The sequence below is a fragment of the Bemisia tabaci genome, chromosome 8 (assembly GCF_918797505.1).
Source record: "Bemisia tabaci chromosome 8, PGI_BMITA_v3".
Taxonomy (NCBI): Eukaryota; Metazoa; Arthropoda; class Insecta; order Hemiptera; family Aleyrodidae; genus Bemisia; species Bemisia tabaci.
In genome coordinates this window covers 9,196,397-9,340,073 of record NC_092800.1, presented here as the reverse complement: position 1 = coordinate 9,340,073, position 143,677 = coordinate 9,196,397, and the positions used below count along the sequence as shown (strand labels likewise).

The window sequence follows — 143,677 nt, the reverse complement described above, 5'->3', positions numbered from 1 at the left end:
GCAAAAAGACGGGAAAAATGGACGAAAAAGTTACACTGTTGATGGGTTTGGGCTGTAAATGTTCTTATTGAGCCCCCGTGCATGTAACTGTGTTCAGTTTCAAAAATTTTGGACGTACAGTGGTCCAAAATGGGGAGAAATCGTGGACAGATAAGGATTCTTTGTCAAACTTTTTAAAAATGGAAGTAAAATTGTTGGTCTCCTGCAGAGATCATGTGAAACAATGTTCTTATCGGTCTTCAATGCATTCAGTTGAGTTCAGTTTATCAAATTTTCATCGCACAATGGTCCAAAATGGGAAATCAGTGGACAAATTAAGATCTTCTGCCTAACTTTTTAAAAATGATGTACGACTATTGGTCCCCTGCAGAGATCATGGCGAACAATGTTCTTATCAATGCATTCAATTGGGTTCAGTTTATCAAATTTTCATCGCACAATGGTCCAAAATGGGAAATCAGTGGACAAATTAAGATCTTCTGTTGAAATTTTTGAAAAATAACATGAAACTATGAGGTTTTTCACTAGATTCGAAAGGTGTAAATTCAAAATAAGTTAGTAGCCAATAAAATCTATCCATGTTCACTGTTTTGAACTGAACAAATGAGGTCTGGAAACGGTAATTCAGGAGGAACTTAGCTTTTGGATCCTTAAAATCCGGCTAACTGGGTGGTTTTTGTCCTAGTTACTTGTCAGAGAATAATTGGAGTTAGAATAATACTTTACAATAAATCCTTTCTAAGGATTTAGGAAAGGTTAGGTTAGGTTAGATTTCAACAGAAGATCTTAATGTGTCCACTGATTTCCCATTTTGGACCATTGTGCGATGAAAATTTGATAAACTGAACCCAATTGAATGCATTGATAAGAACATTGTTCGCCATGATCTCTGCAGGGGACCAATAGTCGTACATCATTTTTAAAAAGTTAGGCAGAAGATCTTAATTTGTCCACTGATTTCCCATTTTGGACCATTGTGCGATGAAAATTTGATAAACTGAACTCAACTGAATGCATTGAAGACCGATAAGAACATTGTTTCACATGATCTCTGCAGGAGACCAACAATTTTACTTCCATTTTTAAAAAGTTTGACAAAGAATCCTTATCTGTCCACGATTTCTCCCCATTTTGGACCACTGTACGTCCAAAATTTTTGAAACTGAACACAGTTACATGCACGGGGGCTCAATAAGAACATTTACAGCCCAAACCCATCAATAGTGTAACTTTTTCGTCCATTTTTCCCGTCTTTTTGCTGTAAAAATGCTGTCCAGAATGATGGCGATTTGGCAACTTTGCCCCCCCATTTCTCAAAAACGGTGCGTATACTCAAGCTAAAATTTTTACCAGAGTTTTAGGGTATCATAAGGTATCGTTTGGGCCCGGTTTCAGAAAAATCCCTTCTGACCCAAATTGTGCCAAAAAACGGTCGTTTTTGGCGTCGCTCTTTCTATATTTGTTAGAGAATGAGTTCTAGAGAGTTTTAGTTTCCGAGTTTTACTTTGTGTCCGAAATTTTCCCGATTCTTGCGCGAGATTGGAAGAAAAAAAAGTGAAATTTTCGGTTGGGTATGCCCATGATTCCCCGGGTACAAATGCGATTTGTGAGGGTAAATTTTGTAACATTGTAATGTAGTAACAGTCTATCGTGAGGGATACGATGATCTGCATAACGATACAGGGTGTCCCAGGATTAAGTACGAATATTGGAGGAGTCGATTTTTCGGGTCAAAAAAAGACGTTTTTGTAATATGACGTCTCTTATTCCAAAAACGCTCTCCCTGGGGGCCACGGCCCACTAAATTCGGAGAAAAAAATTGTCTCTTTAACAGTGTGACAAAGTTCATGAACCAATTTTAATGAAAAGTGATATCTGGAGGTAATTTTCAGCGTTCTTTCATTGCGAACCTCCAAAAAAGGGAAAACTCATCATGAGGGGGGTTTATGGGGTTATCAAGCCTAAAAGCCAAAATTAATGTTTCTAGCAACAAAACTTGATTTTTGACGGCACCGCTAGATTCAATGTTGAAAAATATTGAGAAAATGTTTCCTGCATTATTTAGCTATCACTCGTCGTTTTCGAGATAATAGGAAATGATAGGGAGAAAATAAGGGGATAATGGGGCCCCCAGGGAAAGTGTATTTGGAAAAAAGATATACCACAAAAACGTCTTCTTTTGACCCAAAGAATCGACTCCTTCAATATTCGTACTTAATCCTGGGACACCCTGTTTACACTCATAACAAAATCCTTTGTAAAATTGAAGTTTCCTTCCACTTGGCTCAACAGGTCATTTTACTGACAACTCACTTCATGGATGAGGCAGACATTCTAGCTGACAGGAAAGCAGTGATAAGCAAAGGTCGATTGCGGTGCTGCGGCTCCTCGCTGTTTTTAAAGAACAAATTCGGGATCGGATATCACTTAACGTAAGTGGATTTTGTCTTTCAAGTTATTCACGAAGAAAATATACAGGGTGTTCCTGAGTTAATGCAATACCACCTACCCATACCTGGTCATGCTTTGCGGTTATCTGGTCTTATCTTCGGAGAACACACGGGATCGTGAGGAGAGGACTTGAAAATAATCGATTTTTTTACTCGAGGAAGTGAATTAATTCCAGGCATGAGTTGAAGTTTTAGGCAAGTTTGATCGAATGAAACAAATTTTTGTGACAGAATCACATTTTAAATGAAGGGAAAAATTATTGAATGCATGTCAGTTTAGGGAATGGTTCCCTCCGCAGAATTAATTGTTACCAGATGGGGCTGAAAAATCCGCATATTGCCCATTTGAATCCATCTAAAATATCTAAATTTTATTGTATAATCTGGCAGCCTTGCCGAACATACTCTCACACGATTTCTCGAATGGGCAGGAATGCTAAGTAGGAATTGTTACAACCCATCAAACTTCAAACTTTCCCCCCGAACTTTACCCATTTATCAGTTCCAACCCGTCAAATATCAATTAAAATTGAATTAAAGTGGTAACTTTTAGCGTCCTTCATTTATTGTGGCCTCGAACGCCTACAATTTAAAAATGTTTTTCGGTGCATAAGTTCAGTCATTTTTAGTGTGCAAATGTTGCCTGCCGGCTGTTAAACAAAATTGTAGGCTTTCGAAACCATAAAAAAATGAAAATTACGCCAAAAGTTACCTCAGTAACTAAACATTCATTGATATTTGAAGCTTTGAAACTGATATGGGCTAATTTCGGGCAAATATCCTCTACTTGGATGGGCTGTTTCGTCGAAAAAAAGTGCTTTCAGAAAAATTTTTAGAGAGCAAAACCCTAAAACTCGATCCCTGATATCTGACGCACTAACTCTGGGACACTCTGTATAGGCTGCTCATAAAGTAGTGATACAGATGCTTTAACATCAACACCAGCCATTCAATAGCTTTTACTTGGTCTTCTCTGAGAGGCAGGAAAATTAGCGTTCGAAAATAAGACAAAGATCAGCTTATTTAGTCGATAACTAATGGGCACAAAGGCGCGACCCCGTATATAGAATTTCATACCCTCTAAGGCCCGCTTAGCATCCCCTCCCTATCTCGATATTATTAAGAGAGCATATCCAATCCATAGCCGCAAAAGTTAAGAAAATAGGAACGTTTCTATCTTTAGAACGAACGGTGACAAAAAATGGGAATTCACGCGCTGCTCAAAAGGGAGCATTCACAACTTTAAGGTGTAATCCACAAAAATCTGCAGGGTCATGTTTCTTTACTATGAGTAAAACAAGTGAAAATTACACTATCAGAAGTGGCCCGAATTGTATGTAACAAGGTGGAGAAATGGTGCTGGGTGCACACCATAAAGCCAAGAAGTTCCAAAAATTATAATTATAATTATTATAGAGTCAAAATTCAATTTCTTGAACTCTAATGCGTACCAGTACGAAACTGAAGGGGGAGAGTGTTCAGCTCAGGCACTTTGCATTGGAATATTAAGTTGGAGTCACGCCGAGAGAAATAAAATTCTGGGGGAACATAATTTTTCGCGCACTGGAAAAAGAGTCGCTTGGATCTAGAGTCCAGAATCTTAATAACATTGACAAGAAAATATATTCTTGAATCAACTTAATTGTTCCTTGAGCCGTGTAGCCGAGCCTCTTGATTCAGCCGGATTTCCTTTCCCTCCGAGCAAAAAAGTTTTTAAGAGTCTGGACCCTCAATCCTGGCGACTTTTTTTCTAGTGCGGAATATAGAGTTTCCGAAGTAAGCACAAGAAAAATTAGTCGGGAAACCAAAAACTCGTTATTGACGTCAAAAATTACGCAAGTTTCGATAACCGTCTGATTTCACTTCAATTTTGAATCCGAAAGCCCTATTGTATTCTACAGGTTGATGAGGTGATGCAACCACCTTTCTTCCCTTTCGTTGAAGTCTCTCTTGAGATTTGGTGTCGTTTAAAATCTCTCGAGAAAAATTGAGACTGGATTCGTTAAATTGAATACAGTATTTAATGTGATTTTACATAGCCCGAAAGAGGCCAAAAGAAAGTGAAAGAGAAGGAATGGATAGTAAAAGAAACAGTTAAGGTGATTCGATGGACGCCATGTATTGTGGCAGAACGACAAGCGATATATCGCATCGATTAGTTCCACTTTTTCAGCAACTCCCGTCGTTTGTATCGAATTTTCAGATATCAATTCTGTTCTCAAGATATTAAAGCATTCATTTACCAATTTTGACAAAAAAAAGTCTACTTGATATATAGGCGTGGTTTTTTTAGAGGAAAAATATCGCATTCGAGTGCAGTTTCAACTACAGTATCGAATGCTATATCCTCTAAAAAACTATACCTACATTACATTGAATGTGTTTGTCAAAATTAGTAAGAGAATTCTTTGATTTCCTGACAACAGAATTGAGATCTGAAAATTCCATAAAAATGACGAGTTGCTGAAAAAATGGGATGCGGTATATCGCATGTCGTTTTGCTACAATATATGGCGTCCATAGAATCATCTTAGCTGTTAATTTTACTATTCATTCCTTCTCTTTCTTGCTTCTTTCGGGCTATGCAAAATCACATTAAATACTGTATTTAATTTAAACGAAACCATTATGAATTTTTTTCGAGGGGTTTTATGCGACACCAAAAGAGACTTTAACGAGAAGGAAGAAAAGTGGTCACATCACCTCATCAACCTGTAGAATGTAATAGGGTTTTTGGATTCAAAATTGAAGTAAAATCAGACAGTTATCGAAACCTGCGTAATTTAAGGTGATTCGATGACGCCATATATTGTGTCAGAGTAATTTCATTTTTTCAGCAACTCGTCATTTTTCTCCAATTTTCAGATCTCAATTCTGCTGTCAGGAGATAAAATAATTCACTTACCAATTTTGACAAACAAATTCAACGTAATATAGGCGTGGTTTTTTTTTTGTTTTTTTTTTTTTGAGGAAAAATATCGCATTCGATAATGTTATTGAAACTACACTCGAATGCTATACTTTTCCTCTAAAAAACACGCATTTATTACGTTGAAATTGTTTGTCAAAATTGGCATTTAAATCTCCTGACGACAGGATTGAGATCTAAAAATTCGAGAAAAATGAAGAGTTGCTTAAAAAATGGAACTAATCGATGCGATATATCGCAGGTCGTTCTGACACAAAATAAGACGTCCATCGAATCACCTTCAGAGTATATGAAAGCATGGAGGTAGAATTGAAATACACACAATAACATTCAAGCAATTTTCGCGAACCGTCTGTAAACGTTGATATTTTACATAATTGAGAATTTATTTGCCTGTTCATTTTCTTTGACCTCCTCTTGTAAACTTTACTTTGCCATTTCTATATAATAACTATAGGTAGGCAGATTCGATACTTATTCGATACTTATTCACTTCCTCATATTAATTTTAAAATTAAAATCTATACGTGCAAATGAGTAAGTTGTAAGAATCTTTAGTGTCGTCGGCATCTATAATTTAATTATTATTTTCAAAACTTAAATTTGCCATGGAGACGACACATAATACAATATAGCGTACATTCGAAAACAGATACAAGTTTGGAAACACAAAACATAAAATTATTTTGCTTGCAAATGAAATCCACGCTAATAACGCACATCGCCATGTAACAGCTATTCAGCATTTTTGATGCAGCTCATACAGCAATTTTGTTTTTAAAGAAAAAGAAAAAAAGATGAAAGCGGAAAATTTGCAATCAGTCAGTCCTCTTAATTTGCCTACATTTAAGAGAACTGGTGAATTTAAGATGAATGCTTGAAATTGCGAAAAAAAAAACTCACGACTTATAGGCAAGCCAAAATTTGCGTCCAGTTGATTCTCTTACTTTGCTTACATTTAAGAGAACTGGTGAATTTAAAATCAATGCTAAAAATTGCGAAAATAAACTCACGACTAACCTGCTGGGCGGCGCAAACACGCGAGGTTTCTTTCGGTGAACTAGAAAACTATAGAAACTAGAGAACACGAAAAACTAACATACAAGACTGACCGATAGACTGATAAAACTGATACCGATAAGACTGACAGCAGGACCGAACCGGAGAGCGTGTTTGACTGACTGATGGTCAATATTTAAGATGAACGCCGAGGACCCTGATGGAGGGATGATTGTCCCAAAAGAGGGGGAGGTTGCCTGTATGTGTAGTAAGGCGCTGAAGGCGGTGGCTGAGGGGAGGGGTGGAGCCAGCTGACCGGCCGAGTCTTATTGTTGAAGAGTTGAAGCGCCGGAATTGGCCTGGTCGTTTTGACGTTTTGAAATTGTTGGCTGAATCTGTTCGAAAATTCCACTGGATTTTATCGGGAGCACAAAGAAAATTCAGTGAATTTTCGGAGAACTTCGTCGAAAAATTTCTCCGTAAAAAATAAAATGGGGGCGGAAATTTTTAAACGCCCCATGGCGCTTGTGAAACTTGGGCCGGGAGGTGACAAACTGCTCGGGTGCTAGTGGAAAAAGAGTGATGTATTACTCATTAACATAGAGTACCTGCATACGAGAGAGTATTGCTGTCTCTGTGCCACTCTCTGATTGGCTCATCAGTTTTAGGCTATCATGGAGCTCCAAAGTTGGACCAATGTAAACAATCCCCAGCCCCTGGGCTCCTAGTTTGGCCCAATGTAAAAAAACAAGATGGCGAAAAAGTTCTACAGAGTTCCAGACGTGATTTTGGAATTCTTTAATATCCAACTTCTGAATTGAGTTCGGATCGAACTTTGATGGATATCTATGCCATAAATTAACCTTTGAGTATAATTATCATTCATTCCTCAGCCGATGATACGCGTCCATCTAAGTGGGGTTTGTTTACCGGGTCCAACTTTGAAGCTCTATGATAGCCTGAAACTGAGAAACCAATCAGATAGCGGCACAGAGATGGCAATACTCTCCCGTATACAGGTACTGAACCTCTTCAGATGAATCTGGAGAATGGAGATGTTGCATGTGTGAGGGATTTGCGCTTTGACCATTAATTCTTATGTAAAAGTTTGCGGAAAACACGATGGTGCCACTGGTTTTCTCTGGAATCATCTCCCAAGCTCAAAAAAAGCTCTCAAAGTGAGGCCAGCATTGAGGAGATCCCACCCTACCCTGAGAGTCCACCTCTACATCAAAACAAACTCTCCATGCAAAGATAGGGAGCAAATACATTCGCAAGGTTGTCGTATTTTCAGTCTTGGAGTCCCCAAATAAAGTGGCAACCCTGCTAATGTATTTACTCCCTATCTTTGCATAGAGAGTTTGAATTAATGTAGAGGTGGACTCTCAAAATAGCGTAGGATATTCCCTCCATTTGGGCCTCAACTTGAGAGCTTTTTTTGAACTTGGGAGTTGATTTCAAAGAAAACCAGTGGCACCATCGTGTTTCTTGCGAACTTTTACAAAAGGAACAACAGTCAAATCGCAAATTCCTCACACATGCAACATCTCCATTAATTTCTAAAATCTTTGCATATTAACTTGTGAATTTTTTCAGACTTGTCCTGGATTCCGTGGCGAAAGAGGGTGCGATCGCCAACATGGTCTCGTCGCATGTCTCAAGGGCGGAAAAGGCTCGACGCCACGGAAGAGAGCTCTCCTTCATCCTCCCGCACAACGCCGTCGATCACTTTGCGTCCCTCTTCCTCGAGATCGAGGGGGAAATCAAGGATAAGAAGCTGAAACTAGGGATCAGCAGCTATGGGGTATCCATGACGACGCTCGAAGAGGTGAGTTCTTTTTGGAAGATTATACTGACGCACAGTGGATTGAGTCATTAGGAGGGGTCGGACAAAATTTGGAAACTTTATGACGACAAGGTAAAGAGGCCTCCAAGGAGGATGATGAAGAAAAAACCTCAGTCTCGTGACAGGACAGTAAGATATATTCGGGAAAACACAGGGGCACTGGGTGTCGCCTATTACATCGCTAAAACACTGAAAAAAAATTCTCGGCGGTTTTACCAAGGTCCGTTGGTACCTTTACCATCTCACTTTTTTTTACCTATTATTGGTAATTTTACCAAGATAGGCTGGTGAGCTTACCTAAAAACCGGTATTTTTACTGTTTTTTTCAGGTAAGAATACCACTTTTATTGATAATCAATTCCCGGTAACTTTGCCATTTTATCTCCATAATTCTACCACAGCCGATAAAAAATATTGCCGTTTTTACCGGGGCCCAGTAGAATTACCGAGAAAGTCAATAATTTTACCGAGATTTCTCGGTAAAATTACCAATTCCATGAATGGTAATTTTACCAAGAAAAAACTGGGATCAAATAGAACCCTGGGATCAAAAAAATCCCATGAAGAACACAATTTGCGCAATTAAAATTACTGAACGTGAAATTTTGATGATAAATCATGGAATAAAATGCTTAAGTTTGCATCTTAAAGTCGTCCACAGACCTTTTTGTCACGGAGACTTAAACGCCGAGTCAAGAAAGATAACTAATAATATTTCAGGAAAAATGAAGCAATGGTACGGCAAATTGTGTAAATGAAAATCGAATCATACACAGTCAGATACAACATTAATCACCCATTTTCTCGTGCTTTGCAGGTTTTCTTACATCTTGAAAAGGACGAAGAAAATGATCTACCCATGGATAATCTATCGAAGAAAATTGTAAGGAACCGTGCAATTAGCCGTTCTATCTCGCTCCAGTCGAAAGCCTCATACGCAAGTTTACCGAATAATAATTCCGAGTTGGCGACGGATATAAACGACCCGACACGAGGTTAGTCCAACTAAATAAGCTGTCCTGATAAATCTGAGAAAATAGTATAAATTAAAGAATTCCAGTGTATTTTCCAACTTTCACTGAAAAAAAGAGATTGGTAGAATTTACCATCCCCTCACGCTGTTTTTCACACAGCTTGAATTTAAAGTCGATTCTGCCAGAGGAATGGTTACCTGTACCAATATAGTAACGTTTACCTTTCTTCTGGCAGAATTGACTCTGAATTGACGCTATGTGTGAAATACTGCGTGAAGAAATGGTAAATTCTACCAATCTCTTTTTTCAGTGTTTGAAAAAGGTTTTAGTGCCACTATACCGCTTAATTTCGGGTCCATTCCTCTTGTACTTATGATGTTTTCAATCCGACTCTGTCATAAATTGTCACAATAAATTTTATATTTACGAGTTAAGGTGATTCGGTGGACACCATTTTTAGCGTCAGAGCAGCATGCGATATATCGCATCGATTCGGTCCATAATTTCAGCTACTTGTCATTTTTTTAGAATTTTGAGATTGCACTTCAGTTGTCTGTTGAATTCATGTACCCAATTTGACAAAGATTTTCGACGTAATAAAGGTAGGGCATTTCGGAGGAAAAATATTGCATTCGGTACTGATACCGGAACTGCACTCGAATGCAATATTTTTCTATAAAAAAACCCTGCTTTTATTATGTTGAATTTCTTTGTCGAATTTAGGACATTAATTCTGTAAACTCATGACGACAGAAGTTCGATCTAAAAGTTTGAAACAAATGACAAGTAGCTGAAATTATGGAACGAATCGATGCGATATATCGCACGGCACTCTGACACAAAATGGGCGTCCGTCGAATCATCTTCATCGTTGTTTTGTGGAAGCACGATTCCGCTACTCGGGCCATTTTTGCACCTCACACTGGAAAAAAACACATTGGATCTAGAGCCCAGGCTCTTGAAAACATTAACAAGAAAAAATACTCTTGATTAAACCAGATTTAAGCTTAAATCAAAAGGAAATCCGCTCAAATTAAGAGGCCTGGTTCTCAATTTAAGCAAAAATCCGATTGAATCAAGAGTATTTTTTCTCGTCGATGTTTTTAAGAGTCTGGACTCTACTCTAGATCCAATGTGTTTTTTTTCCAGAGCACACCTCCATTTCAAATATAACGGATTTTTGCTCCAAGTATCTCTTTCCGTAACCAATCGCACAAGACCTAATTTTCTTTGTTTAGTTTTCTCATCCTTTACTTTCCCCTGCATTTCTTTGTTTATTTCTTTTGCAGGTGCGGAGCTGCTGGCTCTCGATGGTGTGGTGCCGGTGTCCCAGAAAATATCGGACGCAATCGGGATCGGTCTGGATGACGTGACGCTCCAACAAAAACCGCGTCAAATCATCAAGGCCATGCTCCGATTGAGGGTTCTCCGCCTGCTGCGGGACCTGCAAAAACTTTATGTGACCGTTGTCGTGCCTTTAATCCTCTCGGCCATCGGACTGTACATGAACAAAATTCATAGCGTCGAGATTAAGTCGAAATCCTTGCATCTGGGCAAAGGTATGCATTTCAGCACCGGGAATTAAATTCTATCCTTCACTGAAAAAAACCGTCGCTTGGATCTAGAGTCCAGACTCTTAAAAACATTGACAAGAAAAAATACTCTTGATTCGATCGGAGTTTTGCTTGAATCGAAAGGAAATCCGCTTAAATTCAGAGGCTTGGCTCTTCGATTCAAGGAAACATCCGATTGAATTAAGAATAATTTCTCTGGTCAATGTTTTTACGAATCTGACCTCTAGATCAAAGCGACTTTTTTCCCACTGTCCCTTGATTTTTAAGAAAGCAGTGTGCGGACTGAAATAAAAAAAAAAATACACGCCAACAAGAAAATACAGTTTGGTGTGATTTTCTGCAGTTTGACGTAAAATTTTGTAAACAAATGCCATTACCTTTTTAAGCGCTTTGTCCACGGCGGCAACTCTTGATCGTTTGCAACTCTGCTTTTCCTCCATTTAAATGCATGTAAAACAATCGATTCTTATTGAGGCAGCTTATTTAACCTAAAATCGATATTTTCGAAGGATTTAAACGGAGAAAAAACAGTTTTGTCGACTAGTAGAATCGCCACCGCCTGTCCACAAAAACTAATGACTAAACTTTCAAAAATTTAATGTATTTTACGTTGTAAAATTAAATTTCCTGAGTTTACTTTTTTATCTTTGAAAAAAAAAGATATCCTAATCATCCAGATCTAAGGGGCTTGGAGGACAAGGCACATAAGTGCAGCTTTTGCTATTTCAAGAAGTACTTGTGCGAAGTTTCAAAATTACATGGAGCCTCATGGCAGAAAGGAAGTTTAAACTCACTTTTTGATGCTTTAAAGTTGGATTTCAGTTGTGAATTCTGCCGTGCTAAGGAAAAACGCCGTATAAACATTCGAAAGTTGCCAAATTGCATTCGATAAAATGTTTATTTTTGAGGAAAGCTGTGAATATTTTCCCTTGAAATTTTCAGGAACTTCAGATGAAATTGCGAACAAAATAATCAGAAAAATTAGAGGGGAAATATTTACAAAAGTCCCCAAAAGGCCGTGATTTACCATAGGAAATTTGGCAACGCCTGAAGGTTCATACGGCGTTTTTCCTTAGTAAGGCAGAATTTGTCACAGAATATATTTTCAAACTAGCTTTTATTGTGTTCATAAATACCTCAATTTTTTCAAAAACTGCACTTATGCGCCTTGTCCTCCAAGCCTCTCTTTTGTCTTTATAAAATGGAACGCTCTAATACTAATAAACCTATCCTATCATCTGCGACAGACACATACAGAGCGGCCGAAGACCTGATGCTTTTCAACGGGACGAATCATTCAATAGACGGGTTGCTGAATCATCTGGACGCCGGCCACGAGTGGTACGACGGGAATTTCTCGTCCCTCCTGGACATCTCGCCACATGTCGGGGCGATAAATTTCGATAAATGCTGTCAACTGCACAATACTTCCCTCACTCTTTTGTACAACGACACAGCTCAACACTCGCTTCCGAGCCTTCTCAACTCTATCAACAATGCTGTTTACAAGTAAGATCCTTAGCCTTCCTGGAAATTTAAAAAAAAAAAAACGAAAAAAACAGAAATCCTATTTTTGAAAGGGACCTGTCGCCTGTCGAAGGCGTAACTCTAGCGGTGACCTACATAGGCGACTGCCCAGCGGACCGATTATTGAAATTGATAGACAAAGCTATAGACAAAGGAGACAAAAGAGATATGGAGTGATCCTATTGGTGGGAGCGGGTGGTTGCAATGGACAAAGGAGGTAAGTAAAAGACTAAATAACGGCAACCCACGAGAGACCCGGCAGTTAGTCTATCATTTTCTCCCTTAGTCTATAAGAACCACACATTTCAACCGATAGGACCGCTCCATACTCCCTATGTCTGCTTTGTCTATAGCTTTGTCCATCAGGTTCAATAATCAGTCCGCAGGGGCGCCAAGCTTCCGCGGCGCCAAACTTCCGCGGCGGCAAACTTCCGGGGCGCCAAGCTTCCGGGGCGCCACGCCGCGCTGGCAGCTCGGCTGGTGCCCCGCAAACATGAATTCACACACTAATTTAAAAAAATGACAGTAAAAAGAAGCAAAAATAATGATGTAGGGTTCCATGACATCGATAAATTGTGGGTATTATGGACAAAAAGGGAAAAATAAATGAGGAAAGTTTATAATAACTACAAGTTTTTACGAATTAGCCCAAGACCCGAAATACCTGGAGAAAAAACAAGGAAGGAAAACGGGAAACAATGCTGAAATACAACAATGGGCCTGTTGCAAACTTTTGCTAGAGCAGAATGAAGAGTTGTTTCTTATAGATAATGCCTCAAAAATCACGATGAGCGCATCGGCAAAGTCTGAAATGCACTCATAACTTCACAATCTGCGTAAGAAATTTGCGGTTTTTTGAGCTTCCCGCTTCGAAAACGATACTACGGTACAGGTGAACATTTTGTTAGAGGAGTCGTTCCATCGGCGACAATACTCATCATGGCCGACGCCAGTCCGCCAAAACACGTGTGATGGGACGAGATAACACTTGAACAGGATTAAACCATATAACAATCGGCGTGTTTACGTTCATATTTTCCTCGCCCGCCTTAATTGACCTTGAACTCTCCTCGAATTACGCGAGGAACTGCGCAAGCGTCGGCCATGATGAATATTGCCGACGATGGAGCGACTCCTCTAACAAAATGTTCACCTGTGCAGTAGTATCGTTTTTGAAGCGGGAAGCTCAAAATAACGCAAATTTCTTACGCAGATTGTGAAGTTATGAGTGCATTTCAGACTTTGCCGATGCGCTCATCGTGATTTTTGAGACATTATCTATAGGAAACAACTCTTCATTCTGCTCTAGCAAAAGTTTGCAACAGGCCCATTAAAAAACCCGAGACGCTTCGACTAAAAACCAGTGGCGTGGCGTGCTTTGCGATCTATCAATATCTCCCCATTGAAGCTGTGGGAAATAATCGATTATCAAGGTGTTCGCTGCGAACACCCTGTATATCGATCATTTTCCATAGGTTTAAATGGCATAACGATCGATGTATCGCAATTCACGCCACGCCACTGCTAAAAACTGAGTCATTTTTAGTTAGAAAAGAAATGAAATAAATGAATATCGAGGAAAGAACCTGATACCTACATGTTAGTGGCCAAAATCCGAGAAAAGCAAGTATAACATCGGGGTTTTTTAGTGTTGTATTTTAGTCTTGTTTCCCGTTTTTTCCCCCTTGTTTTTCTCCTGTTTATAATAAGTTGAGGTCAAAAATAGCAGCAGAATGCGATTCAGACATGTTATTTTCTCAAAATTTTCTGGGAGGCCCGATTCCCTACACCCTCCACTCACGACGTACATTAGGGGGCGCAATTTCTCCCGTGGTTACGAAAATAATAAGGCTTCTTTTTCAAAGTTCAGCGGAATAAGTGCTTCCAGCAAATTGCAAAATCGAAATGATTTGTTTTGGAATTCACTCAACTCCATTGCGACGTTGCAGATATATCTCATGTATTCTCTCTTGTCATTGACCATCGCCAAAGATATTCATTTTGTGATCTCCAAATGTTTTTTTCTTTCTTTTTTTCTTCTTTTTTCTTTTTCTCTGTTTTAAGAATGAGTACGGAATGGTAGAACTTTTCTATCGAGAATATTGACTGATATTCTTTGCAAAAACTGCAATGGAAAAGAGAAAAAAACCAACATAGCCGTAGACGCAGAGTGGAGCAGTTTCGATGCAACATAATTAAAAATTCATGTTACGTTTCAGTTCATGCAATAATTCTGCAATAAATATTTGTTTCAGGATGGTAACCCATAAAAATTTAAATGATAGTATTGAACCAATCAACGCACGATCATTCCCGTTCCAAGCAACTTCTAAGCCAGAGGGTTTCAATTCGGGGACAACCAGCAGTGCAATTTTTTTGGGCATGATATTCGTTCTGATTCCGATAAGCCTTGCCACAGACATGGTCTATGATCGAGAGGTGAGTCACGCATCACGAAAAAATTATCTTCTGTAGAAAATTTTTGAAATCTTTCATTATATCGACGGTGAAAGTCGGCAATCACATAACTCGTTTGCGGTGTCTGAAAATCTCCGCCTCAACGTCATTTTTTTAAAGGAGAACAAATTGATATTATTTCTTGAAGTTTTTGCAGAATTTTCTTCGCATTGAGAAGAAAAATCATGACAGTTTTAAAGAATTGCCGTTGAGTAGTTTTCCATTTAAAAAATAAAGTATGACAGGAAGTCTGCGACGTCGCAAACCGAGTTATGTGATTGCCGACTTTCACCGTCGATATTCAGCTTCTCGAGAGAAAACTGAGCAACGTTAATGCTTGCTTCACTGCAGTGAAAATTCAACTTCAATGCGTGTTTTTTTGCGTATGAAAAATTAAATTTTTTTTACATACATCCAAATTTGGACTAAAATATTGCTCGTCTTTCCGCCAGTAGATGTTTGGACTCTGAATACCTTGTGTATAAAATACATTTTGGATTATCAATTGGACTGCACTTTGCAATTTGGACCTATAAATTCCGGCCCGGTTTAAAAACAACGTATGTGCCATTAGTTTCCCAATGCAAATAAGTGTTTTTTCAGATGAGCCAGAATTTATAGGTCCAAATTGCAAAATGCAGTCCAATTGAACATCAGCAAATCGAGTATGTATAACTGTATCGATATATCGGCATTTCGAACAATCTCTAGACATATCGTCGATTCGTCGTTTCCCTGACGAAAGAACGTATCTCCATTCCAAGGTTGCAAAATTTACAAACACAGCTCTGTTTTTTCCATCAAAATGAGAGCCGAATTTTCGTCCGAAATTCTGCTAACTTTTTACGCTAATCCACGGAAAAATATGTGAAATTTTCAGTCAAACATGTTTGATAGTCTCCGAGTAAATGTAAAAGGTGAAAAGAAATTTGGCAACGTTAGAATTAAGTAACATTACATTGTCCGGGAAACAACGGTATTTTCATCAGATGTTTCCCGAAAAGTCTCTCCTGCAATGACTCGAGCAACACGGCTCTTTTTCAACGACACGACGCACAATGGATCGAGTCAATAGGAGAGGTCGGACAAAATTTGGAAACTTTACACGCTTATAACTCCGTTTATACACAATTTTGAGGTTCTAAAAGTGGTTCCATTGGTTTCCTCGTAAAATTTTCTGCTAGGAGCACCCATTGAACTTTAAAATGTGACGAAACAAACATCAAAATTCGCAGTTTTTGTCAAAAATTTCATGTCCGACCTCTCTAATTGACTGGATCCACTGTGCGACGTAGACTCATATTGTATTTCTACAGGGTGATCCAAAAGTCCCTTCCACCCCCTCTAACTTTTTACCTAATTGAGGTAAAGATTTGAAACTTGGGGGATATTCCTAGGTCGAAGGGAGCTACTTTTTGGCCCCCCTAAAATTTTCAGGGGGCCCCCCTTGGGGGGGCAACGGCCCCCAACTTTAAATTTTCAAATGGGAAGACCCCCTTTGTGATAGCTCTTTAAAAGAGCATAAGAAAAGAAAACTTTTCGCGCAAACCCGAAGTCAATATCTCAAACTGTTTCAAAATGGCGGCCGGTTAAAGTTCAAAATGGCCGAAAATTCACACCGGTTATTTGTTGATGGATTTGCGCGAAAATCGGTATGTAGGGGTATTTTGACACGAGAACAACGAATTTGACGTTAGATTTTCAAAAAAACCAAAATTTCCAAAATGGCCGCCGGTTAAAGTTTAAAATGGCCGAAAATTTTCACCTTGGTTTTTTCCTGATGGATTTGCCTATAACTTGGAATTCGAGAGTATATTGGCATAAGATAAACAAATTTGAACCTAGATTTATAAACAAATCAATTTTTGGTCATTTTGAACTTTAACCGGCGGCCATTTTGGAAATTTTGGTTTTTTTGAAAATCTAACGTCAAATTCGTTTTTCTCGTGTCAAAATACCCCTTCATACCGATTTTCGCGCAAATCCATCAACAAATAACCCCTGTATATTCATTACTTATTTCATCATTTTTTAATTTTTTTTTTTTTTTTTTTTTTTTTTTTCAGATCAAAGCCAAGAACCAGCTCCGCGTGAACGGCCTCTCTGTGACCGTCTACTTCGGCACCTACTTCATCGTCCTCGTGGGTCTCCTCTTCATAATCTTCTCAGCCCTCCTCGTCCTGATCTTCGTCTTCGACCTCCCGTCACTCCGCGAGCCCCCCGCCTTCTGCACCCTCGGCGTCCTGGTCATCCTCTACTGCCCGGCCTCGATCCTCTTCTCCGCCTGCGTCTCCTACATCTTCGACAAGACCGAGTCCGCCCAGTCCATCCTCCCCAACATCGCCACCTTCCTGGGCCTCATCCCCTTCTTCCTGGTCATCCTCCTGGACATGTTCCAGCTCGGCGGCCGCCTCGCCCTCATCCTCCACATCATCTTCTCCCTCTTCAACACGATGTACATCCCGTACGCCATCATCTACTTCGTCGACCGGGTCCACCTCACCTGCCGCGTCAACAGCGCCTGCCTGTACCTCACCGTCGGCAACTACCTCACGACGGAGATCCTGGTCATGATGGTCGGGATCCTCATCCACATCCCCTTCTGGTTCTTCATCCTCCTCGTCCTGGACGTCAAGAAGTCCGGTGGCAAAGCGAGCGGGCTCTTCAGGAATCTACTAGGGTCCAAACCTGCAACCACGACGGAAGTCGAGGAGTCGCCACTCCCAGAAGGCGAGCATGAGGACGAAGACGTCAAAGCTGAAAGAGCGAAGGTCGCGCAGTTGCTCAGCACCAAGATGACGGACCCCCCAGTTGTAGTGGTCCAGAACCTACGAAAGGAATACTGCACCAAGACGGACTTTCTAACCTCCTGCATGGTCGGGATGTGTACGGGAGTCGACGTCGAGCCGGAGAAGAGAGGCCCGACAACGAAAATCGCCATCCAGAACGTATCGATGGCGGTAGACGCGGGAGAGGTCTTCGGGTTGCTCGGCCACAACGGTGCCGGCAAAACGACGACGATGAAGATCGTAACCGCGGAGGAACACCCGACGAGGGGTCGCGTCTTCATCGGCGGGGAGCAGATCGAGTCGAACGTCTCCGACGCCTTCCGGTTGCTGGGATACTGCCCGCAGCACGACGTCCACTGGAAGAACATCACGATACGGGAGCACCTGGAGGTCTACGCGGCGATCCGCGGGGTCGTCGAGGAGGAGATCCCCAAGGTCGTCGACGCTTTCCTGACGGGGCTCCAGATCCACGAGCACGCGAACAAGGAGGCGCAGCACTGCTCCGGTGGCACCCGCCGCAAGCTCAGCTTCGCCATGGCCATGATCGGCAATCCCTGTGTCGTGCTCCTCGACGAGCCGTCCACTGGGATGGACCCCAAGTCGAAACGCTTCCTGTGGGACACGATCATCGCTAGTTTTAAGGGACGACGAGGGGCGATCCTGACGACGCAGTCGATGGAGGAGGCGGACGCGCTCTGCTCCAGGGTCGGAATTATGGTTAGAGGAGAACTGCGGTGTATAGGTAGGTTAAAACAGCGTGGGATGTGTGATCGGATTTTGGAATGGGGCCTCGTCTTCCAGAAGAAAATTTGTCTCGACTTTTTTGGTCGTTGTGAATACACGGGGGAAGATGATTTGGGAAATTTTGTTCGACTCTAAAAGCTCAGATAGCGAGAAAAATATCAGTGGCTAAAACTACCGTGCTAAGGAAGAACGCCGTATGAACCCTCAGGCGTTGCCAAATTTCACTTGATAAAACACGAATTTCCTGGCGAACTTACGAATATTTTTTATCCATTTTTTTTAGCTAATCGTCTTCGCAATTTCGCCCAATGTTCCTGAAAATTTCAAGAAGAAACATTCACAAATTTCCGCAGAAATTAGTATTTTATCGAAAAAGATTTGGCAACTCTCGAATGTTCATGCGGCGTTCTCCCTTAGCACGGCAGAAAAAGCGAGACCACTCATCTCCGTTTGCAACGTTGCAGACTTCCTGTCATACTTTATTTTGTCCTCGGAAAACTGGTCAACGTAATTTCTTGAAAACTTCCTGATTTCTCCTCTCTGTTAGCGAGAATACTCTGTGTAAATTTCAAACTAAAAAGTTGACTTGTTCCTTCCCCAACAAATAAACTAGGAGCGGAGATTTTTAAACACAGCAGTGGAGGTACGTGGTGTCGTACCATAGCCATCGATACGAGTCCTAAAGTCTCAAGACAAAACTTCTCAGGCTGTAGAAAGTGAGGTCGATATTTTTTAAAGAAGTTGAGAGAAATTTTCTTCTTGAAGAAATGGTCCCAGTTTACAAACTGGGTCACATATATACATTTTGGAGACTATACATTTCAAAAACCAAGACAAAAATCACTTTGGAATTAACACGGGCGCTCGTACATTTAGAAGAAGTAAGCGAGACGAAAAAAATGAGATCCAAAAAATACCCACTCTAACACAAAGGGGACAATTAATTTCCATTGCAAAATAATTTGTATAGCATTCGGCAAACACGTCATATTTACATCGAACTTTTTAGCAAAGAGCCAATCCCTATAACGAAACAATTTGGGTTTTTAGGCGCGTAGATACTGAGTTTTTAATTGCTGTTATTTACAATGACACGTAATGCAATTAAACAAGAGGCTATGCACGATGAAATTTTAAAATTGAAAATGCCTCAACGGTAGCCTTGTGCAGGAATAATTTAGGAGATTTCCTCTATGGATCAAACCTAATTCACTGAAAATTTCAAAATACCTAATCCAAACAGCCGTCCTCTTGTAAAAAAAAAGAGGAAAAAAATAATTCGATGAAATCCGGCACTGGTTGATGTGACTTGGTACCTCCCTACTCTACGCAGTCAACTTGTAGAAGTTGGCGAAGCGTGAATGATCGATTATCGATATTCCTCCATTTGACGCTATGGTGAAGAATCGATTATTATAAGGCGTTCCTTGCGTAAACCCTATCTGTCGATCCTTTTTCATAGCTTTAAACGGCAGATCAATCGATACATCGCAAAGCACGCCACGCTACTGCTCTAGTTCTATCAATGTTGTAACTTTGATTGTAAAATATTTGGATTGCATTTTGCAAAAAGGAACCAGGAGCATTGCTAAGATTGTGCAACTTCACCCATTGCGGTATAGCGATTTATATGCTGAAGAAATATGAAATTTACATGGCAATTTTTGTACCAAATTTACAATTTTTAGCGAGTAAAATAGAAACTGTGCAGAGATAATCAGGTGTTCCTTCCAAGACAAAAGCAGCTGCACAATCTTAGCAATGTTGTAATGCTCCTGGTTCCTTTTTGCAAAACGCAATCCATATTTCTTGATAACCTTTTGATGATAAAAATTAACAAAAATGATCTCTATCATCATTACAGGCTCAACCCAACACTTGAAAAACTTATACGGAGCGGGTTACAACCTAGAGATGAAGCTGAAGCACCAAGACGGAACGGTCGAGGCATCGCAGCAACGGCACGAGGCGCTGAAACAATTCGTCGACAACTTATTCTCAGACGCGGTTCTCGACGAGTCGTTCGTCGACCGACTGTTGTTCAGCATCCCCCAACGGGCGGTGAAATCCCTAGCGGAATGCTTCACGCAGTTGGAGAAAGCCAAAACCGAGCTGGACGTCGAGGAGTACAGCTTCAGCCAAACGACGCTGGAACAGGTCTTCCTGAAATTTGCACAATACGACCAACAGCCGGAGGAGCAGTGATCCGCAGAGCCCGGATCGCCGCCAGAGGGCGCTGAGTCCTGCGGCTGCGGAGTTCTCGGTCGGGTGTTTTCTTGCCCGCGGAAGAGGGAGCCCGTGCGTTTGGAGGGATTCGACTTTTGTCAGACTTTCCCTCAGCTCGTCTATTAGGAGGAATTAGGTCATTATTGCCGTGCTAAGGAAAAACGTCGTATGAATATTTTGAGAGTTGCCAAATTCCGTTCCACAAAATGTCTATTTTGCGGAGAGTTATGCATACTTTTCTTTCAATTTTCTCGGTGTTTTAGATTATATTCTGACGTGCTAAGGAGAAACGCCGTATGGACCTTTAGGCCCTTGATTCCCCTCGATGAAACACGAATTTATGAATACTTTCCTTTCGATTTTTCAGATAGTTTTCCACACAATTTCACCTAAAGTTCCTGAAAATTTCAAGGGAAGTTATGCATAAATTTTCTAAAAAATATACATTTTATCGAAGGGAATGTGGAAACTCTCGAATGTTCATACGGAATTCTTCCTTACCACGGCAGTATTGTGAACAAAACTGCCTGAGAAATTAGAAAATTAGTGTTCAAAATTTTTCCCGTAAATTATTTCTTTTATTGAAGGCAATATGGCAACGCCTGAAGGCTCATACGGCGTTCTTCCTTAGGGCGGCAGATTAGAGAGGAAACACTGAACGATATCTTGTTCAGCCTACCAAGCCCACAGAAAAAAAGTTGGTCGAAACAACCGAACTTCGATGCATCTAGCCCACGAAGATTTTCAGTTGGCTTTGTGCTTGTCAGCCGTAAAGGCCAAACTTGATTCGAATCATCAAAGCCTTGAGTAATAATCACGAGTCTCACGTAAGATCCCTATACTCGACAATAGGTTTTTGTCAGTAACGAGGCGTGAATGATCGATTATCGATATATCGATATATTCCCACTTAAGGATATGGTAAAAAATCGATCATTAAGGTGTTCATAGATCGTTCGTTTTGGTAATCGTCCGGCAGATCAATCGATATATCGCATAGCATGCAACGCCACTAATTTTGGTTATCTGAATCGACCAGTCTCTGTGACTGAAAAGTTCGAAGACTAAAGCAAAAATTAGGAAGGAAATACGAATCAAAGTTCAGTTGTTTCAACCGAAATTTTCTCTGTGTGGAATTATGACGTACGTGAAAATTCGGGCATTGCCTTTCTCTTGATAAAATATATACGAGTATTTGCTGGAAAAACATGTGCATTTTTTCCGTTGAACTTTTCAAATAATTATATTTAACGTTTGATCAAGTCTGCTAAAAACTTTGAGAGAGAAATATTGATATTTTCCTCTAAAAATAAGTGGTTCCATCGCGGGTGAGGCAGTATTCAAATGTTCACACGGCATCCTTTTTCTCCAAGACCATGCAAATGGATACGCAGAGGTAACTTTGAAACTGGGTGGGCAAAGGGTGGTGAAAAGAGACCAACTTATATGACAGATACCAAATCTGCTCGTTGAATTTGTAGGGTTCCATCAAAAAAACCTAATGCACTAAGAGCTCTTCAAACTAGAGACTCGGACATTCTATCTAAACTGGGTGAATCCTGAAGCTCCTTGGGGGAAAAGCTTATCTATAAAAAGTATGCAATCTTGAATCAGAGGGTTTGTTAAAAATCAGACTTGTCAAGTAAGTTTTCTCAATTATTGTTCGTGCATTATTATTCAAATCATACTCCTTGAATCTGTTGAGCGAACATATGCTATTGTTATGATCTCGTATAAATCTTTAAGCACTCTAACCTTGTACAGCAAGTTTTCATCAACGTATTTTTCAAGTCACCTGAAAATTATTTTTATCGCTCAAGTTTTGTAAGGTAAAAGTATGTGATACACTTCTGCGGACAGAATTTCGGACAGATTGCTGAAGATTGAAGAAATAAAGTGCGTAATGATATTCGTAAACGATCTTATAGGCACTCATGCCGCAATCACACGCTGAATTTAGCAGCTGAATGTGGAAGTCAACAGGCATCGCCCAACGGCTGAAATTTAGCAAATTCGAGTTATTTACATCCAGATAAGTGTCAAATCTACTCGAATAGTTCAGACAAATTCAACATTAGTTCGATGGTTGCTGAGAATCGTTGCTGAATTTTGCGCGTCACGCGCAAAATTCAGGCATCGGGCCGATGATTTTCACATTCAAGCCACATTCAGCTCCCACATTCAGCGTGTGATTGCGGCATGACAGAAGTACATACAATAAATTGACAAGATGAATCGGTACCAAAAGCCCATATGTATGTATATCTAAATTTTGGCATGAGCGCCGATAAATGAATCTTTCTCTTTGAAAGGGTGCTTACTTTCTTTTACAAATTAACGATTCAGTTTTTGAACTTGATGATAAATTAATAGGAGCTTTCTTTCGTTTGATATTGTTATACATACTCGCTGATAGCTCTCAAAGTGGATGGAGAGGGAGACCCCGCATTAAACGTTTCGTGATCGTAATCCTTGAATACGTCGATATGGATAAAGCCCGGCGAATTTTGTTTTCAGTAAGTGACCTTTCTTTTTTAAAACTTATCCTCATTCAATTCTTTCTTTCTGATGAGATCTTTGACTGAATCTTGCCAGAAGTCGAAGGAGAATTTCCGCCGATATGCAACATTTTTCAACATTTAATTTTTATTTTTTTAAAGTTGAACGAATATGCACTTACATTAAGAACATACTCTAATTCTTGTTTTTTCTTATTAAGTTTTCTGCATATGTGTAAATAAACAATTTTGTTTTATTTGAGAAAGCGTTTTCATTTACCACATGGCCTCCGAAAACCGTTCAACGGCATGATTTATGTTATTCTGGTGTTAGCCGAATTGGGGAAGGAAACTCACTATTTATTCCAAAAAAAATTTTCAGTTCACTTTCTTCAAATGCAAATAAAGCATGTTTGAAGAGTTCAACGCCGTGAGGAGAGATACGGATTTTTAAACTTCAGCCGTAGTTATACAGCAATAATATAGGTAATGCATATCGCTGGCAATGGACGATCTAGGGAATTTTTCATTCATTTAATAATGAATACATGAATGTATATTCAAAAATAAAGAGCCTGAAAGAAATGCCGATTATTTCCTCTGAATAGTTATAAACACCTTTTCTCCTTGAGTGGGTGATAGCTGCTGGCTTATTTGCGAAATCTGTTCTTGGTTCAGTTTGGGTCGGATAGGCAACTAAACCAACTGCATGTTGAAGCGTAGAGTATCAAAGGAATTGAAGGCGCTCCGAGCCCAGTCCTTGCTTCTAAAATCTGTTACGAATGAAACCTATATTTTTCCATTGCATGGATTGCTGGATCGATTCGTCGAGACAACTTTCAAGTCGTATGTGTTGCAGGCAAATAGTCAAATCAGGCATTTGGTTAAATGTGTAGGCAAATACTCAAATATTTTTACTTAGACTGAAATTCTGATTATTTTGCTAACTGTAGACAGTATAATGCTCTGATCGTGTGGGAAGGAATCCCCTGTAAAAGTGTGCTCCATGCAATGATAGATAAGTTTTTTATAGTCTTGGATTGCACATTCATCGCGAAATATACAGCATTCTATAAAATAAATAGTTTTTATAATTTGGACGGTTGCAGAAATATGAGGAGCATTTCGGAACGGGAATTACAATACCAGTCTGTACTTTTATGGATTTTCACACTTCAGATATTCGAAATTCGAGAGATCTCCGTGAAAACATAACCCTCGTAACCTTTGAAAAATTGACTGTCAGCCTAGGCATTTGATAAAATGCCTGATTTTACCATTTTTCTTAGAAGGGGTGGAAAAAATGAACGATTGATTTGAACCAATTTTATAAAAACCTCTTTCATACATGACTAACTTCATTAAAGAACAAACTTAACAATACTTAACAATAAAAAGTCTTATGGTATACGTAATAAATTATCGAAATTTAAACACTAGATTATAATAATTTATTCTTAATATTATGTAAAAATCAATCAATGTTATTTAGTGGCGCACAGACATAAAAACGTTATTTTAATGAAGTTCTTATTTATTTCAAAGAGAGCGTTTTCAACTTTGGTCAGAATAGATTAAAGGTGTGCGCCAGGATGAAACGGTGAGAAATTTTTCATTGAACGATGGCTGGCAAAAGATTTCTTTGAAGCCATCATAATGGATCGCAGAAAATCAGTCCTGCGTAACTAATAAATTTATGTTGTTTATTAGTAATATTAAGGAACCTGGGAGGATTTGGATTGGTGTAGAGTTATCGATAATACTAGCACACTAAATTTAAAGGCTTCATTGCACAATATGAGATTTCATTTCAATTGCGAACACAAGTCATGCAACCATCCAAGTCTGGTTTTCTTTCAAACTCACCTATAAGATGGTGCAAACGCAAGAGCAGTGATTTTTGAATTCAAATTCTCACTCGTTGTTCGTTTTCAATTGAAAAATTTTGCTGCAGTACTTCAGAATTTGACTCCAAAATTTAAAAAAATTGGTTGTTTGAATTGTCTCCAATCTGAAGCAAACTTTGTTATGGTCGTGTATTAATACATGCATAATTGCATCGAGAAAAACATTTCTCATTAAAGAAATATCTTACTGTTAGGGGTAGTTTCATCTTATTATCACAGGATTAGTAATATAATAACACTGTGGAGCACAAAAGATGATCTGCTTTGATTCCACTGTTTCTTTTTTTAAATTGACGAAATGAAAATAATATGAAACTCAACTTTTCGTTTTACCGCTTTTGAAAAATGAAAACCAAATGTTTCTTTGGTGCTCTCGTATGAAATTAATCAAGATAAGTCTGCTGCGACCGAGGCACATTTGAGCATTAATTTTGAGTAAGTAATAGGAATGTATAAATTTCAGAGACTAATTTGTAACCTTTTCTTTGTGCACAGAAACTGGAAAATGCGACGCAGAGATAAGAGAATCTGATTAAATGACAATACAAGGAAAAGCTCAGATGCAAACCGAAAAATTAACCGCGATAAAAAGACCAAATACAATAGTGAGCATATTTGTTTGAACATGTAATTCCGTACCATGAAACATGTTTTATCGCACAGAATAAGTTTGATGTGACGTGCTGAACATGTCAAAATCAACTTCAAAGTGAGTGGCAAGTACTCTTAAAATTTACACTAAAATCAGTAAAATTTCCCAGCTTCTAAATAAAAACCAGAATCATCATACTTGGTATCAATAACTCAATTTTTACCTTCGTACAAGACTGAGGTTCTTTTACTCGTGTCATAAGTCAATGTGCACTATTAGATTCAATAAATTTATAGCGTTTCTCTTTCAGCGCAAAATCAGCCATTTCAGGCCCTTTATAGTCGTCTTTGAGGTCCTTCTAAGGCGTAGGAGGTCGATTTATCTCTTAATCTCTGCTGATTCGCAATTCGAAGCCTCGGTGAAAAAGCCACGGTTCCACAGAGCGGGACACGGCGCGAGGTTTGTAGCGCAGCAGGTTTGCGCATCCAGGTGCACCGATTTCAAACTCGCCCGGTTTCATAGACGTGCGTGCGACGCAAATCATTTGTTGATTACTGCCGTGCTAAGGGAAAACACCGTATGAAAATTCGAGAGTTGCCAAATCTCCTCCCGTAAAACGTTTATTTTTAGGGATGAATAAGAATATGATATTTTATATTTTCAGGAACTTTGGGAAACATTGCGAACAAAATTGTCCTAAAAATAGAAGAAAAAATATTCTTAAGTTTGCCAGGAATTCTGTGTTTTTTCAGAGGTAATATGGCAACGCCTGAAGGCTCATACGAATGTTATCCTTAGAAATGCAGAGTAGTAACAGGATAAAAATCATCGCATTTGAACTAAAGTACCTTTATGGGGAGACTGTGAACACTGGGCCCAATGGAAGGCTTCGAGCCGAAAAATGGCAGCGCTTTATTTGGATTTAAATGATGGGAGGGAGTGGAGGGGGAGGGTCATCGCCAATTTTTGATGGTTATCCTCAACTGCACTTAAGCCGTAAAACTAATTAATACGTCGTAATATTGCATTTGAGCAAAGTTCTGGTTGCGTCGCAAATTAAACTACATTTTGAGTAATTTTGTCCTACGTTTACTTACAAAGTCCGTCATGCTTGGGCTCTAGGAGGCTCCTTTTGGTCTAGGATGGCTGAGCCTATCAGAGGTGGTAACCGCAGTCCCCATTTTCTCCCTTTAAAAATACTCTACTTCAGGCACGCGAATCTGCTGCCCGGCCGAGGGTGGCATAAAACGTAATGAAGAAACGGAAGATTGGCAATTTCAGTGAAATATTTAATGAAATATCACGGAGCTGTGATATATTTCATATTTTTCAGGGGCTGGAGTATGCAACCCGCACTCAAACACACAAAACTAGAGGAGAGTCACAATTTTTACATTTTGCGGAACATGAAAACTGCCGCACCAAGGAAGAACGCCGTTTAAACATTCGAGAGTTGCTGAATTTCCCTCGATGAAGCAGATATTTTTGACGAAATTTATCCATGTTTTTCCTCAAAATTTTTAGGTATTTTGGACTAAATTGTGTAAGAAATCGAGGAAAATATTTACAATTGTCTCAGTAAATTCGACCTTTAACGAAAGAAATAAGGCAACGTTTGAAGGCTCATACGGCGTTCTTCCTTGGTACGGCAGACAAGGAACCGGTATTTTTCGATATCTTTAATAATTTTCTTGTGTTTCATGAAATATTTCACGTGAAATTTCGAGATTTTATTTTCCATGAAATTTTGCCACCCTGCACTGAAAAAAAATCTCGGTGTATTTACCAAGAAAAGGGTAAAATTACCAAGATTTCAGGGTTCTATTTGATCCCAGTTTTTTCTCGGTAAAAGTACCATTATAGTGAATTGGTAATTTTACCGAGAAATTTCGGTAAAATTATTGAACTTTCTCTCGGTAATTTTACTGGACCTTGGTAAAAACCCCAATATTTTTTATCGACTGTGGTAGAATTACCGAGATAAAATGGCAAAGTTACCGGGAATCGATTACCAATAAAAGTGGTATTCTTACCTGAAAAAACAGTAAAAATACCGACTTTTTGGTAAGTTTACCAGTCTGTCTCGGTAAAATTACCAATAATTGGTAAAAAAAGTGAGATGGTAAAGGTATCAACGGACCTTGGTAAAAACACCGTGAATTTTTTTCAGTGATGGCCCGACCCGACCTCACTCGTGTCGTTCGGGTCCCGTGAAAGCGTGGCTTAACGAAGCTCGTTTAAGCCGCCTCCGCGCTCCGCCGGGTGGACGGCCTAGACAAGTCCGTTCTTGCGGACGGGCTTCTTGCCAGCGAGGAGCTGTTGAACCTGGTCCACGGTCTTGCCCTTGGTCTCGGGAACGATGAGGACGACGAAGACGAAGCCGATGGCGCAAATGCAGGCGAAGAGCCAAAACGTGACGTCCGTCCCGAGCGTCTTCTCCATCGGCGCGTACGACCGCGTCACCACGAACGTCAGCGTCCAGTTCAACGCCGTCGCCAGACTGCTCGCCAGACCCTGCAGTCAAAAAAAGTGAAAACATCAGAAGGAAAGCTCGATTGGGACCAAAGAGTACATAGAGTGCTAATAAGAAAGAAGGAGCTGGCGCCACTTCCCAAGTAGCAGTGATCGCGATAAATAGCGATTTTATCGCTTGGTTATCGCAATGGACCACTAGACAAGGTACTAATTTCAGCATTCTGATACATATTTCTTCACCAAAATTTCACGTAAAATACGCTGCGCAAAACGAAAATTACCGAAATCAACTCCTTCCGAAGATATTTAATGATTCTTGGTGCGGGAATTGAAACCACCCGCTCATGAAAACTCAATGCTTTACGTGATTCACATCGCGCGCTAAACGTTTATCATGAACGTCTCTGCGATAAATAAATCTGGCAACCTCAATCTTGATGCTTCGGCTCAGCTATAGCAAATTACTTATAGTTTGAAAAACACATGGTGGGAAATGAACATTGCTCGATTGAGAAGCTTGCTGAAACTTTTGTAGTGCGCGATTTGACTCACGTGGAGCTTTGAGTTTCTTGTCAGCGGGCAGTTCAAATTCCTCGTAATCAATGTGAAATAAAAACGTTAATATCTCCGTTAGGAGTTGTTTTCAGTAATTTTCGTGGCGCGAATCATATTCTGCGTGAAATTCTGAGTAAGAAACATGTATCAGAATGTTTCAGTTTGTACCTTGTCTAGTGGTCCATTATATCGGAGGCAATATATCGAGATGTTATCGCATTAAAAAGTGCGGTATATGGCGATTAAATCGCTACACATCGCAATTTTTGGTTCTGTAGTGTTCCTACATATGCCTTAGCACGATACCATGCCAAGTTTCCTTTCCATATCTATCTCTGTCCACCTATGTTAGCACCTTTTTTTTACCTTTTCAACCCCGCGCCAGGCGCCACCCTTGTCCGTGGCGTCGCGACCTCGCGAACTATGGCCGAAATCAGAGTCCGTTGGCTGCCTGGCCAAGGGATGATGATCATGAAGAAAAAGACGTGAAGAAACAGGTAGAGGAAGAATGCCAAGGTCGCAGAGCCGCGGAAAAGGAAGCCGCCTGGCGCGGGGGTGGAAAGGTGGAAAGGCGCTAAAAGAAAATAAGATGAAAAGATGAATAGGTGAGCCAGGCGCTAGGCGGCTAGGCTAGTGAATAGGGGTAGATATGGAAGAAGAAGTTCACGAGGTTGCGGCGCGGTGCGGCGCCAAGGACAAGGGTGGCGCCTGGCGCGGGGTTGAAAAGGTAAAAAAAAAGGTGCTGATGGACAGAGATAGGTATGGAAAGGAAACTTGGCATGGCATCGTGCTAAGGCATATCGTGATCAATTTGTGTCGATAAAATCTAAATTAAATCGCCATTTATCGCGATTTTTATTTCGAACATATCGCGATAAATAGCCTGTCGAGAAAATCGCGATTTTATCCCGATAAGATAGAGGATAACCGCTCAGATTTTATGATCCTAGCGATTTTATCGCCGATAAAATTGCAATATATCCCGATTTTTCCGTTGAAAAATGCTACTTGGGTTTTAAGCATTTTCCAGTCAACGGATTCCAGGACTTCTGTGCGGCGCTGGGCATCATTTTAATACACGATCGATTGTTTTCGATACACGGGCACCTTACCGGCAATAGATCATCCGATGTAAATAAAGAACGTTATGAATTATCACGTATTATACGTTGCCATTTTATATCGAAAATGTATCGACAAGGTGACCGAATCTCGGCGCAAATCGATCTTGGAACCCGTCCTGAACATGGAACATAGGACCAGAACATGACTCCAAGTCACTTCATCATATTACGACCCTATGTATTCTATGATTGAGACCAACCAATTTGCCGTGCTAAGCACAAACTCTGCTGCGCTAAGAAGAAACGCCGTATGAACATTCGAACGTTGCCAGATAGTATGTGAAAAAATATTTATTTTGGAATAAAAAAATTATGAGTATCTTTCCTTGAAATTTTCAGATATTTTAGATTAAGTTTCACATTAAACTTTCTGAAAAATTGGGGGAAAGAGATTTACAAATTTTCCTGGAAATTCGTATTTTATCAAAGGAAATTAGGCAACATCTGAGGGCTCATGCGGCGTTCTCCTTTACCACGGTAGATGACCATATAAACATTCGGGGACTATCGAATTTACAATTTAATACGATAAAACGTTTCTTTTTGAGGATAGTTATGCATATATTCTCTTTAAATTTTTAGATAATTTAAGTCTGATTACGAATAAAATAATTCGAAAAATTTGAAGAAAAATATTTACACATTTCCCTAAAAATTCATCTTTTCGAAAAAAATATGGCGACGTCTGAAGGTTCATACGGTGTTCTTACTTTGCAAGGAGGCAATATTCAATGTTTGAAATGACACGTCTAGACGTTTACTCATAGTAAAACTCGGTTATGTTATAAAATAATTAGTTCACGAGACAACGTTTCAACTGTCACAGAGAAACGAAGTATTGGAATAATTATTTCACCTCAGTCTTGTACTAGTACTCATGCATTAGAGCTCAAAAATTGTTTGACTCTAATGGAGATGTTGCATGTGTGAGGAATTCGCGATTTGACTGTTGCTTCTTATGTAAAAGTTCGTGAGAAATACGATGGTGCCACTGGTTTTCTCTGAAATCAACTCCCAAGCTCAAAAAAAGCTTTCAAGTTGAGGCCAAAATGGAGGGGATATCGGATATCCCACCCTACCCTGAGAGTCCACATCTACATCAAAACAAACTATCCATGCAAAGATAGGGAGCAAATACATTTAGGGTTGCCACTTTATTTGGGGACTCCAAAACTGAGAACACGGCAACCCTGCTAATGTATTTGCTCCCTATCTTTGCATGGAGAGTTTATTTTGATGTAGACGTGGACTCTCAGGGTAGGGCGGGATATCCCCTCCATTTTGGCCTCAACTTGAGAGCTTTTTTTGAGCTTGGGAGTTGATTTCAGAAAAAACCAGTGGCACCATCGTGTTTTTCGCAAACTTCTCCATGAGGATCAATGGTCAAATCGCAAATTCCTCACACATGCAACATCTCCATTGAAATTTTTGAATTCGTTGGCCTTGTTTTCCTCTGAAAATAGTGTGGACCCAGCATAATTTTACCATCGAAGAGTTTCATTACCTTGATCTCGGCCGCGAGGATTTCACCGGACATCATCCACGGGATGGGCCCCAGTCCCAGAGAGAAGACGACGATGAAGAGAATCAGACAGATGAGGGGGATGAAGCCGATTCCGCTGACGTCTTCGCCGCTGTTCTTCAGGTGGAAGTAGTAACCCAGGACACCCAGAGAGAGCGTGCTCACACCCAGCGAGATCAGGAGCAAGATCTTCCGACCGGCTTTGTCGATCAGTATCGAGGAAAAGAACGTTACGATTACCTAAGGAAACACAGGAGAAGCAACCAGATAATTAGAAAACACGAAAAATATGATTCATTTCCTGCCCTACCAAAGAAAGACATCACTGAAAAAAAAGTAGCTTGGATCAAGCATGATAATTCTTGAATTTGCCGCGAAGAATTTTCTTTATCTTTCTTTAAGCTGACTTTTTCTTGATTCAAGAAAAATAATGCTTGGGTTAAGCAAAAAAGTAGCTTATATTAACTAGCAATATTCTTGATTTAAGAAGAAATACTTCTTGGCGGCAAATTTAAGATTCTTTTTTTTCCAGTGAGTGTCTGTGAACAATGCTTCGGGAGAAAATCAACTTTGATTTTAGCTAGCGTTTTCCTTAAGACAGTTTCTAAACGTTCTTTTGAGGAAAATTCCCGACAAAACGTCAGGAGTCAGGACCCCCTCGCCGAGTAGCAGTGATCGCGGCAAGTTTCGATTTGATCGGAGTGTGTCGCGATTTTAGCTAGGTCGATTTATTGCTATATTGTCGGATAAAAACCTGGGATAAATCGTTATTTAATCGCATGAATTTGCTATAAAATCGCGATATTATCGCCATATTATAGCTGACGAAAAATTGTGATGAACTGAGATAAAATTTTGACTCTATCGAACGCAATTTTTTAGAGATAAAATTGCGACAAGATCGAGGATAATTCCTTAAGTGTTGATGATCCTAGCGATATTATCGCCAAAAATCCTAATTTAATTTCCAATTTTTGCGATTTTTCCGTTGAAAAATGCCACTTTAGGTTAATGCCTTATTATTGAGGAAAGGCGCGATATCTATGAACAGCGCTTGGGCAGAAAATCAACTCTAATTTTGGCTGAAAGAGAGTTTTCCCTAAGAGAGTTTCCAAACGTTTTCCTAAAGAAATATTCCGACGAAACGTCAGGACCTCCTGTTGTTTTCCGGAGATAATTTTCGGATGAAAATTTCCCAAGTCCCAAATGACAAAATCTTATAGTCTTAAATGGCGTCTTACAGATAATTTTCATGCGTATCCTCGTATGTATTTAAATTTTCGCTATTATTTTTTTGCAAGGATGGGATTTTAGAATAACGCCATGCTGGTAAATTCATGTTTCCTTGATAAAATGTGTTCTTCCCGAGCAGGGTAATATGTTTAGGAATAATTGGACTACGTTTTGCAATTCGGAACCATACTTTCTGGCTCAGTTAAGAAACAGCATATGTATTATTAGGAGGCATTTTTTGGTGAAAGGCGCGTATGAGACTCGCAATGTGGCTAAAATTGGGGAATTTTTTAAAAAAGTTTGCGGCAGATGAAATTTTTCACAGTTGATATACTTCCTTACAGCAGTATGAGTAAAACTCGGAGCAAATTCAGGAGAAAATTAGTAGAACTTCAGGATAAGTGACTTACAACTAGAGAACTACTTTGCACGATCTTAGCAGCATTGGAAGTCTCATACGCCCTTTTATCGAAGACAGCCTCCGTTGCAAAGTTTTGTCCAAAATATGGCCAACCTCATAATGTCAGCGCCGCACGCGCAACTAAAACCTACGCTGAAAAAAAAACTCCGGCCTTGGAAGCCGTACTTACGGGCTATCTAGACATACCGTCCGTGTTCCAGGCTCAGAGACCGAAAGTTCCGGGCTTAGCACCCGGAGCAATCGAAGCCACGACTCCAGCACCCGGATCAATCGAAGCCACGGCTCCAGCACCCGGATCAATCGAAGCTACGGCTCCAGCACCCGGATCAATCGAAGCTACGGCTCCAGCACCCGGAGCAATCGATGCAACGGCTCCAGCACCCGGAACAATTGGACTATATTTTGCAATTTGGAACTATAAATTCTAGCCCGGTATAAAAACAACGTATGTGCCATCAGTTTCCTTATGCACATAAGTGTTTTTTTCAGAAGAGCCAGAATTTTTAGTTCCAAATTGCTAAATGCAGTCCAATTGAAGCTACGGCTTCAGCACCCGGAGCAAACGCAGCTATGGCTTTAGCACCCAGAGCAATCGAAGCTATACGGCTCCAGTACCCGGAGTAATCGATGCAACGGCTCCAGCACCCGGGACAATTGGACTACATTTTGCAATTTGGAACTATAAATCCTAGCCCGGTATAAAAACAACGTATGTGCCATCAGTTTCCTTATGCACATAAGTGTTTTTTTCAGAAGAGCCAGAATTTTTAGTTCCAAATTGCTAAATGCAATCCAATTGAAGCTACGGCTTCAGCACCCGGAGCAAACGCAGCTATGGCTTTAGCACCCAGAGCAATCGAAGCTATACGGCTCCAGTACCCGCAGTAATCAATGCTATGGCTCCAGCACCCGGAGCAATCGAAGCTACGGCTCCTGCGGGCTGATTATTGAAATTGATCGACAAAGCTATAGACAAAGGAGACAAAAGAGTTATGGAGAGATCCTATTGGTGAAAGCGGGTGGTTGCAATGGACAAAGGAGGTAGGTAATAGACTAACTAACGGCAACCCACGAGAGACCCAACAGTTAGTCTATCATTTTCCCCTTAGTCTATGAGAGCCACCCATTTCAACCAATACGATTGTTTTATACCCCCTATGTCTTCTTTGTCTATAGCTTTGTCTATCAATTTCAATAATCGGCCCGCAGCACCCGGTACTTTCGGCCACTGAGCCCAGAACGGACGGTATGTCTATACAGGTAACTTTTTTTTCAGTGTAAGGATCCTAAAAAAAATTGGGCACACACCTGGATGGCACCGATGATAATACTGCAGATGGCCGGTTCGATGGTGCTGCCCGACGCCATGAAAATAGCGTTCATGTTGAAGATGACCGCGTTGACCCCGGACAACTGCTGGAAGACCATCAAGCCGAGGGCGATGTTGACGCTCTTGAAGGCGACCTTGGTGGCGACGAGGTCCTTGAAGGAAACCTTCGTCCGGGATGACTTGGCGATCTCATTCTGGAGCGTCTCGATCTCCTGCTTGATGTTGTACTTGTTGCCCCGGAGCCAGCGGAGGGACTTCTCAGCCGATTGCTTCTTTTGCCTCATGAGCAGGTACTTGGGCGACTCCGGCACGAACATGAACATGAAGAAGCCGGCGATCGGGATCAGCGCGCAGAGGATGTTCAACACGGCGAAGCGGACCAGGTAGCCGTACACGTACGCGTAGAAGATCCCGAGTGTGATCATCAGCTGGAAGTACGCGCCTAGGGTACCTGAAACACGGAGAGTTGGTACACTGAAAAAAAAAATCTTGGTGTATTTACTATGAAAAGGGTAAAATTACCAAGAATTCAGGGTTCTATTTGATCCCAGTTTTTTCTTGGTAAAATTATCATTTGTGGAATTGGTAATTTTACCGAGAAATCTCGGTAAAATTATTGAACTTTCTCGGTAATTTTACTGGACCTTGGTAAAAACGCCAATATTTTTTATCGACTGTGGTAGAATGCATGAGCTCCATTACAGCGCTTATAGTAATGGCCCGCATTTCCGACCACACCGAAAAAAAAATCTCGGTGTATTTACTAAGAAAAGGGTAAAATTACCAAGAATTCAGGGTTCTATTTGATCCCAGTTTTTTCTTGGTCAAATTATCATTTGTGGAATTGGTAATTTTACCGAGAAATCTCGGCCATTGGCTCACAAAAAAACAAAAAAATCTGGGGTGGGTCTGGAAAATCGAAAGTGAATGGAAGGGAGAGTGACGGGGTCGCGGGTGGGGGGGGGGGGTTCGACGAGGGTTGACTTTTGACATTGACCATCCGCCGTCTACCGTCCACCGTGACCGTGACGCCACTTGTCACTTGAAACTGGATCAAAATTTGACAAACGACCGACAAATTAGACGATAAATCTGAGAGCGGAAGAACAGGATAGAGACAACAAGTATGTCACCGGCTCAAAAGGCGTTACGAATCGAGCATGTGTCGCAGCCCTCAGATCCGTGGCTCTTGGGCCGCGTTGGGCTCGGCCTTTGGGCCTTTGAGTTCGTTTGACCGCGGGAGAACGTTGCCGAAATCCCTCTCATAAAAAACCTCGCCAGGGAAATTTTTTCCTAATCCTCCGCTCTGCTCGCTGACTATTGAAACTGATAGACAAAAGGAAAAAGGGACGAGTCGATTGTTGAAAATGGTTACGGTTGCAATGGACAAAGAAAATAAATAATAAACTAACTAACGGCAACTCACGAGAGACCCCATAGTTCGACCATCATGTTCCTCCGTAGTCTAAAAGAACCGCCCGTTTCAACCAACACGATCGTTTTTCCCCTTGTCCTCTTTGTCTAAAAAGCTTCATCTTTCACTCGGGCGTACACTGGAAAAAAAAAAACACATTGGATCTAGAGTCCAGACTCTTAAAAACATCGACAAGAAAAAATACTCTTAATTCAATCAGATTTAAGCTTAAATCAAGAACCAAGCCTCTTAATTTGAGCGGATTTCCTTTTGATTTAAGCTTAAATCTGATTGAATCAAGAGTCCTTTTTCTTGTCAATGTTTTCAAGAGTCTGGACTCTAGATCCAATGTGGTATTTTCCAGTGTATTTTCGCCGAACGGAACCAGCGACAGGTGGGAAATAAGGGGTGTGCTCGTTAGTTGAGGACCATGAGAACGAATGGGAACTATGAAGCGCCAGTGACGTCAGCGGCAACGAAGCCGTCTCCGTTGTAGCTCTCTCTCGACTGTAACTCATGAGCCCTGTCCAAGTGTCCACAACGCTATTTTCCCATTCCCACGGCTCATGAGTGCTGCGGCATTAAGTTGGCATATAGGTCCGTTTGACAGAATGTAAAATCCAGCTTTTCCATGTCTCCAAAGTGAATCACGCCCACTTCAACATCGTTTCTTATGCAGCTTTCTAGAGCACATCCCATCTTTTTTACTCGTCTATAGTTTTTTTTTGGTAGAAATACGTCCAATTCAGCATATAAAGATGAAAATTTGAATACCTACAGAGGGAATAAACTCATTCGAGCACAATTATCCTTCACCCGCTATTTTCCCATTCCCACGGCTCGTGAGTGCAGCATTCAGTTGGCCTATAGGCCCGTTTGATAGAATGTAAAATTTAGCTTTTCCATTCAGCCGGCACACAGTGGATTGAGTCAATTAGAGAGGTCGGACAAGGAATTTATGACTAAAATTGCATCTTTTGATGTTTATTTCGTCACATTTTTAACAAGGGGTGCTTTTAGCGGAAAATTTTACGAGAAAACCAATAAAACCACTTTTAAAACCTCAAAGTTTTGCACTGAAAAAAATTCTCGGCGTTTCAAATGGTTATTTTACCAAGAGAAAACTGGGATTAAATAGAACCCTGAACTCTTGGTAATTTTACCCTTTTCTTAGTAAAGATTTGTTTTCAGTGTGTATAAACGGAGTTTTAAGCGTTTAAAGTTTCCAAATTTTGTCCGACCTCTCCCACTGACTCGATCCACTGAGCGGCAGTCGGACCTCAAAACCCGGGAAACCATGCTTTATTCAGCTGCATTCGAACTTACCTCGGATGGAAAGCTCGGCGATTTCTGAAATGTACATGGGGACAACAGTGCAAGTGGCACCCGTCGCTATTCCAGCCAAGATCCTAGCGACGTACAGAAGCCACGCAACTTTCGCCAGTAGAATCATGATCCAACTCAGCAGGAAAGGAAGGGTCAGGGCGGCGATCAAAGTCTTTCGACCGAGCAAGTCCGCGAAGTATCCGGCCGGCAGTGCTCCTGAAGATTTAGAAGAAGGAAGAAATGATCAATAAATACACTGGAAAGGAAATTCGGCTCCTACGCAGGGGCGTAGCTGGGGGTTCTCTGGGGGGGGGGGGGGGCATGGGACCACCTCTCGTGGTGAAGAGAGGGGGGGGGGGGGTGAGGAATGGAGGATCCCGTTTTTCTGGGGGGGGGGGGGCAGGCCCCCCAGGACTCCCCTAGCTACGCCCATGCTCCTAAGTAGCATTTTTCAACGGGAAAATCGCCATATTTTAGAAATGAAGTTGCGATTTTTCACGATGTTTTGGCGATTAAATAGCTAGGATCATCAATTTCTGAGCGATTATCCGCAATTTTGTCGCAATTTTATCTCTATTGCATCGCGTTCAAAATTTATTATAATTTTTTAGCCAATAACATTGCAATAAATCAACGTCGATGGAATCGCGAACATTCTCCAGTCAAATCGCAAACTTTTCGCGATCCCTCCTACTTGGGCTGTGAAAGCCCTACTTACGGACTGGATAGATATAACGTGCGTTTCGGGCTGAGAGGCCGAAAGTTCCGGGTGTAGCACCCGTAGCTCCGGCAACTGAACCTGGAGTAGTGGATATTCTGCAAAAAGCAGGGATATTCGCTTTCTTCACCGAGGTCTCAGTAAAATTTTGCGAGGACCCAGATGAGGTAACTCGTCCCCGCTCAATAACCCAAGTCTCAGTGATCGAGATAAGTTGCGCCTTGATCGGTTTATGTACCGCGATTTTATCAATGCCGATTTATTGCAATATTATCGGGTCAAAATTGCGATTTTACCGCATAAAAGTGCAATAAAATGGTGATTTTATCAACGGCGACTCAGCGCGATATTATCGAACAAAAAATCGTGATGAATTGAGATAAAATTTCGATTTCATCGTAAAAAAATCGTAAAAAAGTCGCAACTTACTCTCAAATTATCGGGATTTTTTCGTTGAAAAATGGTACTTGGGAACCTTTAACTATACCCTTAGCTCAGTCCAATTCTCCCTCTCTCTAAGCAAAGATATCGTTAGCCCAAGTGCAAAAACACATATCTCCATTGCTGTGTTCCAAAATTTCGGTCCCTCCTTTATTTTCACAAAGGGAAGCAAGCCAAAATTGTTTGAAATTTAAAGAAAACATTCTGCCAACAGGTGGGAAAAATCAAGGAAGTTTTCAAGGAAATACGTTGACTGGTTTTCTCAAGGAAAAATAAAAAATGACGGGAAGTCTGCAACGTCGCAGATGGTGATACGAGGTTTTGCACTTTGGCCATGGATATTGTGGGGGTGAAAACCAGAGTCGCTCCTCTTTGTGTGAACTTCGAGTATCGAATAAGTAGTTTTTTGCTCGTGATAATGGCATCCCTGTTAATGTACTTAGCTCTATCTCTGCATGGAAAGTTTGACGGAATATTAAGGTCTTGTAGAGCACATGTGCTCTTCCCTCACGGCCTTAACTTTGAGAGCTTTTTTGAACATGGGTGTTGACACACGCGGTATTTCTCGTGAGATATCTCACAAATAGAGATATTTAAGGTGCACTCGGGGTGAATAATATCATTTATTATCATTATTGCGATACGTCATTACTCATGAATTTTATTAAGGTAATTTTTCAAAATATCAGATCGATAGGATGTAAATTTAATTTTCAAGAATATCTTTCGGCCGCACTTGTGACACTAAGAAAAATCACTAAAAAATGTGGCCCGAACTGTATATGACTAGGTGGTGAAATAGTGCTAGGTTCACACTATTTTGCGGGGACGGCAAGGCCGGAAAGTGTATTTTTAAACATTTTCAAAAAAAAGTTTTGTAAATTAAAATTTTTGAACTTTTTGGCCTCGCTCTCCCCGTTGAATAGTGTAGACTAAGCACCATTTTACCACCTTGTGACTTTATTTGTGGGCCAAATAATTTATTTTCAAACAAAATCAAATCATCATTGGACCGCGTTAAGCAGAAAGGAACCAAGTCACATCAGCTATTGCCAAATTGAATCGGGCACTTTAATTTTTACGCGAAAACTTTCGTGCAGATTTGTGTGCAAATCCTGGTGAATTTTCTGCATAGTGCGAAGCAAATTCCACACAATTTTCAAAGGAATCTGCACAAACTTTTTTTGTAAAAAATTAAATTTCCCAGTTAAACAAGGCAACAGCTGATGAGGTTTGGTTCCTTTCTGTTACCCGCGGTCCTTTGGATCCACCTTAAATCGAAAATCTTCGACTGAAACGTGAGCCTCAAACTTGTTTTTTGAAATTTTACCATGAACACACATCCAATTTGCCTTGCTAAGGAAAAACGCCGCATGAACATTCAAGAGTTGCCAAATTTCCCTTGATAAAACATGTTTTCATGACGACATCAATGCACATTTTTCTTTGAAATTATCAGATATTTTTGATAAATTGCGCACGAAACTGTCTGAAAATTTTGGGGGGAAATATTCACAATTTTCCCTGTGAATTCGGTTTTATCGAGGGAAATTTGGCAACGTCCGAAGGCTCATACGCCTTTTTTCCTTAGCATGGCAGCATGATGGTGACTCCTTTGGTCAAGAGCACGCATTGTAGGAATGCTTGCTCATCTTATCGAATTTGAAGTGGTATATCGTCGCTCCTCTGACGTAAGGGCGTATCTCTATTCCTACATGAGCCCCAGAAAGCATAGCGTTTTATAGAGGATAGGGTTCACGTGGAAATCGAGATACGCCATTTCGTCAGAGGAGCGACTTTATGACGAGCGCAAGGATCAACAAAAACACTTCTCGGGCGCGGAATTTATAAGGTAATTAGATGACATAAATTTTCACGATGGCTTACGACTCAAGAGGGGATCGCAGTGATAGATGAATCTCAACCAAATCTCATTTCTGCATAATTTATTGCCGCAGGACAAATACGGAAACGAGAGGTAGCAGCAATTTCAACATATGAAATTTTGCAACGCACTTGAAGCTTCAGTGCAGTTTTTATACAATAGTTAGGCTCATGCGACGCTTAACACCTCGATTTCAACCCGAAATCTAGATTTCAATGATGGAGTGGTTTGCTTTGCGACTTATCGGTTTATCTGCCATTTAACCTCATGGAAAAGGATCGATGAACAAGTTGTCCGCCACCAACACCTTAATAATCGATTCTTTACCACAGCTCCTACTGGGAGAAAAATCGATAATTCATCATTCACGCCTTGTCCCTGGAATTAATTTTCGTTCCTTAGACGAAAGAACGTAACTGCATTTCATCGCCGCAAAATTTCCACTCTCCGATTGCATTTTGTGGGGCTCACTGAAAAAAAAATCTCGGTGTATTTACTAAGAAAAGGGTAAAATTACCAAGTATTCAGGGTTCTATTTGATCCCAGTTTTTTCTTGGTAAAATTACCATTTATGGAATTGGTAATTTTACCGAGAAATCTCGGTAAAATTGTTGAATTTTCTTGGTGATTTTACTGGACCTCGGTAAAAATGCCAATATTTTTTATCGACTGTGGTGAAATTACCGGGATAAAATGGCAAAGTTACCGGGAATCGATTACCGACAAAATTGGTATTCTTACCTGAAAAAAAACAGTAAAAATACCGGTTTTTAGGTAAGCTTACCAGTCTGTCTTGGTAAAATTACCAATAATTGGTAAAAAAAGTGAGATGGTAAAGGTACCAACGGACCTTGGTAGAAACGCCGAGAATTTTTTTTCAGTGCTTACCGTTTCGTAACTAGAGATTGGTCTGATTTTTCTTGTAATGATACAAAAAAATCAATAAAATTATGGACAGAAATTGCAGTTGTATTCTTGTGAGAAATTGAATTTTTCGAGTCAATGTCACAATATTTGAATGAAATAACATGTCCAATGAAGGTCCTTTAAAGAACCTTCATAATCAATTGCATCTTAGTTAGTCTGTGTTAAGAGTACAGCAACCCTCTTTCCCAGAGAGTCGCTTTATTTCCCATATACAGTCGGCCCGCTTAATTGGGACACTGGTTAATCGGGACAACCGCTTTATTGGGACAAAATCGCTCGGGACGGAATCTTTTATATACTACCAAAAAACTTCGTTTTATCGGCACACCCCTCAATCGGGACAAAACCGCCTGGGACGGTTGTGTCCCAATTAAGCGGGGCCGACTGTACTTCCATGTTTAGATATCTCTCTCTTTTTCCCTCCTTCTCTTTCTCAATTAAAAATTCAAGCCACGATTGAGTTTTTACGCACACCCACTGGTATAATCAGTACACTGCATCTTTCATTATCAGGCTTTTTTATAGTCCAGCATAAGATGAATTCAGTGATAGTTCCTTTTTGAGAATGAGCGTCTCTCAGACTCGAGAATGTAATTTATTTTGAAACAATTCCTCCTTCGTGACAATTCCATCGACATAATCATTTCACCCTCAAAGCTTCACCTTATCAGTGCTCTCCCAGTTTTACGCTACTTCAACCCTCTTTAGTGTGGATAAATTTCGATTCAAACAATATATCGTGACAGTCTGTGAATTTTTAGCCGGTAAAAATCAGTTCTATGAATCATCAGCCTTAAAAAAGAATAAAAATAATCCTTGATTAGACCTCGGAAAATCATATTTTCCTGTTATCCATGCATAAAAAATATTCAACGGTCTTTGGTTTAGTGTGGGCTCAGTGGGATGTTATAAGACATGCATCCAGTAACAAATGACGAGATTTTTTTTTGGCAAATGGAGAGTAAATATCTCACCCATGATGGCTCCAATAGCCACGAAAGACTCCACTCTAGCTGATTCATCTACTGAGAGCGGAGGATCTATGGTTGAGGTGACGTTCGTGATTTCACCCTTGAGGAAAGGCGAGGCTGACGAAGACCATCCAAGAACGGTACCGATTGCTACTGCACCGAGTGTGGCTGTAATAAAAATAAAAAATACATTTGTAAAAAGATTGATCGATCATGGAGCGCATACATTTCCTTGATATGTGATAAGAATGTAACCTACCTTTTCATATAAACCTAACTGAAAATTGAACTTTTTTCGTTCGTATTCTTCTTAAGTTAGACATGTCCTTGCTGAGACAACGAAGAGATATGAATGTCGTGTTGAAAAACATGTCAATGAAGAGGCTCTAAACCTCTTAGATAGTACAATATTAGTGAAAAGATTAAAAAGGTGGGAGACCTTTGAAATCCCATCAAGATTTACCTTGTAAGTAGTCTGTAAGGTATGAATGAGAGTGTGAATGGAGTGTGAAAGGAAGAATACGAAACCATTAAACTAAAAACCTTTATGTTATAATATCTCTAAAAAAGAAGGCAGATAATTTTACAATTACTGTTCTTTTAGATAATCATCGTTTTACCATGTAAAACTAATGCAATTTGTTTAGTTTCAGTTTTCAGCCACGTAGATAGATACTAGGAAATACTTGTAGTAGTTTATGTTATATTTAAATAAAATTCCTTTTAAAAAATAAAATCTTCTTAATCTTTCATGCTTAATTTTTGAACAGGGGCACGGACAATTTGAGAGAACTTTGATTTCAGGAAAAGTATACTCATAGAGTTTAAAGATTATATTGAGCTTTTTGGATTATAAATAGGTTGAACTAATGTAGTTGAGCCGCAAAATGAGCAAAATGGAACTTCATTGCAGAGTAAGTTTAAAAAAACAGGTTTTATAAAATATCATGGATATAAACTTGTGTTCGAGAGGGCGGATCTACCATTTAGTCTCAACTTCAATTTTTCAACTGAAATTTTGAATAAATTATTTTGACATGGTGATGGATGATTCCAAAAAAAAAAAAAAAAATCGCGAAAAACATCGCGTCATGGTCTCACTTTCAAAATGCGATGGAATATTGGACGAAGCTTTCCCTGTTGATGATCTGTGTAATATATTTCAAAATCGCACTATACTTGGATGTGTTTCGTAAAAAGTGCATAATGTACGATATTCAGTATCTAGAAGGGGCATTTAAATTTTTAAATTATTCAAAATAAGTCGATGATTTGATGGCATCAGATTTCGGTTTTGTAGTAACACTATTTCCAAGCCAGCCAGGTTTGCTATAGAACATCAATCCCAAAGCCAATAAGTCTTTGGTTCGCGTCCCAGCCAAGTGGCGAATTTCTTCCGTACTGCAACGAATAGATCTTTTAATGAAAACTAATTCGAATCAATAGCTAAAAATAAGCCAAAAGTAGGAATGGCAGCCAGTGAGCTATCAGGAGAATGAATAGAAAAAGAAAAAGGAAATATTTGCAAATGTTCAATATTAAAAAATGGATGGGGCCGATTGTTCTTTAAAAAATTTTATAAATCCTCTTCGGGATAGCAAGAGTTCTATTTTTCGGGGAAAGAATTCTATCGCCGGAACTATCCTGCCGCGCTAAGGAAATACGTTGGTATGAGCATTCGAATGTTGCCAAATCCTATCAGAAAATATTTAATTTTTGGCGAAAGTTATGAATATTTTCCCTTGAAATTTTCAGACTATTCAGATCAAATTTTAACAAAATCCACCGAAAAATCGAAAGAAAAATATTCTTAAATTTTCCTGCAAATTCACGATTATTCAAAGGAATTTGGTAACTCCTGGAGACTTATACGGCGTTTTTCCTTAGCACGGCAGCATTCAATAGACGGTCCTTTAGATCCGACCAAAATGTTTCCTCAGTGCAATAAAACACCGTAAAACCTGCCGCATTTGATCATGGCATGATCTCAAAACCCCTCGAGTACCGGTGATGGTTATCCACTGATGGCGCCTCAACGGACGTTAAATAAGTAGGTGACCCACATCTTGGAGTGGAATACATAAATGACGGAGAATACTTCAAAACCAAGATCACGAGATTCATCCTAGAAAGTAAGCCGGCTCATTATTCTCGGCTGAAACTGCGACGCCCCACAGTAGGACGAGTTTTTGGAAAAAGTCGCATATAAAATTTTTCACAACGAATGTAAAATTTTACGTTTATTTCGTCACAATTATAATTTTTAGGGGTACTTTTCATAGAGAATTTCACGAGGAAACCAATGAAACTACGGTTAAAGCATCAACATTTCATATTAATGAAGATACAAGATTTTAAAGTTTTTAAATCATGTCCGACCTCTCCCACTGACTCGATCCACTGTGCGGTGCGCCCGCTGCAAACCTCGGTGGAGACCCATTCATTTTATGGATGCATGGCGTCGCGAAATTGATTTGCGCAAATAAGTGATGATTCTTTGAGAAGAGGATTAGGCTAGGTTATGGGCCATTCAGAATACGTAACACTGAAAATGGTATTTCTACTACCCCCCTCCTCCCCCTCGTGAGCACCCATAACCCTAAGTGGCAGTGATCTTGGTAAGGTGCAATTTGATCGGAGAATGCACGGCAATTTCACCCACGTTTATTGCAATAATATCGGATTAAAACTTGTGATAAATTGCGATTTCATTGCATGAAGATGCAATAAAATCGAGATTTTATCGATAGCGATTTATCGCGATACTAATGTCAACCAAAAATCGTGATAAGTTGAGATATTCGATTTTACCGAACGCGATTTTATAGAGATGAAATCGCGACAAGATTGAGGATCGTCGCCCAGATGTTGATGACCCTAGCGATTTCATCGCCCAGGAATCGTGAAGAAATCGCAATCCAATTTCATCATATCGAGATTTTTCTGTTGTAAAATGCTACTTGGAACACATGTCTTTACCGCCCCATGGGTGGGAGGTTGCCACCTCGCAATGATTTTTCATTTTAGATTTTGAAAAAATCGGTCATTACTGTACACATGGCGCGGTGGTACACGCTTATGAAACACGTCACGAGACGTCCTTAGATCTGACAACCTCTATTGAGTGAGTATTTATCCGTACCACACTTTTGTCAATTACAATATACTCGAGATAACATGTTACGATATGGAATCAGCAATCGTATAATATCCCTGGATTTGTAATAATGGTGCTACTGAAGTGTAAACACTTACTAAGTTTTAATACAAACGCATTTCAAGATAAAACTTCGCAAAAATTCTGAGCTTAATTTTTCCTTAATGCAGAATGGTTGATAATTTTTATGTAAATAAAGAATCTAGCACAATGTATAGTAATCTTTTACATTAATATTTGTAGATGATCAAAAAGTAACTACCGAAATTTTAAAGCTCTTTAAACAAGTATATATCTTAAAATTCTAAGTAAATTCCCCGGCTTTGACGTAAATACCCAATCGGAAATTTTACAGTTTAGTTTCACAGTCGGAATATATACATGTTTTTATTATATTTTGCAATAAGGAGTCAAGAAGGACTGATTATAGATAGGTACTTTCATAATTGGACTAGAAATTCTGCTTCTTTATTGCACTGTCCATTGTGTAACTTGTCAGTTCTCTCTCTCAAACGCGCCGTCATTTTTGCGTGACATCTTACGTATCGCAGCGCTTTTTCGATTTGACGAGCCTTCAATTCCGCTTGATACTCTACGCGTTGTCGGGAAGTTAGTTTAGTTGCTCGACAGAATAAAATCAACCTATAGACCCACCTAGTGTTTATAGCACACAATGGTTATGTTGAAATGTTTTACTGGAGCAAAAAGCATAGTTGTACAAATTTGCTTTTTTTAAACGTTTCTTTAGGGTACTGACTTTAAAATCATGATGAGCGCATTGGCAATATCCGCAATTCACTGCTCCCAACATAATCTGCGTGAATGGTTTGCCCGTTTGTGGGCACCACGTTTCGCGAGGTAGACGAATATTTCAGGCGAACGTCTATTATTTTCTCATTGAAAATCAAAAGTATGAAATAAGAAAACTGATGATTTAAAAGAAAAGGAGATTGAAGTTTATAATAATCCCGAAGAACGCTGTAAGAGCCACCAGGCGTTGCTCACTTTCTTTCAAAAACTCATGCATTTTTAGGAAACTTAATGAATATTTTCCTTCCGATTTTAAACAGGATTTCGTTTGTAATTTGATCTAAAACGTCTGAATATTGTTAGGAAAAATATTCATATAACTTTATTCAAAAATTCCTCTTTTTTCGAGGAAATTTGGCAACGTTCTACTGCTCGTGCGGCGTTTTTCCTTAGCATGGCAGTATAATACTTGATCTAGAATTTTAAAAAAATGCGTCCCAATGTTAGCTCTAATGGTTTGACCTCTTTTTGTTTCTCCCTTCACACTGAGCTTAAATTTAGCTCTGAAAATGCTTGTTTGACAAACTCTACATGTGCTTAAAAAAACGCGATACCCGCCGGCTACCGTTCTGGCGAGTAAAATTGCTGCTCCAAGAAATCGTAAGTTTACATTAACCTCTGATATTTTTCTTCTTCTTTTCTTATATCATGTTTGACTTTTCACCCTACAGATTACTCGATACTTATCGTTATCTCTCTCCAAGTCGCTCCGTTCATGAATTTTAATCCGCATTCTACGAAGAGAGGTAGAAAGGTGATTGAGAAACTGAGAAGCCGCGCATGAATGAAAAAATTACTGGGAGGAGGGAATTAAAGCGCGAAAGAGGTAAAAGACCTGATTCACCTATGTATTCTGCCGTGCTAAGGAAAAACGCCGTATGAACCTCCGCGTGTTGCCAAATTTCCTTTTATAATATACTGATTCACTGGGAAAGTTGTGAGTATGTTTCCTCTAATATTTCAGATAATATTGTTCCCATTTCGATCTAACATATCTGACAATATCAAGGAAAAATGTGCATGCTTTTTTCTTAAAAAACGTTTTATCAGAGGAAATTTGGCAACTCTTGAATGTTCATACAGCGTTTTTCCTTAGCGTGGCAATATTGCAACGTATACGAAAAGGAAACCGCTTCAGCTTTCGATGAATACAAACAAGAAAACCGACAGAGAAAGGAACTGCCAGAGAGTGAAAATTAAAAACTCCTGATATATACAGGAGTCGCTCAGAAAGAAAGTTTGACTACTCAGTTTCAATATCTACTAAACTAAGACTGATAGAGAAAATCTGCAAAAAGTGTTGAAAAGCCACTACTCTCAGCCTTTGAACGCGTTATAGATTTTCAAAGGTTTAATAGACTAGAAAAGTGGAATATTTAAACCCACCTCCTCTCCGCCGAAATAATGCTCCGTTTTTTGGGCCCGCACGGAGAGGACATGGGATCAGAACCATCTTTTTCACTTGAGTTACACTGAACCGAATTTAAAAATCTATGAGTTCTATGACGCGTTAGAAAGCTGAGAGTAGTGGCTTTTCAAGGCTTTTTATAGACTTCCTTGGCTATCTTTGTATTGGTTACTGCCATGCTAAGGAAAAACGCCGCATGAACATTTGAGAGTTGCCAAATTTCCGTCTAAGAATGTTTATTTTACGGCAAGCTATGGATATTTTCCCTAGAAATGTTCAGGAACTTTAGATGAAATTGCGAACAAAATTATCTGAAAAATCGAAAGAAAAGTGTCCATGAATTTTCCCGAAAATTCTTGATTTACTGAAGTAAATTTGCAGCGCCTGGGGGCTCGTGTGACGTTTTTCCTTGGCACGGCAGATTAGGTAAACTCACTTTCTGGGACGGCAATCGTAGATTGAGAGTGCAAAGGGTGATCCTAAACGGACTTACCTGTGATTGCTGCTATATACTGTGGTAGTTTCTTCCCTTCCTCTCGCACATCCCCCCGGGGAATCATAGTAATGGATTCTTGACCCCGCTCCATTTTGTCCCCCTGAGACATGCCTGGGCTCAAATATCAATGGCAGCTAGTCCGTCTACGCCTGGAACAGAAAATTCCGTGATAAATTTTTTCTTCCTTTTTTTTAAAAGAAACCATCAGTCAAATATTTTTTTTTGTAACATATTTTACTTGTTTTTTTTTTAACAATTGGAATGGGGCCGACAGCAGCGGGTCACAACACACTGACTTTGGACCAGTTCTCTGTGACATTTCTGAATCTACAAAGGAGCTTATTGAAAAAGCGTAAGCTTACACTTATTATTTAATTTTTTCAATTTACCGCTGGCTATGATAGTTTGAGATTAAGGCCTAGTTTATAAATACAGTTATGCTGACGCTGACATCGGTATTGCGATCACATTAGTGTCATGATTGTGAGTGGCATATATGTTGACATCAATAACTAACGGTGAAATATTACCCTTATGTTACGGACAAGTTACCCAACAGCATGACATTGATAAGGTCCGCAACAAGTTGCTGACAACACATTTTTATGCTGCTATTATCTCCGTCAATGTCGTTACCACGAAAATCGTGTATTGTTGTAAATAAGATAGTGTGCTTCATTCACTAATATTTTGACAGATGATCATTTTTACGAAGAAATGGATTTGTGTTTATATTGAGAGGAACAAGTAACAAGTGTTCCAGGAAACAATAGTTTGAAAAACAAGAGGTTTGCTTGTTGAGTTGGTTGGTAGGTTGGTAGAATTGTCCATAAAAAACATTGCAAATCAATTAGACTTTATTTTTCAAGGAGGAACCGTTCTTTCGAGATCCCTCATAAAAACACCTATCTTCTTATGACACATACGTTGTTCCTAAAAGGAGCTAAAATGTAGTCCAGTTTTATTCACGATTCGTTCCTTCTCATGAATTCATTTTCACTATTGAGCAATGCAAAGGGAGCCAACTCGTCGCTTCTCGAACGAAGGAACGTAACTTCATTCCAAAGTTGGAACATTTACTCGAAAAATTAAATCTTTCACAAGAATGCACCTGTACTTTTTTTGTCACTTTCCTGATTTTAGTATGAGATCAGAAGAAAAATCAGTGGACTTTACAGTTAGTAAAGCCCAAGGTTCTCTTGGTAAAAGTGCCGTTTTCGAGGGGGAATGTGGCAACATGGAAATTTTGTTACGTTCTTTCGCGAGGGAAATGGCGAACTGACGACTGGATTACCCCCTTTAAATTTACTTTTGCCCTGTTTTAACGAGTGGAGGGTTTTAACCAACTGACGAAAAACGCCTTAACGTCGATCATTTTCACACCAGATTCAATTTTGTTGCTTCTGAGTGCGGAGCATTGTAACCAGTATTACAAATCATTAACATTCAAATATTATTAACAATGAGAATTTTCCTCACAAGAGTGAATTTGCGATTCTGCTAAAAAATTCCCATGCTCAAACCACTTTTTTCTCAAAGAGGTTAGTTTCTATTCGCTGGGCAGAGCCCGCGCTTTTTGTGCAATTTAGCCAGTTCGGGCAGTCGCAAAATTCGTCGTTTTCTCACGAAAGAACTTAACCACATTACAATGTTGCCGAATTTTCCCTCGCAAATCGAATTTTTACTGAGAGAATCTTGAATATGTCTAACTAGAAAATTTCTCAGATATTTCCTTTGCTCTCAAGCAAAAATGAGAAGTTTCTATGAAATTTGCACAGGTATATTTTCGTAAAAAATTAAATTATCTAAATCGATTTTGCAACCTTGGAATACCGCGTCAATACAGGATCGTCACCTTCCAGCCAAAGTACCACAAGCGCAATGTGACGTTTAAAAATTTCCGCCACCGTTTTATTTTTGTACAGAGAAATTGTTCAACGAAGCTGTCCGGAAATTTCACTGAATATTCTTTGTACTGCCGACAACAATCGATTAAATTTTCCAACGAATTTAACCAACAATTTCTTTGTAAAAAAATAAAATGGCGGCAGAAATTGTTTAACGTCGCATGATGGGGCTCGTCATACTTTGGCCGGAAAATGGAGAAATGAACTTAATGCCTAATACCGCAAAATAAAATATTGACGGTTTTGAGAGGCCTTGTTTGAAAGCTGCACCCCGCCCCTTTCTCAGTAACATTTTTCTCTGTCCCAGCCCTTGACCCACTCTAGTTACGTCTCTCTATGAAGGTTGATTGACAGCGTAAAGGACAAGCCTTTTCTCGATCGGAAAGACAGACGAAAAACAGTGACCGACGGAGCGTTCCGTTTTTATTTTGAGAGGTAGTTTTCCTCCCGTAAAAAGTATGCAGGTTATCTTGGACACTTTAAACTTCGAGGTGATAAATGACGGAGAGCTCCTCACGGCAGATAGTCATTTGAAACTTATATAAATTGAGCAAAGTTCATGCTCATTGATAACTGTGTTTGTTTAGAATTAATGGAGTAATTTGTATGAAATACGGACGGACAGGTCCCTGGGCAATACTGCCATGCTAAGGAAGAGCGCCGCATGAACATTTAAGAGTTGCCAAATTTCCTCCGATAAAATAATTATTTTTGAGGAAAATTATGCATTTTTTACCTTGAAATTTTCAGATGATTTAAATGAAATTGTGAACAGAATTGTCCTAAAAATTAGATAAAAAATGTTTAGAATTTTCCTAGTAAATTCGTGTTTTATCAGAGGAAATTTGGCAATGCCTGAAGGTTCATACAGCGTTTTTCTTTAGCACAGCAGAATACCTCAGACTTTCCGACTTCGTGCTATACCTTACGAGATTGAAGATGTGTCCCCCATCCCCCCGGAGATGGTATCGAATCCCTCTTTAAACTAATGAAGCGAAATTTAATGGTTTTATCAGTCACCGAAAGAAAGATCATACGCTGATACAACGCATCTAAGGTAGCGATAAATCCAAAATAAAAAAGCTGAGTCTTAAAACGGAATAAAAGAAAACTTGATATTTGCACGACTAGTTATGACAAAAATAAATAAATGAAACACCAGGCAGAAATGCTGGGTTGATCCAAAACAATTTACATGAAAGATCAAGAACAGTTCCTACGTATGTTAGGTAACCATCATGACAACTTGACTACGAAGTTGTACATAACAGTGTATTCAACGTGTACTCAAAGAAATGCAATGTATTTTAATTTTCGCTGTCATCAACACAATCGTAAACATGGATAATAAGTTTCATTTCAATTTAATAATAGTTTAATTCAATTTTAAATTTAACAAAAATGTGTATTACAATAATCAACTTGAGTTAACAGCACTTGGGATAAAATTCAGAGTTATCATTCAAATGCATTGCAGTTCATCCATATTAACGCAAAAACGTTACAAATTAATGCTGACATTTCATTTTAAAAATGATTACTACGAAAAAAAATTGACAAAATTTATAGAATTTTCCATGAAATTTTTGAACCGTCTAAAATTAAGAGATAGGTAAAAAAAAACTACTGATATCGAAAATTGCAGTTACAGCTATGAAACAATGAAGTATTGGATAGTGAGCCATCCGCCGACGTTTCCGAAGCTTCGTATGGAAAAATTTTGCGCTGGTCAGGAAAGTTTGCGCCCTTGTGATCAATTACAGTATGTATGAAAGCTCAGCTTTATCGAATCAACCGGATTAGGAGACCCTCTGCGGGAACACCGGAGGTTCTTCAAGAGCTTACTTTGCACCGGGAACTTTATCAGAGCTTAATACTTAATTGCAAGGCATTTCAACTGGTTGTGCATTCAGTCGTATATGTACATGGGCCACGTGCCTGCATGAACGAGCGAACATAACTGGATTAAAATTTATTACGGCATTCTTCTGAGCGAACATCACTGGATTACAATTTTATTGCAGCATTCTTTTCCATCGATACTTAAAGCTCTCTCCGACTCCCCAGATTTTTATTCTCTGCTATCATTGGATTAAGATTTTATTGCGGCATTCTTTTCCATCAATACTCAAAGCTCTCTCTCTCTCTCTCTCTCTGACTCCCCAGATTTTTATTCTAGGTTATCTCAGAAATCTAAACTGGGAAAATCTCTATGAAGTAGAGCGTCAAGCGGCAACATCTATACAAATGCAGTGACTCAAAGTCTGAGGGTAAGAATCCTGACCCTACCCACTGTAACCTCTCCCTCTACCGAAAAAATAAAACTATACATTTACATTACAAACATACAATTTTCTCCGATTATTTATAAGGTTTTTTTTTTCTTTTTGGCCAGCCAGGTTGACCTAGTGGTCACCGCGTCTGACTCTAGGTCTATAGGTCTCGGGTTCGAATCCCGGTGGTGGCAACAAATTTTCACGGGACTGACGAGTGAATCTGCAGAGACAGACTGCCTTAATCCCTGAAAATTTGAAAGTACGGAGCATGGATGTGCACAAACCCTAACCCGATGCTTACTCGAGGTTGCAGAATCCTCAAACGGATTAAAGACCTCAAATAACTTTTAAAAAAAAGTTTTTTTTAGATATTCCGACCCCTCTCCAATTGTATATTTTTGATAATTATCCCTGAAAAGAATCTAGCTGCACTTTTGCATATGTTTATGGGTTCTTAAAAGTAATTTTACCGTAATTGTTCTTTCATTGCGCACTCGTTTCACTGACGGAAACTTGAGAATAATGCAGGGGAATAATGACTACGATATGTGACATCTCATCTCGATGCGCTCATCTTGCTATCGCTCGAGCTCGAACGTATTTACCCCTGTCAATCATTCTGCCTCTCTTTCTGAAGTGCGGAGAGCGCAGATATTCACAATTTTATTCTGAGACTAAGGAGTGTCTTTTACCTATCTCCCCCGATTTTTTTTTCACTCGATAGCATTGATGCTGGCAAGCATCGAGGAAGAGCTAGTGCGGCTCATACATTTCAATTCAAGTGTTTCACGATACAGAACCAAGGTATTTTTTTTTTTTTTAATTCTAAGTGCGATTTTATCAGAGGAAACAAGTCAGAATACAGGATACAAGGTTAACATGCAGTGAAAGAAATGGTCCAGAGACGTTAAAATTGAAATTAGCTGCATTTTTTTTTTTTTTTTTTTTGAAAGGAGAACGGCGAGAGGTCTTTGCCTCAGCTTAGAAAAATGTCTGAAAATCTTTCGACGAAGAAGTGACTGTCAGTGAATGAAAGTATATTCCACTCGAATCTACGCCGCCGATATTTTTTCAACCAAAGGGTATAGGTGTAACTATGGCATGGGTGTAATTATTTTAGCTCGCGCAACATACTCGTCATTCTTGGAGGATGTTTGAGAACGCAAGCAATTATTGACTGACAGTTCGAAATCTTTGCTCTTTTTACGAAAAGTCAATAAACGATATTGTTCGAAAAATTAACCGAAGATTCCGTGTGTAATGAGGGGAAATCAGTTGAATCTCTGGAGGAGTATTACTTTTCTCTGAAGTAAGGAAGATGTGAACAGGACTCTACAACGTAGCTAATTATTGATTTATGAATAGTAATCCTACACTGTGGGGGCGATATCATCACTTTTGGCGCAAAAATCTCGATGGGAATTTCTTCTTTGCAAGAGAAACACAGCTCTAGATGAAAATTGAGAATAAACTGCTTATTCTCTCTATGATTATCAATCATAGAGATTTACATTTTAAGACAGACAGAGCTAAATATCAAAACCGTTTACAGTAGTTTGCCAAAATTTACCACGGGGTAAGCTTTGTCGGCAACAAAAAGACACAAATAGACTACATTTTGCAATTAGAGCCACAATTCCTGGCTCAGCTTAGAAACAACGCATTCACCATTAGTTTCCCTATCCACATGAGTTTTTTAAAGATGAACCAGATTTTGTTGTGTTTAATTGCAAAATGTAGTCCAAATCCTCATTCAAACTCCAATGCTGCATGACGTATATGTTCTGGCCTATCTTAGGAATTGAAGGCGAAATACCACTGTACATAAATTCCATGCCCTCTTTTTGTCGACTAGTTTGTTTCCATTGTAATTTGACCGAATCGAATAGTAATGAAACAAGTCAAAAAGTCAGAAAGTTTAGACAAATTGAATGACGAATTATTTTACGCTTAACTAGCCGTACATTATCAAAAATTCAAAATCGCTGACAAACAGGTGTAATGTAAATGTGGAAGTTGTACTTTTTCTCTAACACTAAGTCTTAAGGAGGAATACATAACTTCAAACCTCAAATTGTCGGTCTAATCAAGATGTTGCTCGGTTCGATTCTGTTAAACAAAGCTCTATTTTCAATCAAAATCGCTCACTGAAATCTCTTGGAGAATTTTGAAAACGTTAAAATTGCACATTACCTTTTTCTCCGGTAAAAAATTCAGTTAGTCCAAAATTGAGTCGATTGCACGCCAATGGGAACTATCAAGATTACATTTTTGTTAAATTTAACCGTCATCGATAGTGTTAAATAAAAAAAATGTCCGATTAAGAAAACAAGGGGTTTTTTTTTAAGGGAGGGAGGGGTGTTAGTGATGTTAGGGTTGTTCGCACCCGAGCCGCCACTTAGAGTTATCGTTGAGAAGTCACGAAAGACTTATGAGATCGACGAAGGCGTACTGAAACGAAACCATAGATCGAAGATCCCGAATACTTATCTCTATCACGGCGGAAACTGATTTGTACTCGGGTGTGATTGCACGAGGTGCGATAAACGAGTGATAAATCGATTTCCGAACCAATTAAGTCTCCGTCCCTTCTCACCCCGCCATCGAGTGGTTTTTGACACTTTTTCCGATCGCGAAATCACCAGCTACCGAGCGCCATTTATGACATGTCTCGGCTATCTGTTCCCTCGCGCCTGTTATCTGTTATCTGTTTTCTGTTTATCGGCTAAACATTTTTTCGGGTGACATTCACTCTCAGTTCCTGTCGCCGTGAGCGCCGGAGCTTTTAAGAGTTGTGTTTACTTATTGACACGGTACGCACAGATTGGAGTTTTGCGCGGTTAGCCGCGGTGTTGTCACCATAGGCGGATTTAAGGAGGGAGGCGTAAGGGGCGCGCCCCTCCTCTTCCCCCGTTCGCCCAGAAAAGGAGGAAAGAAAAGAGAAGGAATAAAAAAGGAAGGAACGGAGGGAAGAAGAAGAAAAAAAAAAGACGCTTATATTTGGCAATTAATCATGACACAGTTGACTCAAACTGCGCAAAATCGATATAAAAATTGAAAAATTTAAACCCCCCCTCCCCCCCCGGTAGCGGGTGGTGTCTAGATCCGCCCATGTTTATCAAACTAGAAATTTTTTAGTATAGAAAGGACGCACGGTGGATTTAGGAACTTTTATTTAGGCTACTTCACTATGTACACTAGTTCACATTCTAAACATTGCGATACTATTCAGTATATCCTTCGTAATGATCACATTTATCGGAATGGAGTTTTTGACGGATTATTATTCATCGAAGATAGTCATGTTAAGGACTGACGATCAAAGCAGATATTTTCTAAAGTACCCTGGCACATAGTCGAACTTTGAAGGTTTTTAAAGTTTAGCACGTTTTTCTTATAGGTTTCTGAATTTTTCAACTCTCTGAGAGGAAAAATTACACAAGTCACCAAAAACCATTTTTTATATCATTTTTACCAAGATTTTATATCATTGAGTATGACATGATTTTTTTATTTCCTACTTTATCCAAATATAAGTGATAGAACTTACCTCTTACCCCTTGGTGTCTTGCAGCCACTAGTTGCTTTGGTGCCATCAAAGCTTATGCACTTTTACTGTTGCTATTTATTCATTTACATATTTTATGTGTAAACCAGTTAATTTGTTAGGAAGTTGAGGTACATCTTTTAATCATGCTTTCGACTGCGGCCGAAACACTCAAAAATTCCGATAATATTGCATAAATTGATAAGAGGGGTTAAATTTTTGTTCAAAATTAGCACTTAAGACGTCAATCTTCACAGTCCTATTTTGCTGTGCTATAGGAGAACGCCGTATGAACCATCAGACGTTGCCAAATTTTCTTAGACAAATCACGAATTTTTAAAAACATTTGGGAATATTAAGCTTCAAATTTTTCAGGGGATATCGTTCGTAAATTGATGTATAAATTCTGGAAATTTCAAGGAAAAATATCCATAATTTTCTTCAAAAATAAATCTTTCCTGAAAGGAAACTTGGCAACATTTGAATGTTATTACGGCATTCTTCCTTCTCATTGCGCAGTATGAGTATTTGGTTAACGAGACATTAAAGAAGCATAACGATTGAAGCAACACGCCTTAATTTTTATGCAAAGTACTTGTAAATATTGACTCCTACCTTTAAGTAATACCTCAAAACAACGATTCACCGCATGTCAAATCAAAAGCCTCACTAGTGACCGTAACTTTTTGCGAGTGCGAAACTACCACTGATCATGAAGGAGTTGACGAGGTGCAACATTTGCACAACGACGCAGCTAAAGTAAACAAGCCTGCGGGCAGTCCATGAGAAGAAGCCATCCAGCTCTTGTGACCCCCTCTGTAATTTTTCACCGATGTTGGCCGGTCCACGAGTTGAAATCCACTCGAATCGTCGTCCATTCGAATGCGAAAACTGGTTTCGATCACGTTGCGTTGATTTCAAATATTGTGTGAATATTGAAATGTGCACGCGCCTCGTAGTGCGCCGTACATTGGTCCTAAATCGAAATCCTGTGACAGAAATTTTTAACACACATATGCGGATATTTTTAGCGTTTTATCTGAACTATGTTCATAACATACACGCACTAAGTTACGTTGGGGGGGGGAAGTTGTAGGGCAAACAATAACAACTTGGTGACATCATACTGCCGTGGTAAGAATGAACGCCCTATGAGCTTTCAGACATTGCCAAATTTCTTCCAATACTGTACAAAATCTCAGGGTTTGTAAATATTTTCTCTCTAATTTTTCAGAGAATTTTACTTGCGATCAGATCTAAATTATCTGAAAATTTCAAAATAACATATTCATAACGCATCCTAGAAACGAACATTTTATTGAAGGAAATTGGGCAACTCTCGAATATCCATACGGCGCTTTTCCTTACCACGGAAACATGGTGGTCCACTAGTCGTAAATTTTTTGCTTGTCTATAAGTAGAATTAAAACAAAATATTGCGAACGGAAAATCAGTCGTTAAAGGCCATGAAACTTGTGTCATGGAGGTATGAAACTTCCACTCATTTTAACTTTCATCTCATCAGTACAAACTTGCAAGAATAGACAAACAGTGCATTTCTGTTAAACTCTGTCCATTTTTCAAGCTGCAATTCTGCCTTGCTGAGAAATTACGTCGCACGAGCCATCAGATGTTGTCATATTTCCTTCATTAAAAAACTAATTGACTGGGAAAATTTTGAATATTTTTCTTGTAATTTTTCAAACAATTTTATTCGCAGTTTTATCTAAAATATCTGGAAATTTCGAAGGAAAATAAGCACAGCTTTCTTAAAAATATGTGCTTCATCCGCGGAAATTTGGCATTTCTCGAATTTTCATACGGCGTTCTTCTCTAGCATGGTAGCATTGTATTGCAACTGGATACTGGACTGCATTTTGGAATAAATAGGATTAGGCATTGCAGTATCTGGTTCATTCGTAAAAACACTCCTATGCATAGGAAAACTAGTGGCACATACGTGTTCCTAAAGCGAGCTAGAGATTGTAGTTCCTAATTTATATATTATGTAGTCCTACTGTGGACCTACTGTCAAAATTATTTGGACTGCATCAGTGGCGTGGCGTGAAGCATCGATTATCGATATATCGCCATTTGAAGCTATGGTAAAGAATCGATTACTAAGGTGTTCGCTGCGAACGCCCTGATAATCGATCTTTTTTCATAGGTTTGAATGGCGAATCAATCGATATATCGTAAAGCACGCCACGCCACTGGACTGCATTTTTCAATCATTAGGAACTGCTATTTCTGGCTCATTCTAGAGACAACATGCCACTAGTGCGGTGGCAAATGGTAAATAGGTGCTTTTATGGATGCGCCAGGAACTGTAGTTTCGAATTGCAAAATGTGGTCCATTTGTGATGTATTCACGTAAAATGAGGATTTTATGACCCATAATTCTCTCCACTATGCTTCCGAGAAGTTTAATTTTCACAAGAGAATCTGTAGGATTGAATGGTGTGATCAGTATGAGACGTGAAATGAGCCCATTTTCATCGCGAATACAGGCAAAGTGTCGACTTCCATAAACTAAAATTTGATTTGGGAGGGGCTCTTATTAAAAAAAAATTTTCCGGACCCCCCTCTGGGGCCTTTGCGCTATCTTCGCGCAACCAACGATTTTGTACCCAGTCCGCCTCTCGTAAGAGGATTAGTAAAAGCTCAATTTCGACCCGAACGTACACGAACCGTTGTTTTCGAATGGTGTTTTTTGGCTTTTATTTTTTCCAAGTTTTTAATTCTATTCCGGCGATTGATACCGTCAGTGCGTCTAACAAGAACCTCGAGGGTAACATGAGCCGTTTGGAGATTTTTTATTTCTCTTGCCTGAGGAAGCACTGTCGCGAAAGATAATAACGAAAAAAACAATATGATGTGATAGTGGCAAGTCTTGGCGGGATTTCAATGGTATAGATATGAGAGTGATGAATAAATGAATCAAAATGAGTTACGAATAAAATTGCTCTTATTCTATAACACAAGGCACGCACATAACCGAGTGGCTCACGCCATGACAAGGAATGAGAAACCTCCCACTATGGCCACGCTGTAGGTAGGGTTGTATTCCGGTGCAATGAAGGGGCTAACATGCCGCCGATCTCAACCTACAGCAATACGTCGGCTACCGCGCAAAGAGGCGAGTTCCATAACTACTGTGGAGCGCTGTGGAGATAATTAGAGGATTTATGACCCATAATTCTCTCCACTATGCTTCCGAGAAGTTTAATTTTCACAAGAAAATCCGTAGGATTGAATGGTGTGATCAGTATGAGACGTGAAATGTGCTCATTTAATCGCTCGTTTCATATAAAAATTAGAGACTAGGATACAAACATCTATCTACACATGACATGATCACCTTTACCCAAGTAGAACAAACCAGCGTGTGCTAGCATTCCCTGTTTGATCTTCAGAGAAATCGGCCATTGAATGTATGAACTGCGGGAAGAGTCGCCCTGGCATCGGTTGGGGGCTAAAACTCGGCTCAACTGTGTCCCTTTTAGCGAAAAAGCGGGTTAAGCAATCCCTTCGAGACAAGGTTGCAAGCGAAAACACGGGGAAGCAGACGTCTATGGATACGAGGCCCGCTGGTGGAAAATTCCCCCGCTCTGTCGGAAGTATTTGTACGGCCTGTTGCAGGCGGAAAAGGTCGCCCTGGCATCGTTTGGGGGCTGAAGTTCGGCTCAACTGTGTCCCTTGTTGCGAAAAAGCGGGTTAAGCAATACCCTCGAAACTGCGTTGCAAGCGAAAACATGGGAAAGCAGACGTCTGTGGATACGAGGCCCCTCCGTTTATAACGCTGCTTGCCCCGCTCGGTCGAAAGGCATTTCAATGGCCTGTTGCAGGCGGATAAAGTCGCCCTGGCATCGGTTGGGGGCTAAAACTAAGCTCAACTTTGTCTCTTTAAGCGTAAAAAGGGGTTAAGCAATCCCTTCGAGACTGGGTTGCAAGCAAAAACACCTGGAAGCAGACGTCTGTGGATACGAGGCGCCTCACCTTACAACGCTGGTGGAGGCTTCCCCCGCTCGGTCAGAAGGCATTTGTATGGCCTGTTACAGGCGGGAAAAGTCGCCCTGGCATCGTTAGGGGGCTGAAGTTCGGCTCAACTGTGTCCCTTTTAAGGAAAAAGCGGGTTAAGCAATCTCTTAGAGACTGGGTTGCAAGCAAAAACACGGGGAAGCAGACGTCTATGGAAACGAGGCCCGCTGGTGGAAGCTTTTTCCGCTCGGTCGGAAGGTATTTGTACGGCCTGTTGCAGGCGGAAAAAGTCGCCCTGGCATCGGTTGGGGGCTAAAGCTCGGCTCAACTGTGTTCCTATAAGCGAAAAAGCGGGTTGAGCGATCTCTTGGAGACTGGGTTGCAAGCAAAAACACGGGGAAGCAGACTTCTATGGAAACGAGGCCCGCTGGTGGAAGCTTTTTCCGCTCGGTCGGAAGGTATTTGTACGGCCTGTTGCAGGCGGAAAAATACACCCTGGCATCGTTTGGGGGCTAAAGCTCAGCTCAACTGTGTCCCTTTTAGCGAAAAAGCGGGTTAAGCAATCCCTTCCGAGACTGGGTTGCAAGCAAAAACACGGGGAAGCAGACGTCTGTGGATACGAGGCGCCTCACCTTACAACGCTGGTGGAGGCTTCCCCCGCTCGGTCAGAAGGCATTTGTATGGCCTGTTGCAGGCGGAAAAAGTCGCCCTGGCATCCGTTGGGGGCTAAAGCTCGGCTCGCCTGTGTCCCTTTTAGTGAAAAAGCGGGTTAAGCAATCCCTTCGAGGCTGGGTTGCAAGCGAAAACACGGGGAAGCAGACGTCTATGGAAACGAGGCCCGCTGGTGGAAGCTTCTTCCGCTCGGTCGGAAGATATTTGTAGGACCTGTTGCAAGCGGAAAAAGTCACCCTGGCATCCGTTGGGGGCTAAAGCTCGGCTCGCCTGTGTCCCTTTTACCGAAACAGCAGGTTAAGCAATCTCTTGGAGACTGGGTTGCAAGCAAAAACACGGGGAAGCAGACGTCTGTGGATACGAGGCGCCTCGCCTTACAACGCTGGTGGAGGCTTCCCCCGCTCGGTCAGAAGGCATTTGTATGGCCTGTTGCAGGCGGAAAAAGTCGCCCTGGCATCGTTTGGGGGCTGAAGTTCGGCTCAACTGTGTCCCTTTTAACGAAAAAGCGGGTTAAGCAATCTCTTGGAGACTGGGTTGCAAGCAAAAACACGGGGAAGCAGACGTCTATGGAAACGAGGCCTGCTGGTGGAAGCTTTTTCCGCTCGGTCGGAAGGTATTTGTAGGACCTGTTGCAAGCGGAAAAAGTCGCCCTGGCATCCGTTGGGGGCTAAAGCTCGGCTCGCCCGTGTCCCTTTTACCGAAAAAGCGGGTTAAGCAATCCCTTCAAGGCTGGGTTGCAAGCGAAAACAAATGGAAGCAGACGTCTGTGGATACGAGGCCCGCTGGTGGAGGCTTGCCCTGCTCGGTCGGAAGGTATTTGTACGGCCTGTTGCAGGCGGAAAAAGTCGCCCTGGCATCCTTTGGGGGCTAAAGCTCGGCTCAGCTGTGTCCCTTTTAACGAAAAAGCGGGTTAAGCAATCTCTTGGAGACTGGGTTGCAAGCAAAAACACGGGGAAGCAGACGTCTATGGACACGAGGCCCGCTGGTCCAAAATTCCCCCGCTCGGTCAGAAGGTATTTGTACGGCCTGTTGCAGGCGGAAAAAGTCGCCCTGGCATCGTTTGGGGGCTAAAGCTCAGCTCAACTGTGTCCCTTTTAACGAAAAAACCGGTTAAGCAATCTCTTGGAGACTGGGTTGCAAGCAAAAACACGGGGAAGCAGACGTCTGTATATACGAGGCCCGCTGGTGGAGGCTTGCCCTGGTCAGTCGGAAGGTATTTGTACGGCCTGTTGCAGGCGGATAAAGTCGCCCTGGAATCGGTTGGGGGCTAAAGCTCGGCTCAGCTGTGTCCCTTTTAACGAAAAAGCGGCTTAAGCAATCTCTTGGAGACTGGGTTGCAAGCAAAAACACGGGGAAGCAGACGTCTATGGAAACGAGGCCCGCTGGTGGAAGCTTTTTCCGCTCGGTCGGAAGGTATTTGTACGGCCTGTTGCAGGCGGATAAAATCGCCCTGGAATCGTTTGGGGGCTAAAACTCGGCTCAACTTTGTCTTTTTTACCGTAAAAATGGGTTAAGCAATCCCTTCGAGACTGGGTTGCAAGCAAAAACACCTGGAAGCAGACGTCTGTGGATACGAGGCGCCTCGCCTTACAACGCTGGTGGAGGCTTCCCCCGCTCGGTCAGAAGGCATTTGTATGGCCTGTTGCAGGCGGAAAAAGTCGCCCTGGCATCGTTAGGGGGCTGAAGTTCGGCTCAACTGTGTCCCTTTTAACGAAAAAGCGGGTTAAGCAATCTCTTGGAGACTGGGTTGCAAGCAAAAACACGGGGAAGCAGACGTCTATGGAAACGAGGCCTGCTGGTGGAAGCTTTTTCCGCTCGGTCGGAAGGTATTTGTAGGACCTGTTGCAAGCGGAAAAAGTCGCCCTGGCATCCGTTGGGGGCTAAAGCTCGGCTCGCCCGTGTCCCTTTTACCGAAAAAGCGGGTTAAGCAATCCCTTCAAGGCTGGGTTGCAAGCGAAAACAAATGGAAGCAGACGTCTGTGGATACGAGGCCCGCTGGTGGAGGCTTGCCCTGCTCGGTCGGAAGGTATTTGTACGGCCTGTTGCAGGCGGAAAAAGTCGCCCTGGCATCCTTTGGGGGCTAAAGCTCGGCTCAGCTGTGTCCCTTTTAACGAAAAAGCGGGTTAAGCAATCTCTTGGAGACTGGGTTGCAAGCAAAAACACGGGGAAGCAGACGTCTATGGAAACGAGGCCCGCTGGTCCAAAATTCCCCCGCTCGGTCAGAAGGTATTTGTACGGCCTGTTGCAGGCGGAAAAAGTCGCCCTGGCATCGTTTGGGGGCTAAAGCTCGGCTCAACTGTGTCCCTTTTAACGAAAAAACCGGTTAAGCAATCTCTTGGAGACTGGGTTGCAAGCAAAAACACGGGGAAGCAGACGTCTGTATATACGAGGCCCGCTGGTGGAGGCTTGCCCTGCTCGGTCGGAAGGTATTTGTACGGCCTGTTGCAGGCGGATAAAGTCGCCCTGGAATCGGTTGGGGGCTAAAGCTCGGCTCAGCTGTGTCCCTTTTAACGAAAAAGCGGGTTAAGCAATCTCTTGGAGACTGGGTTGCAAGCAAAAACACGGGGAAGCAGACGTCTATGGAAACGAGGCCCGCTGGTGGAAGCTTTTTCCGCTCGGTCGGAAGGTATTTGTACGGCCTGTTGCAGGCGGAAAAAGTCGCCCTGGCATCGTTTGGGGGCTAAAGCTCGCTCAACTGTGTCCCTTTTACCGAAAAAGCGGGTTAAGCAATCCCTTCAAGGCTGGGTTGCAAGCGAATACACCTGGAAGCAGACGTCTGTGTATACGAGGCCCGCTGGTGGAAGCTTTTTCCGCTCGGTCGAAAGGTATTTGTAGGCCTGTTGCAGGCGGAAAAAGTCGCCCTGGCATCGTTTTGGGCTAAAGCTCGGCTCAACTGTGTCCCTTTTACCGAAACAGCGTTTTAAGCAATCCCTTCAAGGCTGGGTTGCAAGCGAAAACAAATGGAAGCACACGTCTGTGGATACGAGGCCCGCTGGTGGAAGCTTTTTCCGCTCGGTCGGAAGGTATTTGTAGGCCTGTTGCAGGCGGAAAAAGTCGCCCTGGCATCGTTTGGGGGCTAAAGCTCGGCTCAGCTGTGTCCCTTTTAACGAAAAAGCGGGTTAAGCAATCTCTTGGAGACTGGGTTGCAAGCAAAAACACGGGGAAGCAGACGTCTGTGGATACGAGGCCCGCTGGTGGAAACTGTTTCCGCTCGGTCGGAAGGTATTTGTACGGCCTGTTGCAGGCGGAAAAAGTCGCCCTGGCATCGTTTGGGGGCTAAAGCTCGGCTCATCTGTGTCCCTTTTAACGAAAAAGCGGGTTAAGCAATCCCTTCGAGATTGGGTTGCAAGCGAAAACACGGGAAACACACGTCTGTGGATACGAGGCCCGCTGGTGGAAGCTGTTTCCGCTCGGTCGGAAGGTATTTGTACGGCCTGTTGCAGGCGGAAAAGGTCGCCCTGGCATCGTTTGGGGGCTGAAGTTCGGCTCAACTGTGTCCCTTTTAGCGAAAAAGCGGGTTAAGCAATCTCTTGGAGACTGAGTTGCAAGCAAAAACACGGGAAAGCAGACGTCTGTGGATACGAGGCCCGCTGGTGGAAAACCACCGTTCGGTCGGATGGTATTTGTACGGCCTGTTGCAGGCGAAAATAAGTCGCCCTTGCATCGTTTGGGGGCTAAAGCTAAGCTCAACTGTGTCTCTTTTAGCGTAAAAACGGGTTAAGCAATCCCTTTGAGACTGGGTTGCAAGCAAAAACACCTGGAAGCAGACGTCTGTGGATACGAGGCGCCTCACCTTACAACGCTGTGGAGGCTTCCCCGCTCGGTCAGAAGGCATTTGTATGGCCTGTTGCAGGCGGAAAAAGTCGCCCTGGCATCCGTTGGGGGCTGAAGCTCGGCTCGCCTGTGTCCCTTTTAGCGAAAAAGCGGGTTAAGCAATCCCTTCGAGGCTGGGTTGCAAGCGAAAACACGGGGAAGCAGACGTCTATGGAAACGAGGCCCGCTGGTGGAAGCTTCTTCCGCTCGGTCGGAAGATATTTGTAGGACCTGTTGCAAGCGGAAAAAGTCGCCCTGGCATCCGTTGGGGGCTAAAGCTCAGCTCAACTGTGTCCCTTTTACCGAAAAAGCGGGTTAAGCAATCCCTTCAAGCTAGGTTACACGCTAAAACACCTGGAAGCACACATCTGTGTATACGAGGCCCGCTGGTGGAAGCTTTTTCCGCTCGGTCGGAAGGTATTTGTAGGCCTGTTGCAAGCGAAAAAGTCGCCCTGGCATCGTTTTTGGGCTAAAGCTCAGCTCAACTGTGTCCTTTTTAACAAAAAAGCGGTTAAGCAATCTCTTGGAGACTGGGTTGCAAGCAAAAGCACGGGGAAGCAGACGTCTATGGAAACGAGGCCCGCAGGTCTAAAATTCCCCCGCTCGGTCAGAAGGTATTTGTACGGCCTGTTGCAGGCGGAAAAAGTCGCCCTGGCATCGTTTGGGGGCTAAAGCTCGGCTCAGCTGTGTCCCTTTTAACGAAAAAGCGGGTTAGCAATCCCTTCAAGGCTGGGTTGCAAGCGAAAACAAATGGAAGCACACGTCTTTGGATACGAGGCCCGTTGGTGGAAGCTTTTTCCGCTCGGTCGGAAGGTATTTGTACGGCCTGTTGCAGGCGGAAAAAGTCGCCCTGGCATCGTTTGGGGGCTAAAGCTCGGCTCATCTGTGTCCCTTTTAACGAAAAAGCGGGTTAAGCAATCCCTTCGAGATTGGGTTGCAAGCGAAAACACGGGAAGCAGACGTCTATGGAAACGAGGCCCGCTGGTGGAAAATCCCCCCGCTCGGTCGGAAGGTATTTGTAGGCCTGTTGCAGGCGGAAAAGTCGCCCGCCCTGGCATCGTTTGGGGGCTAAAGCTCGGCTCATCTGTGTCCCTTTTAACGAAAAAGCGGGTTAAGCAATCCCTTCGAGACTGGGTTGCAAGCAAAAACACGGGAAGCAGACGTCTATGGAAACGAGGCCCGCCGGGCAAAAATCCCCCCGTTCGGTCAGAAGGTATTTGTACGGCCTGTTGCAGGCGGAAAAAGTCGCCCTGGCATCGTTTGGGGGCTAAAGCTCGGCTCAGCTGTGTCCCTTTTAACGAAAAAGCGGGTTAAGCAATCTCTTGGAGACTGGGTTGCAAATAAAAACACGGGGAAGCAGACGTCTATGGAAACGAGGCCCGCTGGTGGAAGCTTTTTCCGCTCGGTCGGAAGGTATTTGTACGGCCTGTTGCAGGCGGAAAAAGTCGCCCTGGCATCGTTTGGGGGCTAAAGCTCAGCTCAACTGTGTCCCTTTTACCGAAAAAGCGGGTTAAGCAATCCTTCAAGGCTTGGTTACAAGCGAATACACCTGGAAGCAGACGTCTGTGTATACGAGGCCCGCTGGTGGAAGCTTTTTCCGCTCGGTCGGAAGGTATTTGTAGGACCTGTTGCAAGCGGAAAAAGTCGCCCTGGCTTCCTTTTTGGCTAAAGCTCGGCTCGCCCGTGTCCCTTTTACCGAAACAAGCGGGTTAAGCAATCCCTTCAAGGCTGGGTTGCAAGCGAAAACAAATGGAAGCACACGTCTGTGGATACGAGGCCCGCTGGTGGAAACTTTTTCCGCTCGGTCGGAAGGTATTTGTACGGCCTGTTGCAGGCGGAAAAAGTCGCCCTGGCATCGTTTGGGGGCTAAAGCTCGGCTCATCTGTGTCCCTTTTAACGAAAAAGCGGGTTAAGCAATCCCATCGAGATTGGGTTGCAAGCGAAAACACGGGGAACACATGTCTGTGGATACGAGGCCCGCTGGTGGAAACTGTTTCCGCTCGGTCGGAAGGTATTTGTACGGCCTGTTGCAGGCGGAAAAGGTCGCCCTGGCATCGTTTGGGGGCTGAAGTTCGGCTCAACTGTGTCCCTTTTAGCGAAAAAGCGGGTTAAGCAATCTCTTGGAGACTGAGTTGCAAGCAAAAACACGGGAAAGCAGACGTCTGTGAATACGAGGCCCGCTGGTGGAAATCCTCCGTTCGGTCGGATGGTATTTGTACGGCCTGTTACAGGCGAAAATAAGTCGCCCTTGCATCGTTTGGGGGCTAAAGCTAAGCTCAACTGTGTCTCTTTTAGCGTAAAAACGGGTTAAGCAATCCCTTTGAGACTGGGTTGCAAGCAAAACACCTGGAAGCAGACGTCTGTGGATACGAGGCGCCTCACCTTACAACGCTGGTGGAGGCTTCCCCGCTCGGTCAGAAGGCATTTGTATGGCCTGTTGCAGGCGGAAAAAGTCGCCCTGGCATCCGTTGGGGGCTAAAGCTCGGCTCGCCTGTGTCCCTTTAAGCGAAAAAGCGGGTTAAGCAATCCCTTCGAGATGGGTTGCAAGCGAAAACACGGGGAAACACATGTCTGTGCATACGAGGCCCGCTGGTGGAAACTGTTTCCGCTCGGTCGGAAGGTATTTGTACGGCCTGTTGCAGGCAGAAAAGGTCGCCCTGGCATCCGTTGGGGGCTAAAGCTCGGCTCATCTGTGTCCCTTTTAGCGAAAAAGCGGGTTAAGCGATCCCTTCGAGGCTGGGTTGCAAGCGAAAACACGGGGAAACACATGTCTGTGGATACGAGGCCCGCTGGTGGAAGCTTTTTCCGCTCGGTATAAAGGTATTTGTACGGCCTGTTGCAGGCGGATAAAGTCGCCCTGGAATCGTTTGGGGGCTAAAGCTAAGCTCAACTGTGTCTCTTTTAGCGTAAATACGGGTTAAGCAATCCCTTCGAGACTGCGTTGCAAGCAAAAACACCTGGAAGCAGACGTCTGTGGATACGAGGCGCCTCACCTTACAACGCTGTTGGAGGCTTCCCCCGCTCGGTCAGAAGGCATTTGTATGGCCTGTTGCAGGCGGGAAAAGAGGCCCTGGCATCCGTTGGGGGCTACAGCTTGGCTCGCCTGTGTCCCTTTTAACGAAAAAGCGGCTTAAGCAATCTCTTGGAGACTGGGTTGCAAGCAAAAACACGGGGAAGCAGACGTCTATGGAAACGATGCCCGCTGGTGGAAGCTTTTTCCGCTCGGTCGGAAGGTATTTGTACGGCCTGTTGCAGGCGGAAAAAGTCGCCCTGGCATCGTTTGGGGGCTAAAGCTCAGCTCAACTGTGTCCCTTTTACCGAAAAAGCGGGTTAAGCAATCCCTTTAAGCTAGGTTACAAGCTAAAACACCTGGAAGCACACATCTGTGTATACGAGGCCCGCTGGTGGAAGCTTTTTCCGCTCGGTCGGAAGGTATTTGTAGGACCTGTTGCAAGCGAAAAAAGTCGCCCTCGCATCGTTTTTGGGCTAAAGCTCAGCTCAACTGTGTCCTTTTTAACAAAAAAACGGGTTAAGCAATCTCTTGGAGACTGGGTTGCAAGCAAAAGCATGGGGAAGCAGACGTCTATGGAAACGAGGCCCGCAGGTCTAAAATTCCCCCGCTAGGTCAGAAGGTATTTGTACGGCCTGTTGCAGGCGGAAAAAGTCGCCCTGGCATCGGTTGGGGGCTAAAGCTCGGCTCAGCTGTGTCCCTTTTAACGAAAAAGCGGGTTAAGCAATCCCTTCAAGGCTGGGTTGCAAGCGAAAACAAATGGAAGCACACGTCTGTTTATACGAGGCCCGTTGGTGGAAGCTTTTTCCGCTCGGTCGGAAGGTATTTGTACGGCCTGTTGCAGGCGGAAAAAGTCGCCCTGGCATCGTTTGGGGGCTAAAGCTCGGCTCATCTGTGTCCATTTTAACGAAAAAGCGGGTTAAGCAATCCCATCGAGATTGGGTTGCAAGCGAAAACACGGGGAAGCAGACGTCTATGGAAACGAGGCCCGCCGGTGGAAAATTCCCCCGTTCGGTCGGAAGGTATTTGTATGGCCTGTTGCAGGCGGAAAAAGTCGCCCTGGCATCGTTTGGGGGCTGAAGTTCGGCTCAACTGTGTCCTCTTTTACGAAAAAGCGGGTTAAGCAATCTCTTGGAGACTGGGTTGCAAGCAAATACACGGGGAAACAGACGTCTATGGAAACGAGGCCCGCTGGTGGAAGCTTTTTCCGCTCGTTCGGAAGGTATTTGTACGGCCTGTTGCAGGCGGAAAAAGTCGCCCTGGCATCGTTTGGGGGCTAAAGCTCGGCTCAACTGTGTCCCTTTTACAGAAAAACGGGTTAAGCAATCCCTTCGAGGCTGGGTTGCAAGCAAAAACACGGGAAACAGACGTCTATGGAAACGAGGCCCGCTGGTGGAAGCTTTTTCCGCTCGTTCGGAAGGTATTTGTACGGCCTGTTGCAGGCGGAAAAGGTCGCCCTGGCATCGTTTGGGGGCTGAAGTTCGGCTCAACTGTGTCCCTTTTAGCGAAAAAGCGGGTTAAGCAATCTCTTGGAGACTGAGTTGCAAGCAAAAACACGGGAAAGCAGACGTCTGTGGATACGAGGCCCGCTGGTGGAAAACCTCCGTTCGGTCGGATGGTATTTGTACGGCCTGTTGCAGGCGAAAATAAGTCGCCCTGCATCGTTTGGGGGCTAAAGCTAAGCTCAACTGTGTCTCTTTTAGCGTAAAAACGGGTTAAGCAATCCCTTTGAGACTGGGTTGCAAGCAAAAACACCTGGAAGCAGACGTCTGTGGATACGAGGCGCCGCACCTTACAACGCTGGTGGAGGCTTCCCCGCTCGGTCAGAAGGCATTTGTATGGCCTGTTGCAGGCGGAAAAAGTCGCCCTGGCATCCGTTGGGGGCTAAAGCTCGGCTCGCCTGTGTCCCTTTTAGCGAAAAAGCGGGTTAAGCAATCCCTTCGAGCTGGGTTGCAAGCGAAAACACGGGGAAGCAGACGTCTATGGAAACGAGGCCCGCTGGTGGAAGCTTCTTCCGCTCGGTCGGAAGATATTTGTAGGACCTGTTGCAAGCGGAAAAAGTCGCCCTGGCATCGTTGGGGGCTAAAGCTCAGCTCAACTGTGTCCCTTTTACCGAAAAAGCGGGTTAAGCAATCCCTTCAAGCTGGGTTGCAAGCTAAAACACCTGGAAGCACACATCTGTGTATACGAGGCCCGCTGGTGGAAGCTTTTTCCGCTCGGTCGGAAGGTATTTGTAGGACCTGTTGCAAGCGAAAAAAGTCGCCCTCGCATCGTTTTTGGGCTAAAGCTCAGCTCAACTGTGTCCTTTTTAACAAAAAAGCGGGTTAAGCAATCTCTTGGAGACTGGGTTGCAAGCAAAAGCATGGGGAAGCAGACGTCTATGCAAACGAGGCCCGCAGGTCTAAAATTCCCCGCTCGGTCAGAAGGTATTTGTACGGCCTGTTGCAGGCGGAAAAAGTCGCCCTGGCATCGGTTGGGGGCTAAAGCTCGGCTCAGCTGTGTCTCTTTTAACGAAAAAGCGGGTTAAGCAATCCCTTCAAGGCTGGGTTGCAAGCGAAAACAAATGGAAGCACACGTCTTTGTATACGAGGCCCGTTGGTGGAAGCTTTTTCCGCTCGGTCGGAAGGTATTTGTACGGCCTGTTGCAGGCGGAAAAAGTCGCCCTGGCATCGTTTGGGGGCTAAAGCTCGGCTCATCTGTGTCCCTTTTAACGAAAAAGCGGGTTAAGCAATCCCATCGAGATTGGGTTGCAAGCGAAAACACGAGGAAGCAGACGTCCATGGAAACGAGGCCCGCTGGTCAAAAATCCCCCCGCTCGGTCGGAAGGTATTTGTAGGACCTGTTGCAGGCGGATAAAGTCGCCCTGGCATCGTTTGGGGGCTAAACCTCGGCTCATCTGTGTCCCTTTTAACGAAAAAGCGGGTTAAGCAATCCCTTCGAGACTGGGTTGCAAGCAAAAACACGGGGAAGCAGACGTCTATGGAAACGAGGCCCGCCGGGCAAAAATCCCCCCGTTCGGTCAGAAGGTATTTGTACGGCCTGTTGCAGGCGGAAAAAGTCGCCCTGGCATCGGTTGGGGGCTAAAGCTCGGCTCAGCTGTGTCCCTTTTAACGAAAAAGCGGCTTAAGCAATCTCTTGGAGACTGGGTTGCAAATAAAAACACGGGGAAGCAGACGTCTATGGAAACGAGGCCCGCTGGTGGAAGCTTTTTCCGCTCGGTCGGAAGGTATTTGTACGGCCTGTTGCAGGCGGAAAAAGTCGCCCTGGCATCGTTTGGGGGCTAAAGCTCAGCTCAACTGTGTCCCTTTTACCGAAAAAGCGGGTTAAGCAATCCCTTCAAGGCTTGGTTACAAGCGAATACACCTGGAAGCAGACGTCTGTGTATACGAGGCCCGCTGGTGGAAGCTTTTTCCGCTCGGTCGGAAGGTATTTGTAGGACCTGTTGCAAGCGGAAAAAGTCGCCCTGGCTTCCTTTTTGGCTAAAGCTCGGCTCGCCCGTGTCCCTTTCACCGAAACAGCGGGTTAAGCAATCCCTTCAAGGCTGGGTTGCAAGCGAAAACAAATGGAAGCACACGTCTGTGGATACGAGGCCCGCTGGTGGAAACTGTTTCCGCTCGGTCGGAAGGTATTTGTACGTTCTGTTGCAGGCGGAAAGTCTCCCTGGCATCGTTTGGGGGCTAAAGCTCGGCTCATCTGTGTCCCTTTTAACGAAAAAGCGGGTTAAGCAATCCCATCGAGATTGGGTTGCAAGCGAAAACACGGGGAAACACATGTCTGTGGATACGAGGCCCGCTCGTGGAAACTGTTTCCGCTCGGTCGGAAGGTATTTGTACGGCCTGTTGCAGGCGGAAAAGGTCGCCCTGGCATCGTTTGGGGGCTGAAGTTCGGCTCAACTGTGTCCCTTTTAGCGAAAAAGCGGGTTAAGCAATCTCTCGGAGACTGAGTTGCAAGCAAAAACACGGGAAAGCAGACGTCTGTGAATACGAGGCCCGCTGGTGGAAATCCTCCGTTCGGTCGGATGGTATTTGTACGGCCTGTTGCAGGCGAAAATAAGTCGCCCTTGCATCGTTTGGGGGCTAAAGCTAAGCTCAACTGTGTCTCTTTTAGCGTAAAAACGGGTTAAGCAATCCCTTTGAGACTGGGTTGCAAGCAAAAACACCTGGAAGCAGACGTCTGTGGATACGAGGCGCCTCACCTTACAACGCTGGTGGAGGCTTCCCCGCTCGGTCAGAAGGCATTTGTATGGCCTGTTGCAGGCGGAAAAAGTCGCCCTGGCATCCGTTGGGGGCTAAAGCTCGGCTCGCCTGTGTCCCTTTAAGCGAAAAAGCGGGTTAAGCAATCCCATCGAGATTGGGTTGCAAGCGAAAACACGGGGAAACACATGTCTGTGCATACGAGGCCCGCTGGTGGAAACTGTTTCCGCTCGGTCGGAAGGTATTTGTACGGCCTGTTGCAGGCGGAAAAGGTCGCCCTGGCATCCGTTGGGGGCTAAAGCTCGGCTCATCTGTGTCCCTTTTAGCGAAAAAGCGGGTTAAGCGATCCCTTCGAGGCTGGGTTGCAAGCGAAAACACGGGGAAACACATGTCTGTGGATACGAGGCCCGCTGGTGGAAGCTTTTTCCGCTCGGTATAATGGTATTTGTACGGCCTGTTGCAGGCGGATAAAGTCGCCCTGGAATCGTTTGGGGGCTAAAGCTAAGCTCAACTGTGTCTCTTTTAGCGTAAATACGGGTTAAGCAATCCCTTCGAGACTGCGTTGCAAGCAAAAACACCTGGAAGCAGACGTCTGTGGATACGAGGCGCCTCACCTTACAACGCTGTTGGAGGCTTCCCCCGCTCGGTCAGAAGGCATTTGTATGGCCTGTTGCAGGCGGGAAAAGAGGCCCTGGCATCCGTTGGGGGCTACAGCTTGGCTCGCCTGTGTCCCTTTTAACGAAAAAGCGGCTTAAGCAATCTCTTGGAGACTGGGTTGCAAGCAAAAACACGGGGAAGCAGACGTCTATGGAAACGATGCCCGCTGGTGGAAGCTTTTTCCGCTCGGTCGGAAGGTATTTGTACGGCCTGTTGCAGGCGGAAAAAGTCGCCCTGGCATCGTTTGGGGGCTAAAGCTCAGCTCAACTGTGTCCCTTTTACCGAAAAAGCGGGTTAAGCAATCCCTTTAAGCTAGGTTACAAGCTAAAACACCTGGAAGCACACATCTGTGTATACGAGGCCCGCTGGTGGAAGCTTTTTCCGCTCGGTCGGAAGGTATTTGTAGGACCTGTTGCAAGCGAAAAAAGTCGCCCTCGCATCGTTTTTGGGCTAAAGCTCAGCTCAACTGTGTCCTTTTTAACAAAAAAGCGGGTTAAGCAATCTCTTGGAGACTGGGTTGCAAGCAAAAGCATGGGGAAGCAGACGTCTATGGAAACGAGGCCCGCAGGTCTAAAATTCCCCCGCTAGGTCAGAAGGTATTTGTACGGCCTGTTGCAGGCGGAAAAAGTCGCCCTGGCATCGGTTGGGGGCTAAAGCTCGGCTCAGCTGTGTCCCTTTTAACGAAAAAGCGGGTTAAGCAATCCCTTCAAGGCTGGGTTGCAAGCGAAAACAAATGGAAGCACACGTCTGTTTATACGAGGCCCGTTGGTGGAAGCTTTTTCCGCTCGGTCGGAAGGTATTTGTACGGCCTGTTGCAGGCGGAAAAAGTCGCCCTGGCATCCTTTGGGGGCTAAAGCTCGGCTCATCTGTGTCCATTTTAACGAAAAAGCGGGTTAAGCAATCCCATCGAGATTGGGTTGCAAGCGAAAACACGGGGAAGCAGACGTCTATGGAAACGAGGCCCGCCGGTGGAAAATTCCCCGCTCGGTCGGAAGGTATTTGTATGGCCTGTTGTAGGCGGAAAAAGTCGCCCTGGCATCGTTTGGGGGCTGAAGTTCGGCTAAACTGTGTCCTCCTTTACGAAAAAGCAGGTTAAGCAATCTCTTGGTGACTGGGTTGCAAGCAAAAACACGGGGAAACAGACGTCTATGGAAACGAGGCCCGCTGGTGGAAGCTTTTTCCGCTCGTTCGGAAGGTATTTATACGGCCTGTTGCAGGCGGAAAAAGTCGCCCTGGCATCGTTTGGGGGCTAAAGCTCGGCTCAACTGTGTCCCTTTTACAGAAAAAACGGGTTAAGCAATCCCTTCGAGGCTGGGTTGCAAGCAAAAACACGGGGAAACAGACGTCTATGGAAACGAGGCCCGCTGGTGGAAGCTTTTTCCGCTCGTTCGGAAGGTATTTGTACGGCCTGTTGCAGGCGGAAAAGGTCGCCCTGGCATCGTTTGGGGGCTGAAGTTCGGCTCAACTGTGTCCCTTTTAGCGAAAAAGCGGGTTAAGCAATCTCTTGGAGACTGAGTTGCAAGCAAAAACACGGGAAAGCAGACGTCTGTGGATACGAGGCCCGCTGGTGGAAAACCTCCGTTCGGTCGGATGGTATTTGTACGGCCTGTTGCAGGCGAAAATAAGTCGCCCTTGCATCGTTTGGGGGCTAAAGCTAAGCTCAACTGTGTCTCTTTTAGCGTAAAAACGGGTTAAGCAATCCCTTTGAGACTGGGTTGCAAGCAAAAACACCTGGAAGCAGACGTCTGTGGATACGAGGCGCCTCACCTTACAACGCTGGTGGAGGCTTCCCCGCTCGGTCAGAAGGCATTTGTATGGCCTGTTGCAGGCGGAAAAAGTCGCCATGGCATCCGTTGGGGGCTAAAGCTCGGCTCGCCTGTGTCCCTTTTAGCGAAAAAGCGGGTTAAGCAATCCCTTCAAGCTAGGTTACAAGCTAAAACACCTGGAAGCACACATCTGTGTATACGAGGCCCGCTGGTGGAAGCTTTTTCCGCTCGGTCGGAAGGTATTTGTAGGACGTGTTGCAAGCGAAAAAAGTCGCCCTCGCATCGTTTGGGGGCTAAAGCTCAGCTCAACTGTGTCCTTATTAACAAAAAAGCGGGTTAAGCAATCTCTTGGAGACTGGGTTGCAAGCAAAAGCATGGGGAAGCAGACGTCTATGGAAACGAGGCCCGCAGGTCTAAAATTCCCCCGCTCGGTCAGAAGGTATTTGTACGGCCTGTTGCAGGCGGTAAAAGTCGCCCTGGCATCGGTTGGGGGCTAAAGCTCGGCTGAGCTGTGTCCCTTTTAACGAAAAAGCGGGTTAAGCAATCCCTTCAAGGCTGGGTTGCAAGCGAAAACAAATGGAAGCACACGTCTGTGTATACGAGGCCCGTTGGTGGAAGCTTTTTCCGCTCGGTCGGAAGGTATTTGTACGGCCTGTTGCAGGCGGAAAAAGTCGCCCTGGCATCGTTTGGGGGCTAAAGCTCGGCTCATCTGTGTCCCTTTTAACGAAAAAGCGGGTTAAGCAATCCCATCGAGATTGGGTTGCAAGCGAAAACACGGGGAATCCGACGTCTGTGGATACGAGGCCCGCTGGTGGAAAATTCCCCCGTTCGGTCGGAAGGTATTTGTATGACCTGTTGTAGGCGGAAAAAGTCGCCCATCGTTTGGGGGCTAAAGCTCGGCTCAACTGTGTCTATTTTAGCGTAAAAACGGGTTAAGCAATCCCTTCGAGACTGGGTTGCAAGCAAAAACACCTGGAAGCAGACGTCTGTTCATACGAGGCGCCTCACCTTACAACGCTGGTGGAGGCTTCCCCCGCTTGGTCAGAAGGCATTTGTACGGCCTGTTGCAGGCGGAAAAGGTCGCCCTGGCATCGTTTGGGGGCTAAGGCTCGGCTCAACTGTGTCCTCTTTTACGAAAAAGCGGGTTAAGCAATCTCCTGGACACTGGGTTGCAAGCAAAATCACGGGGAAACAGACGTCTATGGAAACGAGGCCCGCAGGTCTAAAATTCCCCCGCTAGGTCGGAAGGTATTTGTACGGCCTGTTGCAGGCGGAAAAAGTCGCCCTGGCATCGGTTAGGGGCTAAAGCTCGGCTCAGCTGTGTCCCTTTTAACGAAAAAGCGGGTTAAGCAATCCCTTCAAGGCTGGGTTGCAAGCGAAAACAAATGGAAGCACACGTCTGTGTATACGAGGCCCGTTGGTGGAAGCTTCTTCCGCTCGGTCGGAAGGTATTTATACGACCTGTTGCAGGCGGAAAAAGTCACCCTGGCATCGTTTGGGGGCTAAAACTCGGCTCATCTGTGTCCCTTTTAACGAAAAAGCGGGTTAAGCAATCCCTTCAAGGCTGGGTTGCAAGCGAAAACAAATGGAAGCACACGTCTGTGGATACGAGGCCCGCTGGTGGAAGCTTCTTCCGCTCGGTCGGAAGGTATGTATACGACCTGTTGCAGGCGGAAAAAGTCACCCTGGCATCGTTTGGGGGCTGAAGTTCGGCTCCACTGTGTCCCTTCTAGCGAAAAAGTGGGTTAAGCAATCTCTTGGAGACTGGGTTGCAAGCAAAAACACGGGGAATCCGACGTCTGTGGATACGAGGCCCGCTGGTGGAAAATTCCCCCGTTCGGTCGGAAGGTATTTGTATGGCCTGTTGCAGGGGGATAAAGTCGCCCTGGCATCGGTTGGGGGCCAAAGCTCGGCTAAGCTGTGTCCCTTTTAACGCAAAAGGGGGTTAAGCAATCCCTTTAAGGCTGGGTTGCAAGCGAAACACCTGGAAGCACACGTCTTTGGATACGAGGCCCGCTAGTGGAAAACCTCCGCTCGGTCGGAAGGTATTTATACGACCTGTTGCAGGCGGAAAAAGTAGCCCTGGCATCGTGTGGGGGCTGAAGTTCGGCTCAACTGTGTCCCTTTTACCGAAAAAACGGGTTAAGTAATCCCTTCGAGGCTGGGTTGCACGCAAAAACACGGGGAAGCAGACGTCTATGGAAACGAGGCCCGCTGGTGGAAGCTTTTACCGCTCGTTCGGAAGGTATTTGTACGGCCTGTTGCAGGCGGAAAAAGTCGCCCTGGGATCGTTTGGGGGCTAAAGCTTGGCTCAACTGTGTCCTCTTTTACGAAAAAGCGGGTTAAGCAATCTCTTGGAGACTGGGTTTGCAAGCAAAATCACGGGGAAACAGACGTTTATGGAAACGAGGCCCGCTGGTGGAAGCTTTTTCCGCTCGTTCGGAAGGTATTTGTACGGCCTGTTGCAGGCGGAAAAAGTCGCCCTGGCATCGTTTGGGGGCTAAAGCTCAGCTCAACTGTGTCCCTTTTACCGAAAAAACGGGTTAAGCAATCCCTTCGAGGCTGGGTTGCAAGCGAAAACACGGGGAAGTAAACGTCTGTGGATGGGTGGCCCGCTGGTGGAAGCTTCCCCCGCTCGGTCGAAGGGTATTTGTACGGCCTGTTGCAGGCGGAAAAAGTCGCCCTGGCATCGTTTGGGGGCTAAAGCTCAGCTCAACTGTGTCCCTTTTAACGAGAAAACCGGTTAAGCAATCCCATCGAGATTGGGTTGCAAATAAAAACACGGGGAAGCAGACGTCTATGGAAACGAGGCCCGCTGGTGGAAGCTTTTTCCGCTCGGTCGGAAGGTATTTGTACGGCCTGTTGCAGGCGGAAAAAGTCGCCCTGGCATCGTTTGGGGGCTAAAGCTCAGCTCAACTGTGTCCCTTTTACCGAAAAAGCGGGTTAAGCAATCCCTTCTAGGCTTGGTTACAAGCGAATACACCTGGAAGCAGACGTCTGTGTATACGAGGCCCGCTGGTGGAAGCTTTTTCCGCTCGGTCGGAAGGTGTTTGTAGGACCTGTTGCAAGCGGAAAAAGTCGCCCTGGCTTCCTTTTTGGCTAAAGCTCGGCTCGCCCGTGTCCCTTTTACCGAAACAGCGGGTTAAGCAATCCCTTCAAGGCTGGGTTGCAAGCGAAAAGAAATGGAAGCACACGTCTGTGTAAAGCTCGGCTCGCCTGTGTCCCTTTTAGCGAAAAAGCGGGTTAAGCAATCCCTTCGAGGCTGGGTTGCAAGCGAAAACACGGGGAAACAGACGTCTATGGAAACGAGGCCCGCTGGTGGAAGCTTCTTCCGCTCGGTCGGAAGATATTTGTAGGACCTGTTGCAAGCGGAAAAAGTCGCCCTGGCATCCGTTGGGGGCTAAAGCTCGGCTCATCTGTGTCCCTTTTAGCGAAAAAGCGGGTTAAGCGATCCCTTCGAGGCTGGGTTGCAAGCGAAAACACGGGGAAACACATGTCTGTGGATACGAGGCCCGCTGGTGGAAGCTTTTTCCGCTCGGTATAAAGGTATTTGTACGGCCTGTTGCAGGCGGATAAAGTCGCCCTGGAATCGTTTGGGGGCTAAAGCTAAGCTCAACTGTGTCTCTTTTAGCGTAAATACGGGTTAAGCAATCCCTTCGAGACTGCGTTGCAAGCAAAAACACCTGGAAGCAGACGTCTGTGGATACGAGACGCCTCACCTTACATCGCTGTTGGAGGCTTCCCCCGCTCGGTCAGAAGGCATTTGTATGGCCTGTTGCAGGCGGGAAAAGAGGCCCTGGCATCCGTTGGGGGCTACAGCTTGGCTCGCCTGTGTCCCTTTTAACGAAAAAGCCGCTTAAGCAATCTCTTGGAGACTGGGTTGCAAGCAAAAACACGGGGAAGCAGACGTCTATGGAAACGATGCCCGCTGGTGGAAAATTCCCCCGTTCGGTCGGAAGGTATTTGTACGGCCTGTTGCAGGCGGAAAAAGTCGCCCTGGCATCGTTTGGGGGCAAAAGCTCGGCTCAACTGTGTCCCTTTTACCGAAAAAACGGGTTAAGCAATCCCTTCGAGGCTGGGTTGCAAGCGAAAACACGGGGAAGTAAACGTCTGTGGATGGGTGGCCCGCTGGTGGAAGCTGCCCCGCTCGGTCGAAGGGTATTTGTACGGCCTGTTGCAGGCGGAAAAAGTCGCCCTGGCATCGTTTGGGGGCAAAAGCTCAGCGAAAAAGCGGGTAAAGCGATCCCTTCGAGGCTGGGTTGCAAGCGAAAACACGGGGAAACACATGTCTGTGGATACGAGGCCCGCTGGTGGAAGCTTTTTCCGCTCGGTATAAAGGTATTTGTACGGCCTGTTGCAGGCGGATAAAGTCGCCCTGGAATCGTTTGGGGGCTAAAGCTAAGCTCAACTGTGTCTCTTTTAGCGTAAATATGGGTTAAGCTATCCCTTCGAGACTGCGTTGCAGGCAAAAACACCTGGAAGCAGACGTCTGTGGATACGAGGCGCCTCACCTTACAACGCTGTTGGAGGCTTCCCTCGCTCGGTCAGAAGGCATTTGTATGGCCTGTTGCAGGCGGGAAAAGAGGCCCTGGCATCGTTGGGGGCTACAGCTTGGCTGGCCTGTGTCCCTTTTAACGAAAAAGCGGCTTAAGCAATCTCTTGGAGACTGGGTTGCAAGCAAAAACACGGGGAAGCAGACGTCTATGGAAACGATGCCCGCTGGTGGAAGCTTTTTCCGCTCGGTCGGAAGGTATTTGTACGGCCTGTTGCAGATGGAAAAAGTCGCCCTGGCATCGTTTGGGGGCTAAAGCTCAGCTCAACTGTGTCCCTTTTACCGAAAAAGCGGGTTAAGCAATCCCTTCGAGGCTGGGTTGCAAGCGAAAACACGGGGAAGTAAACGTCTGTGGATGGGTGGCCCGCTGGTGGAAGCTTCCCCCGCTCGGTCGAAGGTATTTGTACGGCCTGTTGCTGGCGGAAAAAGTCGCCCTGGCATCGTTTGGGGGCTAAAGCTCAGCTCAACTGTGTCCCTTTTAACGAAAAAACCGGTTAAGCAATCCCATCGAGATTGGGTTGCAAATAAAAACACGGGGAAGCAGACGTCTATGGAAACGAGGCCCGCTGGTGGAAGCTTTTTCCGCTCGGTCGGAAGGTATTTGTACGGCCTGTTGCAGGCGGAAAAAGTCGCCCTGGCATCGTTTGGGGGCTAAAGCTCAGCTCAACTGTGTCCCTTTTACCGAAAAAGCGGGTTAAGCAATCCCTTCTAGGCTTGGTTACAAGCGAATACACCTGGAAGCAGACGTCTGTGTATACGAGGCCCGCTGGTGGAAGCTTTTTCCGCTCGGTCGGAAGGTGTTTGTAGGACCTGTTGCAAGCGGAAAAAGTCGCCCTGGCTTCCTTTTTGGCTAAAGCTCGGCTCGCCCGTGTCCCTTTTACCGAAACAGCGGGTTAAGCAATCCCTTCAAGGCTGGGTTGCAAGCGAAAACAAATGGAAGCACACGTCTGTGTATACGAGGCCCGTTGGTGGAAGCTTTTTCTGCTCGGTCGGAAGGTATTTGTAGGACCTGTTGCAGGCGGAAAAAGTCGCCCTGGCATCGTTTGGGGGCTAAAGCTCGGCTCAGCTGTGTCCCTTTTAACGAAAAAGCGGGTTAAGCAATCCCATCGAGATTGGGTTGCAAGCGAAAACACGGGGAAACACATGTCTGTGGATACGAGGCCCGCTGGTGGAAACTGTTTCCGCTCGGTCGGAAGGTATTTGTACGGCCTGTTGCAGGCGGAAAAGGTCGCCCTGGCATCGTTTGGGGGCTGAAGTTCGGCTCAACTGTGTCCCTTTTAGCGAAAAAGCGGGTTAAGCAATCTCTTGGAGACTGAGTTGCAAGCAAAAACACGGGAAAGCAGACGTCTGTGGATACGAGGCCCGCTGGTGGAAAACCTCCGTTCGGTCGGATGGTATTTGTACGGCCTGTTGCAGGCGAAAATAAGTCGCCCTTGCATCGTTTGGGGGCTAAAGCTAAGCTCAACTGTGTCTCTTTTAGCATAAAAACGGGTTAAGCAATCCCTTTGAGACTGGGTTGCAAGCAAAAACACCTGGAAGCAGACGTCTGTGGATACGAGGCGCCTCACCTTACAACGCTGGTGGAGGCTTCCCCGCTCGGTCAGAAGGCATTTGTATGGCCTGTTGCAGGCGGAAAAAGTCGCCCTGGCATCCGTTGGGGGCTAAAGCTCGGCTCGCCTGTGTCCCTTTTAGCGAAAAAGCGGGTTAAGCAATCCCTTCGAGGCTGGGTTGCAAGCGAAAACACGGGGAAACAGACGTCTATGGAAACGAGGCCCGCTGGTGGAAGCTTCTTCCGCTCGGTCGGAAGATATTTGTAGGACCTGTTGCAAGCGGAAAAAGTCGCCCTGGCATCCGTTGGGGGCTAAAGCTTGGCTCTTCTGTGTCCCTTTTAGCGAAAAAGCGGGTTAAGCGATCCCTTCGAGGCTGGGTTGCAAGCGAAAACACGGGAAAACACATGTCTGTGGATACGAGGCCCGCTGGTGGAAGCTTTTTCCGCTCGGTATAAAGGTATTTGTACGGCCTGTTGCAGGCGGATAAAGTCGCCCTGGAATCGTTTGGGGGCTAAAGCTAAGCTCAACTGTGTCTCTTTTAGCGTAAATATGGGTTAAGCAATCCCTTCGAGACTGCGTTGCAAGCAAAAACACCTGGAAGCAGACGTCTGTGGATACGAGGCGCCTCACCTTACAACGCTGTTGGAGGCTTCCCCCGCTCGGTCAGAAGGCATTTGTATGGCCTGTTGCAGGCGGGAAAAGAGGCCCTGGCATCCGTTGGGGGCTACAGCTTGGCTCGCCTGTGTCCCTTTTAACGAAAAAGCGGCTTAAGCAATCTCTTGGAGACTGGGTTGCAAGCAAAAACACGGGGAAGCAGACGTCTATGGAAACGATGCCCGCTGGTGGAAGCTTTTTCCGCTCGGTCGGAAGGTATTTGTACGGCCTGTTGCAGGCGGAAAAAGTCGCCCTGGCATCGTTTGAGGGCTAAAGCTCAGCTCAACTGTGTCCCTTTTACCGAAAAAGCGGGTTAAGCAATCCCTTCAAGCTAGGTTACAAGCTAAAACACCTGGAAGCACACATCCGTGTATACGAGGCCCGCTGGTGGAAGCTTTTTCCGCTCGGTCGGAAGGTATTTGTAGGACCTGTTGCAAGCGAAAAAAGTCGCCCTCGCATCGTTTGGGGGCTAAAGCTCAGCTCAACTGTGTCCTTTTTAACAAAAAAGCGGGTTAAGCAATCTCTTGGAGACTGGGTTGCAAGCAAAAGCATGGGGAAGCAGACGTCTATGGAAACGAGGCCCGCAGGTCTAAAATTCCCCCGCTAGGTCAGAAGGTATTTGTACGGCCTGTTGCAGGCGGAAAAAGTCGCCCTGGCATCAGTTGGGGGCTAAAGCTCAGCTCAGCTGTGTCCCTTTTAACGAAATAGCGGGTTAAGCAATCCCTTCAAGGCTGGGTTGCAAGCGAAAACAAATGGAAGCACACGTCTGTGTATACGAGGCCCGTTGGTGGAAGCTTCTTCCGCTCGGTCGGAAGGTATTTATACGACCTGTTGCAGGCGGAAAAAGTCACCCTGGCATCGTTTGGGGGCTAAAGCTCGGCTCATCTGTGTCCCTTTTAACGAAAAAGCGGGTTAAGCAATCCCTTCAAGGCTGGGTTGCAAGCGAAAACAAATGGAAGCACACGTCTGTGGATACGAGGCCCGCTGGTGGAAGCTTCTCCCGCTCGGTCGGAAGGTATGTATACGACCTGTTGCAGGCGGAAAAAGTCACCCTGGCATCGTTTGGGGGCTGAAGTTCGGCTCCACTGTGTCCCTTCTAGCGAAAAAGTGGGTTAAGCAATCTCTTGGAGACTGGGTTGCAAGCAAAAACACGGGGAATCCGACGTCTGTGGATACGAGGCCCGCTGGTGGAAAATTCCCCCGTTCGGTCGGAAGGTATTTGTATGGCCTGTTGCAGGGGGATAAAGTCGCCCTGGCATCGGTTGGGGGCTAAAGCTCGGCTCAGCTGTGTCCCTTTTAACGAAAAGGGGGTTAAGCAATCCCTTTAAGGCTGGGTTGCAAGCGAAACACCTGGAAGCACACGTCTTTGGATACGAGGCCCGCTAGTGGAAAACCTCCGCTCGGTCGGAAGGTATTTATACGACCTGTTGCAGGCGGAAAAAGTAGCCCTGGCATCGTTTGGGGGCTGAAGTTCGGCTCAACTGTGTCCCTTTTACCGAAAAAACGGGTTAAGCAATCCCTTCGAGGCTGGGTTGCAAGCAAAAACACGGGGAATAGACGTCTATGGAAACGAGGCCCGCTGGTGGAAGCTTTTTCCGCTCGTTCGGAAGGTATTTGTACGGCCTGTTGCAGGCGGAAAAAGTCGCCCTGGCATCGTTTGGGGGCTAAAGCTCGGCTCAACTGTGTCCCTTTTACCGAAAAAACGGGTTAAGCAATCCCTTCGAGGCTGGGTTGCAAGCAAAAACACGGGGAAACAGACGTCTATGGAAACGAGGCCCGCTGGTGGAAGCTTTTTCCGCTCGTTCGGAAGGTATTTGTACGGCCTGTTGCAGGCGGAAAAAGTCGCCCTGGCATCGTTTGGGGGCTAAAGCTCGGCTCAACTGTGTCCTCTTTTACGAAAAAGCGGGTTAAGCAATCTCTTGGAGACTGGGTTGCAAGCAAAATCACGGGGAAACAGACGTCTATGGAAACGAGGCCCGTTGGTGGAAGCTTTTTCCGCTCGTTCGGAAGGTATTTGTACGGCCTGTTGCAGGCGGAAAAAGTCGCCCTGGCATCGTTTGGGGGCTAAAGCTCGGCTCAGCTGTGTCCCTTTTAACGAAAAAGCGGGTTAAGCAATCTCTTGGAGACTGGGTTGCAAGCAAAAACACGGGGAAGCAGACGTCTATGGAAACGAGGCCCGCTGGTCCAAAATTCCCCCGCTCGGTCAGAAGGTATTTGTACGGCCTGTTGCAGGCGGAAAAAGTCGCCCTGGCATCGTTTGGGGGCTAAAGCTCGGCTCAGCTGTGTCCCTTTTAACGAAAAAGCGGGTTAAGCAATCTCTTGGAGACTGGGTTGCAAGCAAAAGCACGGGGAAGCAGACGACTATGGAAACGAGGCCCGCAGGTCTAAAATTCCCCCGCTCGGTCAGAAGGCATTTGTATGGCCTGTTGCAGGCGGAAAAAGTCGCCCTGGCATCCGTTGGGGGCTAAAGCTCGGCTCGCCTGTGTCCCTTTTAGCGAAAAAGCGGGTTAAGCAATCCCTTCGAGGCTGGGTTGCAAGCGAAAACACGGGGAAACAGACGTCTATGGAAACGAGGCCCGCTGGTGGAAGCTTCTTCCGCTCGGTCGGAAGATATTTGTAGGACCTGTTGCAAGCGGAAAAAGTCGCCCTGGCATCCGTTGGGGGCTAAAGCTCGGCTCATCTGTGTCCCTTTTAGCGAAAAAGCGGGTAAAGCGATCCCTTCGAGGCTGGGTTGCAAGCGAAAACACGGGGAAACACATGTCTGTGGATACGAGGCCCGCTGGTGGAAGCTTTTTCCGCTCGGTATAAAGGTATTTGTACGGCCTGTTGCAGGCGGATAAAGTCGCCCTGGAATCGTTTGGGGGCTAAAGCTAAGCTCAACTGTGTCTCTTTTAGCGTAAATATGGGTTAAGCTATCCCTTCGAGACTGCGTTGCAAGCAAAAACACCTGGAAGCAGACGTCTGTGGATACGAGGCGCCTCACCTTACAACGCTGTTGGAGGCTTCCCTCGCTCGGTCAGAAGGCATTTGTATGGCCTGTTGCAGGCGGGAAAAGAGGCCCTGGCATCCGTTGGGGGCTACAGCTTGGCTGGCCTGTGTCTCTTTTAACGAAAAAGCGGCTTAAGCAATCTCTTGGAGACTGGGTTGCAAGCAAAAACACGGGGAAGCAGACGTCTATGGAAACGAGGCCCGCTGGTGGAAGCTTTTTCCGCTCGGTCGGAAGGTATTTGTACGGCCTGTTGCAGATGGAAAAAGTCGCCCTGGCATCGTTTGGGGGCTAAAGCTCAGCTCAACTGTGTCCCTTTTACCGAAAAAGCGGGTTAAGCAATCCCTTCAAGCTAGGTTACAAGCTAAAACACCTGGAAGCACACATCTGTTTATACGAGGCCCGCTGGTGGAAGCTTTTTCCGCTCGGTCGGAAGGTATTTGTAGGACCTGTTGCAAGCGAAAAAAGTCGCCCTCGCATCGTTTGGGGGCTAAAGCTCAGCTCAACTGTGTCCTTTTTAACAAAAAAGCGGTTAAGCAATCTCTTGGAGACTGGGTTGCAAGCAAAAGCATGGGGAAGCAGACGTCTATGGAAACGAGGCCCGCAGGTCTAAAATTCCCCCGCTAGGTCAGAAGGTATTTGTACGGCCTGTTGCAGGCGGAAAAAGTCGCCCTGGCATCAATTGGGGGCTAAAGCTCGGCTCAGCTGTGTCCCTTTTAACGAAAAAGCGGGTTAAGCAATCCCTTCAAGGCTGGGTTGCAAGCGAAAACAAATGGAAGCACACGTCTGTGTATACGAGGCCCGTTGGTGGAAGCTTCTTCCGCTCGGTCGGAAGGTATTTATACGACCTGTTGCAGGCGGAAAAAGTCACCCTGGCATCGTTTGGGGGCTAAAGCTCGGCTCATCTGTGTAACTTTTAACGAAAAAGCGGGTTAAGCAATCCCATCGAGATTGGGTTGCAAGCGAAAACACGGGGAAGCAGACGTCTATGGAAACGAGGCCCGCTGGTCAAGCATCCCCCCGCTCGGTCGGAAGGTATTTGTAGGACCTGTTGCAGGCGGAAAAGTCGCCCTGGCATCGTTTGGGGGCTAAACCTCGGCTCATCTGTGTCCCTTTTAACGAATAAGCGGGTTAAGCAATCCCTTCGAGACTGGGTTGCAAGCAAAAACACGGGGAAGCAGACGTCTATGGAAACGAGGCCCGCCGGGCAAAAATCCCCCCGTTCGGTCAGAAGGTATTTGTACGGCCTGTTGCAGGCGGAAAAAGTCGCCCTGGCATCGGTTGGGGGCTAAAGCTCGGCTCAACTGTGTCCCTTTTAACGAAAAAGGGGGTTAAGCAATCCCTTTAAGGCTGGGTTGCAAGCGAAACACCTGGAAGCACACGTCTTTGGATACGAGGCCCGCTAGTGGAAAACCTCCGCTCGGTCGGAAGGTATTTATACGACCTGTTGCAGGCGGAAAAAGTAGCCCTGGCATCGTTTGGGGGCTGAAGTTCGGCTCAACTGTGTCCCTTCTAGCGAAAAAGCGGGTTAAGCAATCTCTTGGAGACTGGGTTGCAAGCAAAAACACGGGGAATCCGACGTCTGTGGATACGAGGCCCGCTGGTGGAATATTCCCCCGTTCGGTCGGAAGGTATTTGTATGGCCTGTTGTAGGCGGAAAAAGTCGCCCTGGCATCGTTTGGGGGCTAAAGCTCGGCTCAACTGTGTCTATTTTAGCGTAAAAACGGGTTAAGCAATCCCTTCGAGACTGGGTTGCAAGCAAAAACACCTGGAAGCAGACGTCTGTTGATACGAGGCGCCTCACCTTACAACGCTGGTGGAGGCTTCCCCCGCTTGGTCAGAAGGCATTTGTACGGCCTGTTGCAGGCGGAAAAGGTCGCCCTGGCATCGTTTGGGGGCTGAAGTTCGGCTCAACTGTGTCCTCTTTTACGAAAAAGCGGGTTAAGCAATCTCTTGGAGACTGGGTTGCAAGCAAAAACACGGGGAAACAGACGTCTATGGAAACGAGGCCCGCTGGTGGAAGCTTTTTCCGCTCGTTCGGAAGGTATTTGTACGGCCTGTTGCAGGCGGAAAAAGTCGCCCTGGCATCGTTTGGGGGCTAAAGCTCGGCTCAACTGTGTCCCTTTTACCGAAAAAACGGGTTAACCAATCCCTTCGAGGCTGGGTTGCAAGCAAAAACACGGGGAAACAGACGTCTATGGAAACGAGGCCCGCTGGTGGAAGCTTTTTCCGCTCGTTCGGAAGGTATTTGTACGGCCTGTTGCAGGCGGAAAAAGTCGCCCTGGCATCGTTTGGGGGCTAAAGCTCGGCTCAACTGTGTCCTCTTTTACGAAAAAGCGGGTTAAGCAATCTCTTGGAGACTGGGTTGCAAGCAAAATCACGGGGAAACAGACGTCTATGGAAACGAGGCCCGCTGGTGGAAGCTTTTTCTTTGTACGGCCTGTTGCAGGCGGAAAAAGTCGCCCTGGCATCGTTTGGGGGCTAAAGCTCGGCTCAACTGTGTCCCTTTTACCGAAAAAACGGGTTAACCAATCCCTTCGAGCTGGGTTGCAAGCAAAAACACGGGAAACAGACGTCTATGGAAACGAGGCCCGCTGGTGGAAGCTTTTTCCGCTCGTTCGGAAGGTATTTGTACGGCCTGTTGCAGGCGGAAAAAGTCGCCCTGGCATCGTTTGGGGGCTAAAGCTCGGCTCAACTGTGTCCTCTTTTACGAAAAAGCGGGTTAAGCAATCTCTTGGAGACTGGGTTGCAAGCAAAATCACGGGGAAACAGACGTCTATGGAAACGAGGCCCGCTGGTGGAAGCTTTTTCCGCTCGTTCGGAAGGTATTTATACGACCTGTTGCAGGCGGAAAAAGTCGCCCTGGCATCGTTTGGGGGCTAAAGCTCGGCTCAACTGTGTCACTTTTACCGAAAAAACGGGTTAACCAATCCCTTCGAGGCTGGGTTGCAAGCAAAAACACGGGGAAACAGACGTCTATGGAAACGAGGCCCGCTGGTGGAAGCTTTTTCCGCTCGTTCGGAAGGTATTTGTACGGCCTGTTGCAGGCGGAAAAAGTCGCCCTGGCATCGTTTGGGGGCTAAAGCTCGGCTCAACTGTGTCCTCTTTTACGAAAAAGCGGGTTAAGCAATCTCTTGGAGACTGGGTTGCAAGCAAAATCACGGGGAAACAGACGTCTATGGAAACGAGGCCCGCTGGTGGAAGCTTTTTCCGCTCGTTCGGAAGGTATTTGTACGGCCTGTTGCAGGCGGAAAAAGACGCCCTGGCATCGTTTGGGGGCTAAAGCTCGGCTCAACTGTGTCCCTTTTACCGAAAAAACGGGTTAACCAATCCCTTCGAGGCTGGGTTGCAAGCAAAAACACGGGGAAACAGACGTCTATGGAAACGAGGCCCGCTGGTGGAAGCTTTTTCCGCTCGTTCGGAAGGTATTTGTACGGCCTGTTGCAGGCGGAAAAAGTCGCCCTGGCATCGTTTGGGGGCTAAAGCTCGGCTCAACTGTGTCCTCTTTTACGAAAAAGCGGGTTAAGCAATCTCTTGGAGACTGGGTTGCAAGCAAAATCACGGGGAAACAGACGTCTATGGAAACGAGGCCCGCTGGTGGAAGCTTTTTCCGCTCGTTCGGAAGGTATTTATACGACCTGTTGCAGGCGGAAAAAGTCGCCCTGGCATCGTTTGGGGGCTAAAGCTCGGCTCAACTGTGTCCCTTTTACCGAAAAAACGGGTTAACCAATCCCTTCGAGGCTGGGTTGCAAGCAAAAACACGGGGAAACAGACGTCTATGGAAACGAGGCCCGCTGGTGGAAGCTTTTTCCGCTCGTTCGGAAGGTATTTGTACGGCCTGTTGCAGGCGGAAAAAGTCGCCCTGGCATCGTTTGGGGGCTAAAGCTCGGCTCAACTGTGTCCTCTTTTACGAAAAAGCGGGTTAAGCAATCTCTTGGAGACTGGGTTGCAAGCAAAATCACGAGGAAACAGACGTCTATGGAAACGAGGCCCGCTGGTGGAAGCTTTTTCCGCTCGTTCGGAAGGTATTTGTACGGCCTGTTGCAGGCGGAAAAAGTCGCCCTGGCATCGTTTGGGGGCTAAAGCTCGGCTCAACTGTGTCCCTTTTACCGAAAAAACGGGTTAAGCAATCCCTTCGAGGCTGGGTTGCAAGCGAAAACACGGGGAAGTAAACGTCTGTGGATGGGTGGCCCGCTGGTGGAAGCTTCCCCCGCTCGGTCGAAGGGTATTTGTACGGCCTGTTGCAGGCGGAAAAAGTCGCCCTGCCATCGGTTGGTGGCTAAAGCTCGGCTCAACTGTGTCCCTTTTAGCGAAAAAACGGGTTAAGCAATCCCTTCGAAGCTGGGTTGCAAGCGAAAACACGGGGAAGTAAACTTCTGTGGATGGGAGGCCCGCTGGTGGAAGCTTCTCCCGCTCGGTCGAAGGGTATTTGTACGGCCTGTTGCAGGCGGAAAAAGTCGCCCTGGCATCGGTTGGGGGCTAAAGCTCGGCTCAACTGTGTCCCTTCTAGCGAAAAAGCGGGTTAAGCAATCCCTTCGAGACTGGGTTGCAAGCGAAAACACGGGGAAGCAGACGTCTCTGAATACGAGGCCCCTCACCCTACAACGCTGGTGAAAGCTTCCCCCGCTCGGTCGGAAGGTATTTGTATGGCTTGTTGCAGGCGCCCTAATATCAAAAAATTAAGCTTCTCCTCAAGCACCTGTACTATTGGTTAGAGGATTGGCGGGGAAAGTGGTGCAAATTTGAAATTCAAATATAAGGCAGGAACTAAGTAAAATTGCGAAATCGAAGAACCTTCATGCTCATTGATAAGGTGAGGTTGGGTAACTGGGCGGTGGGGTAACTGGGCAGTACCCTCTGTATTTCTACCAGATTAGTGCAAAAATTGTCTTCACTGTTGGCATACCTTCATTATGACGTAAACCATCTAGAACATGTAAACATAACTTCAAAAAAAAATTTTATGGTGAATGGTGAAGTGCCGAAAATTGGACAGCTTTTTTTTCAAAACAACGCCGAAGGTGGTCCCGAAAAGAGCCTCATATCTCACTCCCAGCAAGTATTTTATTCAACTTTGACAATTCTTCTTCATGTATGATGTATTTGTGTAATGCGTGAGTAATTACAACGTAATTGGATGAAAATACTGGCTGCAAAGGGTTGATGCCCAGTTACCTTGAAAATTTTCCCTTTGTGGGGTAACTGGGCACCCACTCCAAGGTAACTGGGCAGGTGGCAGTGGTGGCACCTGCCCAGTTACCCATTGCAAGGTTGCTGTGCTTCGGTGTTTGTTTACTTCTGAAAATTTCAAAACTAATTGACTATTGTGGACTTTTAAGTGCCAAAGACCAATAATCAGGGTTCCCAGCACACTAAACTTCTAACTTAAGTCAATTATAGCATAACTTAAGCATTACTTAATTACATTTTTGCCGCTAACTGTTACGACATCACTTTTAACGACTTAAGCATGGTTATATAAATTCAAATGAAATTCTCTGAAACCCTCATGAGAAGGACATTCTTTTCTGGCCAATGAGAATTACAAATAATGCCCCCCTTAAAAATTAAGGGAACTCTTTGGCGCCTGACTCTATCCCAGATCAGCCTTGCGGCTTAATTTTTTTTCATTTTTTAAAAATGTATCATGCTTAATCTCACTAAAAGTGGCCAAACAGTGTCCTGGTATACAATACTACTTTATAAGTAGTAATACAGAAAGTTCTAAGCATTTATCTACAAGGAAACAATTTTTTTTTACCGTTATTCAATTCTCAGATTTGAGGGTTTTTTTGCCGCTAACTGTTACGACATCATTCTTAACCACTTAAACATGTTTATATACATTCAAATGACATTTTCTTAAACCTTCATGAGCAGGGCATCACTTTCTGGCCAATGAGAATTAAAAATAATGCCCCCCTTAAAAATTAAGGGGGGGTAGTCCAGTTACCCCACGACGTTGGGTAACTGGGTGAAAAAAACGGGAAATTTTTGAAAATTTGTGGAAAAAAATTGAAAGATGAAATTCGACTTTTGACTCTTCCAACATTTAGACAAGGTGTTGTACTTACTAAAAAAAATTTAAAAGTAGCCTCCACTGTCAATATAATGATGGGAAAAAAATCATGAAGTTGAAATTTTGACATTTTTCTCCGAACTCCTGCCCAGTTACCCAACCTCACCTTAAAGCGTAAAATTTACTTGTAGAAAACGTATGTCAATAGTTTCTAAACTTGGTTTCATCCTGCGAAACAGCAGTTTATTAGCTCTACCCTTAAAATGTAATTTTTTCTACCATTTTTCTTTGAATCACGAATAAACCTATAAAACGTGATTTGAATTGTGTATAAAGGTGGCAATGTAGTAGTGGACCCACACAATTCGTGTGGAGGGGGGGGGGAGGATGGAACAAAACCAAAAGCTTCGGAATTTTTCAATCAGAGTCAACAGAGATAACCATCATCTCTTGTCTCTGGTTCCCTTGAAAGCCTGGCTACCTCAAATATCTGGCCCGATCTCAATTAGGAAAATAAAAAAAAAATAAGAGACGTCATGGGACGACAATAGCGTCAGGGGTCGGGGCGGCTGGCTCCATCCGGCCCTGCAAATTAGGCTTCTGCCACCGAGAAGGTGAATCCTGAGCCTGAGCTGGCACCTTTTCGTCATTAGTTCATCTAGTTGACAGTTTATGAATTCGGTCAAGGGTTGGTCTCAGGGACAAGGGTTCGAACTAACAACTAGGATCGTTAAAACAAAAAAATCCTGCTTTTACTCACTTCATTGAATGTGCTGTTTGACATATTTATGATATGCCGTATGTTCACGATATATGGTAATGATTTCAGTTGATTTTTTTTTCTTGCCCCCTGGCCGCTCCGCGTCACAACCCCAAGGTCGTAAATTTGTTTCAATAACTGAGAGGGTAGGACCGAAGTCATGAACCATTTGGGCCCCCTAGTGTTTTTAAATTTTGGTGAAATGAGTTCCCGGCTGACTCTGGATGGTTAACTTTTGATCAGTCTTGATCGACGTAGATAAAATTGACTACCTAGACTTGGACGTATTTCTGCCAAACGGAACTATGTCCATTAAGATATGAGCCCCGAGACGCATAAGAATATAGCATAGCAGGGCTCACGTCCGGGCGAGGGCGAGCGCCACCCTCTCGGCTTGTAAACTGGCTCGGGAGAATTTTATGGGTTTTTTAGGACACTGCCGTCTGTCCCAAATACATCGGAAACGGTCATTTGTCTTTAAAGGGAATCCGTGTTATTTCTGCGCAATCCGACAACAAAATTTCAAAAATCGGGCTTCGAGGTGCACGTGCTGATAGCAAGCGATTCTCCAGCGCATGGGTTTGCCCGTGTTCGGGCCGCGCAGCGCGCTGCGCCACCTCCATCCGCCCTGCCGCTTTCCCACTGCTGCGGCTCTACACGTATTTTTGTCTCTCTCTTTTTCTGTTTTTAATGCAATTTACTTACTGAACACCTTTTATAAATTATATTTGCTAAAATGTTCAACATGAAATAGGTGTAATTTTCTTCTTTCGTTTGAAATCTTTGAGCATGCAGTGCTTGCCTTGCTTATCCGGACCGCACGGCACTGCAATGCACAAAAAAAGTAATCACTGTATGTCCCCCTACCGTAGCAATAAGAAAGTTTGAAAAAAATTCGTGTCTACGCGCTCTCTATAATAATTTGTCCAGGGAAGCAAATAATCTTTGCGACAAAAGGGTTATGCCAAGCTTTAAAAATCCTATTTTTTACAGAACGCAGACATCGTCTAATTGGATATATAGCGCACCATCGCCAACTCCGGCGACCTTTCAATGTTTAAACCATCAAGCCGACAACGTCGGCGAGTCAATCACGCTGTTTGGTAGCGGGGTGGTTCACTTGCCGTTCGGTTGCGACTTGATGGGCGAATCATTCAACATGGGTACGGGGAGGGGGGCAGAGGAGGAGGTCAATAATGAACGACGTGTATCCGATATTCTCATGCGACTCTGTGATAGTCCGGGTATCCGAGCCGTTATACACAATTTCTCACGAGTTTTCTGCACTTTCCCTCGGAAATCGTTTTAATCATTTGGCAGATCTTTTAGGCGTCGTTGCAAGAAGATACATTTGAACGATAGTTTCTGTTCTGTTCGTGAAATTCTTATAGTGAGGATCAAACTTTTCCCGGGTCTGCCGGGAGCAAGAAAAACAGATAGTTAATCTTAGAATATGAAAGTGAGTAACCTTCCAAGTCAAATATATATGTGGATGAATCGAAGTGGAGTGTTCTCATTAATTCCGCAAAATTTAAATTGGATCATCTGAGGATCCTTCTGGACCTCACAGCTTAGACACATGGTAGAACCATATTCAGTTCCACAAAACGTTCATTCTCTTACAATAGTATTGTTGATATGTGTTTATTTTCAAGGTTATCTTATAATATGCTGTATCGATTGTTTCGGAATGACGGATTTCTGAAGAATGAACGTTTGCCAACATGAAATATATTGAGCCTTAGGGCTCCTAAAAATGAAAGAGACGCCGCGCGTCGCGGCCGCGCTAATCCCTCATTATGCACGCTTTTCTCGCAGCTGCAAAATACGCATCAAGTGCTGTGACCCTTTCCTCAAGAGTATTGTCGGCTCTCCACTGTACGTGCCTCCAGTTCGAATTTCCAGATTCTCCACGCATTTGGGAAGAACATCTTGCCAAAAAAAATCCGAAAAAACGAGATATTGATTGAAAACCAGGGACTTTTTGCGGGAATTTGTTGCATATGGAAATAGAAAAGGGCCGAATGAACTCTTTTGAGAGCTCTCGATTTTTCCATCGACTGTTTCGGAAGATGCATGCGGCTTTTTGCAAAGAGTTCTCATCTGCATTGACTTCATGACAAAAGAACGCATGCTCCTGAGGTATTTTTTACACAGATACGCGATTTTTCACAACAAGATATTAAGGCACGTCTTTCTACCAAAACCCGAAACCGAACTATGAGACGGGTTCATTCTTGCATTTTGGTGAACGATGAGCTAAGAGCATCATCTCAGTTTTCCGTCTAAAGCACTGATGACCACAGCAGATGGTCAGCAGTTACTTTCAGTCGCGTTCCTGTAAATTTTGAAAATTTCGGACGATGATGACATACGAAGTTTCAAGCATGTGCATATTGCGTCATTGAATCTCTGTGATTTCTATCGCGGTTCTATTCGCGGTTTCGGTCAGTTCAGAAGTTTTGGACACGTGCTAATCATCGTTGCATCATTTGGATTGCATTTTGCAAAAAGGAACCACTAGCATTACAATGATGCTAAGATTGTGCAACTTCATCCTTTACAATAATATTACGGAAATCATGAAAAACTATGAAATTTAGATGGTCATTTTGGTCTTAAATGTACAGTTTTTAGCGAGCAAAATAGAAACTATTAATGGATAATTGGGTTTTTCGTACAAGACAAAAGAAGCTGCATAATCATACCAACATTGCAATGCTAGTGGTTCCTTTTTGCAAAATGCAATCCATTTGATGGTGGTGACTTACGAGATTTCAAACATGTGCCTAAAATGTGTAAATTTCTTCTCTCTTTGCACAGGTTAAGTATGACCCAGAAAAACAGAAGGGATCACCCCCCCCCCCTTCATCCCCGTCCACCGATGCTTCCTGCTACAATTTATCCCGCAGCTACGCCTAAAAGATCTGCCAAATGATTAAAACGATTTCCGAGGGAAAGTGCAGAAAACTCGTGAGAAATTGTGTATAACGGCTCGGATACCCGGACTATCACAGAGTCGCATGAGAATATCGGATACACGTCGTTCATTATTGACCTCCTCCTCTGCCCCCCTCCCCGTACCCATGTCCAATAAATGAAAAAAAATCAGTGCTGACGGTGCTTCTATCTGCTGTAATCATGTATAATGCTGTTTTACCGCAAAATTTCACCAGGAGGACCCGCAGTTTATCACATATGCTGTTTACATTTAACCTCCGCGATGGGAAACTTGAGGTCCGCAGTGCCTCCCTTTCCAATGAAATTTCTAGGCTTCAAATTATCAAACGATGGCGCTTCTTGCGTTATTCGTAGGTAAAATTTTACGATCTAAAATATTTGTTCAGTAACTTTTCACTCTAAATTGAACGGTTCAAGAGGAAAATAGGTCATTTTCATGAAATCCGCGATTGATGTTAACTATCAATTTTTTTGTGATGCAATTTTCTGGGGTCCAATGTCACCGTATGATTCTCAAAACAAGGTTTTCCATAGTAAAATTTTATCCTCTAAAAATTTGTTCCAGTAACATTTGGCGCTAAAACCAATAGTTTTGGCGCAAGATAGGAATTTAGGAGGAAAAACGTGCAAATTTTGGGAATTTTTTCAGTTTTTCGGCCATTTTGGGGTGAAATTTTTGCGGCCTTTTGGCGACCTTTAGATATTCAGATTCTGCTGATTTTTCTGCGTTTTTTGATGTATAAAAACCTTTTCTTGCAATTATGTCTAGGTTACCCCCTTTTTTTTCGAATCTCGCCCCGACTCTTAGATTCTTCGTTTTTCCTTCCACAGCTTTGAATTGTTGCCAAGAGATCAATGATTGGAATCGTTGGATCTTCTTGGCGCCAAATAATGCGGATGAATACCTCTTGACTGTGGTTAGTTATCTCCTTTTTTTCTCCTCCACCTGGCAACACACTTATCCTGCTGCACCACAGATTAAGTCAACGCCTGGCCTGGCCCCGGGTGCAACTATTCCTGATCGATGACTGTCCATATTGCATATTCAAAAAATTGAAGGAGCGCCGATTTGCCGTGCTAAAGCAGCAGCGCGGTGCGAAATTTTTAGTCGTTGGTGAGATGTGCTGTGTTTGTGGAAAGACAGAGGTGTCAGAGACTCCTAATTTGACTTCTGCACTTAAAAGGAGTTTCTATGCTTAGGGAATCGGTGCTTTACAAGCTTTTTCTTTGTAGTAATAGCAATGAGCCCCATAAATAAAGCCGCTTTCGGTACACTCATTCACAGTCTTTGCTTGACTCCATCTCATTTCGTGCTATCTCGGCACGACAAGACAAGACATAACCCTAACTGTGTGTACTATGTAATACATCATTTACGAGTTCTTGTAGTGCTGATATAAGTTCAATGGCGAGGCGAGAATGCTCGATATTATCGATACTTCCCCATTTGAAGCTGTGGTAAAGAATCGATTATTAAGACGTTCGTTGCAAACACCTTGTTAATCGATCCTTTTCCGTAGGCTTAAATGGCAGATCAATCGATATATCGCAAAGCACGCCACGCCACTAGTAAGTTTCAACAATCGTCTCGCTGCTGCAGCGTCCGATGTAGCAAATCACTTAGATCAAATATCTACGTAAAATAACTTAGTTTCATGCGAGGTAAAGATTATTATCCTTGCGAATGAGGGATCTTTTGCAGGGGGGGTGGGGCCTGCAAATGAAGGGGAAAAATTGAAAAAATCACAAAATTTGAAAAAATAATGGGGGGTTTGTTTCCGATGAAAGCACGGATCAAGTGTTACAAAATTATCATGTTGTAGCTTTTCAGCTGTGTAAAAATTTGCAACGGCCTCACTATTCTCTGTAAAATGGAAAATTGTTTGGAAGTAAAATTTGTTCCCTTTGATAGGAACATTGAAAATTCGGAAATATAAACTGAGAGAGCTATCTTGTGTACCCTGTGCAAGCTCATTGCCAAGGTTGATGAAATTAAATAATACTTGAGGATGCTTAGTAGTGGCAAAGCTTATCTAGTTGACATTAAGCTTGAGCAATTAGTTACCTAATTTTCTCATAGAGACTGCAAAGCAATGACATTGAAAATTTTCTCATCGAACGATCGTGGTAATATTATTTTAGGAGGAAAACGAGACTTTTTTGCTTACGCTCGAGCTTTTAACTCTGTTTTACAAAATTTAGAGCACACAATAGCTCCATGTAATGCTAGATAACCCTTTTTCCACCCAGCCGTTCAGTCGGAAAAAAATTGCGTTGAGTCTCGGAATAACCGAGCATTTTTACTCGATCTCTGCTTGAATGATTAGACATTTAATTTTCTGCCATGTCGAGAAAATCGTCGTATTGATATTCAGATGTTGCCAAGTTTTACCCAATAAAATATTTCTTTTCGGGGGAAAAGTATAATTACTTTCCTTGAAAGGATAAAACACTTTTAATAATTCATTGAAGATGTTACCTTTTCTGTTTTCTGATCTCCTGGTTCTTATATTTTCTACGAAATAGAAAGTTCTATAAAACAAAAAACCAGGAGATCAGGAAACAGAAAAGGTACAGAGTTTACCCTCTCGTTACGAATTATTTTCAAATAATTATTAAATATGAATCTTGATAAAAATGAAAAAAGCTATAGGTAACAAAATAATAAAACAGTTTGACTTACTTAGAAATTTACAAGCGCAGTAGATATGATAAATTTCGAGTAAAAATCGCGAAAAGTTCACGATAGAACGTTATCTGGAAAATGCAGATTTAATAAGGAGAAATTTGGCAATGCTCAAATTTAGATACGGCATTTTTTCCTTAACTCGGCAGTATGGGAGGAAGGATCGAACTTAGACAAAGACAAAGAACAACTTTTAGTAAACGAGAGAAGGAGAAACGTGGTGGCGAGTAACGATAAAAAAACGAAAAGAACGTTTTGAACCCTCACAAAAAAGGTTAAGAAGTGAACTTTTGTCTATAATCGTTGTTTTATCTCATCTCGTGCTGCCCAAGGTTCAAACCGGGAATTTCCCGTGCAGCCAGCCAGCAGTCCATCCGATGAGCATGACCGCTTTGCTAATCAAAAACCGCGCAACGTCCGATGGGAATCCTATTTACATGTGCGGATTTACTTGAAATGATCGTGTTGAGTGAGTACGGATTCAATTACTGCAAAAAACCAGTCCTCAAAGTCAAAGCCAAGATGGAAACCCTCGCTGTAAAATTCCGTTTGGGCGCATTGAGTAGCTAACATCCGATAAGTGGCTGCGAAAAAATTCCGACGATTAATTAGAGAGCTATTAATTAGAGAGTGTTAAAGGATGTGTATGAGTGAAAAGATCAATATCGGGACCGCGAATTTTTCGCGACTTTCGTTCTTATTATAGCGAGCGTGCGCATATTGGGTGGCGGTTTTAGTGGGGAGAAATGAACGGTTTCAGGAGACCTGCGGGCTGATTATTGACATTCATAGACAAAGCTATAGACAAAGAAGACATAAGGGGTATATAGCGATCCTATTGCTTGAAATTGATGGTTCTTATAGACTAAGGAGGTAGATGATGGACTAACTATCGGGTCTCTCGTGGGTTACCGTTAGTTAGTCTATTACCCACGCTCTTTGTCCATTGCAACCACCCGCTTCCACCAATAGGATCCCTCCATATATTTTTTGTCCTCTTTGTCTATTGCTTTGTCTATCGATTTCAATAATCAGCCCGCTGAGTTCTTATCCCTCAGCTCGTATCTGATACGATTTTTCGCATCAGTACACGGTTCACGATCGAGCAGCGAACTGGGCGATGATCGGTTTGAGATGCAGGAATCAATATCTTCTCGTGATCGATGTACGATTTAATACCGAATGACCCGATTTTTGATTAAGGTGATTCAATGGACGCCATATTTTGTGTCAGAACGGCATGCGATATATCGCATCAACTGGTTCCATTTTTTCAGCTATTCGTCACTTTCCTCCAATTTTGAGATCGCAATTCTGTTGTCAGGAGACTAAAGCACTCACTTACCAATTTTAACAAAGAAATTCAACGTAATAAAGGCGTGGTTTTTTCAGAGAGAAAACATCGCATTCGATACTGATATCGAAACTGCACTCGAATGCGATATTTTCTCTCTAAAAAAAACCACGCCTTTATTACGTTGAATTTCTTTGTTAAAATTGGTAAGTGAGTGCTTTAGTCTCCTGACAACAGAATTGCGATCTCAAAATTGGAGAAAAATGACGAGTAGCTGAAAAAATGGAACCAATTGATGCGATATATCGCATGCCGTTCTGACACAAAATATGGTGTCCATCGAATCACCGTAAGTGTGTGTTGCCCTTCCAACTTGTGGGTTATGCAACAGCGTTACCAGACGATGCAAATAAATACATACATAAAGTCGCTTTTATAGCGCCGCCTCGCGCTCTGCGACGCCCAATCGCCATTGCCCCCTATCCTCCCAGAGATCATCAGGCAATCGGCACCTTCTGATCTCCTCCTCCACCCCTTGTCGCCAACCTTTCACAGGACGTCCACGCCGTCGCCTTCCGGGAGGAACCCAATCGAAGACCTGCTTGGGCAACCGGTCGTCTGCCATCCTTTGCATATGTCCATACCGGACCAACTGCTTGGACCTGATATCGTGCAAATAAATACATGATTTAATTATTGGTAAAACTTGGCAACATCGGATAAATTAATGAATTCCGGATTTAGGATACTCTGGAAACAGTAGACCATCTCCTCCAGGACGTGTCTGGTATCGGAGACTGGAGAGTATAGGGTCTGATTCGGGTTTGGTGGCTGGGTGGTGTGTATCAGAGTGGGTACTTTGGAAGAAGAAACTGGGTTTGGTTATTGTAATGTTCGGTTTGATGAATCAAAAAAACATTTAATTTTTTTTTTAAGTTTTTGTTACCGTTTACAAACGTTCATGTTTCAAAACATCCATGTTTAAAACCATTCATGCATGTTTAAAAATGTCCATGTTTAAAAATCGTCAGGGTTGTCAACAACAAACATCGATCCCTTTTCCTTCTCCGAACTTTGAATCGACACTTATGTCATCGACTTTCCGATTGATTTTCTCACGGGACATCCTGGTGAAATTAAAGAAAACATAAAAAATTAAAGCCACTAGGACGTACCCAAGCACCATTATTTCCAAAAGAACCGAGCTAGTGCTGCGGTTTACACGAGCCTAAGACGTGGGTCTGCAAATCCATCCTAAAAAGAATCAGACAAGAAACTGAAAAAAGAAGGAAGGACGAGTATCAACACAGCTGAAGACAGGAAAGACGTATTCGGGCCTCTTTTTTAACTTTTCTCCCGAATCTGAGCGACACCTCATTAACAGCATATAGCAGAGCATCGAGAGCTCACGCTTCGCGTCAACGCGCCTTCAATTTTTCAGATACAGCACGGCCGTCCATCAAGTACGGATAGTTGTATGTTTGCGCCGTCGTTGACACTCATCCTTTCCCTCACTTTAATTCCATATTGTGTTCGTATGCGTTTGTCTAGTTCGTAATGGTGCTTCAAGCACTACGTGAGTAACATAGCCGAAGGTAGGAGGGATGTGTTCGGGCCTCTTTTTTAACTTTTCTCCCGAATCTGAGCGACACCTCATTAACAGCATATAGCAGAGCATTGAGAGCTCACGATTCGCGTCAACGCGCCTTCAATTTTTCAGATACAGCACGGACGTCCATCAAGTACGAATAGTTGTATGTTTGCGCCGTCGTTAACGCTCATCCTTTCCCTCACTTTATTTCCATACTGTGTTCGTATGCGTTTGTCTAATTCGTAATGGTGCTCTAAACTAGTAGCATATAGCAGAGCTTTGCGAGCTCACAACTCACGCCATCACGTCTTACATTTTTCATATGCAATGTGGATATCCATCTTGCGCGAATAGTTGTATCGCGTTTACTCTTTAGACGTCTCTTATTTTTGAATTTCGCGGTAAATAAAGGTTAAGTTTGCCCGAGATATGCTATGGTTTGTCCAAATCAATAGTCATAGGAATATGTTTAAAGGCCAGGCAATCCACCACACCAGGCAATCTCGTGGCTTCTCGTATGAAAATTAAGTTACCTGGAAGCTTGATGAAGTGAATAAAGAGTCATAAAATGCCCTCACTATTGCCACATCTCTCCACATGAGTTTATGGATATTTTATTGTGCTCAAGTTTCCATTTCTACCCTACTGAACAGAGATGGACAATCGCAGAAATAGTTCTTACTTAAGGAATAACGTGTCGAGGTCGACGGTGAAACTACGAAACCATACGTTTCCCGTTTCCGATGTTCTAAAATCCCCTCGAGTTCGAGTTAAAGGAGAAGAAATCAACATAATTCTTTGAAGTTTACAGAATTTTTCTCGCACAGAGAAGAAAACTCACGGCACATTTTAAGAATTGCCATTCGGTAGTTCTCCATTAAAAAAATCAAATATATCAGGAAGTCTGCAAGGGCGCTATCGAGGTACGTTGGATTTGTAACTTCACCATCGAAATGCAAATTGTAGATTTTTACTGGAAAACTGTTAGAAGTTTCCAACTAACATTTCCACGGGGGAGCGGGAATAGTAGTTATTTATTCGAAGAACAGAAGGAATAGACGCTATTATTTTGTTGAGGTTCACTGCTACGTGAAGATTCCTCATCTGGTCGATTTGAATTTTAATACAAAATAACAAAAAAAAATGTCTTTCTTATGAATGTCTATTCAATGCTACTACTGCGAACATAAATCGATATTTATATCGCTTTTTTAGAAGTAACACTAATAGCGTCCAGGGATCATGTGTACATATTTACAGATAACGTCCACCTAAAATTCGCCTTCAATACGCCGCATAGGCAACAAGCGTACCCTAGTACTAAGGAGCGCAAATACTTTATCAATATACGGCAATTTGGCAACTTCGGTAGCGCTCCCTGAAAGTTTCTAACCTCAAAAAATCCATTCGGTCAATGAAATATTGTCTCTGGAAATAACAAGCCTTGATAACAAGCCCTCATGGTGTGATAAATGATGTAAACATACGCGGTGAAAGTGATTATTACCCAAAGTTTGAAATTGAGTGTTCAGGTTTTGTGTTAATTTGAAATGCGGACTTTTTTTACCCATATAAGTTATCTATTTTCCTCTCTTACATCTGTACCCACTAAGCATGAGTTCACCACCTTTCCAGATTCAAAAGTTTGAAAATTGTGTCAAGAAATTAAGCTCTATAGTCAATTTTCGGAGCAAAGGTGATGGCTTAATTATCAGTGAAATTTTAGATGAGCTAAATTCGTTAGACTTTAACATCATCTCCGTCAAGCCTGAGGTAAGCTACATAAATTGACTAGTCTCACCTATGTTGTTTCTGGCAAGCGCACTCAAGCTGCTTGGCAAGGTTTAGTCATTTACCTTGTTTGCAACATCTTATTTCAGCCAAGTAAAACTCCAGAGTCCTTTGCTGATGGGGAAATCTCTGTTAGAACATTGAAAAGCAATTTGCCGATACACTAAAATATTCTTATGTCATCAATAAAAATTTTACTGATAAAGTAGGTGTGACGCCCAAACCACGTATCTCATTTGCAGTGAAAAATCTCTGCTCCTATTTTATTTTTTCAAGGAGAACAAATGAGCATCATTCTTTGCAGTTTCAATTGACATCGCCAAGAGAAGAACAATGACAGTAGTTTTTAAGAAATGATGTTAAGTAGTTCTTTGTTTAAGAACTTGAGTATAAGAGGACATCTACAATGTTTCAAACCGAGGTAATATGTGGTTTGGAAGTTTCACCATCGATTCGATCGACCAGTCTTCTCTATGATTCTACTATTTTTCCTCTTCCTCTTTTTTAGAAAGCGGCTCTGAGTATTCACCACCTATGTTCACTGGTATCATCGTCCGATGAAGCTTTGGCGGCTAAATGCTGTCGGTTAATTGTCAGTTATGTTCTCAAACAGAATGTACAAATTGGGGGCAGCATATTGAGTTTGTCAGTGCACTGGTGTCTGGAGGCAATCAAGTATGCTGAAACGTTCCCCGCCTTGTGCAATCTCTTGCAAGGACTTGAAGCTTTACTCCGTTCCAATAACTTGAACGACCTGGATGTAAGTAATTGTTTTTTCTTTTTGAACCAATTTTTAAATTGTCTACATCATATTGTTTGGCCAGGATTCAGTCAATTCAACAAATTTTGAGGTCACGAAGTATATGAATGTCATTGCTCTTTATCATAATATGCGAGATGTGCTTGATTCCCTTTACTTTGATCAGTTAATATTAAATTTGTTTTAATTTCAGTCTGTTCCAAATCTTGTTGAATATCTTCTCCAGCCCCTTGATACCAATGTTAAACTCTCAAACTCGACAGAGGTAAGGCTTTTCCAGCTGAAATGCCTGCAAAATTTATCATCACATCTGAGTCCTCAGCAAGCAGATTTAGTTTTAGCTCATGTGTCGGAGTTTATGCAAAACACTCAGATCACTTCCAATGATGATTTTTATCTTTCAGAGGTGAGTATTAGATAGCTACATATTCTTCAAAATATTGTATTGGTTTTTTTTAACAAAATTTTTTCGGACAATAATAAGTACGAACACAGAGCTGCTCTTCATTGTTCTACCCCAGTGTCAACAAATTTTTCATTAGGTATCTGTCCAGCCAAATAGTTACAATGAATTAATCGATATATCTAGAAAATTGGACAGTAAGCTGAACAAATATTGAACCAGCATTGAATTATATATCTTTCATATGTGGAGTATTATTTATCAACAAAGTTGTGGCATAGCAAGAATATAAAGTACCAAATATAAATGTTTATGAAGAGAAGATAGAGTACATAGACTTGTGATGTAAGTGGGAGAGCTGGTGCCACTTTTAAGCATTTTGCAGATCCCCCGAGGCTCCCGTGTGACGTCGTGTCACTTCTTCGATACCTGATCGATTGTTTTTGATACATGGGGACTCGGTTATCCGATGTAAACAAAGAAGCTAGGAATTACTACATATTCCACACTCCCATTTTGGATCGAAAATGTGCGCCTACCAGGCTCGGAACTCATTGACCAGAACATGGCGCACGCTCGCCTATTTATTGGAGGAGAAGGAACACCATGTGGAAGAATTTAAAATTGAATAGAAGAAATTAATGCTTAAAGGAGTGTTTTACAAACATTTTAGAATAAAAAACACCCAAAAACGTGAAAGAAAAATTGTTTTAATATGATTACATGTTCACAGTTTTAAAAAAAAACGTTTCTTTAAACTTTTATTCTCCCGTGGCTAGTACTCAAAATTTTCAATTAAATCGGATCTTTTCGTCATTTATCAACACTGAAATAGACTGAGCTGCTCGCAACTCATTATTTGGGTCATTTACTAAAGATGTTTTCCATCAAAAACTCTAATTCTGCATTTTAGACCCAGCTTGACAAAAATTACTCCTTTCCGAACGCTAAGGCATCTTTTCTTTCGAATCAGATTTCAATCAGTAACAACTAAGTGTCAAAAACAGAATTTAACTTTGCATAATCCCCTCATTGCCAATTGAATTGAATTATAAATGTATTTGCAGGTTTTTTTATCTGGACTGGAGTTAATGAGACAGCTTTGTTCCGATGAATGGTTGAGCTCAAATCTAGGTCGAGTTCTTGGTGTGTGTATCTGCTTTGCTTCATATGGGCTGCCAAACGTTGAATTCCATCATCCGTCCACCTTATATCCCTCACCAGGATATCAATATCAGCCACCTGCAGAGAAATCAGCAAACAAGAAAGTACTTAATTATTATTTTCAATTAAATGAAATGATATATTATTATATTTGTGAGTAGCACAGTAATAAAGAACTTGCTTTCTAAAAGTGAATTTGATCAGTCGTGCCAAATTGCAGTCACCTACTCGCACACGTTTAAACAAAATGTAATTTTATTGGGTGACCAGGATATTTTCTCTGTAAATTATGAAGATAAATTCACTAACTTAAGCAAAATTTGGTTTCTGCTGCTTCATATTTTACACTGCAGAAATAATGCCTCTATGGTAAGCTAGTACTTATCATGATGGACTGTAATCGTGATTGAAATCCCTGGTGAATTAGGAGGAAATCGAATTTTTGTTGATTTTAAACAAAGCTTGTTTCAAAGTACTTAATTTTGCAAATTAAAAAATTACCTCGGTAACTTAAATCCTAGCTTAAAGCTTACCATGATTGATTTAAACTCAACTTAAGAACTTGAGACTGGTTGTAATTGTAATGAATGTTTATACATACAAACTTGAAACTTATTTTCCTAAAAATCTTAAACATTTTACCCTCTGCCTCCTTTGATTCGGAGATACAACTGAAATAACCCATAGAGATACATTTTTATTCAAAAACTCACTTTAAGTGCAAGTACAGATAAAATAAAAAAGGCAAATTTTAAATTTTTCAAGAATTGAATCCGTTTTTTTTTTGTTTTTTTTTTTTTACTTTAAAATTCAAGGTGATAGATTGTCAGAGGAATGACTTAATGATTAATGATAGTCAAAAATTGTAATCACTGAATAATTTGGAAAACATAGGGCATCTCATTTCAACAAGAATATTTCACAATTCCTGTCAGTAAAGATAAATGCAAAGACTTGTACTCACGTTGAATGAATGCTTATCATGGCTACTATGCTTTTTGCAGGGTAACAAAGTGCGCCTACGGAAGAGGAAGAAGTTAAAAGAAGATGGTAAATCGGAAGAAGCAGATCATGAAGCCTGTTTTCCGGGAATTAACTTTGGACCGAAAGGCACATTGGGTGCCCTAACGAGTGATTCAGATTCCTCGGATGTCGAGTATCGCGATTTCAGAGTCGGTCTGAAGTTGAAGAAGTTGCAGTTACGTGTCAGGATGACAGCCCTTCTTCTGTTACTTAAAATTACTGAGGTAGGGATATTATTATGGCAACTTTTTTCCTTTAAAAAAATGTCTAGCTCTTGCAACTATCAAATTTTAGTCAGGCGGATTTCATTAAGTTCGTTCAAAATTTTAGTTACTATGAGTAATGATGTCTCAAATATTCTGAAGGCTGAAAACGAAAACTATCTGCTGAAAAAATCCACAATATGTACACGTATAAAATGCATGAAAGATTGCCATTTTATTCTTCATTTTAGATACTAGAACTTTTTCAAAACTCTGAGAGCCTGCTTTAGCAGTTGGGAAAATGACTCCTAGTCAATTTTCATGTATTGACGTAAATTTTACAGCGTTTTGAGTCAAAAACTTAGAAGAAAATAAGTTATGTTGTTAGATAATTTTACATTTATAAGAGACAATTCAGCATCTCAGGCTACTAATGTCTTTACAGAAACTATGAATTATCAGTTAGGTAGGTATCCAAATATGCATCGCTTTCCACTATGCATCAAGTACCAAGCATCAAATTCTAAATAATTTCCTTTTATGAAAATTTTTACCCAAATTATTCTTCATACCTCTAATTTCAGTTGACTGAAAAAGCTTTTTTTTAGTCAGTTTTGTAGAATTTTATTTTCCTCTTAAAAATAACCTTCAAGTATTCGAAAGCCAACATGAGTTTCCTCTCTATGTTGAATCTTTTACTACATATCCCCTTAAAGATGGCTTTTTCAAAAAATACTTTTGATTTATTCAAGCACTTTTTCATTCTCTTCTCTCTCTTTCAGATGGTAGACTTCAAAGAGATTTTTGGTTACTGGACTGCCCTTTTCAGGGGAAACCTGTCCCTCTTGAATGTTTTAATAAAAGACTCTTCAGTGAGAATGACACCAGTCATTACAACTGTGATTTACACTTTACTCTCTAACTCGAAATTGTTCCTGGCGCAAGCTCAACAGAGGTAATCAGTCATATTTTCCCCCACATTTTTGCGGAGAATTGTTAAAAGTTTTTGTCTATCAGTTTTAGAAATTCAAGGACGCTGTGTGCTATTGCTCAGTCTTGAAGTACGGTGGTAAAACCCTGACTTAAACTCTTGACCACTCCAAAGGGAAAAAAAGGCGACATTTTGCAGGTCTTTCGGTAAAAATAGTGAGAAATATAATATTCAAAAGCCTTTTCATCCTCTTGATAATTATGCCTATCTGTGTTCTCAAGGTTCATTTGTTATTTTTTCAATATTGTCACAAATTATTACCAAATATTGAATCACCTTGCATTCCCTCCAAAAAAATTCTCAAACTTCTTGAACAAATTCCATAGTCAGGTTGACCAAAGTTAGGGACAACCGTTACAAGTGGAGGGAAAACTAATAAACCTAGAAATCCAGGGAAAGTGGCATTTACAGGAATGAAATTTTTTAAATGTTGTACCTACCTTCTATATTGCTTGACCCCATGTTGGAGGAAGATTTAGCAAATTACATCCTCCAAGAAGTAAAAAAATAATCCAAAAATTGGGGGAAAAAGTAAAAGAGGTAAAAAGTCAGGAAATTCCATTTATAGGTTGCTGTGGCCACCCTAAGTTTTTTGAGTTGTCTGATCAACACTGCCTTGCTACAGAAAAATGCTGTATGAACATTCGAAAGTTGCCAAATTTCCTACAATATGATATTTAGTTTTGAGGAAAGTGAATATTTTTCTTTGAAATTTTCAGTAAAATTGCGAAGAAAATTATCTGAAAAATTGGAAGAAAAATATGCATACGTTTACCAGGAAATTAATGTTTTATCAAAGAAAATTTTGCAATGTCTGTAAGTTTATACAGCGTTTTTCCTCGGCACGGCAGAACAAACCTCAGCTCACTTAACTTCACTTCAAATGGAATGTACAAGTTACAGTAGGAAAGTGGGTTATTTTTTTCATACTTGTAGATGTTGAAATAGTCTCTCAGTAGTTGTCTTAGAAGAATCGATGGGAAAGAATTCATAGAGCATCAACTTTTCTTTCAGCGAGCGGAATGAGACGGCAGCTTTCACGCCATTTTCAGCCACCCTTGCGGAGCTCCTTTGCTACATTCATAATCAGTTCAATGTTGCAATCAAGCAGTTTTTGTCAGTCCATCGATTCCCTGCCTTGCTTCATTGTGTGTCCTCTTTGATCATGAATACCCCCTACCACCGTCTCAAACCAGGTCTTATTACTGAGCTTCTCAGAAATATTTACTCTGCTCTCCATCATAAAGGTATTTTCTTTTTGTTTTTTCTTTTATAGTGAAATGTTTATTATAAGCTTTTATGCGACAATATACCCTAAAAAAATAAAGAACAATGCATGTGTATGAAGTATCTTTTTCTATAGCAATGGAGAATTTGCACACACAAATTTTATTGCTTCATCTAAGAGTGCTCAGTGAGCTGACTTCGCAGTGTTTTTCATAATTTTTTTCTGACTTGGGAAATTGGAGGAAAATAGATATAAAAGTGAGGAAATGTGCCGCCTCATGACGTCATCTGGTGGCATTTTCCATTTGAACACATGTATTTTAGCATATTAGGTTATTTTGACATATTTCCTCCGATAATTGTCCAATTTAGAAACCAATGATATCCTAGTACTCAGTTTTTCTAGCAGTGTAATTTTAAAGATGAAATTTACAAAATTTCAGACACCTGCAAATTCTTTATTGCGGGTTTTTTTTTTTTTTTTTTTTTTTTTTACCAATAATTCTTTGTAAGGCTAAGAAAAATTGTTGACTAATTCTTCTCAAAAAAATCAAGAGAAATCTGAGATGTCACAGTCAGAAGTACCTAAGTATATCTTTTGGAGCCTCCATCAGTAAAATGCAATTTCGCTTCAAATAATGGCTCCCAAGTCTAAAGTGTGAATTATATTAAGAAATTTCTTGGAATTCGTCTTAAAAGATTTTGTGTGGAATCATAAAGCCATGATTTTTCATGAAGTTTGGCTCGCAGTACAGCCTAGGTATCATATCGACGGTGAAACTCGCAAACCACGTATCTCAATTTAGGACGTCGCAGACTTCTCGGTTATACTTTATTTTTTAAGTGGAGAATCAATCAACGTCAATTTTTAAAATCCTCCCTGATTTTTCTTCTCTTTGTAAAACATATTCTGTAAAAACTATAAGGAATTATGTCGATTTGTTCTCCTTTAAAAAATGAAATAGAAGAGAAGATTTTTGAACATTGCTAACGAGATACATGGTTTGAGAGTTTCACTGTAGAAATTCTTCTTTTAATTTTTACATAACTAATGCACCCAATAGTACTGTAAAGTATTTTGTCAACAGAGACAGATGTGGCTGTGGCAGCTATTACATGCATCAGCACTATTGCAGCGATAGACCCCAAAACTGAAGAACAAGAGCAGCTTTTCTTGTGCGGGAAGCCCCCTAACTTTCAAGACATGATCCCCACAGTTGACGAACCGTGGATCATTTCACAGGCAATTCAATCTTTAGAGGTGAGAGTACTTTGTATTAAATTCAATTTTATTTTTTCTTGAAATACATATATAGAAGGTTGTGCAAAGTTTACATGATTTTTAGTCTGAAAATAAAATGAATCAAGGCATGGAAAGAGCCTGTGAAAAAAAATCATTTGTTTTCTTTATTTTCTATCTGTACAACAGAAACTCATGAACCAAAAACTTCTCTCATTTGCAATGTTAAAAACTTCTTGCCATTTTTTATCTCATTGCAAGAAAACCAGGCAAGTTTTAATTTATAATATTTTGCACAATATTCCTTTTACAAGTGAAGCAAATTGATTACTAAAAGTAGTCGGATTCATTTTTGTATCCAATTCAAGGGTGGTGCATATTTTCATTATAATATCCGTTTCCACCTTTGTTCTCACGTATTAATGGGTCTCTATAATTGAAGACTAAAAAGAATCAGAAGTAAAAGGGGCAGTACATAGATGAGGGAGTCTATGTAACCAAGGTAGAGAGCTTTATTTGGCTGATGGATGAATCAGCCCGGGTTCTTGCCGCAACATAGCTGGAACCTCATTCTTACTGCAAAAATATGGCGCAATTTCTTGCGTCACTGGTTGGGCCCCTGCGGAGTAGTGGTTTTAGCGCTAAGTTCTTGATCAGGAGCTCTCAGATTCGATTTCTGGGTCAGAGATCGGAGTTCGATGGCGTCAAATAACGCTTGCCTGGGGCTGATTGTTAATTAGGAACTGAGGGATGAAAGGAGCTTTATTTGTAAGCATGGGATTACTCCTTTGGGGACACTTGAAGAAAAAAGAAAGTAAACAAAATAATAAATAAATAAATAAATATAATTATGCTAATATGACAATAAATGTAATAGATTCTCTTGTTGATTTGCACTTACAGGCTAAGAAAGAAGTAACTCCAATCCAAGTGGAGTATTTGCAACTGATCAAAGTATTGGCCAAGAATAATCACAAAATATTTTCTGAAAAAGTAATCGAAAGTCTGCTTGCTGTCTTGGTGAGAAACCTCCAAGAAGAGGATAACGCTGTGGTACAATTACACTCCGTCAATGTAGTAGAACAGATCTCTGCATATCTACAGTTAGCTGGTATGTTTAAAAAGGGTATTGTAGAAATCGAAACATTTGATGGTGAATTAAAAATCTCTCAAGAAAGTCTAGTCATACTTACATAGAAATTCCTCTCCAGTCAATTTTTTTCTGTCATTCTGCTTTTTTACATGCTTAGCGCTTGGCCACAAGAAATTTTAATCCAATACATTTCGTAAAATTACTTATTTTGTCTGAACATAATTAATAATACAATGAAAACTACTATACTTACTACTTACTATACTTAAATAATTCATCAGTTTAACTGAAGTTAAAACTTCCTGAGCTATGAACAAAGACATGTGAAAAATCAATATCAAAGTACCTAAAATTGTTAAGCTTTCCTGGCAATTTGTCCGTTCCATTTGTATAAAAAAAGTGTAAATAACAAAAATTCAAATAAAAATTTTAAATCACAAAAAAAAAAAAATAAAATGGTGCCTTAGATTTAGGCTACACACAAGGGAAAGAATGTAAATGAATTTATTTGCGGAAACAAGGCTAAAATATAAAATACAAAGGCAGGGCGTTTGAAATGAGACTGCAGTCTCATTTCAATACCAATTTCACCATGTAACGCCGTTTGCTGGTTTTTATTTTAATTTCTTTTTTATTTTTAATTCTATTTTAGCAGTTGATAATGGTGCCGTAAGGTACCGAAACGTCCTGCTTTTGTATTTTGTATTTTAGCCTTGTTTCCGCATTTTCCTGTGTTTTCAATCGCCGTTTCCGTTTCGGGCTGCTTTTACATTCTCTTTGTTTTCCACTGAATTTATTTGGTGAGCAACTTTACCAGAGGATCTTAAAATACAAAATTTTGAAAATAAAAGGAATGTCGTTTCTAATATATCAAGAAGTAATGCGGCCTCTCAAATTTCTTTCAGGTCTTAAAGATTTGAGCCTGAACCTGTGGAATTCTTTGCTAGGAGGACCACTCATTCCTCTTTTCCAACAAGTAAAAGGACAGCTTCCAGCAGCGGCGTGTGATTGCCTCACAGCGTTGGGCTCATCAACTTTTAGTGAGCTGGATTCGCGGTTACAATCACTCTGTGTTTCACTCATTTTCGGGTGCGCCGGACATGAAGAGCCCACGGTTCGTGCGGCAGCTATTCAAGTCATTGGAACATTCCTCAGCTACCCTTCTCTAGTCAGTGATGTCCAGTTTGTGTCGGATGCATCCAAATCTGTTGTCGATTTAATGACCGATAAAAGTTTATTTGTGCGTATGAAAGCTTCATGGGCATTAGCAAACTTGTCGGATATTTTTCTCGTTGAGTAAGTTTTCATTTATTTTTACTCCGAATGCTTCTGCTTTAACCGACCTGAATTTACCACCAGACAAGGTACACTTTAAAGCATCCTGATATATATTTCGAAATGTAGTGTAGAAAATGATTTGCACAACGAAAATTACTGAACTCTACTTCTAGCCAAGGTATTAACGTTTTCATTCAGCACTTGCTACGAAAAATTTGAATTCTCACTCACAAGAAAAACCAGAATTAATGGTAATCAAATTGCGTATAACAATGATTTAGGCAGGTTACTCAATGTGGCTACTGCCACTCATAATTATGCAGTATTCCTCCCTAAAATAGAGGAAGTAAAAGTAGTCAAAGTTATTATTTGTTTTTGTTTTTCTGTTCTTGGTTCAAAGGAGTTCAATGAAAAGCTGCTTGGTGATATCTCCTTTGCTGAAAACATGCATGAATGCTGCTCAAGATCACGACAAAGTAAGTTCTTTTATTTTTGGATAAAACGATTCATAAAACACTGTCACAACTTGAAGTCCGTCTTTGATACTGTCAAAGTTTGATTTCTGTCAAATGTACTCTCACATTTCCTTATATGTTCTCTTACTTTCAATATGCATGTTTTTTCTATGGAACTATTTACACAGAAATATTTTTAACTCGAATTTTAGAGTCTCTCGAATCAGGGATACAAGCTCTTAAAAGTTAGGGTATTGTAGAACCTCAAATCTTTTTCCTCCAGCCACATCTTAGCATTTTTTCAGTTTTCAAGAGACTACGCCTATAATTCCTCATAAAGAAACTTTAAAGTTCCTTCATGACGAATGAAAAAGTTTCTTTATGAACTAAAAGTTTCTTTATGAATTCTACTTAATTAGAATTAGAATTCATGCCCAAAAAAATGGAAAAGATAGGGAATTTTATGCTCCGGAACGTTGAAAAGTCATCTTGTTCAAGTTACCAAATTTTCTCTTTTTCCCAGTACGGATGTTCTTTTGGTGCTACAAGAGAAAAGGTGTAAAAACGCATTGACATGAACACGACACACGTTTATACTTTTTTACAATATTTCTTCATTGCATCTAATTTAGGTGCCCTGAATATGGTGTTGGGTCTCCATAATTTCACGATTATGTTTTCAATATTTTTTTATAGGTAAAGTGGCATGGTGTGCGAGCTTTGGGAAACATTCTCAGGGTAATCTCAGACTCAGAGTTGGAGACACTGCAGAAAGAAGATATAATTACCGCAACCTCAATTCTCATTACAAATGCCTCTTCAAGTTCTTTGATGAAAGTGAGTAACTAACACATCATCTTCACAAGCTTTTTCTTTTTTTATGCTCAACACTGTGAATTTTAAGTTGTAGTAAAACAAGGTTTTTGCAAATGACACATTACTTAGATAAAGTCATTAACATTCATGACTGAATCTAAACGAAGAGGCAGTAATTCAAAAGTTAGTCCGTGTTTAATATAATGGAAAATATTCTATCTAGTACCTCCTTACTCTTTTTTCTTGTAGGTATTATTAAGCAAAATAACTTCATCAGTTCGAAGTTCATATTTTGAAGCATAATGAATTTTGATCAATTTTTTTCAGGTTCGCTGGAATGCCTGCTATGCTATTGGAAACTTGCTAAAAAATTCGTACCTTCATTCATATTCAGCTGATTGGCAAGTATGTAACACTTCACACCTGTTCTGTTGTGCCAAGAAAGAACGCTGTATGAACATTCAGACGTTGCCAAAGTTCCTTCAATAACATGAATTTCCACAAAAATTACTGAATATTTTTCTTTGAATTTGATATGGAATTTTATTCGTGATCAGATCAAATTACCTGAAAATTTCAAGAAAAAATATTCACTGCATCTATCAAAAATAAACATTTTATCGGAGAAAATCTGCCTACTCATGAATGTTTTTACAGCATTTTTCCTTATCACAGCAGTATTGCTAATTTATTTATCTATACATATTTATTTTGATCATCTCTTAAAGTTTTGCATCTTATGTGGGGCTCAAGAAATCTTGACTAAACAATTTCCGCTGTGAAAGTACATTGCAATTTCTCTTAAATTTTTTATATCATTTCTAATCCCAATACCAGTTGACTCACTTTAACTTTCAAGTTTTTCAAACCAGCACTATTTCTCCTCTTTTTTGTTGCAAATTTTAAATATTAGAATGTACGTTTTTAATGGAGGTTTTTACCATGTGACCTTTTACCTTTTTGAAAAAAGACCTGAGATTAACTGTGTCATGAATTTTTGACTGAAAAAAGGAGTGTATGATAAAGGTTTGCGATCTCACTCGATCTTTTTCAACTCTTGCTGTTGGGTGCAATAGCGCCTTTGTCACATTGTCAGATATTTAAACTTAAGTATTCAAAATCATTCAATTAAAAGCAGTTGGTTAGAATGTTATTCTCGTATGCCCTCTGGAATTATTGCACAGTTTATCAACAGTGAAACCCCCAAACAACGTCTCTTGTTTCGTGACGTCTGTTCCTTCTTGTCGTGCTTTATTTTTTAAATGGTAAACTACTCAACGCCAATTCTATTAAACTTCTGTAATTTTTGTTCTCCATGCGAAGAGTATCTTATGAAAACTGCTAAAAATAATGATGATTTATTCTTTTTCAAAAAAAATAAAATGGGAGCGAAGATTTTAAAGCACCGCATAGGAGATACAAGATTTGGGAGTTTCCTCGTCGTTATATCTCTCATTTTTACCTTTGAGCATATTTAGTAAACTTTTCAGCAGAATTATTTGTTTCCCTCTATTAATTTTACGCATTCTCATTTAATTTTGCAGAGCAACGTATTCAAAGTGCTGTCAAACTTGGCTCTTGAATGCTCCAACTTCAAAGTTCGATTGACAGCATGTGCAGCCTTGGTGTCTGTTCCATCAAGAGAACTTTACAAAGAACATTACTTACCTCTTTGGCCTACCTTCATTCAAGCTTTGGAGAACTCTCAAAGCATAACAGATTTTACAGAGTACAAACACCAGCACAACCTCATTGACCAGGTAAATGTCAGGAATTTTTGTTCAATCCGTATTTTTGTTTTCTGTGATGATGAATGTGTTTGCAAATGTCCTCAGAAACAAATATCTCCCGAGGTTAAAATGTTTGAAGAGAACAACACTGATTAAGTTGAAAAATCAGTATTTGAGTTTTTTTGCAATACATACTTGATTTCATCCCCCCCCCCTCAAGAAAAAAAGAATAAATGGTGGATAGTTCAACTCATTTTTGGGCCAAAAGAAGCATAATTTTGCATTACAAGCAGATTATTTTGTCCCGGAAATTTAAACTTTCGACACTTTTTTTTTACGTAAAATTACGTTCTTTAGCCTTATACTTCATAGAAGCGTAATTAGGATTTGCTTTGACCTTCCTGGGCGTTTTTTACACTAAAATATTTTTCAATGTATCTCAATGAAGTGTTACTAATATTGCAGTTTTAAGCCCTCTAGCTTTGAGAGTTTTTCTTTTTTTTCATGAATATTCATATAGTTTTTCTGAAAATCTTTTCCTATCTTTAGTGTGTGATTTTTCTCTCTCTTTTGCTACCTTCCCCCTCCCTCCCCCCTTCTTTTATCATTAAGATAGCCTTTACTGCTGTTGTTCTCCTGCCCTAATGTTTTTATTTTCTTTTTCAGATTTGTCTATCCATTAGTTACCTAGCGAAGTTGTGCAGGCCTGAAGACCTCGACCACATAGAGGAGATTTTGATTGTAAATTCTGAAATGTTGAAGGATAATTTCGTCAAGTTTCACAATCGAGTCGTACCCGAAAAATCAAGTGAGCTATCGGAAGCTACAAGTTACCTTTTATCTCTTCTGGACTCTGGTGACGTTTCAAAAAGGCGCTCTGAAACTATTTGCATCCTGATTTCACTATTCACAAATGATGTAATTTGAAAAATCAGAGTAATAATCTCGCTCTAAAGAGTGTCACTGTGAAAGAGACTGAAGGCAGGGTTGCCACAGTCAAGAAACACCGGACAATATTAGGGATATCCTGGAAATGTCAAGAGAAAATGACGAAAGTGTCAGGGAAAAATTGTGAAGCCGCCTTTGTTTGTTTTGAAGAATAAGTTTGACTTTTTGAACAACAGATTTTGTATAAGAACCATTTCAAATTATGCAATTTTAACCTTCTGGCATTTCTTTAATTGTAAGAGAATTTTATCAAAATGTGACAAGAAAATCAGAAGAATGTCAGGGAATTTCATTCTCTAAATTCAAATTCTGTGGTAACCCTGCAAAGAATGAAGAGTATTCTCATTTCTTGCATTCCATGAAGGGATTCTAATCGGAAGCCATTCATTTTTGTCATTTACCAAACTTCGAGTTTCTAAGTTACATTTTTGAACATAAACCCTGGGCCAAAAGTGGTTTTTGGACTTAATTAATTTGCTGAATGCGATTTTTGTCTGAAGTTACACAAAAATTACCATGTCATTCATTGTTGATGAATGTTTATAACAAGCCCATTGTTATGTCATTAATCACAGATGGTAATGCCTTTAGAAAAGCTTCTTGTCTGACACGATATGCTACATTAACACACGGGCACACGTCTACTAAGATTTTTTTTTTCACTTTCATGTCACATTAATGATTTGTAATTTGAACTTGTGGTATAGGCTGATGTAACTACCTTTAGCTTCTCAGACAACATCCATTGCCTGAACATGCTTTTTTGTAACTTATTAAGTGGTATCATCATTCAGGACCATTTTCCAGGGATAAAACATTTTGATATGTGAAATTTTTTATGCCTTCGGTCGTTATGTTCCTTTTATACTAATGCAATTTATTTTTTACTTACACTGCAAGTTTTTATTGGAAGCTAGGTTTAGGAACTAAAATTTCTAATTAAGTACAATGAACTTCAAAAAATGCATGCTTAAAATATTTGAAGGCGCAAATTTTTTTTTCCTGTCAGTGTTTCAAATAAGAAAGAATTTTAAACTAGCTCTTCAAGTTTTTACCTGTGCCATTCAAGTGCTGTAAACATATGCACTTGAAAGCAGGTATGAATTAAAAATAACTTTTGAATCACATTAGGTAACTGAAATACTACCTGAGATTTCTATTTCTGCCATGAAAACAGCTCAAGAAGATTTTTTATCGGATCAGCATCTTTATATGAACCATGATTTTTAAAGTTACTTTTTTTTTTTTCCCTTGCAATAATTTTCTTCTCTATTACCTACACCGATACCCTGGTGACTGTTGAAAATGGTTACTTATACATTGGTACATGGGTAACTGTTAAAAATATGTTTATATTTTTACAACAAGCTCCAGCTTTTGATTAATAATAGTAGCCTTCTTTTAACATATTTTGAAGTATTAAAAAAAATTCATAAATGGTTTATTTTATTTTGTTATTTTAACTTTCCGATCATTGTTACTTGATGGTTCTTTCAAAAGGGCCTTCGTTGTTCATTAATTTTATACCACTAATAAAACGTTATTTTTATATTTAAATTAATTTTTCCCCTTCCTTCTTGAAGTAGTATTTCACCAACTTTTTTCAAGTATTTTCTCTCAAAATAGTCGGTCAACAAGTAAATTTGAATGTATTTAAATAAAAGAAGCCTGTCTTCAATGGACACTGAGTTTATGTGGAATGTGAATAGGCTTTTTTCGATTATATGAGGATCTCCCTGACCCGAGAGCATGTAGAGGTAGCTACAGAGCGATATCTACTGAACGTTTATCTGTTTCACTGACAAAGTGAAATGAGATGTTTTTTTTTACATGCATCTACATGCATCCTAAGGCACTTATTGTGTGCATTCTCCTCTCAAAATATTCAGAATGATATTAGAATTAGAATTGATGGAATTTTCAGATAGAGCAATCAGTTCTGTAGGGGCTGAATAGCTTAGTTACAAATAAGAAAAATCTACACTATCTATTTACCTGAATCGAATGTTTCATCAGTTTGCATAGTAAAACATTTGCTCATCAAGTACATCATCCAATCAGTCCTGCTGGTTGCGTTCTACCGAATTGTAGGAGATTTTAGTTCCTTAAAAATTAAAATTAAGTGTAAAGAAATAGTTGCCTTTTAATTACCTTCTCTCTTTATCTCAAAGTAACAGAAAAACAAATGAAACTTCAGAATAATTTATTCCTTGATGAATGCAGGTCAATTCTTCAACTAACTGACTGAATAAGTTTGTTTAAATTTATTTTTTGAAATAGGGTTATTCTGGTGGACATTCAGGAGCCTACTCTCTGACAATGGTGAAACTGCAGAAATGCGTATCTCAGCTTGCGGTGTTGCGGACTTCCTGTCATGCTTTATTTTTTACTTGGACAACTACGGAACGACATTCTTTTAAAATTTCAGTAATTTTTCTCATCATTATGAAGAATATTCTGTGAAAATTTCAAGCCATGATGTTGGCTTGGCCTCCCTTTGAAAAATAAAATAGTAACAGAAGATTCTAGACACCGCAACCGAAATATGCATTTTTGCAGTTTCACCGTCGGTAACAGACCAGAGGTTCAAAAATGGAATTTTACATAATTGTTACATATAATTTTATACATATCGGCGTTAAGGCTCTGGCAAAATTCTTAAAAGCTTACAAAATACTTCTTTAGCTCACATTTCCCCCAAAATGTTAACAAATTGTTGAAAAATTGGACTTAAGTTACTCCTCATCAGTGTCAAAACAGCCATCTGTCATTAGTCTATGAATTGCTTAAAAAAATACCATCTGAGTCTCAGGCTGCTTAATAATGGCTGGTAACTTATTATGCAGCTTCCCACCTATTGAACATGGGGCTTACTTATGAAAATAATATTTCCAGAAATTTGAGAAACTATTTTTGAGGCAACGAAAAAGCATCCAGGATAGCTTCAGACCGAGTTCTTGTTGCTTTGTTAACTAAGGTCCTAGTCTAAAAACTATCTCTTATCTCTGAAACCAATTACGGGCCACTGAACACACAATGGACCCACACAAATCACAATGGGCTATTAGAAAAGGTAGGTTTGAATTAATGTACTACATGGTAACAATTTATCCTCTTCAATATTCCATGAAGAAAACAAATCTTATTACCACAGGACGTCAGAATAGGTATCAACTCTTACACAAGATATGGGTGCTCATTTACCATTAATATTGGTTTAAGGGTAAAACAAATGACGTCATTTGTATGATCTAACTTCCACTTGATTTGAGTCAAATATTTCTTAATATCTCGTTCAGAGAATGATCTCCGAACTTTCTGTTGCACCTATGATGATTCGTTACCCATGTAAGCTTTTAAAGATAAAACACGTGGCTTTCTTCTGGTTCAGTACTTTGTCTTGTCGCCCATTTGAAAAGAGTACTTCTTGTAAATTACAAATCCTTAAATTTAGAACTGGTTGTAAGTACTTAGTTACTTCGTCTCTTATTTTTTATCAATCTGTTGGGTGCCTAAGCAAACTTTCAGCTTCTTCAAACGCGGTAATGCATTCTACCATGATTTTGAGTCCAGAATAAGAAGCTTCAAACTCGAATAATATCTGAATAAAAGCACTGGATTCCTGAGTAATTCGAAATTACATTTTCTATGCATTTGTGTAGCAAATGCTGCGACACTGCAGGAGCCCCTAATTTCCTACCTTGGTGGATTCCGTAAGAGCCAGAGCTTTCAGAAACTAGTGGGCCTAGTGTTGAAATCCTCCCGCATGGTATTCTAACCTCAAGAGTTAATTCTTACTTAATTCAAATAAAGTACTTTAATTGACAATAAATTGTTGCAGCCAGATTTGCAATGATCAAGAATGAAAAAATTAAACCAACTAGGTACATACTGGTACATACATATTTGATGAATGACCAACATCTTAGGTTAGTTTTACCCTGGAAAAAGTGACTGTACTAACATTTAGACGCATTCTGTTCTTCAGTTGCTGGTTAAATTCTTAAGAAAGATTCAACAACACCTTTGCTAATTTATTATATTCAATCAGTAAAGAGATCTGCTTCGAACGAATGAAAACTAAAGCAGAAGGAATTTTCATGCTTTGTTTACAAACACAACCAAGGGTGCGCATGGAAGCGTGACGATTCATGAATGAACCGTCCAAAACAGAACGGACCAATGAGAGAGCGAGAATCCGGGTCATCGTACTCATCGTAGTACGCTACGTAGTATTTGTAGTAAGCGTTGCCGCATCGAATGGGCAAATGACGGTAAAAGCTTTCTGGGCCATGAAACATGATAATATACTCCCGATTTCAGTGGGAATTTCGCTATTTCTTACCTTACGCGCTCTATGAGCACGAGAACGAACTTAACCCCTCGCTAATCTATTCTTGATGATACTAGATAGCGTTTTTCGTCGAATTGTGAAAATTCGGCTCTTTGATTCCACTCGACGAAAATAGGTTGGATGAGTATTTAGCCTCCGTAAACTGCTGTTCTTTTTCTCGAGAACTGTTTCATTTGACGGAAAACACGAGAATGATTAAGTTTTTAAGATTAAGTTTCGAATTTTTTTTTAAAAAAAAAATTCGAGGAGTGTACTTAAGCATTGATTCATATCGCAAGATTGAAGATTCTGAATCTATGTGCTATTTGTGAAGAAATTGAAACATATTAATGGGAAAAACAACTTTTGGTGATTCAAAACATAGACGTAAGGTGTTTTACCATTGGGTAATAATAAATAATATTACGTTTGCACTATTTTATTTGATCGCTAAATATAAGTTCAGAAATTCGAAAAAATAAGGAAATGGTTGTTTTGCTGCATATATATATATCTTATCTTATCGATTTACTTTTAGTATGAACCTATCTTACTATGGCCATTGGAGTTCAAGTAAGGTAACAATTTTTCTATGATCCTAAAACTAGAACTATATGGTTACAAGGCTGGATCTACGAGTACTTTACAAGTGAGAAGGAACACTGAAGATTCCGCAGACGATTTTGTTGCTTCCTTAGAGGGTTCTGAACTGACCCAGTGGCGTGGCGTGCTTTGCGATATATCTATTGTTATGCCATTTAAACCTATGGAAAAGGATCGATAAACAGGGTGTTCGCAGCGAACACCTTAGTAATCGATTCTTTACCATAGGTTTAAATGGCAGAACAATCCATACATTGCAATGCACGCCACGCCCCTGAACTGACCGTATGTTGATGTGGATTTCTAGCTAGACTGTATTTGGGGGGCTTAGAGGACAAGACGCATAAGTGCACACTGGAAAAAAAACACATTGGTTCTAGAGTCCAGATTCTTAAAAACATCGACAAGAAAAATACTCTTGATTCAATCGGATTTTTTCTTAAATCAAGAACCAAACCTCTTAATTTGAGCGGATTTCCTTTTGATTTAAGCTTAAATCTGATTGAATCGAGAGTATTTTTGCTTGTCAATGTTTTCAAGAGTCTGGACTCTAGATCCAATGTGTTTTTTTTTCCAGTGCAGTTTTTGAAAATAAAAATGAGACATTGATGATTTCGGATAAAACCAATCTTAATGCATATTCTGTGAAAAACTCGCTCCCGAATTCTGATTTTCAAGCATCAAAAAGTCAGTTTAAATTTTCTTTCCGCCGTAAGGATCCATGCGATTTCGAAACTACAAACACGGATTTCTCGAAATAGCAAAAACGGCACTTATGCGCCTTGTCCTCCAAGCCCCTCATTTTGCCTAACTCTCCCGCGAAAGCAAAATATGTAGGGATGCGCGCTCGAAGCATATTTCGTGAAAAGTATCTACGACACGACTCTGCATGTCGCACTCATCAATCTTCGATCGATAAAGGTGGGGTTCGCACTTCGCAGCCCACAACTCAGAGGGGCAAAATGTTCATACCTGTACATTTAAAAACAAAAAGAAAAAACAAAGCATTTTTCGGTAAACTTACAAAGTCGCAGTAAAAATCAGGGATAGTTAACTTCATCGGCAGAACAGGTAACGTTGAATGTAAGAAAAAGTGTAAAAGAAACTAGCAAAACGCCCTTAGTCAGCGTCAAATGCAACGAATACTGAACGTATTTCATTTTTACACCTGCATGCAACTATTCGGGCTTCACGGATGTCCGTGTTGCCTATGCACGAATAGGAAGGCGTTTTGAGTCTCCGGGTACTCACCGCTTCACTCGTGGCGCGGCAGCGGACAGTATTGTGATAATTCAAAATAGTTAGTTAGTTAGTTAGGTAGTTAATATATTTTAAGACATTCAGCGTCACAGGCTATTAACGTCTTTGCAGAGAATTTTGAAAATGGGGGTATATACGAAAATTTAGATTTTTAAATTAAGGTGATTCGTCACGATCCGAATGGCGCTAGTTCGTGGCGCTGCCACCACGTCGCGCTGCTAAATGACAGCCACTTTAGGAACGATTTTATAGCAAATGCGATAAAATTATTCAAAAAGAGAGACGATAGCCCCTCCCAGCATACATCATACGCAAGCAAAAAAAAATTTATACTTTGAAAGTCAGAAATAAGTTTACTAGAACGTTTGGAAACAATCGTTCCATAACAGACAATGAGTACGAGAGAAACGGTTAGCGAGAGCGAGACAGAGGAACGGTGACGGTTGGCATGGTAACCATGTTGTTTACTGAGCGCACGACGGTCTTCAAGGTCACACACCGCTTCCCCTGCATCCCGCACCGCTGCCGTCGCGACTTGTCCTGGACTCTCGTCTTGTCAGAATTTCCTTTTCAACTCTCTCGCGTCGCACTGAGCACTGAGCAACCGGCGCGCGCCATTCGTCCTAGCCGTTGGCCAGACAGCGTGGCGCGCCATTCAAATTGACGGCTCCGCCACCTTACGCCCGCATTTCCATTTCCACGTTTCGATAGACTTATCCCCTTGTTCTCTCACTCTTTTTTTATGATTTTTATTGACATTTTTGGGTTTGTTTCTGACTCTTGACCCGTGCAGGGATACTTTTTTTTTTTTAAAAAAAGGTAGAATTTTATTTTGGTCCAATATTGAGTTGAAATACGATTTGTAGAGATTAGGATAGAACGTTAATATGCCTTGGGATTTTTTTAAATAACAATAAATTTACATTTGAAATATTAAAATAAAATAAAATTTAAGGGAGAAAATACACCTATGACACTTGACGACCTTACAGGTCTAGGGCCTTTTGATTACGACAATTTTCCGTTTGCAATGCTGCCCTCATCCCCATTTTATGACTGATTCTTTGCTTGGCATTAGACTGATTCGAGTTTTCTTCATTATTATACTATATCAGACATTTCACTGAAAATTATTTTTAAGTTTTCAGGATGAGCAGATTTTTTCCATTAACGATTTCACTGTCCATTATTTTTTGTAAATAAATTATGAAAAAATAATTGTTTTTTTTTCTTCTTCCCCACCAGATATCTGTTATACAAGTACTACTGTTATTGCATGTATTTAAGAAGTAGGCAACGCACGTTTGCCGTTTGCGCCCTCTCATATTTTCAAGGGCTTTGTCATCTAATAATTCCTCCTTCCTAAGATAGTAAATTTTCACATTTCGTAAAATATATTTCCCGGTTTTCTTCATGGGCGTAGCTAGGGGGGTCTTGGGGGGGGGGGGGCTGCCCCCAGAAATCTCGTGCCCCCTCCCCCCAGAAAAACGGGATCCTCCATCCCTGCCCCACCCCCTGCTCTCTTCACCACGAGAGGTGGTCCCATGCTCCCCCCCCCCCCCCAGAGAAATTTCCTAGCTACGCCCCTGGACTTTTCTTTGACTACGGCACCTCTGTAAGTAAGTACATAAGTACAAGTGTTGCGTAACTCACTGATGGTCGTTGGGTCTGCGTTGCATTACGAGGGGGAGACAGGTGAAGCTAAGTCTTAGGTAAATCGCGCCTTTGTGAGCAAAGACTTCCAAAAAAAAAAAAAAAATTATTGAATTTTTCTTTCTTTCTTTCTTTCTTTCTTTTTGTATTGAAAAAAATATGATTCTCCTTCAAAAAGAAGGCATCAAGACTTGCCTTCATCCCCCTCACCTCCACGTAATGCAAGAGGACCCCTTCTGCACGTACACGATGCCAGGCTTTTTTCGAAAGAGGAGATCAGCAGGGTACCCTCCAGCATATGCTCCTTTTTCTCCCTTCCTTTCCACCCTTTCTTGGGCTAATAAACCCCACGGTCATAGGCCTACCCTTAAGTACCTCACGTAATACTTCAACGGCTATGGCAAGAAGGGACTCAGGCGAAATAAAAGCATTTAAAAGAGGAGATTCGAATGAACAATACATGAATTTATTAACAAAAAAGCAAAGAATCTGGATTGTGATTAGAAGTACACACAAGAATTTGATCGAAAAAATAAAACTCGAAATTATTACTTAGACATATCACACTGATGGAGGTGAGCGTCTGTCAACATGCGCCTGCAGCGTCTACAACAGAAAAAAACCGCTAGAATTAGAAATGACCAGCATTAAATCATATAAGCAGGTACAGTTGAGGAGGACATACCTGTGCTACATACATCAGTATTTTCTGCGGACGTGCCGTTATTAGGTCCTCGTGCCGTCATAACCCGAGAGCAATGGCGTAGACAAGCGAAAGGGGGGGGGGGTCCAGGGGGTCTGGACCCCCCTCCCTCTTTAACCTCGTTAATTGTACCTTTTTTTTAACTTTTGGAGGGCAGACAAAAAAAATTATCAGGGACGTACACAAAATAATGTAACTTTACCGTCACGCTTTTGCATGGACCCCCCCCCCCCCCCTCTTTATAGAATTCTAGCTACGCCACTGCCCGTCAGAAGCGTGAGTGACTTTCATTCTTCGGAATACGTAATGGAAAGGTCCCTCGCCTCGTGAGGGCTTCTACAATCACGATTCTTTGGATTTATGGTGATATTAAACCTCGCGTAGGGGATACTTTCTATATTAATTTTAACGATTACAGTCGCATTTTAGAGGAGCTGAAAATCAGGTTCACGCCTCAACTTATGCCTTACAGTTGATGCTACTAACTTCATCCCGCAAAGACACTTATTCATATCACATCTGTTTACCAGGGAGTAGTAGTACACGGAAATACATCTTTAAGTCCTGACGAGGCACGATGCAAGTGAATTTTCCTCATTTTTGGCCCTCACTGCCTTCAACCTCACTTATATTTTTTTGTAGGGGAAGGGGAGGGGGCAAAGAACCTTCCGACTTCCGACTCTCATTCACGAACTTTCGGAAAAGTATAAGAAAACGATGGAGCCGAGACAAGTTCCCTGCAAGCTACAATATCCCTTGCATAGCTTTTTTTCTACGGAGCGAGATATACTTCACAAAAATAAAATACGAAAATTCTGATTTTTTCCAAAGAGCTTGCCAAATTATATGAGTCATGCCGAAAAATTAGACATTTCAAAAAATTAGGAGGTTTGCCAAAAAATTAGGAAAATTCAAAGATTTTCTGAAAAATTTGTGGGCAACCACTAAATAGTTATGAAACTTTTTGAAATTTTACCAAAAAAACACAGAGTGCCGAAATTTTTCTGACTTTTTTCGAAAACATAGGTGCGAGAAGTTTAAGGCTAAGCGGTGCGTGGAAATATTCCAAAGTTCTCACAGAGGTTTTGAGGATCCAATAGCTTTCAGAAAACTGGGAAAATTTTGAAATTTTAAAAGGAATAGTAAAATTTCTTCGAGTTAACCACATTTTTACGGAAAACCAGGACAATTATGAGCATCCTGACACTTCGTGGAAGATTCCGAAATTTTTTTAAATCTTAAAACAATTTCCCTCCTAATTTCAGCCAGAGGGGCGGAAGGGGGGCGCTTACCACCGTACTCCCCCCATTCCCCAAAAAAATCCGCCATTGACAAAGCGCGGTATGGAAGTTGAGTTGGGTGCACGTTCTTGGAGACTTTAACGAGCGGATAGAAAAGTAGAGCATTTAGAAATATACTTTTCCAGACGCACAGATTGGTCTCATCGATTGTTTGAAAGTTAAGAAATTTTGAAGACGATTTGTCAAAAATCGGTGAGGTACCTTCTTCTGGTTAAAAGATAGAGAGCTATCAGTTTTAAAAAAAAAATGAATAAATTAGATATTTATGAATATCTGCTTGGATTGGATTTTACGTCACGACAATTGAAGATGACTACAATAACCGCGATCACGCATTTCGCTTAAATTCGTTAAAATTATTTCTTTGAAAGGCCAAATTTTTTCAATTTATTGTGCTTCGTCAATAATTGAAAAAATCTGCAGCGAACAGTCCTTCCGTCAAAGATGAAAACAATACTGACCGTTCTAGTGAATATTGCGGTGAAGTTCCGGCAAGTGATTTGAAATTTATTCATATTTCATGACGGAGACAGGAAGTTATAATATCGAAGCCCGGACAACAACCACACGAGTGTTCACCAGCTCCCATGCTTTAGTAAGTATTATCCTTCACGTGATCATTTATGAGCTTTTCTTTACTAACGAATTATTATCAGCCCCCCCCCCCACCTCCCCACGGCTTGGGGGAAAGGATCTCTTACTGGATAAATACTTGATAATGATCTATGAAATAACTAGTGATTATAAACGGCCTATGACTTACCTAGGCGAAAAGTCTAGGCTTTTCAAATCCACGAATGAAACTAAGAATGCAAGGAGATGCAGGCAAAGGCACACAAGATCGAACAGAAAAGGAGGGGTTGCGATTTGGACCGAAATCGGCCCTCCACGGAATTGAGAAATTTTTGGATATACGGCAGTTGACGGTGTATATTTGACAGAAATAATCGAGTTTTGCCGATACTCACGTTTTTTGGCTGCGAAACAGGGGCCTAAACGTGGCTCAGAAGGCGAAAATAGCTGAAATTTCGCGATTTTTGCGGTTCTACCTCAGGTTTCGACCTGGGCCCAAAGGCGACGGGTGATGAGCTTCGAATATGGTGTCAATGACACCTAGAAACGTAACATAGGTACTTGAATATGATTAACCGTCGCCTTTGGGCCCGGGTCAAAATCTGAAGTAGAACCGCGAAAAACGCGAAATTTCAGCTATTTTCGCCTTCTGAGCCATGTTTAGGCCCCTGTTTCGCAGCCAAAACACGAGAGTATCGGCAAAACTCGATTATTTCTGTCAAATATACACCGTCAACTGCCGTATATCCAAGAATTTCTCAATTCCGCGGAGGGGCCGATTTCGGCCCAAATCGCAACCCCTCCTTTGGGCGTCAAGATATAACGTGGTAGGAAACGGAGAAAGAAGGGTCATTGGAGGGGCCGTCGAGGGCGGAACTAGGGGCCGGAGGGCCTTCCCCAGAGATAACAGGGAGTATTGCTAAATAAATGTGTGTTTCAAACTCCCGGTCGAAGCATACGGACCCAAACTTCACAACTGGGAAAATTCTCCGAACTGCTCTTTCGGAACTATAAGGAGTCTCCCACGTGAAGGCAGATCAGACATCATTTCGTAGCATGTTCTGGTGCCCCCTTAGTCCCCCACCTTCCCCCTGATAAGACACCTTCCCGGCCCCCAAAAAAAATTCTCATTACGCCATGGACGAGACACGGATCTATGCTCCAACCCAGGAGACCTGCTACAGTCGCTTGAGATGCGGCGCGGCCGAGAGGTACTTGGTACTCATCAGGAATATCAGGAGGACATCTCCTATCAGATCAAGAGTTGACAGAGGGGCAATATGGGTACTGGATGGAGGGCTCTCCTAACACCTCCTAATTAATTGTTGACAGCTGTTTCCCGAATTTCAACACAAGATGATTTCTTTGCAGGGATTTTTTGCACCTGTCATCTATTAAAAATTAGCATCTATGATGAATGAAAATCAAAACAATGATTTGCGAGGTCATCGACAGCCATTGTTGTGATTATTAATTCTGTGACAGGTGTTAATTAACTTTTCTTTATCTATTTGAATCCACCGAAAGGGTGTTTTGAATTAAAATTTAAGAGTGCTATGTTAATCCGTGGCAGATTTTTGATGTAGTAAGTCATGGGTTGTGAAAAGAGAAGAAAACAGAAACGCAAGAAATTCAACCCAAATAAGCCTACAAGAAGAAGGTTTGTCATTCATTGTTTTGGTTTCCTAGTTACTCTGGCAATGTTCAGAAAGAAAAATTGTGCAAATCTATTATTGATTAACTTGAGGAAAGTAAAGTTCCGCTCATATTCTACCATGCTGCATTCGTCACCATAAGTCACTGATTTATACCTTGTGATAACGGAATGAGACATTCATGAGGTTTCCCTGGTAAAAATTGACAGTAGGATCTGTGTTCCGAAATACTATTGACCGACAGCCGACTGTAAGTTTTCCTGTAGCTTCTATAGCCGGCTATACAATTTCTTATAGCCTTCCATAGCCGATGGCGATAAAGCTACAGCCAGGCGATAAACTGCAAAGCCCGGCTGTATAATTTTTTATCGCTTCGTACAGCCGGCTGTATGATTTTCTACGCTTTCTACAGCCAGCTATATGATTTTATACCGTCTTTTATGGCCGGCTATAAGGATTCCTATGTTATTTTGAAACGCAGCTCCTATTCTCAATTTTTACCAGGGTTTTTTCCAATTTTTTAGTCCTAAATTTCCCAGACAAAGGAGTGTAATTTCTTGCCAAGAGTACATAATTGACGAGGACAGTCGCACTTTCCTTTTGCAAAACTGTGCGATTTCCTTTCAAAATTCAGTTTTGATTTTATTCCCGAACGTTTCCTAAAAAGAGAATGCAGTAATCTTCCGTTACTCTGAAGGATTCCGCTCCAAGAAGAACTTGCGAATGACGGATCCGCGGATAACGAATCCGCGGATAACGAGATCCTTCGCTTACGGGAAAACGATAATATGGAAATATTTTCACTAGTAATTTAGAAACTTACAAATTATATTCTTGGAACCATTTACGATTTTCCTTGGGAACGGAGCATCAAAACCAAAGTAAGGGGAAAAAACCTAATCAAATTTTCTGACCTCTGAAGAGATGAAAATTCACGTATGCGCGAAACTCGCGATGCCCGATCTCCCGTGCGGCGGGGGAAGATTTCCATTCCCAACTCTTGTTTTCGCGAATAACGAGAGGCTAGTGTGATTTGCGAGTGAGAATTTGACAATACTGAGCTGTTAATGCGTTCATTCATCTTGGGAACTTTCACATACCAAGGGAGCACTAACAGAAACGAAGAACCAACTCTATGGCTCTAAAAATCAGGGCCGTTTTAACGCCCAGGGCCAGGGGAGCTGACGGGCAAAGGGGGCCCGCACATTTGCAAATTGCATACTCTCTAAATTGAAGGCAGTTCACATTCCTTAAAAAAGCGAATGGTTCGTTGAAAGTTACGACTCCCCCTCCCCTCCAGCCCTAGCCCCTGCCGTTTTTTTGATCGAGGGCAGTTAAGATATTAAAATATCAATCAAATCAGGGATGCCACACATATTGTGGCATTTCATGACCTGAAAATTATTTACATGGGGACCTAAAGAATAATTAGGAGACTTAAATTTTTCCCAAGAAACAACAGCCAGACTTATGATGCTTTATACGCCGGGTAGGCAGTCCGCTTTGGCGGAATTGGGGACTTTTCGGGGGAAGTAGAAGGCTATGCCTCATCAAGACGGATCTAGGGGACCTTCCTCGCTTCAAAAGAGAGTTCAGGGAATTCGAGGCATTATCCTAGCTTTACAGGGGGTCCGAGGGCCTGCTCCCGAAACATTTTAAAAAATTAAGTTCTCGGGAAAAATTTTAAGCTATTCTTGCAGAAAAATTGATCCTATTCCGAACATGAAAGATTATCGAAATCCATCACATTTCTTTGAGGAGGCCATGCAGATTTCTTAGGAAAGTCAGGCCCTCTGCCCACCGCCTATTTCATGTTTAATTGTTTGCCTTCCACGAAAGTCGATCGAGCTTTCCTTCATCGTTCATCAAACTCCAGCTCAGTTTCATCAAAAAATTTTGATTTTTAGCGCCGTGTCCGAAAATGAACTGCGTTATCTTCCGTTCCGTCGATTTTTCTCGGAAAATCTTTCGACGACGAAGAAAAAAAGAAGGATCATTTCCAGTTTCAGTAGCAAAAAATACACGCAGAAACATGTAGTGCATACTTATTGAAATTTCATTACTGTTCCTAATATCGAGGTTTTCCGGTTAGGAGAGGAGAAAGCTGAATGATTAGTGAAGCTCATCTAATATCCATCGGACTGGAGGGGAAAAATGTATCCTCATACATCGAATAGAGGTACGATCTGTCAATTTTTGCTGCTGAAGCCGAAAACGACTTTCGTTTCCCTCCGGAATCTACCAAATTGGTGAAAAATCGATTTTTTTAGGAAAGGCGTTTCTTCAGCTCAGCAAAATCCCCTCTTTCACGACTCTTGATTTTCCGAGGGTTTTAAAACAAAATGAAAGTCATTTTCGGCTTCAGCGGCAAAAATTGGCTGGGAATCATTCCACTTGATACATGAGGATACTTTCTTGCCCCTCCTTAGCAACGCCAAGGAATCGGATGAGTTTCACATGGTGTTGTATGAGCAGAAATGAATATTTGACCGGAAAAATCTCAATATTAGGAATAGAAATGAAAATTCAGTAGTCATGCAAGGCATGCTTTCCAATGTATTTTTGGCTGCTGAATCGGGAAATCACCCTCTTTTACCTCCATTGTCCTAAGATTTTCCAGAAAATTGAATTTTCCACGGAAAAGCTTGACTTTTACGGAAAATTCCGATTTGTTCGGGACAATCGGCCTAATCAATCAAAAAAAGGTCATTTTCGGACTCGAGCGTTAAAATCTACAGAGGAAAAATCAACGGTTTCAAGGCATCTGCATTTTTTTTTTCTTTTCTTTTTTTTTGGGCGGGGGGGGGGGGGGCAGTCAAGTTTCTTGAGAGTGAAGAATTGATTAGGTACGCCTAAAATTGGGGGAAATAAAAGAAGGTTTATGTCCTTATAGCTGAAATTGTATGATTTAAAATTCAAATAACTGTTAGAGAAACATCGAAGAACCACTCATTTTCATTCCTACAAGCCTATCCACCTTACCGAGGTAGATAGATGCGACCAGTACTTAACAAAAATAATAATGAAAATTAAAACTTCCATCAATCAAAGGAAATAAGAATAAAATCTGTCAACAACATATGTAAATACTTCATAAAAAATGCACAAATTCCTCGCTGCCTCTTGCTGATTTTCTGTATTTGTCTTTTTTCAGCATCAAAAATGAGTCCATTGATACAAGAAGCAGTGCAGAACCCGAAAAGGGTGATAAGATACCTGCTACAAACAGTGCAGCTTCCAAAAGGGGCAATGCAGCAGATTCCTCACTCCACGACACTCCTGAATTCGTATCACCAAGAAATTGTTCTCGCAAAGGGTAATAATTTATTGCACTTTCCTTTTCATAAAAGTAGGACACATAGTGGAATTGCAAGTAGGTACAGGTGCACGGAACAGGAAATAGTGGAGCCACAGGGAAGACAAGATTTAAGACAGGTATATGCACCAAAGAAAACAGGAAAAGAAAGAAAAACAAAAGAATAAATGAACTATAAAGAATATTTCTCATCAGTGTCTTTTCTCAGGATTAAACTTTCTCAACCAAATTTTCCGAAATTTTCTCCGGCGCTCCTCATTTTTTTTATGCTTCCAAAAATCCGTGGAAAACTCGATACCAATTTCAGATTGCTTTTTGACTATATTCACAATTCGAAACATGTCATGATTTGAAGAGAGGCCTCTATTTTCCTTCGGTATTGCCATGCAACACTGATACTAAACTTTGATATTTTCCTACTTTCAGCATCGCTGGAGAATCTTTCGAGATTAATGCGGAAGGCCACCTGCCCATACCTCCAAGCATTTCTCCCAGTGCATCAACATCGGAGCAAATTTCCGAGCAAATTTCACTAAACAGGTAAAAATTAATAAACCATTTCCGGAATTCAAAATCAGTTTACAGCTAAAAATTATTTTTCTGCTTACAATATATTCGAATTTTCAGAAATTTTCTCTAGCGCTCTTCACTTTTTTATGCTTCCAAGAATCTGTGGAAAACTCGATACCAATTTCAGATACTGAACTTTGATATTTTCTTACTTTCAGCATCGCTGGAGAATCTTTCGAGACTAATGCGAAAGGCCACCTGCCCATACCTCCAAGCATTTCTCCCAGTGCATCAACATCCGAGCAAATTTCTGAGCAAATTCCCGAGCAAATTTCACGAAACAGGTAAAAATTAATAAACCATTTCAGGAATTCAAAATCAGTTTACAGCTGAAAATTATTGTTCTGCTTACAATATATTCAAATTTTCAGAAATTTTCTCTAGCGCTCTTCACTTTTTTATGCTTCCAAGAATCTGTGGAAAACTCGATACCAATATCAGATTGTTTTTGGACTATATTCATAATTCAAAACATGTCATGATTTGAAGAGAGGCCTCTATTTTCCTTCGGTATTGCCATGCAACACTGATACTGAACTTTGATATTTTCCTACTTTCAGCATCGCTGGAGAATCTTTCGAGACTAATGCAGAAGGCCACCTGCCCATACCTCCAAGCATTTCTCCCAGTGCATCAACATCCGAGCAAATTCCCAAGCAAATTTCACTAAACAGGTAAAAATTAATAAATCATTTCCGGAATACAAAATCAGTTTACAAGTTTACTGAAAATTATTTTTCTGCTTACAATAAATTCAAATTTTCAGAAATTTTCTCTAGCGCTCTTCACTTTTTTATGCTTCCAAAAATCTGTGGAAAACTCGATACCAATTTCAGATACTGAACTTTGATATTTTCCTACTTTCAGCATCGCTGGAGAATCTTTCAAGACTAATGCGAAAGGCCACCTGCCCATACCTCCAAGCATTTCTCCCAGTGCATCAACATCCGAGCAAATTCCCAAGCAAATTTCACGAAACAGGTAAAAATTAATAAACCATTTCAGGAATTCAAAATCAGTTTACAGCTGAAAATTATTGTTCTGCTTACAATATATTCAAATTTTCAGAAATTTTCTCTAGCGCTCTTCACTTTTTTATGCTTCCAAGAATCTGTGGAAAACTCGATTATCTTTGAAAACTCAGAAAAGATACTGAACTTTGATTTTCCTACTTTCAGCATCGCTGGAGAATCTTTCGAGACTAATGCAGAAGGCCACCTGCCCATACCTCCAAGCATTTCTCCCAGTGCATCAACATCCGAGCAAATTCCCAAGCAAATTTCACGAAACAGGTAAAAATTAATAAACCATTTCAGGAATTCAAAATCAGTTTACAGCTGAAAATTATTGTTCTGCTTACAATATATTCAAATTTTCAGAAATTTTCTCCAGCGCTCTTCACTTTTTTATGCTTCCAAAAATCTGTGGAAAACTCGATACCAATTTCAGATACTGAACTTTGATATTTTCCTACTTTCAGCATCGCTGAAGAATCTTTCGAGACTAATGCAGAAGGCCACCTGCCCATACCTCCCAGCATTTCTCCCAGTGCATCAACATCGGAGCAAATTTCCGAGCAAATTTCCGAGCAAATTTCCGAACCAATTTCTGAGCAAATTTCACTAAACAGGTAAAAATTAATAAATCATTTCAGGAATTCAAAAACAATTTACAGCTTGAAATTATTTTTCTGCTTACAATATTTTCAAATTCTCATCCGAGTCAATGACTTGATACTTGTAAGTATGAAATTACTAGGAGCCAGCATTACAGTCCTTTTGTACAGAATGATGAGCGGAAAGAAGCAAAGGGAATAACATCTAAACCGTCCGCAGGGAAAATTAATCCATCAGTGCTGCTAATCCACAGATCAACCATAAAACCCAATTTAAATATGGAATTATTAAAGTTCAATCTACTGCGGAACTATCCGTAAGAAGAAATCCTCGTGTATTTTGAGGCGCTGAATTCGAAAATGACAAAGATTTTTTCCACAACCCTCCAATTTCCCAGAAAAGCCAAGTTTCCTGAGGAACAGGGAAATTTTTGGGCAATTTTGAATCAGCACCTGAAAATACATGAGTATCACTTTGCCATAGGTTCAGCAAAATATATGAAAATAAATTTCATGCATAACAAAAAAGGTAAATTTGCTAATTTAGACTTGGTTTCATCATTTTACCGAAATGGATGTTGATTACCTGGATATTATTTTTTCGTCCGGTTTTCCTTGATTTCTGAGATATGATTTCTATGATGCCTAGAAATCATTATTCAGAAATCAAGGAAAACCGGACAAAAAAATAATATCCAGGTAATTAAATTTGCTGAATCTCCTGGGCAAAATCAGAAATGAGTAAATCTTGGCATTTTTTTTCTAGGTGCGGTACTAAGAGAACATATCTGTCTAAAAGGCGTACTCCAAGGAACACACCACCTCATTGGAGACGCATTTTAAAGAATGCTAGATTGAGTCCATCACCGAGGCCAGTGAGGCGTGCCATTCGCTTAGATTCAGAGCCAACAAGGACCGAATGTGAAACTTGTTCACCAGAAACTTTGAAGCAAATCGGGGAAGCCCAAAGAAGGTATCACTGAATGAGTTAATATTTATCACTAATTTTCTCCAAGCATGATATGAAAGTACAGATTGCAAAATTTGACGCCTGACAAAAAATTAAATTTGAAAAAGTAAGAAGTGGCTTTGTAAATATTCAACAGAATGTTCCATTTCTATTTGTTGTATCATTGAATTTTTTTATGAACTGTCAGTCTTGAGACAAACTGGGAAGACATGGCCCAGTGCAAACGCTGAAGAAGAAGTGATGAATTATAATAGGTATTATAAAATTTAAGTACCTATAAAGTCCCTTTTCTTTCAAAAAAAAAATTCACTACTAAAATGCAGATTCTTACAAGGAATGATCCTCTTTCATCAAGAATTGTGTGCTAAAGTTTGAAAAAATATCACTCTTTTTGTTTCAATTATTGAGACATGGGAAATTTTGGAGTACTTCTTTAGTAGAGTTATGGAAAACTAAAGGTATTCATAGAAATTGATGAATGAAAAAGAACAAATAAAAAACTTTAACTTGAAACGCCGCTTGGGTACAAAAGAATAATCAAGATGTATTAATCGAAAACAGATTTTGCAAGTAGCAATTGACCTCTCTTTGCTTGGATGCAGAAAATGACATATTGTGACAAGTTTCATGTGGGAGGTCATGTGAGAGCATAACCATTTATTTGTGCCAGGACTATCTACTCATCACCCTTTCGTCACAAAGAAAGGCAGCAAAACGCTAATGGAGTGTGAATTGCAGTTTCGATTTTGAAAATGTTTCAAGAATTTAAGAATGTACTAGTAAAAGCATTTAAAGCCATCTAAGACTTTAGTCTAAAATTATCTACAGAAAAAGTAACTAGCAAAGTTTAATGCTCTGGAATACTAAGAAAAAATATCAGTCATTATCCACAAAATTGCATTTTTTGGTGTTACAGAGAAGCTGAAATCGATGCGCACGAATTGGTAACTGAATACCACAGGCCAGCCGGTAGAGATGAAAACATTTCAAAATTAAAGCACAGGCGAATCGTAGATATTGGGCATCTGATTACAGAGGCAAGGAAACTGGAGGGGCATGAATGTACCAAAAATCCAAGAAATGGCCATTTCTCATTTCAGAAGGAAGTCCACAATGGTCTGCACAGCACTTTGCATTTCAAGTGTTACAGTTGCGATGATACTAAACAAATCGAAACAGTCACTGCAGGTCCAGAGGAGCTTAATAACAGTGCCGTTTTGGGCTTGTTGGCAATAGGAAAGGGCCATGAACATGGAGATGAGCTGACAACTTTCCTTGATGTGCCATTCATGGCTCGAAACACATATACTAAAGTGGAGGAGAGAGTTGGCGATGTAAGTTAAAATGTTTCATGATACAATTTTTGCTTTTCTGAGCAGATACTATCTTTAATGCAAGGCTATGTCTTCTGAGCGAATGTTGTCAGGTCAGGGAAAAAATCAGAATATGATTTTTCGATGGGAAACTTTCTTTAGTGCCTTAAAGCATAACTTGTGTGTCCGTCAATTTTTACTTAATGCCGATGGAGGGCATAAAAAGGCATGATAATCCAACAATTCCCAGAGAGGCCAGAATTTTATTCCAAACAATTGGCAAGATGTTTTGCTTACAGAAGTGGCAAAATAACACTCCATGCATTTCGGCGCTGATGTAGTGAAGTGGCTTAGAATCTAGAATGCTGGCCAAGAGGTATGAAGCAGAACAATCAAAGGAGCTTTTGATAATAATGTCGTATCACCAGGGAATCAAACTGCAAACCTCTTGGCCAGTGTACAGCAATTTAAGTCACAACACTAATTCATTGCTGAAATTCGTGATGCATAATTCTGCCACTTCAGCGAGCAACCTTTCTTGCCAATTTCTTTAAAAATTTTCTTGGATCTACCGCGGCCTTTTTGCTAGATACGGGTCTAATGGTTTCGCATGAAGAAACTTTTTGACCCCACTCGGATCAAAATCTGAGAGGAGCACTAGGTGAAATTTTCTAGTTACCTATTTCGAAGATGACTCTTTGAAAAAAAATTGAAAATATTATTGTAGCTACCTGTGATTGTTGTTCCTAAGTAATAAAAGCGATTGAAGAAACAAATCAATTTTGTGTGACTTCTGAAAATACTGATAGATATTTTGGGTTTCTTTTATTTCAGCGCTTGATTGAAAAACTGACGGACGATATGAAACGAGCTGGAGAAGCGGAGAAGGCCCTTGCTATTGCACGAGGCGATGTAGATGCTGATGGAGTTCCGTATATAACTGTTGTTGTCGATGCAGGATGGTCCCATCGCAGTCATGGACACCGGTATTCAGCAAAATCTGGCTGTGCGGTAGTTGTTGGGAAGGCAACTGGGAAGCTCCTGTCCCTCAATGTGAGAAACAAGTATTGTTATATCTGCGCAGTAGCTGAGCGCAGCAAACGAGCCTGGCCAGAGCATACGTGCTATAAAAACTGGGAAGGCTCATCCTCAGCAATGGAGCCGGATATGATTGTTCAGTCGTTTATAGAGAGCGAGGAGGTGCATGGGCTGCGGTACAAGAAATTTATAGGCGATGGTGATAGCAGCGTTTTTTCTCACCTCCAAGAGAAAGTTTTAAGTTATGGTCGTCAGATAATTAAAGTTGAATGCGTTAACCATCTGCTGAAAAACGTAACAAAACGCTTATTCGAGCTCCAAAAGGGGCTTGAGAAACAAGCAAAGGCAAGACTTGAGCAAGACAAGGCAGCAAACCCCTCCCAGCAGCAGCCCAAACAACGAGGCAGAAACAAGGAAAAAGAGTTCCTCACCAACAATAGAATAAAGACGATAGGAAAAACAGTAAGGAGGATGATCAAAACGCTATCACTTGAGAATGCTCCTCGATCAGTAATTTCCGAGGTCATCCAGAACCTCGGAAGGCACTGCATTGGAGACCACTCCAAATGCCAACAGAAGTTTTGCGACAAGAGCGGGGTCGTGGAGAAAAACGAGCTTGCAACTGATTTTGTTGTTCAACTTTCCAACATAATCAGTGGTTTGACTCGCCACACCACAAGCATAATGGAGTATCAAACGACCAACAAGTGCGAGAGTTTTATGCACTTAGGCACAAAATTCAACGGGTCCAAAGATGTATTTTACTGCCGGAGAGGCTCGTACACTTACAGGACATTTGGTGCCGGTCACCTGTTCCAACACGGACATGGATGGCGGGGAAAATTCTATCGCCACATGACTGGAAAGAGTCCTGGGAGCCACATGAAGCGAAAGGATATCATGCGCACTCGGCGATGCATTCGGCACGCTGGGTACAAATTGGAGAAACGCCAACAACAGCCCACTGTGGATTCGCCCCTACCATCAGGCTCTGACTCTGATCCCGATAGTCCAAACTCGCCTGTGAATCCTTCTGCGGACTATGGCGTGACCTGTCGAAAGCCAGATATGCCAGAAGAAGAGATTAAGAAGCAAATTTTGATACTTACGGAAGCTCTCAAAGTGGACGAAGTAAGAAGAGCGTTCATAGAAGAAATCACTCGTGGGCAATCAGATTGTGATGAATGGTTCAAGGAGAGACTATATAGATGCACTGCTTCTCTCTTTGGATACCTTTTTAAAAGGGCTGCATACTGGGGAGTCATGGTTTATAAAGCATACTATGCCCCTGAGCTATCAACACCGGCAATAAATTGGGGAAAAGACAACGAAGATTTGGCACTACAAAAGTTTGTAGAGGTACGTGGCCTACAGGTAACTAAATGCGGCCTATTCGTGGACCTGGAGAGGTCGTACTTAGCAGCCTCACCCGACGCCCTTGTTGTTGGCCAAAACAGTATTGTGGAAATTAAATGTCCTTACAGTGCAAGGCTCCTGACCATCAGAGAGGCAGCAATCCAGAAAAAGGATTTCTATTTAAAAATCGACTCACAAACCAAAGAATTGTACCTTAAGCAAAATCACATCTACTATTATCAAATTCAGGGAGAATTGGCAATCACTGGGAGGAAACTGTGCTATTTTGTTGTGTGGACACCGTTAGATGTGCACATTGAAGAAATCAAATTCAATCAAAGTTTGTGGGCCGATGAGATGCTACCGGTCCTTGATTATTTTTTTAAAAATCATCTGGCTGTGGAGATTGTAGATCCTCGACGGAGCAGAAAAATGCCTCTTCGTGATACCAAGGAGGAAGAAGCATGGTACCAGAAGAGAGGATTGCCGGTGCCAACCTACGAAAAACGCCCTGAAAAAGTGAAGAAAAATCAGAAGAAGAACCCAAAGAAGAACTCCAAGAAGCCCCAAAAAATCCAAAAGAGACCAAGGAAGAGACAAGGAGAAGTTTCTGATATTCTTGATGACTGCGGTGTTCAGCCATTGGATTGCAGTGTTGAAGCTACAGACAGCAGCCAGAGCGTCGTTACGATTCGACACCCTCCAAGGAGTAATCCAACCTTCCTGATTAATGCTCATCTTATGCCAGACCAATTGCTACTTGATAATCGTCCATATCATATTTCAAACACCTGTGCATTTGATTCTGTTGTTTCCATCATTGCCCGAGCCTTGCAGGAAAATGCACGATATCATGAGGAAGCCAAGCTTTTCCAAGATAATCCCGTTATGAGTGTAGCTTTTCTGCTCATTGAAGGCCTTAATAGAGCAAAAATTCATGAGGCAAGAGGGAAAGTTATTGTGGCATCTCAGCTAGGCACAAGAACAGCGAATGGCGAAGCTATCTTAATCAACTGCGAAGGATTCATGGATGGTATCGCAGCGATGTTTGAGACAGCTCCTTCTCTCAAACGGAAAGAGGTGTGCTTATCTGGAGATTGTGGCTGGAATCAGGAACTTGGCATTGCATACGTCAACCCTGAGATTGCCGATACAAGGTATTTGCAGGTTGGCGCTGTGCAATGCCTTGTTGACTGCTGCAAATTCCAAACCGAACTCAGCAAGATTTGTTCGAATTGCAAAGCCACGCCTACGATGACCTACTTCAAGATGGGTATCCACGTGCTCTTGATGGTCGATACGTATAGTGATGGCTCACTCAAGGCTGTGTATCCAGACCATCCAGGCCGCTGCAGGATAGTGGACATGGACACATCGATTGTCATGGACAGAAGGAGGTATGTGTGAGAGCTATCCATAAAAGTTTTATTTTCCTAGGTTAAAATTGATGGAAGACGAAAGAAAGAGGTCTGGAAGTAGAAATCAACGTTCCTTAAAAGTTCCAGGCTGAGGTTTTTTGGATTTCTTTTTCGAGAAAAAATAATTAAAATAGAGATTATTTAAGTTAAACTGAGAAACTTTACAGAAAGATCACAGCAAATAGTAATCTTTTTTTTTTCTGAAATGACTTGGAGCGTTTCAGAATCCATCAGCAACATAGTATTTGCTTAACGCCCAGACTTACTGGATACTCTAGCCTACAGAGTCTGAACTTTCTCCTTAACTCTTGTAAACCAAAGAAAGAAATGCAAGAAGACTGATGGCAAAGATATTGGTCTCATTCTGCTGTAGTCATCTGGTTCCTGGAGTTACTTTTTGAATTTTTTATACAATTTTTATTTATTTTTATTGAAGAAATAGATTAACTAAGTACCTGGGTCTTACTTACGGTTGTTTCAGGTACATTCTTTCTGGAGTGGTCGAATTTGTACAAGCACGGGGGCACTTTGTGGCTTACGTGCGGAGGATAACCGGAGAGTGGGAGCTTCATGATGATCTCAATGAAGAAATTGATCAGCATCCGAATATTGAGGCAAACATAGCTCCACATCTAATAGTTTACACATTCTTTGAAGAGGTGAGTGCCTGTAGAGACAAAATTGGATAATTAAAAAATGTTCTATGGTTTTCAATAGCAATATGGTATTGTTAAGCCCAAGCCGGGAAGGACAGATTTAACATCTCAAATTAATAGATCAGTTTATAGATACACAGAGAAAATAAGATATGATTTGTTAGGGCATTTTGCAGAAATGGACAGACGTGTAATATCAATAGACACTGTTGGACTTGGAAGGAACGTCGTGTTGTACTTATGGTTTCTTGCTCGTACAATTTGAAGAGGGAAGTGACAATGAAGATAGAGTTTTAAGAACATAGAATAAAACCAGAGGTCTTGTAGATGAGAGGCATATTGTTACCTAAAGTAGTAATTTTTTTTAAAAAATTTATCACAGATACCACATGTGATTTTCTTGCTATTATTGAATATTAGTTTCCTTTTAATTTTAAGAGAAAAATGTTAAACTTGGTGAAACAAAATTAAAAGAAATTTCTCATTTACAGATTATTGATGACTGTCCACTTGTACACTGACAATATCTTCATTTACCTCTGCAAACCAACCTTGGATAGAACGTGAATACGGAGAAACGGACATCTACATCTCGCAATTCTTGTCCGGTCACAGCAGCTTCAACAGTTTTGTTCTTAAATTTAAATTAGTACCCTCCCCTCTTTGCGTCCTATGCCTATCTGCCGAGGATACGCCGGAGCACATTTTCTTCGGCTGCAGCACTCTTGTAAATCATAAACTAAGCCTGGAAACAGAATTAGAGACAATTATCACCCCAGAAAATAGTAATTAATTAATACTTAATTGATGCTAGAATCCGAAAGTAATCGGAAAAGGATTCAAAATTATATTACGGATATCATTAAAAATAAGATTAAACACAGCCACAACTCCTCAATGACAACAGTGTTGCAGCCGGAGGGATATCCCTTAGGAATGGTTCCCGCGTCATCCGGGCAGATATGCAGCCGTGAGTTTGGTTTAGTTGGTCGGCTCGACCTCGGTCCCCGATCTCCCTAGCCAGCTCCTGATCAGAGCCTTTTCTAAATTAGAGCCTAAACCAACATATGATAGTTTAACCATCTAGATGACCATCTGGCCGAAACCCACCCCATGTGGGGGTGGTAGCGCGAAACAGATGGAAATCGAAACCCCCGACTTTGTTCTAACACAGCCGGTGGAACAAGATGCTTAAATTGTCATATCTTCGATAAGATTCGCCACTTTTTCTCCCGGAAGAACTACAAAAAAAAAAAAAAAAAAACCTGCATACAACTGATCAATGAAGTTGATCAGAGCATCATTTGTGCATTTGTTTCTTCAGAATCAAAACTGGACTTTCGGGAGTAGAACTAACTAAGTGACTAAATAATTGTTTATAGATTACCTTTTCAAAACTTTTCGAAATTGGGATATACATTCAGTTACATTGAGGAATGCTCTCTGGGGATTGTGGCGTCTGTCATGCAGATTTGGATGCCACCTTGGTTGACTCACCAACCAAAAAAAAAAAAAAAAAACCCCCAGTTACTTAGTTTGAACATACATTTTGGTTCCTTCTCATGTGAGACATTAAGGAGAGTACAAATTCTTTCACAGCAAGAACTGGGGAAAGAGAAGAAGATACATATGTCACATCAACCTCAATGCATCAATTGGCTCATTGGTTACCACACTCAGATGTGAAATTTCTCTCTTTCTTTCTTTCCCCAGTTGTGGGAATGCTTTCGCTGTATTGGTGGAACACGTGGAAGAGTGAATGAAATTTTAGAAAACTCACATTAAGATGCTTCCCAAGATTCGTTTCAGAAAACGCAAGCTCCATTGTCAGCCGTTTTTAAGACATGTAAAGCATGAGGCAGAATCGAGCAGACTTTGATGTTCTTCCTGGAAAATTGAAGAGGAACATAATTCACTTAGATTACCTCTCTCAAAACATAGAACAGTACCTTGTTGAACTTGATGGGCAAACTTTCAGGGTACACTAAAGATAAGTGTGGCTTTACTAGTTGCACAAATGTAGTCACAATAATTGTAATCAAGAGTGAAGTCAGGACCAGAAAAATGTACTCCCCTAACTCGAGGATTAGGTGTCTTCAAGGCATTGAAAATAGAATCAGGAATCAGGATGCTAAATGTTCTTTCGTAGTCTAGAAGTGAGTCAACTGATAGGGGGTGGTCTCTCATGCAACTGTGAAATTTCGGAACATAAGATTGAAATGTGCGTCTCGACAAAAAGTTTCTTGGTCTCTGTACATTACTTACTAATTGGCAGCTGTTTCTCGTGTTCGCAAATGATTAAAGTCAACTAATAGGTACTGTCGAGGGACAGCATGAAGCCCTGAATAAATTATGTGATATTCCTGATCTAACTCAAGCTGGCAGAGGAAACTTGACAGCAATTGAATGAATGTGTAGAGTGTAGCGAAGGGACGAGCAACAGGTATTCAAGAGAGGCTAAAGTAAGAAAACACTTGACCACTTACCTGATCTAGCGTGTCGGTTAGAGGTTGATGGAAAGATCTGTTATTTCTTCGAGAGATTCGAGACCAAAGTCAACTTTGCAAACACACTTCAAAGGAAAATCAACGCGCACGTAACAAGACGGCCAACCCAAAACATCTAACACTATTTTCAGAGGTCACACAAAATTAATTTGTTTCTTCAATTGCTTTCATTACTGAGGAACAACGATCACGGTTAGCTAAAATAATAGTCTCAAGAGTCATCTTCTAAATACTTAGCTAATTAGAAAATTTCACAAATTCACATTTCACATGGCGTTCGAAAGTAACGACGCAATTAGTATTTGAGGTTATGTGCAGCATTATGCAATCCGAACAGCTGTTCGCGAGTTAGTGATAACTGAAAGATGGATTCAATATCGTCACTCCAAACCTAATTACAACTTTATTTTTGACTCTTTTGCCTTGAAAATTTGGATACTAAGAGTTGAAGTACCTGCGGAGGGGCAATCGTCCTTGAAACTTGAATAATCTGTGCCAGTTTCATTTATATATTCGTTGAACTCGAAGGGGTCAGTTGCCAAGGCAGGGAGTGCCTGGAGTGTCATCACTCCAAACCTAATTACAACTTTATTTTTGACTCTTTTGCCTTGAAAATTTGGATACGAAGAGTTGAAGTATCTGCGGTGGGGCAGTCGTCCTCGAAATTTGAATAATCTGTGCCAGTTTTATTTATATATTCGTTGAACTCAAAGGGGTCAGTTGCCACGGCAGGGAGTTCCATCACTCCAAACCCAATTACAACTTTATTTTTGATTCTTTTGCCTTGAAAATTTGGGTACAAAGAGTTGAAATATCTGCGGAGGGGCTATCGTCCTCGAAAATTTAATCATTTCGTTTGAATTTTGTTGCCGAGTCGAAGAATGTCATAATCTGGTGAATTCAAAATTCGCGGTCATCCCGAGGCGCCGGCGACAGTAGCGCGATCTCTTATCCCAGATTCTCAACTCAGAGTCTTGACGAATCACCTTAAGAGAGGCAAAGAGTTTCAGTAGTTTGGTAGTGACATTAGGTTTATCGCATATTAGTGGGTTTGTATTCCTGTTGATTGTAGGTGTGTAGATCTGTGATTGGAGATCCCTGGGGGCAGTGCAGTCCATAATTACATGTTTGACGGTTAGGAGTGATAAATTGCAGAAGTTACAGATGGGTTTATTTTACTTACTTATGTGCTTACTTATACTTATGTGCACAGGGATTTTAATGGTACAGACGTTGTTCCTAAACTGAGTGAGAAATTACAGTTCTTAACACCAAAATTTATTCCACTTATTCGTAAAATAGTCATTTTTATAAAATTTTCTTTTTTCTAAATCTCAGGGTTGACGGAAAGGTGTGTATAGGAAACGCAAAAATAAGGAGCATTATGATTTTCAACTTAACTTAATCTTTCCTTAATTGTATATTTTTCTAAGAAATTTCGGATACATTTTATTTTCGGTATTTTTTTCTTCATTTAAACCCACGTTCAATCTTTGTTCCTTCCTGCAGGGCAGTGAATCAACTGCACTGACGAATTGCTTTTGTCTGCTGATGCTTGCAATGCACCCAGAAATTCAGGTAAAACCTAAATCCATAATTTGGGCATGTAGTAGGAACAAGAGTTCCGTTTAAAACAAAATGACGATACAAACTATTTTTTGCTTAAACTTTGTTCACCAAAAGAAGCAAAAAATAGAGAACTTTTTTGCTGGCCGATGACGTGTGCGTATTTGATCACAAAAAATTATTGAGGTGACACAGTCTCGACAGATGAAACTCTCGAGAGGATTAATGGATGACAATGAAATAAAATAAATCGTTTGAACTTATAAATGTTGAATGTCGATGGCATCCGTGCCAATCAAGTATCTCAGTTTGTTTTATGTTTCATTCATCTGAGTTTTTTTTCATTTTCAATTTTTTTGCAATTAAAAATTTGGGTGTCATTCGGCCAAAAGCCTTGCGGTTTTCAGTCTTTTATTGCCTCAGTTTCAGTTTTTTATTTTAGTTTCATTAATATTTAAATCTGTTGTTTACTGTTATGTACTGTACTTGTTTTGTTTTTTGAGGTAATTATCTGAATCTGCATCTTTCACAATATTTTTCATTAGAGCCGTGGGACCTTCATCCGGTGGTTCAAATTATATATTTTCTCAGTGCAAATATAATATTTTGTGCAATATGGCAAGGAGATCTACACGATTTCCTCCTGGACGTCATATTTATCGATTACCTATGTTATCACAAAGATCCAGCCAAATGTTGGCAGATTTTATTGAAATTTTGGAAATTGGTGAATATTGTTCAATATTGGTGCATTTAAGGTGACAAGCAAAGCTGTATCTGCCTGCATTTGAAGATACACCTATACACAGTTTAGATTATGTGTTCCTTGGAATCTTTTAACTTTACCAAAATACACCATTTTGTCCTGAATTATTTTCTTGATGAATGCACGTAAATCTCACTGGATTTTAATGTAAAAATAACTGAAATGTCTTTTTCTGAACACAGGAAAAAGTTTTTAAGGAACAGTACGGTATTTTTGGGAATGAAAACAGACCTGTTAAAACGGAGGATATAGATAAGATGGAATATACTGAGCAAGTTATCAAAGAGACTCTTCACCTGTTTCCAACACTACCTTTCATTCTCAGATCCATAGAAGAAGACATTAAAATAAGTGAGTAAAATAAGTGAACCGCATCATCGAAAGTCACGTTTTTAAGCAAGATTTTTTTTTTCTAGATTGCCTTTTAGACCAACGATTGGTCTAGTAACGATTCTCTCTAAAAATGCCATGATCGCGTAGACTCTGGCTTTTCTTGCAAGTGGAAAATTCTAATTTTTCGAGACTAGATAATGATAATTTTTCGTGACGTTAAATATTTTGTTAAAAAGTTGATTTTATTTAATCAATTCGTCGTATGAATCATGTGTTACGTAATTTTTTCTTTCTTTTTTTTTCTGCTGGTTTAATGGCTTCGTGTCTAGCATCTTCAGCCAACTTTAGAGTCCGTAGACATCGTGGGATCTCCATGCTCCAGGCTTTTCCAATTTTCAGGGATTAGTGCCGAGGAGAATCTGTTTCAGCAGATCTACTCGTCAATTCCGT

The 143,677-nt window shown here is 41.7% G+C and overlaps 4 protein-coding genes and 1 long non-coding RNA gene across 8 annotated transcripts in view; 3 read left to right on the top strand and 2 right to left on the bottom strand.

The window, feature by feature from the left end:
* The window catches only part of LOC109038729 (cholesterol transporter ABCA5), a 109,669-nt gene extending 86,399 nt beyond the window's left edge, over nt 1–23,270 (top strand). For both annotated transcript variants that reach the window (XM_072303419.1, XM_072303420.1), the window contains exons 17-24: nt 2,293–2,432; nt 7,975–8,206; nt 9,042–9,219; nt 10,488–10,757; nt 12,020–12,281; nt 14,555–14,738; nt 16,823–18,287; nt 20,154–23,270. In XM_072303419.1, coding sequence (XP_072159520.1) covers nt 2,293–2,432; nt 7,975–8,206; nt 9,042–9,219; nt 10,488–10,757; nt 12,020–12,281; nt 14,555–14,738; nt 16,823–18,287; nt 20,154–20,494 — 3,072 coding nt within the window. In that variant the 3' untranslated portion in view covers nt 20,495–23,270. The remainder of the gene's footprint in view (nt 1–2,292; nt 2,433–7,974; nt 8,207–9,041; nt 9,220–10,487; nt 10,758–12,019; nt 12,282–14,554; nt 14,739–16,822; nt 18,288–20,153) is intronic.
* Nucleotides 23,271–24,324: 1,054 nt separating this feature from the next.
* Nucleotides 24,325–56,094, bottom strand: LOC109038730 (facilitated trehalose transporter Tret1). 2 transcript variants are annotated; one of them, XM_019053902.2, is made up of 7 exons: nt 56,071–56,094; nt 47,723–47,874; nt 41,858–42,022; nt 36,913–37,128; nt 34,151–34,623; nt 31,171–31,428; nt 24,325–28,026 (listed from the first exon to the last, which is right to left on the bottom strand). In XM_019053902.2, exons 2-7 carry the CDS (start codon nt 47,832–47,834, stop codon nt 27,784–27,786), a joined length of 1,467 nt encoding a protein of 488 aa, XP_018909447.2. In that variant the 5' UTR covers nt 47,835–47,874; nt 56,071–56,094; the 3' UTR covers nt 24,325–27,783. The 2 variants fall into 2 exon arrangements, with proteins under 2 accessions (XP_018909447.2, XP_018909446.2); XM_019053901.2 differs by lacking the exon at nt 56,071–56,094 and adding an exon at nt 54,102–54,497.
* Nucleotides 56,095–99,994: 43,900 nt separating this feature from the next.
* On the top strand, nt 99,995–115,162 carry LOC109043250 (HEAT repeat-containing protein 6). Its single transcript, XM_019060394.2, has 15 exons — nt 99,995–100,373; nt 100,900–101,151; nt 101,345–101,557; nt 102,622–102,822; nt 103,723–103,965; nt 104,727–104,899; nt 105,950–106,182; nt 107,251–107,423; nt 108,306–108,513; nt 109,401–109,791; nt 110,174–110,249; nt 110,925–111,065; nt 111,372–111,449; nt 112,589–112,804; nt 113,441–115,162. Exons 1-15 carry the CDS (start codon nt 100,215–100,217, stop codon nt 113,699–113,701), a joined length of 3,018 nt encoding a protein of 1,005 aa, XP_018915939.2. The 5' UTR covers nt 99,995–100,214; the 3' UTR covers nt 113,702–115,162.
* A 6,853-nt stretch (nt 115,163–122,015) lies between these two features.
* LOC109033379 (uncharacterized) lies at nt 122,016–140,911 on the bottom strand. Of its 2 annotated transcripts, none has more exons than XR_011900454.1 (5): nt 140,542–140,911; nt 139,836–139,942; nt 138,593–138,800; nt 137,870–138,066; nt 122,016–122,177 (listed from the first exon to the last, which is right to left on the bottom strand). It is a non-coding gene; the product is annotated as an uncharacterized lncRNA (long non-coding RNA). The 2 variants fall into 2 exon arrangements; XR_011900453.1 differs by having other exon boundaries at nt 138,607–138,800; nt 140,542–140,897.
* On the top strand, nt 130,870–137,848 carry LOC109033377 (uncharacterized). The gene is made up of 4 exons (XM_072303851.1): nt 130,870–130,981; nt 131,170–132,277; nt 133,191–133,608; nt 134,422–137,848. The coding sequence occupies exons 2-4, from the start codon at nt 132,042–132,044 to the stop codon at nt 137,386–137,388; spliced, it is 3,621 nt and encodes a 1,206-aa protein (XP_072159952.1). The 5' UTR covers nt 130,870–130,981; nt 131,170–132,041; the 3' UTR covers nt 137,389–137,848.
* Nucleotides 140,912–143,677: the final 2,766 nt, after the last annotated feature.

Excerpts from the sequence above, each read along its gene's own strand:
- LOC109038730 (XM_019053902.2), bottom strand. The coding sequence starts at position 47,834 with ATGTCTCAGGGGGACAAAATGGAGCGGGGTCAAGAATCCATTACTATG. Across the intron at positions 34,624-36,912 it reads CGCCGAGCTTTCCATCCGAG|GTACCCTAGGCGCGTACTTC; the intron begins GTAAGTTCGAAT and ends TCCGTGTTTCAG. Across the intron at positions 31,429-34,150 it reads TTATCATCGGTGCCATCCAG|GTAATCGTAACGTTCTTTTC; the intron begins GTGTGTGCCCAA and ends GTGTTTCCTTAG.
- LOC109043250 (XM_019060394.2), top strand. The coding sequence starts at position 100,215 with ATGAGTTCACCACCTTTCCAGATTCAAAAGTTTGAAAATTGTGTCAAG. Across the intron at positions 101,152-101,344 it reads ATAACTTGAACGACCTGGAT|TCTGTTCCAAATCTTGTTGA; the intron begins GTAAGTAATTGT and ends TTTTAATTTCAG. Across the intron at positions 112,805-113,440 it reads AGCACAACCTCATTGACCAG|ATTTGTCTATCCATTAGTTA; the intron begins GTAAATGTCAGG and ends TTTCTTTTTCAG.
- LOC109033377 (XM_072303851.1), top strand. The coding sequence starts at position 132,042 with ATGAGTAAATCTTGGCATTTTTTTTCTAGGTGCGGTACTAAGAGAACA. Across the intron at positions 132,278-133,190 it reads ATCGGGGAAGCCCAAAGAAG|AGAAGCTGAAATCGATGCGC; the intron begins GTATCACTGAAT and ends TTGGTGTTACAG. Across the intron at positions 133,609-134,421 it reads TGGAGGAGAGAGTTGGCGAT|CGCTTGATTGAAAAACTGAC; the intron begins GTAAGTTAAAAT and ends CTTTTATTTCAG.